Source organism: Crocuta crocuta, unplaced genomic scaffold (genome assembly GCF_008692635.1).
Source record: "Crocuta crocuta isolate KB4526 unplaced genomic scaffold, BGI_CrCroc_1.0 scaffold87, whole genome shotgun sequence".
Lineage (NCBI taxonomy): Eukaryota > Metazoa > Chordata > Mammalia > Carnivora > Hyaenidae > Crocuta > Crocuta crocuta.
In genome coordinates, this window is record NW_027532166.1 from 6,094,286 (window position 1) to 6,196,512 (window position 102,227).

Here is a 102,227-nt window from a genome sequence, read left to right on the forward strand (position 1 = left end):
TCCTGCGGCTCTGGAGATAACTGGGCAGCTCGGGAGGAAACGGCCGCGCTCCCAGGAGGACCCGCAGCTCCTGCCGCCCGCTTCCTGCCCCGCCGCGGGCCCTGGAGGAGGGCAGGAGGAGGCGCGCTGGCCTCCGGGACGGACGGTGCTAGGTGGGACCGAACAACAGTCCTGCCTCGTTTGTATCCTCCTTGTCATCGTCTCTTTGACACTTTCTATTTCGGTGCCGGACTGGTCCTACACAAACCCTGGAAGAGTAATGACAGAGACAAAGACAGGGATTCCAGCGGAGAAACCTGACCTGCCCCGGAGCGGTTTCCCGCCGGCCACTCCCATCCTCTCTCGGGCGCCCGGGTACCCCCAACCCAGTTAGCTCCCCTCCCAGGCTGACGGAAGGCTAGAGGCTGCCGCCTTGTAACCGCTGCCCAGGAAACCAGATTTCTGGTTACAGATTCCATGCACGCGCGTGCACACACGCACACACATTATTGCAAAGTTGCTAAAATGGAAGTGATTTACGGGGTATCCAGGATTTAAGGTGTCTGATACTCTAGCATAATAATGGAGAAAGGAGTCTCCCAGGCTGTTCCATAATTTGTCCTCAAGCTTTCAGGAGGGCATGTTCTTTTCTTCTCCAGTTAGATCTGAAATTCCTTGACTTCTGTGTATTCAGCACACAGCAAGCTCTCAAATCCTTGTGATTTTAACCATTGGAAGATTAGATTAAACTTCCTGTATAAATTCAAATCCATATATAGACGTGAAGGGGAGGAACATTCATACAGCTCAGATTGCTGACAGAAGCTTTAAGTATAGTATTTTAGCTACAGAATCCCTTTACAGTCACTTACACACAGTCTCCCTGTGTATTCCAGTGACAGTGAACTTTGACCCTTAACCTTCTCTCTTTGTCAGAGGTCACAAGTGTTAGCCTGCCTTGTGAATCTGACCCACAGAGGTATTTGTTTCACACACACAATGCTTTAAAAACATTTTTAATTAATTGCTAACTTTAAAGGGTTAAGAGATTTCACTTAAGAGATCTGAGTTTCTGGCTTCTCTTGCAAAAAATGGCAGATCTGGTAACACCAAAAGGGCACGCCCACATGGCAAGGACTGCTGATGCCCAGTTGTGACAGCCCCCTTCCAGGTTTGCAGCCCTCACTGCCTGTCTTCCCACCTTGCACCTGCCTGGCCTCCAGCGCTACTTGAGTTCCCAGCCCAGAGTCTGCGTATGGAGTCTCCTTGCTTCCTTTTTCCATCTGTCTCTCAGTGACACCAGCATAGCCCCAGTCATCTTGGCTAGACATCTTCAAGTAACAGCTGACTCATTTCTTTCCTTTCACCCCCACCTCCAGGCTGGTCCTGCCCAGACCGATGAGTCCTTCAAAAGGCCTCACTGGTTTTCTTCTTTTCCACGCCCATTCAGTGAGGATCATTTACTCCTTCCTCAGTTATCAGAATAACTCCTACTGGGATTTGCTGAGTCTGGTCTCTGCCCACTTCATGCATCCTATGTACTAAAGTCTTGATGAACCTTCCTGGAGTATTGTAGTTGTTGTATTCCTGCTTTGTTCAAAATCTGTCAATGACTCCCTGATTTCAAGCGCCAGGACAGTGATTTCTAAGCATTTTGTAAGCTACTTAGAGAATATTTGGTAAGGTATTTAGTGTAATGGCTTGTTCCTCCCTTTATTTATAGAGAAGCGTTTCCAGAGGAGACCGTAATTATTACTATTAACATTTGTTTAGGAGTTTACTTTAGCAAGGACTTTCGTATTCCTTTATATCATCTGACCTACAGTGGATTTCATCACTTTGCTAGCAAAGGAGACCAAATGGGTGCTTTTTTCCTGGGTGCAGGCTCCCAGAGTACAAAACGTGGATAAATTGTCAAGTTCTTGAATTGCTTCTTAAAGTCTTGAAAAACATTCTTTTAACTTTCCATTTGGAAGTAATTTCAGCTTATAAAAATTTTGCAAATAATAGTCAAAGAATTCCCATTTACCCTTCACCCAGCTTTCCCTAATATTAATATCTGCTATAATCAGTACAGTTATCAAAATTCAAAATTAGGAAATTTATATTATACAATATTTAATTTATACAATAATATTAACTATATTAATATAATGACTTTAATATATAATATATTACATATATTAAATAATATTATTTTTTATTAGGATTACAATACTATTAACTAATCAACAGCCCTTATTCAAATATCAATTAATTTTAATGACATAAAATTTTTATTAAATACGGTCTTTCTCACAATAAAGTCCACCAGTAGTTTACAAATAATTCTCATATGCTTCATAGTTTAACATTATCTATGTTAAAGATAGAGGACCAGGTCCTCTTAATCACCATCAAACGCGGAAGTGTAGGTTGTCACAAACAAAACAGAACTGCCAAGGTGAAACAGTAAAGCTAATGACCTCCACACTGCCCTAAGATTCTTCTGTGCTTTACTGAGGATTCCCCAGATGGACTCCACAATTCTAGAATTTTCATCCTGGAACAGGCTGAGACCTTTTGGTCCCTGTGTCATGCTAAGTCATGATAAGTTGGGTTCACGTTCTTTAGAGTTCAGGGTTGAGATAATACTGAACACCGGGAGAAGTGTCCATTATGCCTGCGCTGATTGAACAAACATTTGATATATGTGCATGGTGGCTCTTTGTCTTTATTTGATAATTCTCAATTATCTACACCTATGGTTGGAAAAACTCACAATTTATCAAGCCAGATAATGAAGCCACAGAATGACAGCAAGACTCAAGAAGCTGGAAAGCTGCCCACCTTCTGATTTGCTCCCCATCCCCTCTCATTGTTGAGTATGCCTTGTGATAGGTGCCAAACTTGAATCTAGCCCTTGTTCTAGACACTCTATTTTTCTTTCTCTTTCCTTCCTCTGCTTACCTCTTCCCCTTCCCATATTTCTTTCTCCTTGCTTACTCTAAGATGTGTACCTTTTCCTGAGTCTGTTGAAGAAAATCAGATTTGGGTTTCAAAGGGTTTTTCCGTTGGGCTTTGGATTTCCTAGAAAGCAAGATTGTATGGGGATTGTGTAGGAATGTTAACATCTTAACAATTAAGCTGTTTGGTGATAATATAAATGATCCCTTCAGCAGATTATCATAGGACAAAAAGCACGTCCCTCACATGGAGCTACCAGTGTAGACTTTTGTTGTTGCTTAGGATTTATCTGCAACTAAGACTGATGCCTATCCAAGTGTGCCATCTGCTTCCTTCACTCACCGGTCATCATAGTCATCTTCTCTGGCATAAGTAAATAAATGCAGAAGGTAGAGAATGGGTATTGGGATATTTTAGTGTCACCTGTGAGCTAACCTTTTCTGTTACTTGCCCATAAAACTAGAATTATCAATCAGCAATTTGAGTTCTCCCTCCTCTGCTAGTGCCCAGCCACTTAAATACTCGTAAACGATCCCTTGTCCATGGACATGATTAACAGGTTCTGACTTCTCTGCTCTGCGGTAGAGAATTTGAGTTTACCCTCTTCCTGCGTATATTTTCTTTTCTTCCCTCTCCCCTTTTCCCAGCGTTAAAATGCTGGTCTTGTTGCAGGTTGTTAGGTGTTATTAGCTGAATTGTGCCTCCCCTGCTAAATTCATATATTAAAGCCCTAACCCCCGAGTACTTCAGAACATGGCTTTATTTGGAGATAAGGCCTTGAAACTTAAAACAAGGCTTTTAGACTGGGTCCTAATCCAACCTGACTGGTGTCCTTGTGAGAAGAGGAGATGAAGACACAGAGAGATACCAGGGATGTGTACCACAGAGAAAAGACCCCGTGAGGACACTGTGAGAGCGTGGCCATCTACAAGGCAAGGAGAGAAGCCTCAGGAGAAAGCAAAACTGTGACCCCTTGATCTTGGACTGCCAGCCTCCAAAACTGTGAGAAAATAAATGTCTGTTGTTTAAGCCACCATGTCTATGGTATCTGTTATGGCAGCCCTGGCAGACTAATCTATTGGGTGAGAGTCTTCTATCAGAGAGGTCTTGTGCCCACCCTGGGCCCAGATGCCAGTGTCCTGAAGGTCTAAAGCTAGTAGAGGATGAAGATAGCCACAGCAAAAAGGCATCTAGAAAAAGTGGGCTTCTAGCTCCATTACTGTATTTCTCTGTGCCATGCATTCCCAGATCTAGGTTATACTGTAAATTGGTGCTTCTAAGCGTTCAAATGAGGTACAAGCATCCCTGGTGGGGTTGGAGGAGGCCCACATTACCAATCTCTCATCAAACAGAACAGAGAGAAGGAACAAGAACCAGGATCAGTCTCTCAGTCCTAGAAGCAGGGAGATAGCCTGCTAGCAGTACCTCTTGAAACATGCCAGATGAGCTCCCATTGCTCCACCACCTTTATGACCAGGAAAGTCAGTTTTGCTTCTTCTTCTTCTTCTTCTTTTTTTTTAAAGTTTATTTATTTAGAAAGAGTGGCAGTGCAAGGGGAGGAGGAACAAAGAGAGAGAGAAAAAATCCCAAGCAGTCTCTGTGCTTTCAGCACGGAGCCCGATGCTGGACTCAATCCCATGAACCATGAGACCCATGAACCACAAGATCATGACCTGAGTCTAAGTCAAGAGTCAGATGCTTAATGGACTGAGCCACTCAGGTGCCTCAGTCAGTTTTGCTTCTAAGTGGGCTTCCAAGAGCAAGCGATCACAGTGGTAAGAACATGGAAGGAGGAGGGTCCCACTCCCAGCGCAGAAGTTGAAGAATACATAGTTATTATTACACATGATATTCTCTTTCTCTCTCTCTCTGAAGCATTGTATATTTTAGTTTCTTTCATTTTCTAGAATTGCAAAACTACATTACTCAGGATTTAAAAAAAAAAAAAAGCGTTGGGAAACTCTACAGCCGCAGTTGCTCAGCCGAGAACGCCATTCAGTTGCTTCACCATCAACCAGGCGTTTGGGGCTAGAAAGGGCAGAGAGTGAGAGAATAGTGAAAAAGAAAAACATTCCATAAAAAAGGAAGCCTTACTAACATTTTATAATAAAATTGCATGGATCCCCCACGTTTCGAATTCTGAACCTCAGGCTTTTATTTGGAGAGATCCCAAGTTTATAAAATTGAGGTCTGGTAAGGGAAAAAATTAGTCTTTGCAGAAAAGTATATTTATCTATACATCAAGGGCCCTATTGCAACCAAGCTGACATGAGTTCCCTCCGTGGTGCGTCATAGGTAGTAACCGCACCAGGTAAGTTGTCACACAAAGGAAACTATTTGCAGGAAATAAGGAGATGGTGAGGAATAACTTCCAAAGCCATCACTCCCTAGCAAGGGTCAATGGGTTCCTTTTATTTCAAGTTAGGATGACTATTTAGATAGGAAAGGCTTAGCATCATATATAAAGGCAGGCATAAGATGGCACAAGCAATTTAAGGAAACCTGCCTATACATGCTCACTAACATGTTTTGTTAGTGAGACTTGTGTTTTTCCTTGGGTGGAGATTTTAGTTTTGTAAGGAGATAAAGGTAACAGTCACTTCAAGCATCACTTGGTTGCTCCATGGTCCATCCTGGCAGATGTGAGTTGGGCGTTAAATTCATACTGGGTCTGGGGCACCTGGGTGGCTCAATGGGTTAAGCGTACAACTTTGGCTCAGCTCATGATCTGGAGGTTGGTGAGTTGGAGCCATCGGGCTCCGTGCTGACAGTGTGGAGCCTGCTTGAGAATCTCTCTCTCTCTCTCTCTCTCTCTCTCTCTCCCCAAAATAAAAAAAAAATAAACTTAAAAAATATATTTTAAAAATCTATCCTGGTCTGGGTGGTCTGGGCCAGCAGCTCTTTTTCTGGGCAGTCTTTATTGCTTCAAGAGTAGTTTCAGTTTCCATCACAGGATGTTATGCCCTTTGGGTCTGTTGCCTGAGTTAAGAGAAAAGCTGGAAAGGAGAGTTTAAGGAAAGATGTGGGACAAAGGTCAGTGAGTACAAGCAGGTAGGCGGTAAAGGTCAGGTCTTGGGGTGCAGGTGGTGACACTATGAGAGCTTTTGGGAGGAAATGCCTTTTGATCATGTAAAACGCAGGACTGGGTAGACGTGACGAGGTTGGGACTAGAAATTAGATGAGACGTCTGCACAAAGTCTGAATTTATTTGAGAAATAAGGCTTCTCCTACCAGTATCTTAGTTATCGCCTAAGTTCTTTGCATTGAATGTTGTTCAAAAACAGGAGGTTTGGAAATCTTTTGTGTTCTGCGGAGTGTTTTAAAAACTGTCATGACATTTGACCCATGATGCACAGTGTAGCACTAAATGAGTCTTCAGTGTTTCAGAAACAATGAGCAAACCAGGCAGCACAAGACTGCCTTGTCCTGCTCCACAAGAGGCACAGGGCACTGCCAGACAGCAGCGGGAAGCATCCTTCCTAGTCTCCTGTGGAGACGAGACTTCACAAGGCCAGAGGGAGGGCCAGGTGCCGCGGGTTGAATCACTAGCAACGCAGACATTTGAATCTGCCCAGGGTCTGGCCTTAAACTCCAACTCTGAATTTGGATCCATTTGGCTGGAGGCCTCTGTATGGTGGCCCAGAGGGAAAGGATGTGAGGAGCTGTTCCTGTGAGCGGCAGCCGCCACAGACCTGGCTGGTCTGTTCTGGGGGGTCTAACAGTAGACTCTGGGGTCCCTCTCAGCAGCTGAGGTTGGGATCACTTCTTTCCCTTCGTGCTCTGCATCTTTGGAGTTTGAAAGCTACACGTAGACTTGGGTGGAAAAACCTGGATTAGTCTTAGAACTCGGAGTCCTCTGGATAGGGAATGCCTTGGCTACTTGACTGATTTCAGTTATGTTGGTGTTTTGTTTGTTTTGTTCTGTTGCCTCTTATTCTGCCTCTGCTTCCTATTTTACTCTGTTCCGCACCCCTTTGGGCATGCTGCCTTCTTTCTGGCTGGGAGAAAGACGATAAAAGGAGAAGAGAGGCGGTTCTGAGCTCCATCTGTCCCCTTCAGGGTCTCTGAATACTGCAGCTAGTGATGTTCTTAGGTGGGTGGGGATCTGTCCCCGCCCCGTTCATTGTGTTCCAGAGTTTCCTGTGCATTGCCTGTAACCCTCTACCAATCTGCCAGGCGCCTTTTAACACAAAAGGGAGGAGATGGGGGAAGGGAGTGCTGAGGAAAAACATCCCTATAAATAGCCCTCTTGAACAAAATTGTTTTCCCAATACACAGCTGTTGTGAAGCCTTGATGCCCCTTAATCTAGCTCCTCACTCTCCTCTCAGCCCATTCCAACCTTCCTCCACAGCCTGGCAGCCTGGAGTTGCTCGTCTGTTCCCTCTGAGAGGGAGATGTTGTAGAAGCACTTAATGAAAGCTTCAGATATCCACAGGCCCCTCACCAGCTCTGGCCACATGGGGTTTGGGTTCAGGCTGACCTGGACTCCATGCCTGCTTCTGCTACTTATTTGCCTCAGGGCCTTGGTGGGATAAATTAGTTAGGCTCTCTGAGCCTCAGTTTGCCACACCTGTTAAATGAAGTCATAATAGCTGCCCATAGAGTTGTGTGAGGATTAAATAAGATAAGGAGATAGCCCACCGTTTTGCCTGAATCTAGGTCAGTCCTCATATATAAAGAGTGATTATTACCATCTTCCTTAGCAATTCTTTTTCCTTCATCACTACCCAATTTCTTGGGGTCTTTTCCTATTTCCTATTACAAGGGTGTCTCATATAAAACATATTTGTAAGACTGTAAGTTTATTTTATTTTAATTAATTTATTTTATCTTTCCTAGATCCAGACGTGATTTGAGACGATTTACATTTACGTGTTAGAATGTGGAAAATTTTTCAGAAAGGGTAAAGGGGCCTCTTGTTAAACAGTCTTCTAACAGAGAAGATATATTGCAGTTTGTGGGCTATTGGGGAAGCAGTTCTGATTGTGGCTCTCACTTGTTAAATAACAAAAATCCAAACAAACAAATTTTAAAGATCTAACTGGCTTTATTAAATGATTTGCGATTCAGGCAGCATTTCATCTAACAAATAGAAAGGAGCTCCATCAAGCTGCAGAAAAGGAAAGGATGTTAAAGGTAGAGAAGGAGCAGAAAAAAGGAAGTTATTAGCAAGGAATCTATTGTTTCAGTCAAGGTTGCCCTCCTAAGGGGAATGGAAGAGGTCTATCCGTAAATTTCTTAGTGCTGACCAGGAAATTCCCATGTTAACTAGTTAAAGGTTGCTTTCCTAGGAGGTTGAAACTGCAGTTAGGTTAGGTATTAAGTCTTGGTTTACTTAAGCAGCTCCCTTATGACCCTGTGGTTTTCTTTTTAATAATTCCTCCTTTTTGATCAGGCTGTCAGCTTAATTGAAATGTGATCAAAATTTAAGACATTAGTGTCATCCTTGGCCACCGCTCCCGAGTCCTCCAAGCTTTTTGTTGTTTTGTGTGTGTGTGTGTGCTAGTCACAGGTCATGACATTTTTGCTTAATCTCTGTGATATTCACGATTTATGACTTCAAGCTCACAAGTTTTAAGTCCTTCATCCTCGTCGTTCCTTTTCTGACCTTCCAGTCTTAGGGATGATGAGGGAGCATAAGGCAAGCTGATGGGCCGGCTGCAAACACCCTCCCCCTACCCCAATCAGGTGGGATATGTGTGGTGTTCCTTGAGCATTCCTGGCTGCCCAAGAACAAAGGAAAGGCGAAAAACCAATGGTTAACTGTGAGAGATCATAACCCTGCAGGACCTAAGTGTCCATCACCCCTCCATACTGATGTGGGAAACAAAGGCAGAAGGAAATAGCAAATAGAACTAAATTTCCTTATAACCAGCAGTTGACAAATACTTGAGGCTGGCAGAGTAAAATGTTTCCCCAGGAATTCCTTACTGTCTTAATGCTAATGCTTTGCTAGAAGGAAAAACAACCTTAGCTTGACAATAGCTAGGCCTCCAATACCTTGTAAGTCTTCTTTTGCATATGAAAATCTCACTGGAAACTTCCTTTGGACTTTATCTCATCCTCAACCCCATAGTATAAAAACAGTCTCTCCTTAGTCCCAGCCCACTGTTCCCGTCCCTGTGCCTCAATAAAATTACCTTTTTGCACCAAAAACCATCTTCAAGAATTCTTTCTTGGTTATTGGCTCTGGACCCCATGAGCCCCACTATCACCCCAGAAAACCTCATCAGGGAGATCATTTGCTTGGATGTTAGGCGAACATGCATTTAAAGCTTTTAGGAGAATACCATGCACCAGGGAGGTTATTACGATTACTAAAAACAAGATAATTCGCAATGTCTGGACTACCTTTTGAAACTATGTCCTCAAGACCCAAACCAATCAAAATCAAAGAAGTAAAAGAAAGACCTTGCTGAAGGAGTCTCCTTTGTAAGCCAAGCGGCTAGCTCAGTGGTCTTACAAGTAGTGTTTCAACTTCCCAGAAGTGTTCGTGCAGGTGCAGCAGGTGGTGCTGGCTACAGCACGGATACCTCATTGCTCAGCTAAGTGATGATCAGGGACTATCCTATTGTCAAAAACAACTTTGGCCAGAAAAATCAAAGCATCTTTTTCAGGCACCTATTGTCTTAGCAATGGATTCTGCAATAGCGTCAAGAGTTAAGGAGACGTTCCTGATCATATTCTCATTTACATTAACTCCTAACCATGGAAGTATTTCCCTGCGAAAGGAAGGAAATCCTGAGTCATGAATATCTCCTACTAGGTCTTTTTTCGTTTTTTCTAACAAGATAATGTAAATCCAAGGGCGTCGACCAATGAGATGTCTTTAGTTTGTTTGTGAAAAATTAGGAGCACAGTTAGGTAATGGAGGAGTCATTGCCTGGCCAGGCACCAGGAATCTAGCATTCATAGGCCCAAAGAGAATGATAACCACCACAGATGAAGACGGAAGGCTTTCACTAAGGGTACAAACCACTTTCACTAAAATGGCACTGTTACTGGACAGAGAAGTTTTTGATGACAAATCCAATAGTCTGGAAGGCAAAACTGACTTCCTTTAGCAATAGTCTGGAAGATACAGATGGTGGTGTTATCTTTCCAGGCCAGGGTCAGAGTAAAGGAAAGAAGGAGAAGGAAGGTTTCATGGTTAGTTTGTATGAAATCTTGATTCAGCATCTTGGGCAGAGGCAGTCTACCCTGATGTCAGCTACTTCTTTTCCTAGTCAATTTGATTTGGAGGTTTTCACCTCTTGTTGTAGGAGCAGATGTCAGGTGGAGCCATCTTTAGCTGTGAGATGTATGTTCAAGGTGTCAGTCCCTGAAGTTTGGCTGCCATATGTTAGTGAAGAGGACCTAGTATAGTCCCTTACAAGGAGATTCAAGGGCAGTCTTTGAGACTTTCTAAATTCCAGTTGAGTTGTATGAGATGAAAGTTATCAGAAATCTGTTTTCTAGATAGAGTACATGTCAGATTTCTTCCCATGAGTTTCACTGATGATGAAACACATTTGCAAAAGCATCAGAGTAAAACAAAAATTGTAAGTAACAAAAGACTTAAAAATGGCTATGGCTAACGATCTGATAGGAGCGCATTATAATGAAATTGACAAGGAAATATGGTTATTTCTATGACACACAATACTTTAAATTAATAACATATTAGGATATATCAGATTTTCAGGAGTTTCGTGCAGTTTCTAGAACACTTATTTTAATAACATATATCTACACAAATATAATCAAAGAAAGTTCAGCATCACTTATTTGGCAATGTTTCCCATTAATTTCCCATGTAATTTAACATACTAAATAAACCTAGTTAGGGGTGTTTGGGTGGCTCAGTTGGTTGAGTGTCCAACTCTTGATTTTAGCTTAGGTCATGATCCTATGGTTGTGGGATCAAGCACCAGCTTGAGCTCCACATAGAGTGTGGAGTCTGCTTAGGATTCTCTCTCCCTCTCTGCTCCTCTTCCCCTCCCTTCTCTCTCTCTTTAAAATATAAATACATAAATAAGCCTAATTAGTTTACTGTCTCTCACGATGCAAACAAAACCTTGAAATGTTCCAGGGGCCCTTTGGATTTCCTCAGTCTGACTGTGGTCTAAAGACCTCATTTTACAAATTGATTTTTGTAAGTAATCAAACTTATCAAAAGATTTGAACATTTGATTAAATAGGGCCACAGATCATTATGAAACAATGTTTAATTATCCATTTAATCTAAGTGACAATAAAAGATTTTAAAGGCAAATGCAGAAGGTTATATATTTGAGAGCAAAGTTTAACTCTTTTAATATTAAGACTTAATTTTCTTGAGTAATCAAAGATCTGGAAAAAACAACCTGATAAACATAAGAACTTATTTTGGCAAAACACAGAATCCTTGTTTTCTCTGCGGATAATTTTAAAAGTAAAGAAAACTTTTGTTTACAGTTTCTTTTTAGGAGCAGACCAGTAGTTCAGGTAAACTTTATTCTTTTACCAAAGATAAAATAAAATTTTAACTTTGCACCAGTGTACTTTTGATATTAAAACACATTTACTTAATTTTAAAAAAGTTTTAATGTTTATTTTTATTTTGAGAGAAAGAGAGAGCGTGAGTGGGAGAGGGGCAGAGAGAGAGAGAGACACAGAATTCAAAGCAGACTCCAGGCTCTGAGCTGTCAGCACAGAGCCCAACCCGGGGCTTGAATTCACTACCTGAGAGATCATGACATGAGCTGAAGTTGGAGGCTTAACCAACTGAGCCACCCAGATGCCCCAAAACTCATTTACTTAATTAAATTTAGTTTCATATGAGCCAGTACTGACCACACAAAATTTCTTTCCAAAGATTCCTTTATCATAAATCTACAACTTTCTTTTTAGATTCAGATTTTGTCCTAGGTTTTCTGTCTTCCTCACATTAGGGCCAAATTACTTTCTTTTCCTTCAACAAAAATGCATTTCCATGTTTCATGCCTTCTTTTACTAAAAACACACATCCTACTTTTCTTGCATACAGAGATGTTTCCCTTATTATTTCCTTAAATGTTTATTTATATTTGAGAAAGAGACAGAATGCGAGTGGAGAAGGGGCAGAGAGAGAGGGAGACACTGAACCTGAAGCAGGCTGTAGGTCCCAAGCTGTCAGCAAAGAGCCTGATGTGGGGCTTGAACTCACAAACTGTAAGATCATGACCTGAGCCAAAGTCAGATGCTTAAACCACTGAGCCACCCAGGTGCCCCACCCTTATTATTTCTAATAGTTTTTTTTCTAATAGTTTTAACCACATATATGAATTAGAATTCTTAACCCTTAGAAGCTTTAATTTCTAGTGGAAGCTAAGAAGTAAGAAATTGTGAACTGTAACACCAGTATTCTTTAGATAAACTTGCGAATACATTTTATAATATCTAGAAACATGCTGCTTCATCATGTAATCTCTGAATAAAGCACAAAACAGGTTTGTTAACAGATCCAGATTTATATTCAGTTTCTCTGTAATAAAGAAACCAAAAGTAAATAAACTAATATTAAGTAATTAATGTTTCAGTATTTTATCTTACTTGGAAATGATTTAGATATTTAATGAACTTAACTCATCCCTCAACTTAAAAAAACCTTTAGATTTCAGGTTAACAAAAAAATTTGGGGGAAACTATTCAGAAAGTTTACCTAAAAACTTTTAATCTTATTTACATATATTTAATTTATGCATTCTTCTGTTTAGTTTACTCACAAAAACTTCATGACACATTAGACAAAGTCAACCATTATTCTAAGTTATTTTTTCTGGCAACCTTTTGTAACATAAATAATATGAACTTATTTGACTTTCAGTAAATCCAGGCAGAATAAAAGTTTTATATTTAATGCTGATAACCCTAAAGACATGTTTATTGTAATTAAACCTACAACCTTAAATCTGCTTTAATACTCAGTATTTTCCCAGATCATGTGAACTTGAGAAACATTTGGGTTTAGATGTTTATATCTTTCTGAGCCTTTTAGAATGCCCAAACCAGGGCACCTGAGTGCCTCAGTTGGTTAAATATTAAACTTTGGCTAAGGTCATGATCTTGAGGTTCCGGAGTTTGAGCCCCGCATCGGACTTTGTGCTGGCAGCTTGGAGTGGGAACCTGCTTCAGATTTTGTGTCTCCCTCTCTCTGCCCCTCCCTCACTCACACTCTGTCTCTGTCTCTCTCTCGCTCTCTCTCAAAAATAAACATTCAAAAATTTTTTTAAAAAATGCTGCTTTAGAATGCCCAAATCTACAAGTGCTTGTCTTCAAGCCAACTACATAGGGATCTTTTACAAATTAACTTTATCAATACCACCCAGAGGTAGAAAAATATTTCATATTTATAACATATATATTTTGCAACATATATGTATATATATATAATATGTAAATAGGTGATAGACAGACACACAAACACAGAGACAGAAACAAAGACCTTATAGTTATTGATATTTGTGGAGGAAAAACCATTGCTTTTAAGTGCCCTTCTAATTTAAAAAAAAGTTTTTTAACATTTATATATTATTGAGAGACACAGAGAGACAGAGCATGAGCATGGGAGGGGCAGAGAGAGGGGGAGACACAGAATCTGAAGTAGGTTCCAGGCTCTGAGCTGTCAGCACAGAGCTCCATGTGGGGCTCAAACCCATGAACCATGAGATCGTGACCTGAGCCAAAGTCGGACAATTAACCCACTAAGCCACCCAGGCACCCCTTAAGTGCCCTTGTTAAATGTTCTTATCTAATTGAAACATTCCCCACAATGGCCAATGTAATTCTGGGTTGCTTTTAGTAGTATTTAGCCATTTTACCAGATAATCTGAAACTTCCAGGACTATAGTTCTTAGACATAAAATAAGCAGGTGTGGTGGAGAGTGGTGGGCTCAGTTCTTTGGATTTAAAGGATCCCATTCTTTCATCTAGACTTTTAGATTTCTCAGAGCCAAACTAATATCTAAAAGAGGGATATGCTTTGGGGTGGGAATTCTGGGATATTTCATAGTATACCTCACTGCATGAAGGTTTTCTTGAAGTTGTCGGGTGATGATGGGTGACCTAGTGTCAACCTAACCTATTTCCTGCAGGTCAGATTATCTTACAATGGGAGTCTTCCTGAGGTAGCAAGTACTCTACCAGCCTTTAAACGCTTGACCTGTGCCCACCATTTTTTGCCGCTTTCTGGTTTCTGAGATTCTCTTAGCAATAACTGTTATTTACACAAAACGAGGCAAACAAATGTGCACCTTAATATATTGGCAGTAACTGAGAGACATTATGGCATCCTGCCCACAAGAAGACCGTCTGCACACTACCACCAATTTCCGTGGAACATTGACCACAGAGGGGAATGATCTAATAAACCCCAAGGCATTTGAACATGCACAGTGGAGAACTGCAGTTGCCACTAACAGTTCCTAACATGGAATCCAGGGACAGAGTAAAGGTCTGGGGTTTTCCACTTGGGGAACTGTGGTCTGAAAGTCTAGTGGCTTGGCTTCTGGCTCATACTTCTGCTCAGTTGGGCATTGGGCAGAATGGCCAGTTCATCTGGGCTCAAGGCAGAACCATCTGTGAGCCCAAGCTAACCTGCCCTGTAAAGGAAAGCCAAATAGATCAAGAGCTCAAACGCTAAGAGTGGAGCTCAACAGAGAGGAACTTACCAGTGGTCTTTGGAGATGTTGAGAAAGACAGTGAACTCAAAAGTATTCACAGAGCTCCACACCTGTGTTTCTTGTTGTTCCTGAATGTGGCCAGAGTTCACTTTGGATCCTGTTGCTGGCACCAAATTTCTTAAATAACAAAAATCCAAACAAGTAAGATATAAAGATTTGGCTTTATTAAATGATTCATTAATCAGGCAGCATCTCCTTTAGCAAATAGAAATGAACTCCATCAAGCTGCATAAAAGGAAAAGATTTTAAAGGTAGAGAAGAAGCAGAAAAAAGGAAATTATTAGCAAAGAATTCATTGTTTTAGTCAAGGTTGCCCTCCTAAGAGGAATGAAAGGAGTTTATCAGTAAATTTCTTAAAGCTGACCTGGAAATGCTCATGTTAACTTGTTAAAGGTTGCATTGCTGGGCGGGTGATGGGGCGGGGAATGGGAGGGCGTGAAACTGCAGTTAGGTTAGGTAGTCAGTCTTGGTTTACTGACTTGGGATGACTTGGGCTTCAATTTAAATGGATCCATTATGGCCCTGTGAGGTTTTTTAACACACTTTTCTTGCATCTCTGGTGTCCCTAGACCTGTTTTTATTTCTATCTTGGGAACACAGTATGCAGAAATTAGTTTGAGGACAAGAGTTATAATAGGGTACAGGTATAAGTTATTCTCAGTATACAATTGTACCCTTAAAATTGTGAACATTTGTAAACTGGATAATATATTTCTGTTGTTTTTCATTGTAACTTTTAGATATACATTTACAAAGTTGTGGGGGTTGTTGGTAGTAGGGAAATGGTACTAATTTGTAACAAAAATCACATTTGAAAACTCTCACATCTATTTCAGGGAACATTCTACTTTTTTCAATCCTTAATGCATAAGTAGTTAATTCTTCATACTGACCCTAAAAGAAGCCAGTTGAATGTACACAAATCTCATTTACTTGTGTACTCTTTCAAAGTAAGATATGTGTATATGCATGTCCACTACCTATCATCAATCCATTTTATTTTGATATGATTTCATGAGAATCAATGTGTTCTAAAACCTTTCGGATTAACATGCACACGCCTGGATTTAGTTTTAAAACTGATGCTCCCTAAACTCCCACATTTCCCAGACAGTCCTGATTTCTAATAGCCTATCCCAATATCAGACCAAATGCTAAAGGAGGGGTCCTAATTTTTGCTTTGGAAAATATGGCCAATGTTATGAGTTGAATAGTGTTCCCTCAAAAATCATATGTTGAGGTTCTAACTCCCATAATCTCAGAATGTGACCTTTCTTTGGAAATAGGGTAGTTGTGATGTAACTAATTAAGTTAAGTTGTGGACAAACTGGATTGGGATGGGTCCCTGATGCAATATACCTGGTGTCTTATGTAGGAAAGGTAGAAATCTGGTCACAAACAGGCACACAGGGAGAATGTCATGTGCAGACAAAGGCAACAATTGTAGCGATGCTTTTACAAGCCAAGAACGCCAAGCGTTGCCAGGAAACCACCAGAAACTAGGGGAGAGGCATGGTACAGATTCTTCGTCACATCCCTTAGAAATAATCAACCTTGCCAACACCTTGATCTTGACCACCAGACTCCAGGATTGTGAGATAATAAATTTTTGTTGTTTCAACCTCACATTTTTTGGTACTCTTGTTATGGCAGCACTAGCAGACTAATGTAGCCAACATAGTTAGCGAGCAGAGCTAACCCCCAAGTCCTGCTCTGAAACCTGTTACTCTCATGGCCAAATTGGTAATAGGCTAAGTAATCTCAGATGTCTCTTTGTGGAGTCCTCAGAAAATATCTGAATCTCTAGCTGGTTTGACATTAAGCAATGAATGCTCCTTTCAAAGGAGGTCAAGGAGAGCTCCAAAGGAGGTCAAGGAGAATAGTTACAAGAATAACCAGGGATTCACTTGATTGTAGAGGATGGTGGGATATAGGAGGTTGGGGGACTCCTTCCCATGTATTTTAACGTTTTGAAGGATTATTCTTGGGACACCAAAGAAAGGAAGCTCTGTGGGCCCACTGTAATAGCCTGCAGCCTTCTTGAGTGGGCCTCTCTGGTTCTGACCCCTTGTTCCTCCACCCCCTTCCACACCTCTGCAAGGGATTAATGTATGAGCTATCTCCCTTCTATATCTCATGACCCATAGGCTGGAATTTTTAAGAGAGTCTGCAGTTTAACTATTTACAATCCACTTTTGTTCATTTATCCAATCAATCAAATTTACTGTGTGTCCTCTATATACCAGACACAAGAATTTTTGCTGAGGACACAACATTGGAAAGACACCATCCATGTCCTCATGGAGTGCTCGGTCTAGTGGCCGAGGGCCAGGCACACTGGCAATTGCTAAATCATGAGGTAAACAGCACAAAGGGAACATTGAAATGGAAGTGCCTGTTTCCTGGCACAGTCAGTCTGGGCACCTTAGATGAGGTAATTATGGTGGAGACCTGAAGAATGACTAGTTGTTCCTGCAGATAATAGGGGTGAGGATTTTTAGGATACCAAGGATAGTGTTTCTAGAGATTTAGAGGTAAGTGAGCCCAGACTTGTTCAGGGAATGGAAAACAAATCAATGTAGTTGGGTGCGGGAGAGACTGGTAGCACTTGTGCTAGTTTAGAGTTAATCCTATAAGGGGTGACCACTGGAGAATTTTGAGCAAGACAGTGTCAGCTAAGTCTGGCAGTGATGTGAGAGTCAAGGGAGAAACAGAGGGAGATGGCAGGCTAGGGGGAAGGGCACTAGCATGTCTCTTTGGAGTCTTCCCTCTCATCCTAGGGAAGGGTGGAGATGCATCCGAATTGATGCCTAGCTTCTGGAGTTAAACTACTTGGGGTCAAATCTTGTCCTTGTCACTTGCTTTAGTCCCACAGTTAATTCATATTGAAGCCTAAAAATATGAAATCAGATGATCTGAGAATTTAATTTACCTTCATTAATACTATATCTTGGTTGAAAAATAAAAGTCATAGATTTTAGAAACCATGGAGCTACAAATTCAGCCTCTATTTCTGGAAATTATTTGTGGGACCATCGCCACAAAGTTAACTTGCATACTTCTTAAACTGTATACGATATCTTGGGCTATATAGGGATTTGGCTTGAATTATTAAAACGCCCAGAAGGGGCATCACTGTAATCGTTAACATTTGAAATGTGGGTTTGCCATCTAGTGGGCATCTTTGAGTGAGTATGCATTGTACATACATATACAACATATATATATACACAAACACACACACACACACACAGAATTTCATCTTACTCCCCCATCCTCAACATTTAAGGTCAAAGAGTATTATGGACACACTTCTGCTTATAAAAGTGTCTTGTTTATAACTGTCAGGGTAAGTGAATGTTTTATGATGTGTGTGCTTATACACACAGTAAGGAATACTAACAGCACATGGAGGATTTTTTCAAACTACACGTATTCCTCCACATCTGCTTTTCTTGCTCCAATTTGAGAATTATTGATCTAGAAAATGTTTTGTCACCATAAAGGCATAGTGTCTGCTCCATGGAAGATATTCAGTAGACATTATCTTCCTTCCTCTTCTTCTCCCCCATTCTCTCCCATAAAAGCTCAATTCTAAATTACAGTTCAAAAATAAAATATGCATTTGCTATGTGAAGTGTTACTATGTGTGAAGCACATCCTTGTCTACCCAAATATAAGAATGTATTTTGCTGGAGAGAAACTTTCAGCTTTATAACCAAAGTCTAGCAGAATATGTCTTAAATGTTTGTTTGGGGCAGATCCTTTGGAAATTAAAATTTTATTTTCTATTAGGGATACCATTACAAAAATGCTAGTTTCCCCAGACTAAGAAGAAAGACTCTTGTGGTAAGGTATAAAATGGATATAGGGAGAGCTTGATTTATATTTGAAAGGGTAGGGACTTAAGAGAACAGGCCCAAAAAGGGAAGGAACAGTGAGTAAAGGAGCCTGGATGCAGTGTGGTGTGTTTTGTGGAGGTTTCAAGAGAAGGACGTTAGAGATTTCAGAGCAGCCACCATATGGTGTGAGATATCAAGAGAGGGTCAGGAAAAGATGATTTTAAGAGGTTTTGTTATATATTATGAGGGGAATCCCCTATTCGTGTTTTCATGCAGTGCAGTAAAGTCTTAAATTACCTCACTGTTATCTTTGGATGCAGGTTAGTGTTTCTTTGGATTTTTATCCAAACACCTTGTGGATATATGCCGTGAAGTGGTCCGTAGCCTTATCTGGAAAACAAAATGGTCAGACCATAAAACTTTAGATACATTATATTTTCCTCATGTTCCCTAAACCTAAAGTTAAACAAAACTAAAATGATAAAATTGTATAAAGAATATCTATTACAAAAGTAATCCGTGCAGTTGGTTAAAAAAATTCAATGGAAAAAGATAAGTTTCCTGCCTCATTCCTCAAACTTCTTCACACCCATGTCTTATCACCTTCCAGAGTTTGTTTTTAATTCTTTTGATAGTATTAAAATTGTAAACTCCATGCTTATATCACTTTCTTGATTTATTTACTTTATTCAGAGTCTGCTAACTTCACACTATGAACGATGAGAAATATACCTCATTGAGACTGTTTTCTTCTCCCTTCGTGTGCTTTCTTAATTACATTATTTCCCATTCTTATATTGTTTATCATTATACTTTTTTTATTTTGTTAAGTAGACTCGATGCTCAATGTGGGGCTGGAACTTACAACCCTGAGATTAAGAGTCCCTTGCACTACCCACCGAGCCAGCCAAGTGCCCCTACCATTATAAATTTATTTATTTTATTTTATTTTATTTTATTTTATTTTATTTTATTTTATTTTTATTTCTAGGAGAGAGAGAGACAGCGTGAGCAGGGGAGGGTCAGAGAGAGAGGGAGTCNACATTATTATTATTTTTTAATGTATGTTTATTTTTAAAAGAGACAGAGTGTGGCCGGGGGAGAGACAGAGAGAGGGAGACCGAATCCGAAGCAGGCTCCAGGCCCGGAGCTGCCAGCACAGAGCCTGATGCGGGGCTCAAACCCACAGTGAGATCATGACCTGAGCTGAAGTCGGACACTTAACCAACAGAGCCACCCAGGCGCCCCCTATCATTATAAATTTAAATAGCATGCTTACCCTTTGATTCTTGTTCTTTTAATGTAGGGAGTAAATCTTGATTCACTACCAGGTAGTATGAGAAAAATAGTACCGTCAAAGTAGTATTCACTCGTTGTGTGCTCACTTCCACCCTATGCTCCTACCTACCACCCAGTGACTCTCTTCTCTACCTTTACATTTACAATGTTAGGCTTTATACCGTTTGCATTTTTTCTGTTAGTATAATTAATTTTTCTGCATGTTATCTATTGATTGATTCTAAGAATTGAAATCAATAAATTAGTTTATGACTTATAGTTTATGCTCATGCAAATATTATTTCCTACACAATACAGAGTGATTTTCTCAGAAGAGAAACTAATTCCATGTCTCTAAACCTGAGCTATTCAAAGGAGAATGAAATAAACATCAAGGCCAAGTGTATTCTTCTTTCCTATTCTGCGTAACTTACTCAAATCATATCATATAGTTTGCTTCATATTTCATGTTACATTTTTTAAAAACATTTTTTGTTTTACTTAGAGTTTACAATTGACTTTCTTTTTAAATTGACATAAGCTTTTCTCATTAACATGGCTAAGAACTTCCGGATTTTAATTATACTACTTTTTATTTTGTTTGTGAAGAGGTAATAAATGTACACACTACATAATTTAAAAGGAGCTAATAGCTATAGAGGAAAAAGTTAGTCTTCCTTGAACATTTGTCCCTTAGGCATTCAGTGCTTCTTTCCAGAAGTAACTTTTTAGTTTTCATGTATTATTTTTGAGATGTTTTACACGTGCACAAGCATACAAGTATATTTGGGTCCTATTGATGGCAATTACTTTTTTTTAAATATTTTTATTTATTTCTAGAAGAGAGAGAGAGAGAGACAGCGTGAGCAGGGGAGGGTCAGAAAGAGAGGGAGACACAGACTCTGAAACAGGCTCCAGGCTCTGAGCTGGCCGTCAGCACAGAGCCCCACGCGGGGCTCGAACCCACAAACCGCGAGATCACGACCTAAGCGAAAGTCGGACGCTCAACCGACTAAGCCACCCAGGCGCCCCGATGGCAATTAGTTTCTGATGTGGCTATGATAAATTATACTTTATTGAATATCTTTGCAAACACATATGCTTGAATATCTGTAAAATAAATCTCTAGGGAAAAATCATTGGGTCAGAGGCAATGAGTATTTTTTAAAGGTTTGATATGTTTGCCAAATTGTCGTCAATGGAAGTGATACTAATTTACACTTACTAGCTAAATTAAAGATTGCCTGTTATCCCACACTCACATCATTGCAATTGCTAAAAATCAGTGCCACTAATTCTGTCAGTGTAGTTTTAATTGATATTTGAATTTCATTTATTTTATAAGAATGAGTGTCTTAAAAACATTTTTTTTAATGTTTTATTTATTTCTGAGAGAGAGAGAGAAAGAGAGAGAGAGAGACACACAGCATGAACAGGGGAGGGTCAGAGAGAGAGGGAGATACAGAATCTGAAATAGGCTCCAGGCTCTGAGCTAGCTGTCAGCACAGAGCCCAACACAGGGTTCAAAACTAAGAACCATGTGATCATGACCTGAGCTGAAGTCAGACGCTTAACTGACTGAGCCACCTAGGCGACCCTGAGTGTCTTTTCCTAAAATGAACCTAAAATGAAGATGCCTTTACATTTCCTTAACTATTAGTTGTTACTTCATGTATTTTTCCCATTTTACTATTGATTTGTTGAACTTTCTCAGTAATTTGTAGAAGTCTTTTACATCAAGAAATTTAATGTTTTGTCTGTAATACTAATTACTAGTACTTTCCCCAAATTTATCTTTTTCACTTTTTTATGCTTTTGCCATGGAATTTTAAAATATTTTAAATTTATACATGTATCCTTTTGTAATTTATGAGTATTGAATCATGCTTCTAAAGGTACCCTCCACTTGTAGATTATAGCAATATTCTCCCATGTTTTTCCATAGTGCTATGCATAATTTGATAAATTTTGGAATAAGTACACACATGTGAAATCATTGCTGCAATCAAGATATGGGACATGTCTATCACCTTTAAAATTTTCCTTATGCCTTTTTTGTTAGTCCTCCCTCTGCTGTGTCCCAGGCCCCATCCTAGGCAACTGTTCTTTTTTTCTATTTGATTTCTTTTCTCTCACTATAGATTAGTTCACATTTTCTAGAGTTTTCTATAAGTGGAATCATACAGTATATGCTCCTTTTTTTTTGTCTAACTTGTTTTACTCAGCATAATCAAGATCTATACATGTTTCATTTATTAATACTTGATTCCTTTTTGTTGCTGAGTAATATTCCATCATGTGGATATACCACAGTTTGTCCATTCATTTGTGTCCATTCATTGTGGGTTTCCAGTTTTTGGTGATTATCAGTAGAGAAGTTATTAATATTCATGTACAAGTCTTTGTATTGACATTCATTTTCTTTTCTCTTAGGTAAATATCTAAAAATCGGGGGTGCCTGGGTGGCTCCATCAGTTAAATGTCTGACTTTGGCCCAGGTCATGATCTCATGGTTTGTGTGTTCAAGCCCTGCATCAGGCTCTGTGCTGTCAGCATAGAGGCTGCTTCAGATACTCTGTCCCCATCTCTATATGCCCCTCTACCCTGTCTCTCTTTCTCTCTCTTCCTCAAAAATAAACATTAAAAAATTAAAATTAAATATAAAAAAATGAAATGGCTATATCCTATGGTAGGTGTGTGTTTAACTTTCTAAGAAATTACCAAATTGTTTTCCAAAAGAGTTGCACCATTTTACATTCCCGCTAGCAGTATATGAGACTTCTGGGTGCTCCATAGCCTTGCCAATACCTGGTATGGTCCGTCTTCTTAATTTAGCCATGAGAAATAGATAGGTAGTAATATCTCCTTGTGATTTTATTTTTCAATTTTTATTTTTTTAAAGAGAGAGAGAGGGAGAGACAAAACAGGGGAGAGGGACAAAGCAAGAGAGAGAGAGAATCTTAGCCAGACTCAATCTCATGAACCATGAAATCATGACCTGAGCCATGCTCAGAGTCCATGTCCATGCTCAACTGACTGAGCCACTCAGGTGCCCCTGATTTGTACTTTTCTAATGACTAATGCTGTTAAGTATTTTGTCATAAGCTTATTTTCCATCTGTGTATCTTTTTTGGTGAAATGTCTCTTCAAACCTTCTGCTCATTTTTTAAAACTTGGGTGTTTTTTGTTGTTGTTGTTTTTTAAAATATTTTTATTTATTTCTAGAAGAGAGAGAGAGACAGAGACAGAGACAGAGACGGGGTGAACAGGGGAGGGTCAGAGAAAGAGGGAGATACAGACTCTGAAATAGGCTCCAGGCTCTGAGCTGGCAGTCAGCACAGAGCCCGACGCGGGGCTCGAACCCACGAACCGCGAGATCATGACCTAAGCGAAAGTCGGATGCTTAACCGACTAAGCCACCCAGGCGCCCCTTTTTTCGTTGTTATTGAGTTCTGAGAGTTCTTTATATATTTTGCATACAAGTCTTTTATCAGATATTTGTTGCAAAAATTTCTCGCTCATCTGGGGCCTACTTTTCCATTTTCTTTTCTTTTTTTTAAATTTCTTTTCTTTATTTCTTCATTAAATTTTTTTCATCATAAGTACATGATAAGTGTACTCTTATTATAAAAATTTTTTAAAGTTTTAATTTAATTTTTATTTTTGAGAGAGAGAGCACCAGTGTGGGAAAGGGACAGAGGGAGAAGGAGAGAGAATTCCAAGTAGGCTCCACAGAGCGCAGAGCCCCATGTGGGACTCAAACTCAAAACATGAGATCATGACCTGAGCCGAAATCCAGAGTCAGATGCTTAACCAACTAAGCCACTCAGGCACCTCCATACGTGTACTCTTTAATCCTCATTCCATATATCCCCCATCTCCTCACCCACTTCCCCTCTGGTAACTATCAATTTGTTCTCTAAAGATAAGAGTCTGTTTCTTGGTTTGTCTCTCTTTTTTTCCCTTGTTCATTGGTTTTGTTTCATAAATTTCACATATGAGTGAGATCATAATGGTATTTGTCTTTCTCTGACTTATTTTGCTTAGCGTTATGCTCTCTGGATCCATCAATTTTGTTGCAAATGGCAAGATTTCATTCCTTCTTATGGCTGAATAATTTCCACGGTGTGTGTATATACCATGTCTTCTTTATCCACTCGTTTATCAATGGATATCTGGGCTTCCATAACTTGGCTACTGTAAATAATACTTCAATAAACATAGGGATGCAGGTATCCCTTCAAATTAGTGTTTTTGTATTTTGGGGGTAAATATCCAGCAGTTTGATTACTGGGTCATAGGGTAGTTCTATTTCTAATTTTTTGAGAAATCTCCATACTGTTTTCCACAGTGGCTGCACCAGTTTGCATCCTACCAACAGTGCATGAGGGTTCCTTTTTCTCCACATCCTTACTGACACTAGGTGTTTCTTCAGTTTGTTTTTTTTTTAATAGCCATTTTGACAGGTGTGAAGTGGTATCTCATTGTGAATTTTATTCGCATTGCCCTGATGATGAGTGATGCTGAGTATCTTTTCATGTGTCTATTGGCCACCTGTATATCTTCTTTGGATAAATGTCTGTTCACATCTTCTGCTCATGTTTTAATTGGATTATTTGTCTTTTTAGGTATTGAGTTGTAGTAGTTATTTACATATTTTGTGTACTGACCCTGTATTGAATATGGCATTTGCAAATATCTTTTCCCATTCTGCAAGTTGCCTTTTAGTTTATTGTTTCCTTTGCTATGCAGAAGCTCTTTGTTTTGATGTAGTCCCAATAGTTTATTTTTGCTTTTGTTTCTCTTGTCCCTGGAGACCTATCTAGAAAAAAGTTGCTATAGTCAATGTCAGAGAGATTACTGCTTGTGTTCTTGTCAAGGGTTTTTATGGTTTCACGTCTCACATTTAAGTTTTTAATCCATTCAGGGCATCTGAGTGGCACAATTGGTTAAGCATCCGACTCTTGGTTTTGGCTCAGGTCATGGTCTCATGGTCATGAGACTGAACCCCACATCAGGCTCTGCACTGGGCGTGGAGCCTGCTTAAAATTCTCTCTCCCTCTCTTCTCTCTGACCCCCCTCCCACTTGTACTCTCTCTAAAAATAAATTTTGAGTTTATTTTTGTATATGGTGAAAGAAAGTGGTTCAGTTTCATTCTTTTGTACATAGCTGACCAGTTTTCTGGGTTTTCTGTTCTATTCCATTGATCTGTGTGTCTATTTTTATGCCAGTATTATAATGTCTTAATTACTACTGCTTTGCTATATAACTAATACAACTTGCAATCTGAAATTATGATACCCCCAGTTTTGTTTTTCTTTTTCAAGATTGCTTTGGCTAGTTGAGGTCTTTTGTGGTTGCATACATGTTTTGGGTTTGTTCTACTCCATTTTTTAAAGTAATCTCTACACCCAATGTGGAGTTCAAACTTATGACCCCAGGATCAAGAATCATTTGCTATACTGACAGAACTAGACAGGCATCCCAGGATTGTTTGTTTGTTCTAGTTCAATAAAAAATGCTCTTTGTATTTTGATAGGAATTGCATTCAATCTATAGATTGCTTTGGGTAATATAGACATCTTAACAATATTTATTCTTTTCACCCATGAGCATGGAATGTCTTTCCATTTCTTTGTCATCCTGAATTTCTTTCATTAGTGTTTTATAGTTTTCAGAGCACAGGTCTTTCATTACTTTTTTGCTTAAGTTTATTCCTAGGTATTTTATTGGTTTTGGTGTGATTGTAAATGGGATTTTTTAAAAGATTTTTAAAAATGTTTATTTACTTTTGAGAGAGAGAGAGAAAAAGAGACAGAACATGAATAGAGGAGGGGCAGAGAGAGAATGGGAGACTCGGAATCTGAAGCAGGCTCCAGGTTCTGAGCTGTCAGCAGAGAGCCCTAGGTGGGGCTTGAATTCAGTAGCCGAGAGGTCATGACCTAAGCCGAAGTCAGAAGCTTACTCAACTGAGCCACACAAGTGACTCAGGATTGTTTTTTTAATTTTACTGTTTGCTGATTTATTATTGGTATATGGGGTGCAACTGATTTCTATACACTGATTTTGTATCCTGTGACTTTACTGAAGTCTAGTAGTATTTTGGTGGAGTCTTTGGAGTTTTCTATATATAGTATCATATCCTCTGCAAATCATGAGAGTTTCACTTCTTCCTTAGCAATTTGGATGCCTTTTATTTATGTTTTCTAACTGCTGTAGCTAGGACTTCCAGTACTATGTTGAACAAATGTGGTGAGAGTTGACATCTCTCCTGACCATAGAGGAAAAGGTCTCAGTTGTTTCCCATTGTGTATGATTTGGGCTGTGGTTTTTTTCATATGAGGCATTTTATATGTTGAGGTAATTTCTCTGGAGACCTAATTTTTAGAGGGTTTTTATTACGAATGGATGTTGTACTTTGTCAAATGTTTTTTTTTCCCCTACATCTATTGAAATGATCATATGGTTGTTATCCTTTGTCTTATTGACGTGATGTATCATATTGATTGTTTTGTCAATACTGAATCACCCTTGCTTCCTGGGAATAAATCCCACTTGATCATAGTGTATGTATTTTTTAAAATATATTGTTGGACTAGGTTTGCTAATATTTTGTTGAGGATTTTTGCATCTATATTCATGAAAGATATTGGCCTGTAGTTCTTGTTTTTTGTGGTGTCTTTATTTGATTTAGCATTCTTCCATTTTCTTAAGTGTTTTTCAAAGACTGGTTTTAATTTTTTAAGTCCAGTTTAAAAGATTTTCTTCTAGATATTTTATGGATTTAGGTTTTACATTTAGATCTGTCATTCATTTTGAGTTATTTTTGTACATGGTTAAGATGAGTTTTTTTTTAAGGAATATTTGGTTGTTCAAGCACTATTTATTGAAAAAAACCATCCTTTCTGCATTCAATTGCATTTGTGCCTTTGTCAAAAGTCATATTTACATGATTTTATTTTTGTAATCTATTTATTATTATTATTTTTATTAAGTAGCCTCTACCCCCAACATGGGGCTCAAACTCTTGAGTCTGGATCAATAGTTGCATACTCTACTGGCTGAGCCAGCCAAGCGACTCTATTTTTGGAATCTTGGTTATATTCCATTTATCTATCTTTATGCTTATATTATACTGTTTTAATTATGGTAGCTTGATAGTAACGCTCAAAATCATATAATATTGTTTTCCAAATTTGTTTTTAGGAATTCTAGGTCCTTTGCATTTTATTATATTTTTAGCTTGTCAATTTCTGGAGGAAAAAAAAACCTTCTTGGATTTTTATTAGAAATGCATTGAACCTATAGATCAATTTGGGGAGAGTTGACATCTTGACAATATTAAGTCTTCTGACCCATGAACACAGTATACATCTCTATTAATTTAGATTAATTATTAAATCTTGCATTTCTCTTAGTAATCTTTTGCCCTTTTCAGTTTAAGATCTTTCACATCTTTTGTCACATTTATCCTTAAATCTTTCATATTTTTTGAGGCTATCTTAAAATTTTAATTTTCAATTGTTCATTGCCAATACATAGAAATTCAATTCATTTTTGTATATTCAGCTTGTATCTTGTACTTCCCTAAACGTAATAGTTTTTGTAGCATTTTTTGTATATTACATTGGAATTTCTACAGAGACAATCATGTTATTTATGAAGAGACAGTTTTTCTTCTTTCTTTGCAATATGAACTCCTTTTATTTTTTAGAAATATGATCTCACCTGGTTTTTCTTTTTAGTTTGCCAAAAAAAGAATTAAATTGGTTGATTTTTGAACAGTTAAATTCCTCTTGGGATGAATTCCACTTGGTCATGATGTAGTATTCTTTTTACATTTTGTTGAATTTATTAAAATTATGTTTAGAGTTTTTGTATTTATATACAAGATCGAATAGAACTGGTGATAGAAGACATCCGATGTTAGTGGGAAAGCATTCAGTTTTTCACCACTGAATGTGATGTTAGCTGTCAGTATTTTGTAAATGTCTTTTATCAGGTTGAAGAAGTTTCCTCATACTCCTAGCTTGCCAAGACTTTTTATTAGGAAAATATATTAGATTTTGTCAAATGCAGTGTTTGCATTTATTGAGATGATTATATAGTTTTTCTCCTTTGGTTTACTAATATGATGAATTACTGTTTGATTTTTGAACATTAAAACAATTCTGCATTTTGGGGATGAAACCACCCCACTTGGTCATGTTATGTTATCCTTTTTAATATGCTTGAGTTCAATTTGCTAAAATTTTGTTTAGATTGTTTGTTTCTATGTACATGAAAGATATTAGTCTGTAGTTTTGTTTCCTGTAATATCTTTGTCTGGGTTTGGAGTTAGGTTAATACTGGTTGCATAGACTGAATTGGGAAGTACTCCCTCTTCCTCAATTTCTTTGGAAAATGTTGTGTAGAATTAGTATTACTTCTTCCTTCTATAGAACTAATATTAGTACAAATACTAATGTCTTTAATTTTTTAGTGTTTGAGAGAGAGAGAGGCATTCAGTCATCACACTTATGACTTAAAAAAGGATCTATTTTTATTCTTAATACCTATAGAATATGTGATGATATCAACTCTGTATTCCTTATATTGATAATTTGTCTTTTATTTTTTTCCTGATTAGTCTGGCTAAAGCTTAATCCATTTTACTGATTTTCTGAAAGAACCAGCTTTTGCTTTATTTGATTCTATTGTTTTCTTTTCTTCTATTTCATTGGATTCTGCCTTAGTCATTATTATTTCATTTATTCTGCTTTATGTTTGATTTGCTCTTTCTTTTCTAGTTTTGTAAGGTGGAAGCTTTGATCATTGATTTGAGACCTTTCTTTTTCCTGATATAGACATTTAGTGCTGTAGATTTTCCCTTAAGTAATGCATTAATCACATCTACAAATGTGGTATGTTGTTTTCATTTTCATTCAGTTCCAAATACTTCTAAAGTTTCTCTTTTGATTTTTTTCTTCAATCTCCTCATTATAAAGAAAGGTATTGTTTGGTTTCCAAATACTTGGGAATTTTCCAAGGATTTTTTAGTTATTGATTTCTAATTTAATCTTTTTGTGGTCAGAGTACATAGGTTGAATGATTTGAATCATATTATATTTTATTGAGTCTTATGACCCAGAATAGTTCTTTGAGAACTGGAGAAGAATGTGTATTCTGCTATTGTTAGGTGTTCTATAAAAGTCAATCAGGTCAAGTGATTAATAGTGTTATTCAAATATTTTATATCCATACTGATTTTTTGCATACATGGTCTAGCAATTATAGAGTAGTGTTAAAGTCTCTGATTATAGTGCTCGCTTCAGCAGTACTATACTAAAAAAAAAAAGTCTCTGACTATAATTGTGGATTCATCTATTTCTTTGTGCAGTTCTATCAGTTTTAACTTCATGTATTTTGAGGTACTGTTATTAGGTTCATAAAGCATTTAAGACTGTTATTTTCTCTTGATTATTCTACCCTTTATCCTTACAATGATAAAATGAACTTCTTTATCCCTAGTAATATTCTTCGGTCTGAAATGTATTTTGTTTGATTTTAAAGTAGCTAATCTCATTTTCTTTTGTCTAGTGTCAGCATACTTTCTATCTTTCCATCTTTTCACTTTTAACTGACTTATCATCTTTATATTTAACGTGCACTTTTTGGGGTACCTGGGTGGCTCAGTCGCTTAAGTGTCCAACTTGATCTCAGGTCATGATCTCACAGTTTGGTTTGTGAGTTCGAACCCAGCATCGGGCTCTGTGCTTACAGCTCAGAGCCTGGAGCCTGCTTAGATTCTGTGTCTCCTTCTCTCTCTGCCCCTCCCCAGCTCACGCTCTGTCTCTCTCAAAAATAAACATTAAAAATTTTTAAAAAAATAAAGTGCATTTTTTGTAGGCAGCATCTAGTTGGGTCTTGCTTTTTTATTCAACTTGACAAGCTATGCCTTTTAATCAAGCTGTTTATTCCATTTATCTTTAATTTATTAATGTAGTTAGATTTGAGCATATCCTTTTGCTATTTGTTTTCTATTTGTCCCACCTGTTATTTGTTACCCCTTTCCGTTCTCCTCCTTCTTTTGGACTAATCAAGTTTCTTTTTGATTTATCTTCTTTTTTGCTTTATTAGTTGTAATCCTTTATTTTGTTATGTTAGTGATTGCTTAAGGGTTTATAATATATGTTTATTTATCATAGTCTGCCTTAAAGTGATATTATGCCACTTCACATGTAATATAAGAACCTTACAATATATTCTTTCATTTATCCCCTCTTGGCCTATTTGATATTGTCATGCACTTTATTTTTCATTTCTACAAGTTTAATTTGGATCTTCCTTTATATTTTCTGTGACTCTATCTTTTTGAATATATGCAATACAGTTATAATAACTGTCTTAATATTCTTTTCTGTTATTGCTAACATCTGCATCAGTTCTGAGCTGCTTTTCACTAATTATTTTTCCCCCTATCAGTTGTGTTTTCCTGGCTCGAGTAATCTTTGTTTGGATGCCAGACATTATGAATTTTACCTGGTTCAGTGTTGAATGTTCTTATAGCTTTATAAATCTTGAGCTTTGTTCTGGCAGATATTTAAGTTATTTGGATATTTTTTCGTCCTTTGGGGTCTTCTATTTACTTTATAGTAGATAGGTCTGGAGCAGTGTTCATTGTAGGGCTACTCCTCCACCTCTGAGGCAAGACCTTCCTGAATACCCTACCCAATGCCTTGTAAATTTTGAATTTTTCCAGCCTGGCTGATTGAAATAGGCACTGTTCCTAGCCCATCGTCAGTGACAATAACTCTTCCCTCTAATCTTTACAGATGGTCCTTTCTCTGGGCTAGGACAGTTTCCTTAGATGCATACACTGATCAGAAATACTTGAGGGAGGACTCTGCAGATCTGTCCAATATTCTGTCTCTGTGAAGCTGTCTTTTTTCTGTTATTCTGTCCTGTGAACTCTAGCTGCTTCAGTCTTCCTGGACTCTAGGGTCTGTTTTCTGAACTCAGGGAGTCTGCCAGACTCTGTCTCAGCTTTCTCTTCCTTCTGCCATATTTGGAAACTCTCTCAAAGTAGCAAGCTGAGGCAGTTGTAGGACTCACCTGGTTAGTTTCCTCTCTCAGCGATCACTGTACTTTGTTGCTTCATATAGAGTATCCTGAAAACTGCTGTTTAAGATATTTTGTCTGTTTTGTTTTGTTTTAGGTACTTTGGGTGGGATGGTCCTTGTTTGTTCATCTTGGCCAAAAGGCAACCTCTAGTCATTGCTTTTGTCCTCTTTGAGATTTAGTCCTTTCTCTCTCTCTCTCTCTCTCTTTTAATAAATAGTTTATTGTCAAGTTGGTTTCCATATAACACCCAGTGCTCATCCCCACAAGTGCCCTCCTCCATGCCCTTCTCCCCCCTCTCCCTCACATCCATCAGTCCTCAGTTTGTTCTTAGCATTCAAGAGTCTCTCATGGTTTGCTTCTCTCCCTCTCCCCCACTATTTCCCCCTTCTTCTCCCCCACAGTCCTCTGTTAAGTTCCTCCTAATCCTCCTATAGGTGCAAACATATGATATTTGTCCTTCTCTGCCTGACTTATTTCGCTCAGCATAACACCCTCAAGGTCCATCCATGTTGCTACACATGGCCAGATTTCATTGTTTCTCATTGCCATGTAGTATTCCATGGTATAGATAAACCACATCTTCTTGATCCATTCATCAGTTGATGGACACTTAGGCTCTTTCCATGTTTTAGCTATTGTGGAGAGTGCTGCTATGAACATTGGGGTACATGTGCTCCTATGCCTCAGCATTTCTGTATCCCTTGGGTAAATTCCTAGCAGTGCTATTGCTGGGTCATAGGGGAGTTCTATTGTTAATTTCCTGAGTAGTCCTTTCTCTTTTATTTTAACTTTTTTTTGGGGGGGGGGAAGTATGAAGGCTTAGAAAAGCTGTAAAAATTATTCAAGGAACACCTGTATACATTTCATCTAGATTCATCAGTTGTTAACATTTTGCCACATTTGTGTATGCTTGCTCTCTTGCTCGCTCTCTATCACACATACCCTTTAACTGAACTATGGGAGAGAAATTGCAGATATAATGATAGTTAATCATTAAATAATTCTTAAGAATAAAGTCACTTCCCATATAACAACAATACAATGGTCAAATTCAAGAAATAGAGTATAAGTGGAAGAAGCAGAAATTGCCTTTTAAAGATTGGGCTCAGAAAAAATAATAAGAAAAAAATAAAGGTTGGGTTCGGGATTGGCACCCCTTCACTTCCACTCTACTCTATTTGTAAAAGTAGTCATAGGCCAGCCCAGATTTAAAAGGAGGAGAAGTATGTCCCCATTTCTCAGCCAGAGGAATGTCAAAGAATGACATGCTAATTTTAATCTATCACACTGTGCATATTCATTTCCAATTGTCTCACTAATATACTTAGCAGCAACTTTTTTCAATCCAGAAATTCAAATGTCAAATCTCCTTTAATCTGAAAGATTAGTCTCCTTTAATCTGAAAGAGTTTCTTTTTATTTTTCTTTGTCTTTCATGACATTGAAATATCTGAGATGTACAGGCCAGTTGTTTTGTAGAATGTCCCATAACTTGGGCTTATCTGACTGTTTCCTTGTGATTAAATTCCACTTCTGTATTTTTGGCAGGAATACAGTAAAAGTGATGTCATATCCTTAGAACACCACCTCATGTGAGATGCCAATTTGTACCTGTGGTGAACTTCACTTTGAGTACTTAAGGTGGTATCTGCCAGATTTCCCCAACATACTGGTACTCTATCTCCATCATAATTGGTAATCTCCAAGACTTTCCTTTTTTTTTTTCCTTTTCCTTTAAGTTGTTTAACAATTCAAACAACAACAAACAAACAAAGTTCTGTATTCTGTGTTAGAGAAGCCCCTGATCTATTGTGTAATAGTTCTGCTGACTGTCACTTATGTGTGACCTCCTATGTTTGGGGATTTTGTTGTCCTTAACTTGCATTTGCATCAGTCTTACGGAACTGAATCAAGGAAATGTCCTCCAGAGTGTGTTTCTATTGCTTCTGCTTAGAACACAGGGAACTTGGTAACTCTTTAATGACTCAAGTTTGGTTCTGCTTCTTCCAGTCCCAGATCACAGTGTCATCAGACACTCTCCATGTGCCCTCAGGCAAAGTCCTGGTGCTTAGAGCTCAATGACCCAGTGCTGCTTCTTCCCAGGGCTTGTTCCTTTTGGTCGGGGTAATTCATGGAGAAATCATGGAAAATCTCATGGAAATCCATGGAAAATCTCTTTTCTCGTCAGTGGTAGGGTGTCCTGGAGAATCTGGCCTGCTATCCTGCCTGCCTAATCAGACCCACGATGATTTTTCACTTAAATCTTTAGTATCAATATGATTCTGTCTTGACTTTTCTGTGATAATACCTTTGGAGAAGTTAGGATTTCGAATAATTTATTCAGTTAATATTCTCAATCGTCCGGCGAAATGGGAAGTGGGAAAGGCAGGTGATTTGGTACGTTACATAGTTGAGGGAGCTGAAACCCGTCAGGTGATGCAAGGTAAGTTTACTAACCTCTGAAGCCTCAGTTTCCTATTGTGTAAAACCAGAACTAACCATCTCTTTGAAGGAGCCAGTGCTTTGTGAGCGTTCACAGGGCGAATTTGGGAAGCGCCCAGCACCTAGCTAAGTATTACTGGCACAAGGCTTTAAAGATCTCCCAAAAGACAAGATGTCCACCCCTCTTTCTCCCTCTTTGCTCTTCCACCGCGCGGGTGGGGTCCGGCCAGCCGTGGGTGGAGCGCCACGCTAGCGGAGAAACTGGCCAGACCCGCCCGCGAGGCCCCGCGGATCCGACTCTCTGGGCGGACGGGGGGCGGAGCCCGCGCTCGGGAACCTCCTCCGGGGCGGCGGGGGCGGTCCCCTTGGGTCCTCACGCCTCCTCCCCTTCTCCCGGCGGTGCTGGCTGCGGCCGAGTCTGTGGTGAGTATGCCGGGCCTTGGCTCCGCAGGCGCCTGGGACGCGCAGTCCGGTGCGGCGGGGCNTGGTCGCCCGAATCTGGGGTCGTCCCCCAGCACCTCTTTCCCCGCGGGCGCATCAGCGTGAAAAAGCCCCTTCCTCCTTGGAGCCTTCTCTCCCAGGGTTTCTCCTAGGAAACCGACCAGCGGATCCCAGCCTGCGGCCTGCTGGCCTGCTGGCGCCGGAGAGTTGTGAGTCACCTGGCTTTTAAAGTACTTCAGAGACACCTGCCCACTCCGGGAGTCCATCCCCCGTCTGTCGATCCGTGTCTGCTGATCGGTCTTCCCTTAGATAAGGGCTCTCTCTAGTTTGAAAATAATAGAAACGTCTAGGAGGATTGGGACTGAACAAAGGCCTTTGGATTGGTAGCGTTAGAGAGCAGTTACCAACAAAGTGGGCGCGCGCTGGGTTGTGTAGTGTTCAAGAGTGGGAGATGCCTGAGGACGTGGAGGCGGCCAGGGCTCAGGAAGAGCTTTGCAGCCCTTTGGTGATGAAAAGGAGGAGCAAGAAGATAGTACTTGGAGGGTTGAGGAGAGGTGTGTGTGTGTGTGTTTAAATTTCTAAACTTTTTAAGAAAGGAAGATAACATGTTAAGGATGCAAGGAAGTCCAGGCATCAATATCATTTAGGGTCCAGGCTAAGACACTGGGCTTTAAAAGGGGGTAGAAGACTATCCTACTAGACTAGGTAGGAGGGCTGGGCAGATATGTCTATAGGGCAAGTGTCTCTAGGGCAAGCAGATATAGCCTGATTGGACCATAGTCTGTCTTTTTGGAATTTTATCTTCTGGAACAAGATTGACCTTTAAACCCCATGAAATTGCAAAAATCTACAGGTTCCTGTCTTTGTGCATTATTGGGAGAGAAGATCCACGCCTGGATCAGATTAGAAACACCTGTTAGAGAAAAGTATTTACCTGGTTGACCACATAATCTTGTTTGGGGAGGGGGCAATAAAACTAGCTCTGTTATTGTATTTTATATGTCACATCAAATAAGTATTTAGTATCTACGTTAAACTGAGCTAATAATGGGTGCTTTTTCCAGAGATGCATGCAAATGATTTGAGTGCTAATTATTTATCTCTTTGAAGGTCTTTTATTCAGAGTGGTAACATAAAAATCAAGTCAGTGGTGGGTTTATCCTCTTTTTTTAAGTCATCGAGGGACAGTGGTTTCTCAAACATACCTAAGTTCCTGTTGAAAATATGGATTCCCTGACCTCACTCAGACCTTTGAAATAAACATCTCTGGGAGTAGAGCCTAGGGATAGGAATTTCAAACAGAGACCACAGGATTCTCTGGCATTGAAAATTACGGACAGCTCTGAGGTTTTTTTTTCAGATTTGGGCTTGTTGGGGCCTCTTTAGAACAGATTTCCTTAAAAGTTATACTTTTATAAATTACTGCCAAACTTACAGAACTGAAAGTTACAATCTTGTATCTTGTACAACTATTTATTGTGTCATATATAAATTTTAATGTATTTTGAGGGAAATCTATATAGTCATTGCATTAGAAAAAACATTTCTAACCACAAAAACCTCACTTTATTTTTTTTATTTAATGTTTAATTTTTTTTGAGAGAGAGAGAGAGACAGAGTGTGAATGGAGGAGGGAGACACAGAATCTGAAGCAGGCTTCAGGCTCTGAGCTGTCAGCACAGAGTCTGACACAGGGTTCGAACTTACCAACCATGAGATCATGACCTGAACTTGGACGCTTAACTGACTGAGCCTCCCAGGTGCCCCACAAAAACCCCACTTTAGAACAATTAGAACATAGGGTAAAAACACAGTTTCCCAAATCCTATAATTAACAAACAACCACCAGTCATTCTGACATACATATAAAAGACATGTACACCATACATTTAGAGATTAATTGGAATTATAATCTATGTGCATTTTTACATTCTGTTTTTTTTCCAGTTTGCTATCGTGAGTACCTTCCAATGCAGTTAAGTTTTTTAAACACCTTTTTAATAAAAAGCATACGTTCCAGCATATGGAGTTACTGTAATGAATTAAATCAGCTCTGTATTGTTAACATTCTGATTCTTTTCAGTTTTTGGTTATTTTTATAATGTTGGCTTGAATATTGTGGTCTGACTCTCTGATTATTTCCTTAGAATAAATTACTAAGTGTTGGAGGTAAAAGCTATTAAAATGCATTTGAAAATCTCATTTTCACATATCTTCTCACTGCTTTTCCTCACTAGACGGAAAATGAACATTTCTGAAGGATCTATTGCCTTCTAGATCCATTCTCTTATTTCAGTTGTTCTCAAATTTTAGTAGGTAGAAGAATCACTTGGGGAGCTTGTTAAAAATTCATTTTCCTGGGCTCCTGGGTGGCTCAGTTGGTTAAGCGGCTGACTTTGGCTCAGGTCATGATCTCAGGGTTCATGGGTTTGAGCCCCACATCAGGCTCTGTGCTGACAGCTAGCTCAGAGCCTGGAGCCTGCTTTGGTTTCTGTGTCTCCCTCCCTCTCTCACCCTCCTCTGCTCACGCTGTCTCTCTCTCTCTCTCTCTCTCTCAGAAATAAATAAAACATTAAGAAAAAAAAAAGTCCCATCCAAAATTCTCATAGATTCTGTTATGCTGCATAACAAATACTGTATAAAACAATATCAGTCCTTTGCTAATTAAATTTACTGCATGTTTCCTGATTATTTTGTGGCGACCCTTGTTGTAACACAGTTAACACAGGACCATCCGGCAGCTCTTGCCTAGAGTGTGAGACACTGCTCCTGTGTGCTCTGTGGCTTCAGGATGGAAGTGATGGTCTAAGCAGCAGTTCCTTTCAGAATCAGAAAAGAGAAGCACTGCTTTTGAATACTCAATGGCAGAGGACCAGAAGGTGGTGGACGTGACCGAGAGAAAGTGGCATTTATTAGAGGTGGGGCTCTTTTAGAAAAGTGTTGGTGTTTGTTAAATAAAGGGAGCAAGCATGGGGGTGAGCCTTTTTGAGTTCTTAAAATGTTCCCAAAATTTAGGACCCATTTAATTTTTTTCCTTTCTTTATTAATCTTTATTTTTCTTCTCTCCCTGCCCCCCACCATCTGTTTTTGGTAGTCACCTGGGATTATGGTTTGTCCTTATGTATTTCAACTAATATTCTCTAGAAAGTCCCTGATTATTTACCAAACAGCACCTGCTATGTGTCAGGTCAGTTTGAGGTCCAAGAATATAAAAAACAATGATTCTCTTTGAGAATTAAGTTAACATGACTGTCATGTGTTGACTTGGGTTATACTCAGTCTCTGACTTTTAAAATTTTAACTTTTAATTTTTAATTAATTTTAGACTTAGAGAAGAGTTGCAAAAATGGTACAGAGAAATCACTCAACTTCCTCTAATATCAGACCATTACATAACCATGGTTCAGTTATCTGTACTATTAACTAGACTACAGATTTTATTGGAATTTCATCAATTTTCCTGCCAATAATTTTTCGTTGTTGTTCCCATCATCTATCCAGGATCTACATTGCATTTGATTATTTCTCCTTAGTCTCTTCCATCTGAGATATTTCCTCAGTTTTTCCTTGTCCTTCTTTATTTTGACTCTCTTGAAGAGTACTGATTAGTTATTTTGTGGAGTTCAATATATCACTGATTCATGAGGTTAATAGGTCTTCTCACTGATGACACGAAACCTGATCACTTACGGTGAAATCTATGCTACACCAGTGTAAAGTTATTGTCTTTCCCTTAGCAACTAATAATTATATTGGGGGAGATACTTGAGACTATGCAAACTCTGTTTATCTTCAACTTTTCACCCACTAATTTTAATACCCATTGATGGATCTCGTCTGCAACAGTTGTTACAGTGGTGTTTGCTCAGTGACTTTTTCCATTTCCTGCTTTCTTATTAATTGTGAGTTTCCAGTAAGAAAGAGCTGCCCTTTTTCCTCCCATTTGTTTATTTGATCATCTGCATCACTGTGGACTCTTCATTGTATTCTGTGGGTTAAAATGCAATGCCATCATCATTTTCTTGCTTAAATGTTTACAGTTTTGGAGCTTACAATTAGGAACGCAGTCTCTGAATTTAAATGACTTGTACTCGTAAGTGGCTGTCATCATTTCTATCCCATCCTTACCCCTCGCCCAGGGAATCATTGCTTCTTCAGGGTCTGGGCAGTGATCACTTAGAAGCAGGTAAGGGAGCTATAAATAGAATAATGAATACCAGAGGCCCAAAGAAGGTAGGACAACATGTGCAGACACTCAGCTCTCAGGAGCTCTGCAAGAGTAGAAGGAATAGCAAAATATCAGCCTTTCCCCTACTGCTGTTCCGGAGAGGCTTGTGGGAGTAGGATCATGTGCCTGGGGCCATGCTCTGAGATGCTGTTCCGGAGAGGCTTGTGGGAGTAGGATCATGTGCCTGGGGCCATGCTCTGAGATGCCTTGTGCTTACAGGACTACCAGATGGGTTTGGAAACCAGCTGGGTTTGGAACGCTGATTTGGCACTCTTGGCTGCTAAATGAAGACCATACCCTTTCTTCCTGATGCATAAATGTTTAGTAAATATTTGTGGACTGCACCTGGTATTTCCCCTCCATCCCCCGTGGTACAAAAACGTGTATGTGTAGAGATTCTCCAAAAATGATACTTAGCATTAATGCTGATTTACCTTTAGTTATAGCTTATCTTACTTGCTAGATTCTTTCTTTCATTATTATGGTAAATTTCAAGCATACACAAAAGTAGAGAGAAAAGTAAAATGAACCCTTGGGGTACTATCACTTTAATTCAATACATCTCAATATTTTGCCAATCTTATTTCATCTATTCCTCCATTTTCAGGGATGGGCTGGCATATTTTAAAACAAAAGAGTCATTGAAATCTAAGAAAGGATTGAAATAAACACTAAGTGCAAGGACTATACCTTAACTCCCTTTGTATCCCCTTAGTGCCTAGTACTATGCCTGAAAATAGCTGATACTCAAAAAAGACTGACTGAATCGAGAAGAGGAAAAACCAGTTATGAAAGCATCATGGTTTGAACTATAGGACAGACCTCTAGAGTCTTGCTCTTAAAATAACTTCTTTCACGTTACCTGAACTTGTCTACAGTCATGATTTTCCTGTCACTTTTTTATTTAAAAAGGAAACTTTTTTCTTTTCTCTTTTTAAGTTTTTATATAATTTATTTTTTATTTTTGTTTATTTTTTTACAAATAGTTTATTGTCAAATTAGTTTCNTGAGTCCCAGCCAGCCAGGAGCACGGACGCCTGGTGTCCGCGCTGCTCTTTCAGGGGCCCCAGCCTCCCGGGAGCCACAATGGCGGCAGGCGCGTTGCTACTCTGAAGTCCAGCCGCCAGGAGCCAGCACAAAGAATCAGTTTGTGTGCTCAGCACCCCGTAGTACCAGTTGGCGCGAGGGGACCTGGTGTGCAGGTATTTGGCAAGTACGGTCTTTCTATGCACCAAGTGGAGGTTTTCCACCCCCCGAGCGGAGGTTTTTCTGTTTCAGACTCTCTCCTTTTCCCCTCTCACTCCCTGTAGAGGGTAGAGGGGGATCCCTTCCCACCCTGGAGTCTCCGATCCCGGCCCGATTTTATCTTCCCCGGTTCGCACTCACATTAGAAGTCTCTCTCAGTGGATTCTGCGTCCTTTGTCTCCCAATCTCTCAGGTTTTGTAAGGTTTCCAATGGCTTCAGATCTTTTCTGTGTGATGTATGGGCGCGAGTGCAAGTACAGAGCTCCTTACTTCTCTGCCATCTTGCCCTCGAGCCTATAATTTATTTTTTAAATTAACATCCAAGTTAGTTAGCATATAGTGCAACAGTGATTTCAGGAGTAGATTCCTTAATGCCCCTTACCTATTTTGCCCATCTTCCCTCCCACAACCCCTCCAGCAACCCTCTGTTTGTTCTCCATATTTAAGAGTCTCTTATGTTTTGTCCCCCTCCCTGTTTTTATATTATTTTTGCTTCCCTTCCCTTATGTTCATCTGTTTTGTATCTTAAGTCCTCATATGGGTGAAGTCATATGATATTTGTCTTTCTCTGACTAATTTCACTTAGCATAATACCCTCTAGTTCCATCCACATAGTTGCAAATGGCAAGATTTCATTCTTTTTGATTGCCAAGTAATACTCCAGTGTGTGTGTGTGGACACACACACATATATACCACATCTTCTTTATCCATTCATCTATCAATGGACATTTGGGCTCTTTCCATACTTTGGCTGTTGTCGATAGTGCTGCTAGCATGTGTGCCCCTTTGAAACAGCACACCTGTATCCCTTGGATAAATACCTAGTAGTGCAATTGCTGGGTCATAGGGTAGTTCTATTTTTTGAGGAACCTCCATACTGTTTTCCAGAGGGGCTGCACCAGTTTGAATTCCCACCAGCAGTGCAAAAGAGATCCTCTTTCTGTCCTTCCTCGCCAACATCTGTTATTGCCTGAGTTATTAATGTTAGCCATTCTGACAGGTGTGAGGTGGTATCTCATCGTGGTTTTAATTTGTATTTCCTGGATGATGAGTGAAGTTGAGCATTTTTTCATATGTCCGTTGGCTCTCTGGATGTCTTCTTTGGAAAAATGTCTATTCATGTCTTTTGCCCATTTCTTCACTGGATTATTTGTTTTTTTGGGTGTTGAGTTTGATAAGTTCTTTAAAGATTTTGGATACTAACCTTTTATCTGATATGTCATTTGCTAAGATCTTCTCCCATTCCATCGGTTGCCTCTTAGTTTTGCTGATTGTTTCCTTCTCCGTGAAGAAGCTTTTTATTTTGATGAGGTCCCAATAGTTCATTTTTGCTTTTGTTTCCCTTGCCTCTGGAGAGGTGTTGAGGCAAGAAGTTGCTGTGGCCTGCTTTCTCCTCGAGGATTTTGAAGGCTTCCTGCCTTACATTTATGTCTTTCATTCATTTTGAGTTTATTTTTCTGTATGGTATAAGAAAGTGGTCCAGGTTCATTTTTCTGCATGTCACCATCCAGTTTTCCCAGTACCGCTTGCTGAAGAGAGTGTCTTTATTTTTTTATTATTTTTTTTAATGTTTTATTTATTTCTGAGAGAGAGAGAGAGAGAGAGACAGCATGAGCAGGGGAGGGTCGGAGAGAGGGAGATACAGAAGCTGAAACAGGCTCCAGGCTCTGAGCTGGCTGTCAGCACAGAGCCTGACGTGGGGCTCGAACCCATGGACTGCAAGATCATGACCCGAGCCGAAGTCAGACGCTTAACCGAGCCACCCATGCACCCCGAGATTGTCTTGATAAGGAAACTTTTTTCAAGGGTAGTTTCAAGGTCTCTCAATTACTTAATGTTATTATAAATAAATCCAGTCCAGTGACATTTCCCTAACATTAACCAAGAGTTACCTGCCCTAGAAAAAATTTTCTTTTAAAGATCATTATTTTTTAAATCATAAATATAATATATACCCATAAAAGAAAAATAAATTACAGAGAAAGGGAAATTAAAATTATCTGTGTTTCAGTATGTAATTCCAAAGATAACATTATCTTGCTTAGCACTCTGATAAAATTTGAGCATGAATCACATTGGTAAATAGACTTGATAACTATAATGTTCTGGGAATGTACCAGCTGTGTTTGATTGCAACATCTCATTACATTCTTATAGCAACATTTTAAGATAAGTATATATATATTTATGTTTAATAGCTTGATAAACTTGTTGAGAGTGCATTTACTGTATGGCATGCACTGGGGTTAAATCATTCATATTAACTTGCTTCTCATCACTCAGCTGATAAGCAGGCCGAGCAGGAGATCTCTCTTGAAAGACCATCGGACCAGGGTTATAGACCCTTCACACCTCAGATGTTCACTCCCAGGTACCAAGGAGACCTCACACTTGAACTTTCTTGATGCTGGCTCCCTATACAGTCAGTTTTGAGGATAGCACTAGGCTTAGGAAAAAGGGGAAGTGATTATTTTTAAGTAGATCTATATCTCAAGAAGTGGAGTTAGCAGTGAAGGGCTAATTGTTAAGGAATCATTAAGAATGGCTCCTTGCTTTTATAATAAATTTTTTATTTTTGGACAAATTCTGTAGGCTGCAGTTTAGCTAGTCTATGATTATTCCCAGGTTGCTACTGCTTGGTTAGATTTTCTCTAAACCACTCTTCCTCCCTCTATAAAAGGAGGAGGTGCTGGACTTATGTGCTTTCTGGTCATTTCTGCTTCTAACACTATGGTACCTCTGTGATCAGAAGTCTCTTCGGCCAGGTAAGTCTCCTTGTCAGGGGACTGTCCCTCCATAAGCAGCTTTTAGAACAATGGCCTCAGTCTAAATTTTCCAAAACTGAGATGGAAGTGTTGAATCACTGTATTGTACACCTGAAACTAATATTACACAGTATGTTAACTAACTGGAATTTTTTTCAAAAACCTCTAAAAAACCACTATTACCAATTCTAGCAGTTAAGCCTCCTACAGCTCAGTCCCCAAGAGGTTGTCTGATTGGCCCCAGGAACCTGTAGACTTACAGAAGCAAAAAGCCATGTGAACACAGTCCCAAGGAAAGGGGCAAGAAGCTGAGGGAGAGAGAGAGAGGCTGCCAAAGGGAACTCTGCATATTTCAAGGGTTTGTGTTGGGTGCACCCAGGTACCTAGATGAGGAAGGAAATGAAATGCCCATGTGAAGTGTGTGGCAGAGTCAGGCTTTGGGCCTGGCCTTGTGGGTTCAGACACCAGCCCCACCACTTACTAATTGTGTGGTTGAGAGCATGTTCTTTAATCTCCCTTCATTTTTTTTCCTCTATAAAATGACACTAATGATTCTTCCCTTGCAAAGTTGAGATGAGAAGTAAGTTAATACAAATGATTTAACCCCAGTGCATGCCACAGAGTAAATGCACAAATAAATCACTCTTCTTATTAGCTGTTATTACTGCCTTCGGCATCAACTTCTTGCAATACCTTCACAAGACCCTAAACACAGACCATACTGTTTAATTGCTTCCTGAGTCAAATCTCTTTTGTGGCTTGACTCAGGAATCTAATCTCCATTTATAACATTGACTCTAGAGAGAAATGCTTTCTGGGTTTCTTTCAGACTAACCTAGAGCTAAATTTTTGGAATTCTACCCTTTAGTAACTAGGAGACTATCTCGAGGAGGTGCTAAGATTGTTTTATTTTTCATTTTCACATTGAATTACCACCTAGGGATCCTTATGTCTAATTAAAAAAATAAAGAACAAAACTCAACAACTATATTTTCACTATAAAAGGACAGAAGTACATCATACAAAATTCCCAAAAAGAGAAAAAGTATGCTTGGCTAATCCCTACTCAGTACAATTCTCGTTAGCTTTTGGCTAATATTTCTCTCTAGAGTTTTATTTCTATAGTTTTAGTGGTAATCATACACACATACAGAGTTTATTTCTGATTTTCTTTTTGTTAAGATTTGGTCGTACTTGTTTTCATTATTACTTAAAATTCAGAAGTGAATTCACCACATGCTTGTGAAGTATGAAATCAGAATGACAATTCATCAACTGACAGTGAGAAATACAGTACAATAGGGTGGTGCTTGGGGCAGCCACCAGTGTGTCCTGTCCACCTGCTGGCCATCCTTAGTCTAGAATCGCTTTATGTAAGTAATAGAACAATAACAGCTTGGTCACCACTTGCTTGGTGCTTGCTGTGTGTCAGGAGGTGGGCTAACACTTTATGTATAATACATTAGGACGTCCAGCCCCACAGTAACCTCTTGAGGGAGCTACTGTTTTTATCCCCATTTTACAGGTAAGGAGACTGAGATTAGTCAAGTGACTGGCTTGAGGTGTCATGGCTGATATGTGGTCGAGCTATAGTTTCTGCCCAAATCCAAACCACTGATCTTAAACACTGCACTGTAGTTCTACCTGTTAGTCTTACAGATTGCTGAGCGCCTGTGTTGGCATTCTCTTCTGTTTCTGGCCCTCACCCCCACCTGTCGGGATGTGCCCCGTGCCAGCGCCTCATTGTGAATGTGACATTTATAGCTGAAACAGCCTGGACTTTAATGCCTGTTGTGGAACATGTTTTTCTACCTGTCACAGAGAAGAGTCTCCTTATTTTCTCTTTGAGTCAAGATACAAGATTTCACACATTGCTAACCTGCTCTAAAAGCTGTGCCAGAAAGGGGCCACTAAAGAAAAAATTGGGGGGGCTGTAATTTGGGCCATGCCCGACTCAGAACTGAGGAAGCTTTTACAACCTCTTCTTTGCCTTCTCCTCCTGTGCGACATCTGGAAATGCTTTTTCTTCTTTGGTGACAGTCAGCCTGAGTGGTAACCCAGACAGAACTCCTGGGATGTATAGATGGCTGGAACCTTCTACCTCTGAAATCCGAATTTCTGATATCAAAGCCCTCATTGGAGAATTCCCATTTACTGTTAGTCGAGATCCTCTGGGGATAGGTTTTCAGTTTGCACTGACGTGAGTCACCCAGGATAGGATTTCCAAGTGAAACAACATGTCTGTGTGATTGCCTTCCAGAGATTGTTGGAGCAGAACTACTGAACGAAAGCAGACATTGCATCTTCAGTTGTCACCAAGTTTGCCATCGGATTGAAAGAGTTGAACTCGAAGCTTCCTGCCTGCGGTGAAGTGGAGAGGGATACATAATTCTCCCGTAATAACAGACATGGGCTTTTTAGTGACTTTGCACCTTTCCTACAAGTTCCGGTTACTGTTGCTTTTTCTCTTAGGCCTGACAGTACTTGGGTGGGCCACCAGTAACTACTTTGTGGGTGCTATTCAAGAGATTCCTAAAGCAAAGAATTTCATGGCTAATTTCAACAAGGTCCTAGTCTGGGAGAAGGGAGACACTCTGACTAAGGAAGCATCCGTGAAAGAAGCAGACCTCAGCAACTGCCCTGTTGTGTCTCCATACCTCAGTAAGTTTTTTTCTTTTTTTCTTTTCTTTTTTTTTTTTTAATATTTTTATTTATTTCTAGGAGAGAGAGACAGCATGAGCAGGGGAGGGCCAGAGAGAGAGGGAGACACAGACTCTGAATAGCCTCCAGGCTCTGAGCTGGCAGTCAGCACAGAGCCCGACGCGGGGCTCGAAACCACGAACCGCAAGATCATGACCTAAGCGTAAGTCGGACGCTTAACCAACTAAGCCACCCAGGCGCCCCCCTTTTTTTTTTTTTCCAAGTGCTATGTAAACTTTTTAGTTAAATATCACATTTACACATACAGAAAAGCGTCAAAATCAGAAGCGTACAGCTTGGTTACATTTCACAAAATGAACAAAGGTGTTCATTTAACATCCCAGTGTGTTAAATTAAGAACTGAGGTCTTCCTGGAACCCTGGGGGTCCTCATGCTTCTTTCAGTCATGACCTTTATTTCCCGATTCTAGCATCATCCATTAGATTTTCCCTGTGTTCAAACTTCACATAATTAGAAACACACTGTGTAATCTCTTGTGTCTGGCTTTTGCTGTTCAACAGTATATTTGTGAGATGTGTCCATGTTGCTGATGTATAGTTTTCCATTATACAAGCATACCCAATTTTAATCTCAAGCCACAGAAGTCTCAGAAGCACACATCAGCAGACATATATTTCATTCACAAGTCTGCCTGATGAACTGGGGGGGTGCATTGATTGAGGCTGGTGGCTGTGCTCCATGTGTCTTACCTTCTCCTCCTGAGACCAATGAGCTCGCCTGGGTATGTCCTTCTCCTGGCATCCACAGAGTACAAGAGCACAGGTGGAGAAATCCACTCATGTCACATCTGTTTGCATTCCGTGGCCAGAAGTATTCAGTCAAGGGACAGGACTGAGTAGGTCTGCCAATGTCATCATTAGCGTTTATTTCTTAAATATGTTGTATGTTCTGAGTCTCCTTTGATGTCTTGCCTTTCAATTTAAATTAACAGTAAATTGGTTGGGGTGCCTGGGTGGCTCAGTTAGTTAAGCGTCCGACTTTGGTTCAGGTCATGATCTCATGGTTCGTGGGTTCAAGCCCCCATTGGGCTCTGTGCTGACAGCTCAGAGTCTGGAGCTTGCTTCGGATTCTGTGTCTCCCCTTCTCTCTCTCTGCCCCTTACCTGCTCACACCCTGTCTCTCTCCCTTTCTCAAAAGTAAATAAATGTTAAAAAAATAATAAAATAAATTAACCGTAAATTGGTTTTATGGAACACATTGATGAGAGAGGAAAAACTCCACAGCGATATTAGATACAATCCACAGAGTTTCTCTGAGACCTCTGAGGCTCCAGAACATCAAAGCACTTGTAGTTCTTCAGGGTACTCCTCTGAGCCTTACACTATTTCCTCTTTCCACAATGCCTTTCTTCAATCTGTGTCTGCTTGGTAGATTCCTGTTTGTTCATAAAAAAATCCAGTTTAGATTCCTTCTGTCTCAGAAAAGCACATACACTAACGTAGCCCCTCTGGGGTGGCTTCTTGCTCTGAGCTGAACAAAAACCTGCAGACCCTCTTTCCTAATTGAATGACAGCCTTGTGCTGTGTTTGTATAGGCATACTGCTTTTCTTTACTCAGTCGTGGAAAAGCCAAAATATCACTCTTGATTATCCAAGGGAAATTGCTCTGCTCACAAGTTACACAAGTTGAGATAGGAAAATGACGTATTGAAATGCAAATCTGACTTTACTGTCTCCCTTGTTCAAAATCCTTATAACATACTTAAGCAATAAAAGTTTTCATAAAAAATACATGGGCCATGACAGAATACTGAGGGAGTACCTGGATTAAGAGAGGGACAAAAGTAGTGATGAAATAACATGGGCCATTAGTCACCCAAGAAGGAACAGAATGGGGAAGATGCCATGGTAGTGGTAGGAGACTGATAGTGAGTGGGAGCAGGTGCTAGAAGGATAGGGCACCTGTAAAGTTAAGACAGTGAGAAAGTGAGCAAGGGGACTAGTTTACATCAGGCTTGTTGCATGGGGCTCCTTCCAGGGCCAAGAACAGAGGCGTAGGTTTGCTCACATGGTGGGGTTTGAGAACAGGCTACATGAGAAACCACAGCAACAGCCACACCATTATCTTCCGGCCGCTCTGTGGCCTGGCAGCAGCTCTGGTAGCTTGCTTTTCACGTCATTTGCTTTCTTCCTGTTTGTTTTTAGGGCATTTCTGCCTGCTGACTCCATGTCTCATGCCTTCAGGAAAGGCTCTTTCTTATCGGCCAGTTATTGTCTCTAGGTGGCTGGATGCAGTTGTTTGCCCTTAGTGCTGTTGGGCTGAGTCAGCCTCTTCATGGACACTGGAGCCTAAGCCTAAGCAGCCGTGGCTGGGACAGTGGTAGTCACATGGAGCAAGGCGTGGTGACTTACACGTTGGAAGGGCCTGTGACTGCTTTGTTCAGGAGAGGACGGCACAACACGCAAGCATCTTGAGATGTTACGGCCTGACCAGTATATATGGAGTTAAAAAAAAAAATGTGTGGCTGAGTTCTCTATGCAAAGCTGTGCCTCTTCTCTTATGGAGCACGGCTATTCAGTGTTAATCCCTGTTAATTCAGATTGAAGAAGAGGGCCAATGTCTTCAGCCTGATCTGTAAAGCCTTGCATGAGATCCGGTTCCCATGGATGGCCTTGGGTTTCAGCCAGTCAGGCTGTGTCCAGACTTGTTGAGCAAGGGCTCCATTGGGGGTGTCTGCTACTGTGCACAATGGGAAAATTGTGATATTGCACCTACGTGTTACTGCTGGGTTAGGTGTGAGGCTAGCTGCTATTTCCTTTCATGGTTTTTATCATCAGGGAGCTAGGTTAGCTCCCAGGAGCTCATGGAAAGAGTGGGAAGATGGCCTTGCCCAGGAGCTTGAATTCATGGAATGCTCCTGATTTTTAATTTTGACAGGGAAAAGAGGATTCAGCAAATTCGAGGTTACTCAGTCTAGCCCTGATCTCAGCTCTTTACCATGGCCAATGGGACAGAATGCATCTCCTTCCTTACAGATGAATCACAGACCCAGAACTGGTTACCCCGCCTCAAGAGAATGCTCTCATATGTCATTTACTTGCTTTTGCAGACAATACCCTGGGTCACATAACTCTGGTTACAGTTCATGACCAAAAGAGGCTTTAAAGTAATAATAATAAGAGCTGATACTCACAGTCCTCACTGTGTGCTGGGCAGTGTTCTAAGTGCTTTATGTAAGTGCTCATATAATCCTGTCAGCCCGTGATGAGATAACTACTGTTCTTTCCTGTGTCCTGTTTTTATTGTAGGGGGCCAGAACAAGCTCGTTTTCAAACCAGATCTCACTCTGGAAGAGGTGGAGGCAAAAAATCCCAAAGTGCACAGAGGCCGGTATCAGCCCGAGGAATGTAAGGCTTCACAGCGGGTCGCCATCCTCATTCCACACCGGAACCGAGAGAAACACCTGCTGTACCTGCTCGAACACCTCCATCCCTTCCTGCAGAGGCAGCAGCGGGACTATGGCATCTATATCATCCACCAGGTGAGGGGGTGGCAGACCAGGGCTCTGTTCTCCCAGTCCTTGTCTCTGAGGAGACACCGAGGGACTTGGCCCTTTAGGTATCTTGGGTAAAAGGAGCACCAAACCGTCACCAGAGAAAAGGTCTCATACCTCATTTATCCATGAAAGGAGCAAAGGAAATTCTTGTCTCAGAGTAAGACTAAGTGCTGGGAATTTTATTGCCTCTGACATGAACCTCTGGAGGAAGTCTGGTTTGTTTTGTTTTATTTTTGTGTGTTGTGAGCCCTTCCGTATTAGCCAGTGACTGCCCACATATTTTCTCCTGAGACTTACCTTATATTTCCTCCCATAGCTGCTATATACTACATGATGAGATGCTGGAATGTTTCATTATGGAGCACGGCTATTCAGTGGGGATCTAGGCAGGAGATCCTACAGATTACTGTGTTAATAGATACTGTGTTAATAGCTCTGTCATACAGAGCCCGTGGAGTTCTAGGATTGTCTCCTCCTTTCTGCCTATAACTTTTATTATATAAGACATTTTATGTTTAGTCTTCACTTTCCTGACTCACTTATTGGGTTTTCAGAGGACAAATCAGTAGGTATACAGTAAGTGATAAGTGTAGGCTGCTTTTGAAGAATTTAGCTCTAAGTAGAGTGGCTGATGAAAGATGCCTGTATTTGGTATTAATGTTTATTAGGAAAAAAAAAAAAAGACATTCACTTAAATATCCGTATCTAGCTTCCCCAGATTGTCCCAGACCATCCAAATAATTCCCCTTCAAATCCTTACAGATGCCAAGATTGCAAAGTCATTAACCACATGCTTCATACTGTTTTATCACTGACAGTATTTGCTTTAGGAAAACTTTTCACAAATCAGAGGATATAGTTCTGCAGTGTATACTTTATAATAAACAGGGGCCATTTTTTAGGATTTAGAACAAAATTTTACTATTGGTTTATAATTATTTTTCTTTTTAACATTATTAGTCATTCTCCGTCCTTACTCAGGACAGCCACCCTCAATGTACAGTATTTTGTGACTAGAAAAAATGTGTGCTTTGTGTTATTCTTTTCAGGAAAATACTGTGGTAACTCTTGAGATTTGCCGGTACTTTTCATTACGATAAACTGTTTATTACCTTCTGCCATTAAATATTAATGTTTATTTATTTTTGAGAGAGAGAGAGAGACAGAGTATGAGGAGGGGAGGGGCAGAGAGGGAGACACAGAATCTGAGGCAGGCTCCAGGCTCCGAGCTGTCATACAGAACCCGATGGCGGGGCTTGAACTCACGAACTGTGAGATCATGACCTGAGCTGAAGTCGGACACTTAACTGACTGAGCCACCCACGTGCTCCAAAACTTCTGTTTATAGGTCCAGATTTCTTGTTTTTTTTCTGGCAAGCTATGTCTGTTAGAAGCTAGTGAAATTTTGTTACATAGGGTAAGATTGGGATGAGCTGGAAGTTAAACAGTAAAGCAGTGATGTTAGTTGGCATGACTACCACGTAAGAAGGTTTGTAGTTTTATGTGGAATAAATTTTTGTGAGTCATTTTTATTTGTATTTTAAAACTATGACCTTTTTAAAAATTGTGGTGAAATATACATAAAATTTAGTATTTTAACTTTGTTTTTTGAATCAAACCATTATATTGAGGGGCTTCAGGGCAAGGTTGGAACAAAGAAATCTGACGCCCTGAGCCCAGCGAGAATCTCCCCAGGTTCACAGTCACTAAAAATGCATCTTAACTATTTTTAAGTATACAGGTCAGTACGGTGAAGTATATTCACAGTATTGTGAACTAGTCTCTAGAAATTACCCACCTGGCCAAACTGAAACTCTATACCCATTAAGCAGTGTCCATTTCAAGGCATGCGTATAACTTTTAGCATATAAGTGTATATGAAAAAAAAAAAAACCCACAAAACACACACAAGGAAACAAGTGGTCTTTTATTGTTATTGCATCTGCTCTGTTAGATCTTCATGTCACAAGTATATTCTTGTGCTTTGGAAAGAATAATACCTGCTCTTGCCTCTGAACTGAGGAGTAGCACGGATAAGAAACCTTATCTCTGTATCTATTTATACAGAAATTATATCTATATCTATTTATACATCTATATAAATATATCTATACTATACTATATACATCTATATCTATAAATATATCTATTTATACATCTGTATCTGTATCTATAGGCTGGAAGTAAAAAGTTTAATCGAGCCAAACTCTTGAATGTGGGCTATCTAGAAGCTCTCAAGGATGAAAATTGGGACTGCTTTATATTCCACGATGTGGACCTGGTGCCCGAGAATGACTTGAACATTTATAAGTGTGAGGATCAGCCCAAGCATCTGGTGGTTGGCCGGAACAGCACTGGGTACAGGTAAGCAGTAAGGCGGCTCTGCCCCAGGGCTTGCTTAGGCTGAGAAGCTCGCTCTGTTGTCATCAAAGCTGTGAGGGGTGTAGTGTCCAGACTATTATAGAAAAGTAAACAATAGGAGAAATGGTCCATGACCTATCACTTAAAATTCAAAACAGGAATTATAACAACCTTGGCAGAGGATGAAAGAAAAAGGGAAAGAACAGGAGTGGGAAAGCAATCCAAGCATTGCAAATGATGGCCAGCCCCACCCACGGCACGCCAACAGTGGAACTTCTACCAGCAAGTCCACACTGAGTAGGTGTCCCCGACTTCATCTTGTAGCAGGAAATGAGAGCGTGCCCCATAGGTCAACATTTAGGCCTCTGTTGTCAGACTGTGACTTTTCTTTTCAGACTGTGGCATCTTTTCAGGGGTCTGAGGGAGAGCAGGGAAGGACATATCCACTGAGTAGTCTGTTCAGGGGCCAGGACACCCAGGACAAGTTCCTGACTCTTAAAGTCTCTGTGAGAGTTGCTTAGACACCATCATTTCTATCTTCATTTCCACCCCCTCTGCCTCCCAGCAGACGCATAGCTACTGTTGAGCCTTATTTCATACCAGCCCCTATTCAAGCAAAACCAAGGGGAAATAGTGGCCAAAGAAATCCTCCATAAATGAAACTGTGTTTGCTTGCGGATGTGCACGTTTATCTGTCCACATCCCCCAGGCCCTGCGTTGCTGTGTGCTCACGTCTGTGGTGCTTGCTGGGCTAGGGGCCATGAGACCAGTTTGAATAAGGCTAGTGTCCACCCTCAGAGAGCTCCCCATTGCATAGCTGGTGTGGGGAGACGGGAAGCCACAATGAAGTTGCATTGATTTTGCACTTCTGCAAATCCTACTGTAATCACTTGGTAATGAGGGGGAGACAGGAGGAGGCAGGGAGAGAGAATTATAACATTATAAAGTCACACAGGGGATTCCACCATTGTCGGCTTGGGGAAGTGAGCATGAGACAGAAACCATGAAGCCCTTACTTAATCTCCATTTCTGTGCTTCTCAAATTGTGTAGATCTCTCACTTTGGACTACTTAAGATGTTTCCATGTGTAATATTGCAGGTGATTTTTGCCTCAGGTACTGACTTTGAACCCAAGCCCTGTGTAAACTTGGGATATAAACAAATGTCTAGAATAAGCCACAATGGGTGAGCACACAGGGTCTTTAAGAAACACTTATAGAAGGGTCTAAAGCTCTTCTCGAGGGAACGTGGCACCTTTGTCTTGTGCAACAGTGGGAGCTTTCTAGCTTCTAAGACATGGAAGCAAGAGAAAGCATGGCCTGGTTTTGGGGAGAAATGCAGGTAGTTCATTAGGGCTTGAGAATGAATGTCTGGGATGGTGGAGAGAGGAGAAGCAAGAGATGAGAATAGGCAGGAGCCAGACTATGCAGACCTTGTTCAGTCTGCTAAGGAAGTTGGATTTCCTGTGGAAGGGACCCAGGGGCTTCTGACACACGGTTACAGCTGAAGAATGACAGGTGAAAGCTTAGTGCTGGCCGTTAGTGTATTGAGTGGAGCAAGGCAGAGGGGAGAAGCTGGGAGAGGAGATGCCTTGCTGCTAAATTAGGCAGAGGCAGTGGGGCCAGAGGGCAGGGGAGGGGTTCTGGAAAAGAATCACAGATTTTTTTCCTTTGGGGAATTATATCCTTACCCGGAGGTTTTGTTTTCTGGTCTCCTTGAGCCAGCTCTGCATGGAAGAAGACAGCGTATTATGTTGGGATACCTTGGCATTTGCAGAAGCATGTCTGCCATCTGTGTAAAATTAATAAACTATCACCATGTCTATAACACAGAATACCTGTACTTTGACGCTTTCATAGGATCCAATTCCTTCTGAACATCTGTGTTGAAAACAACAAGGTTGTTTTTGTTGTTTATTTTAGACTGTAGATACACAGATTGTTTAAAGGCTTTCTGTTGGGATTCTAGATTTTTTTTTTTTTTTTAATTTATCTGGACCACAAGAAACTGAGTTCTTGGGCTTCCCTGCTGGAAATCAGGGAAGTTTTCAGCAAAGCTTCAGTGCCACAATCACGGATCTTATCAGATGCTACTTACTCTAAAAACAGCCCCTGTATGAATCTTGATTTTTTTTTTAATGTTTTATTTATTTCTAGGAGAGAGAGAGAGAGAGAAAGACAGCATGAGCAGGGGAGGGTCAGAGAGAGAGGGAATCACAGACTGAAACAGGCTCCAGGCTCTGAGCTGGCAGTCAGCAAAGAGCCTGACGCGGGGCTCGAACCCACGAACTGCAAGATCATGACCTAAGTGAAAGTCGGACGTTTAACCAACTAAGCCACCTAGGCGCCCCTGAGTCTTGATGTTTTGATTTGCTCTTGTAACTGGCCAGACATTTCTTTTGTAACTAGATAACAGAGAGCCTTTGTCTTCTTTGAGTAACCGGTGGGGTTTTCTTAATAGGAATCAGGTGATTGAATATGTCTCCTCTTCTGATCTGGATGTAAGAAGTTCTGAGCCAAACCCATGGCCTTTTTTTAGGAGCTGAGAAGAATCTTATTTGTAGATCAGAGTTCTAATATATTTCCCATGTTAATCATCTATTCTGTTTTAAGTTTTCCTCTGTTCCTTGTTGTTTTTTACATTTTTCTACTTCATTGTATATATCATGTAAACTGCCTCATCTTCTGTGGCCGGAGAGAGGTCATCACAGGTAATGTAGGAATTGCTCTAACCCCCCCTCCCCTACTTGTTACCTTTGCTACTTTGGGCAAAATCTCTCTAGTTGCCTGCAGGAGAGCAGGTGGGGTTGAAAGCAGCTAGGTGTCTGCTCCCTGATGGTAACTATGTTTCACTGAGGCACAGAGCTTAAAACCCCACAGCTTTAGCTTTAATCATTGTTACACGGGAGAAGTTCACACCCTGCAGAAGGAAGAACTTGAAGTAACTTGCCGAAACTGTCTCAGACTCTAATGTGGCCAGAAATTAATCTTGTTTATCTTCCCGACTATGGATCAGTGACTTCGAAGCCTTGGACCAGCCAGTGGCAAATTTTACTGCCAAGATTTCCTTTGGTAACTGACTGCTTTCTTCAAGGACTCTACTGTTCTTTTATGGCTACATTTTCCCTACCGTTGGGCCTTACAGCCCTTTAAAAAAAAAAAAAAAACCAACTGTTCCAAGGCCAATTTAATATTTGTGCTTTCCCTGATAAGAAAAACCAAAAGCCAAGATCAACAGGTAGACATTTGCCATCTAAGAAACAGCTGAGAAACTGAGAGTTCCTTAAACCTTTCTGGCTGTGTCCTTCTGCACCTCTCACTGCGGCTACACTGCTCTCCAGATGCTCCCAGACAGCCCGCATTTGCGACTCTCTCCACTTTTCCTCATGGAATTCTGGCCACCAAGAGTTTCCCCATTTTCCTACCTATCTGAATCCTCCCAGGCCCACCAGCCTGCCCCCGATGCCTGGCCTCTCCTTCCTCAGGATGCTCATGAAGCTCACCTCTTGTGTTAGACTATAAGCTCTTTGAGAGCAGGGCCCACCTGTTACAGCGTCTGGGATCTGTCTTGCCCATAGTGGATAGTGGTTATTTAATAGATCACTCCCAAATCAGTAATGCTGGTTCTCTCCCAGTGACCCCTTGTTGGTGCTTGGCAGATTGTGCCTGGGCAGTGGTGCTGCACAGTGTCCTGATGAAACTGCTGGCCTCAGGTCCTTCAGAGTCCAGTGGTCATGGCTACAAGTCACTGCAGTAGGTGTCTTGGCCAGTAACAGCTGCTTTCTGAACCTGACATTCCTTTTGTTTATTTAGGTTGTTGTAATACCATCTTCTAGAATTTTAGGTTGAGGGGTTATAAGTAAATCTATTTCCATTGTAGGTTAAATAGGACTTGCCTGTCTATACTCAGAACATAGAAATAACTACAAATTGGCTTTTGGGACTGACTCCACCTGTGAGATAGCAATGTCTATGTGTTTATTGATCTTTCCTTTGTTTTTTTAAGTTTATTTTGAGAGAGAGTGCAAGTGGGGTAGGGAGATAGAGAGAGAGGGAGAGAGAGAATCCCAAGCCATCTCCTTATATCACAGAGCCCGATATGGGGCTCCATCTTACAAATGTGAGACCGTGAGCTGAGCCGAAATCAAGGGTCAGCTGCTTAACCTACTGAGCCACCCAGGTGCCCCTCCTTTTGGTTTTTCTTATCTAGAAAAGCAGAAATATTTAATTGGTCCTGGAATACCAATTAAAGTTAGTTAATTAAAGTGAAGTTAATTAAAGTTAGAAATCTTCCACATATTTATATCTTTTTATTCAGTAACATCTAAGTTATTAAGCTGCCTTCATTTGCATTTCTGAATTGTTACAGTGTGATGTTCAAGGGTTACCTTTATTTCTCAGATTTGCTAATTTGTGTGCCAATAATCCATATGAGTCCATATGACTCGGAGGTGTTCTCTGACCTCTCAAGGCCCTTCTTTACCTCTTCTCCCTTCTCTTTTTCTTATCAATATCCACATAGCTCCACTCTGCTCTTTTCTCTTGTCACCGACTGTGTTGTCTTCAGGCCATGTCTCCTTCTCCTGCCCCTTCAGCTACTGCCTCTTGACATCTTAGTTCCAAAGCCATATCTGTAGCCACTCTTCTCTTTTGAACTTGAACCCTATATCCTTTTGCCCGTTAGCAAAAGCACCAGGGATATCTCAAATTCAGCGTATCCAAAACATGATGTACTGTCTTCCTCTTATTGTTCTGTGTACTGTGGGGTTTTTTTGTTTGTTTGTTTGTTTTAAAAAGACTGTATCATCTACCTTGTTACCCAAGTCAGAAACCTCAGGATTGTTGAGGTGCATTGGCTCCTCCATGATGCAGACAATGAGATGGAGATTTGCATGCACAGACTTAGAGTTTGCATATCAAGTGTGCAGGACCTGTCTCCTCTCCACCCCACCCCTCCAAAAAAAAGTAAAAGTAGGGGCACCTGGGTGGCTCAGTCGATTAAGCGGCCGACCTCGGCTCAGGTCATGATCTCACGGTTCGTGGGTTCGAGCCCTGCGTCGGGCTCTGTGCTGACAGCCAGCTCAGAGCCTGGATGCTGCTTCAGATTCTGTATCTCCCTCTCTCTCTGACCCTCCCCTGCTCCTGCTGTCTCTCTCTCTCTCTCTCTCTCTCTCTCTCTCTCTCTCAAAAATAAACAAAACATTAAAAAAAGTAAAAGTAAAAAACCCAGTATATTCACTATGGTATTCTATCATGCCGAACCTGGAGGCTGTCTCAGAATCCTCCTTAACCCAGTGCCCTTGGCAGCGTTACTATTCACCGGACTGGCACATGAGGTGAAATCTGTCGTTCAGCGCTGACGTCATGCTGCACATTTACAGGTACCTCTGTAGACCTCCGCACACAAACGTTCACATAACACTTTGCTTAGTGAGCAGATGTGAGCACTTAAGGAAAGGAAAGAAGAGCAGACAGAAGGCCAGGAACAGTGGGAGGTGGATGTCAAGTAGGAGAGGATGGAAGAAAGAGCATCGTCCTCAGAGTGTGCCTAGAATGCCAGCCCTCTGAAACTAGAGACTTCTGCAGAGTGTGTGGAGAACAGACGGCCTCGTGCTAATGTTACCTTTTCTCTCCTCTCTTTTGCTGCAGGTTACGTTACAATGGATATTTTGGGGGTGTTACTGCCCTTAGCAGAGAGCAGTTTTTCAAGGTGAATGGATTCTCTAACAACTACTGGGGATGGGGAGGCGAAGACGATGACCTCAGACTCAGGTGAACAACAGGGATAGGTCCCCTTCATGGGGCTCTGCTATCTGTCAGTGGTGGCTCTGGAAACCCGCGTTTGTGGATAGTTCCCCTAGATGCCAGTCCAGCAGGTCATGAGACCGTGGAGTCAGGCTTAAAGGGGGGCAGGGGGCAGGGGGAGGGAAGGATGGCCCAAATTGCTGTTTGCCGTTGGTAGTTCAGGAATGGTGGAGCATCATTTGTTTCTGGTTTGCAGGTGTTTAGGGACCAGATGTGTTGATGGAGGGGGGGTGGGGGGTGTCTCTGCAGACTTGGTTACTTATGGGGCAGGGTCCAGAACTCTGCAAAACTGCAATTTGAGGAAAGTGGTCAGAGAGCCTGTTGTTGTTTTTTTTGTTTGTTTTTTGTTTTTTGTTTTTTTTTAAGTGTGTTATTTATTTCTAGGAGAGAGAGAGAGAAACAGCGTGAGCAGGGGAGGGTCGGAGAGAGAGGGAGCCAAAGACTGAAACAGGCTCCAGGCTCTGAGCGGGCAGTCAGCACAGAGCCCGACCCGGGGCTCGAACCCACGAACCGTGAGATCATGACCTAAGCGAAAGTCGGACGCTTAACCGACTAAGCCCCCCAGGCGCCCCACTTTTTTTTTTTTTTTTTTTAATATTTATTTATTTTTGAGACAGAGAGACAGAGTCTGATTGGGGGAGGGGTAGAGAGAGAGACACACAGTCTGAAACAGCTGTCAGCTCAGAGCCTGATGCGGGGCTGGAACTTGGGAACTGTGATCATGACTTAGGCTGAAGTCAGATGCTTAACCAACTGAGCCACTCAGGCGCCCCTGTAAGCCTGCGCTTTTGATCCGACGCCAGGGGATCCTGGCACAGTTCTCAGTTTCCAGAGCAGAGAGTGCCAACAGCCTGTAAGAAGTGGCATACCCAGGATCAGCCGGGATGCCCTTTTACCCTTATGCATTAACTAGCCCCCCACACTGGGAGCAGCTGCTGGCCTGACACCGTGGACAAATTCAGGGCTGCTGGCATTACCCTCTGATTCTCTTGCACTACTTTTTGCTCTGGGGGCTCAAAGGGAGCCTCCTCTCTCAGCTCTGCCCCTTCCTCCCAGACTTGCGTTTTGTGACCCAGTCTTATCCCTAGCTCCCAAGAATAAGTATTCAATAGCCTGAGGCTAGTATCTTCAGACTTCTAATAACAAGGCTTTGGGGGCTATTGGGAGACCCTCTTTCCTCGTACTGTTGCCTCTTAGAAAGGACATTTCTTAGCTGGGGTTCTGAAGTAATAGGTGTGTCACTGCCAGAAATGTTCCAGTGCTTTAGTGTGAAGAAGCCAGGGCTCCATGTTGGTCTTGTTCCCATGTCTAGGCTGAGAGCCTCTGGAATGTTTCTGGCAGGAGAGAATGGATTTCCCTCAGCATAGGCTCCATATGCGTGGTCAGAGTGATGGGCATCAGCAATTTATGGCCTGGTCCATCAGCAGCCTGTGTGGCTCTGGCTTATGAAGTAGACAGAGGGTACCTGATAGATTTCTGGGCAAGGGTAGCAAGGACTAGAGATAAACAGTATTCCTAAGGTTCCCCAAATCATTTCACTGTCCAGATGGGATGACTAATAGAGTCTTGCATGTATTATGTGACTTTACTATCTCCTCGATCCTCCTCAGCTTGAAGACAGAGGGGAGACCCCAGTTTTGCTTTCATCTGAGAAAACCATCATGGCCTCCAGAGTGGTTCTTGACGAGTAGCTATGAATAAACCAATGATTTGAACGTAAAAGTTGCCTGAGATGTATTTATTCACCTGGGCAGTAGGCACCACCATTCTTTGCACTTTTATGTGCAAAGAAATTACAAAAAACAATTACAAGTTTGCAAAGCAGGCTCCGTGCAGACTGTCTGATTTGGGCCTGTCATATCTATACCACCATGGCCATTTTGCAATGAAGAATCCATGACCTGGAGTAAGGAACTGACTTACCAATGTTATAAATAACAGAGCCTAAATTTGTACCTGGGATTGTAGGCCTTAAAGCTTGGGACCTTAAGTGGTCATTACTTTCTTTGTTTACAAAAAGGAAACACTAAATAAATTAGGTATTTTAAAGAGACTTGATTTTCCTATTTGTCATGGTATGATTTAAAAAAAAAATTTTTTTAAACGTTTATTTAATTTTGAGACAGAGAGAGAGAGAGCACGAGCTGGGGAGGGACAGAGAGAGAGGGAGATACAGAATGTGAAGCAGGCTCCAGGCTCTGAGCTAGCTGTCAGCACAGAGCCCGGATGCAGGGCTCGAACCCATGGACCGCGAGATCATGACCTGTGCCGAAGTCGGATGCTTAACTGACTGAGCTACCCAGGTGCCCCTGTCATGGTGTTTTAAAACAATTATAATAAGTACTTTTTCAGGTGTTTTAGAAAATGACAAACTATAAATTGACACCTCCCCTTTGTACTCCAATAATAAATGTTAAATGTGATTCTTTTATTTTTCTTTTTTTAAAAAATGTGATTCTTTTATAGACTTGGTGCCTGAGGCCCGATGTTAAAAAAATTCTTTTTTTATCCTAATTTTAATATTCTAATATTCCTAATAATGAAGCTCTGTGTGACTGTACACGTGTGTGAACATGTATGTAAAGTTTTATAAGTGATGTTTTTTAAGTACCTAGTGGTAGATTAAGTGGGATAGACTTTTTAAAAACACACTTCTCGTATTCTTCTAGGGTTGAGCTTCATAGAATGAAAATAATCCGGCCAATGCCTGATGTGGGTAAATATACAATGATCTTCCACACTAGAGATAGGGGCAATGAGGTGAATATAGAACGGTAAGTCCTGGATTCATATACCTGGGAGGCTACCTGCTTAATTTCTTCTGTCAGTGAGGACTCTGCCAAATTCAGTCAGATGAGCCAGTTTCTTTTGTTCAAAGCTTTTTATTAAGGCAATTTTCAAACAGACACAAAAGTAGAGTGAGTGGTATGCTGAACCCTCATGTACCCCATACCTAGCTTCAACAGTTACCAACTCATGTCCTCTTCCTCTCTTTCTTCTCCTGCTTTTTCCTCTTCACCCACTAGATTATTTAGAAGCAAGTTAGATACCATAGCATTTCCTGTGTAAAATACTTCAGTATGCATCCTTCCATATAAGAAGTCTTAAAGAAAGAACCACTATACCATTATTGTACTTAAAACGAAATTAACAGTACTTCCTTAATATCATCAAATTTCCAGTTAGTGTTTGGATTTCCCTGATCATCTCATAATTTGTTTTTCCTTACCAGTTGGTTATTCGGATCAGAATCTAGACAAAGTCCACGCATTGCATTTGGATGATCTCTCTGAAAAATCTCCCAATCTGTAGATTATCTCTCTTCTACCTTTTACCCACTGCATTTTATTTGAACAAATCAGGTCATTTGCCTCCTGTAATTTCATACCTTGTGGATTTTGTGACTTGCATCCTGCTGGTGTACCTTCAAAAATGCTTCTGACCTCTATGTTCCCTTGTAAGCTGGGAGTTAGATCTGGAGGCTTGAGCAGCCTGCAGTAGTATCTGGGGGTTAGAACACTTCATAGTGATGTCACATCTCTCTTCTTATGTCACAACAGGAAGACGTGATGGCTGGTTGGGTCTTTGTGATATTAAGATTGATGTGTGTGTTTAGATATTATCAGTCCTATCCAGGTTCCCCATCAGTCTTTCACCTGATGGTTTTAGCAACCATTGGTGCTCATTGAATAAGTTTATTATTCAATTAGGAATGACAAAATTCTGATATTCTATCAGGCCTTCTGCATTTATTAGATAGATTTTTCTGCAAAGAAGGCCTTGCCCTCTTCTGTTTGAGTATGCCAAGGTATGGTTCTTATAGAAAAGGCAGATAAAGAGAAAGAGTCAGTACTGAGTTTTCATTTTTCAAAATGATCACTTGATGTTCCCCAGCATCCTTCAGGATGTAGTTAATATTCTTTTCAGTGCTCAGTTTGTCTCATCGTTGGGAAGTGAGATCTTTTTCAAGCTGACTCCCGAGTCCTTTGACATAACTAACACTAGTTTTGAGAGCTCCATTCCCTGTGCTCCTGTGTGATGAGCTGTTCTAGGCTTACCATATACTTCTTTTGCCCCAAAAATTGGCCCATTCACTCAAGAACCCGACAGATAAGCCAGTTAGTTCTTTATGCGACTGTAGTTGAAGAACCTACAGTTCTTTGTTCTTATTTTTTCTTCTACATCTTAAAACCATATTAATGTGCTTTTAGTCCCTTTGTTAGAGTCTACCTTTTGAAAACAATATTAGGGGTGACTGGGTGGCTTAATCAGTTAAGTGTCTGACTTCAGCTCGGATCATGATCTCACAGTTTGTGGGTTCAAGCCCCATGTTGTGCTCTGTGCTGACAGCTCAGAGCCTGGAGCCTGCTTTGGATTCTGTGTCTACTTCTCTCTCTGTCCCTCCCTCACTCGCACTCTGTGTCTTTCTCAGAAATAAATAATAAAAGACATTTAAAAAACTATTAAAATATTATAAGGCTTTGTTAGAGTTTATACTTTAAAACAATATTAGAAGTCTTTTAATGGAACTAGAGTTTATTGTAAGTGAAATCAGTCAGAGAAAGACAAATATCATGATTTCATTCACTGTGGAATTTAAGATACAAAACAGAGGAACATAAGGGAAGCAAAAATAATATAAAAACAGAGAGGGAGACAAACCATAAGAGACTCTTAAATACAGAGAACAAACTGAAGATTACTGGTGGGGTGTTGGGTTGCGGAGAAATGGGCTAAATGGGTGATGGGCATTAAGGTGTTAAGGAGGGCACTTGTTGGGATGAGCACTGATAAATCACTTAATTCTCCTGAAATCATAATTACACTATGTTATAGTGTATCCAACTAACTTGGATTTAAATTTAAAACAATAAAAATAAAAAAAGGCTTTTAGCCCATTTATTAGAATCTGCGACTTTAATAAAATAGCTATTTCTGTTTTCCATGTGTCTTTCTAGTCTTTGTCTATTAGGGATGCATTTTGCTCTTTAAATCAAAAAAATAATTATGGAATAGATGCAAAATAATACTTGTAAATTGTCTGAAAAGTGTGAAGATTCTTTGATACCATGAACAGTGGCAGTGCCCACCACCCAATTTATATTTGTTACCCGTGTAACGCCCCCAGACCGATTTCCTTCCCCCACCCCAAGAGGTCACGCTTTCCTGAATTTTTGTGATAATTACTTGTGATAATGATCATTATTTCTGCTGTTAAATTTTTTGTTGTTGTTGTTATTGTTGTTTTCCCAGAGGTATATATCCCTGTAAAAAAAACATTTAGTTTTTTGTTTTTCAGTTTCATACAAGTGAAATCTTACTGTATTATTTTTCTCCGACCTTACTTAGCTCATGGTGTTTCTGGTCTCTGTCCACATTGATCCTGTCACTGAAACGTATTGCTTTTCACCCCAAGTTCCTAGAGACCAATTCAGTTCACCACCTGCTCCACTCCCCACATCCCCAGGCTCCAGCCATGCAGTTGTTGCTGCTGCTTGAAGTGCATCCTGCTGCTTTGCAAGTCTCTGCCTCTTGCACAGGGTGATGGCCCTGCCTGGTTGTCTTTTCCTGCACCTTTCTTCTCTTCTAAGCCTCAGTCATGTCTACTTTCTCTGCGCCCCCTCCCCAGACTCCCTCATGAAGTCAGGTTCTGCTTCATTCATCCTCTTCTACGTATATTCTGGTTTTGCTTGAGACTCTTAGGAGAGTTGTATACCCTCCTGCCTACAGACAGTACTAATGGGAGGATTCATAGATCCCCTGAAGCTTAGCCAAGGACCTGTTAGCAGTGGAGGGCGTGTATAGCATTGTGTCCGTGTTACTTGTGCATCCTTCTGTCCTGTAGACAGGTTGCATTGACTCTTCTCATCATGGGTCCCTAGGGTCTTAACATGAGGTCTGACACGTGAATACATGGCTATCATTGGTGTCCTGTTACTTTAGATGGGGAAAATTAACTTTTTGCAATAGGAAACCCAGCAGGTACGATAATTTACAAAGATGCTTTTGCCAAATTTGGGGGCTGGGCAAAAAGTAATGGAAATATATGTTAAATTCTTGCATTACCATTTATGTTGTTCTTTTTATCCTTAGGATGAAGCTCTTACATCAGGTGTCACGAGTCTGGAGAACAGATGGGTTGACTAGTTGTATTTATAAATTACTCTCTGTGGATTATAAACCTTTATATACCAACATCACAGTGGATTTCTGGACTGGTGCATGACCTTGGATCTCGGTGACATTCGGAATAACTGAATATTTTATTGCAATAATTTTGGACTAGAGACTTTCTCTAGTAGCACACATTAAGAACTTGTTGCAGCTAGTCATTGAGCTGAATTTTTCCTTTTTGTATTTTCTTAGCAGAGCTCCTAGTAATATGGAACGTAAAACAATTGAAAGAAGATAGCTTTCTTGGCTGTTTTTTTCCTTTAGTGTTAAATCTTGTAATACAGATACTTGAAGGACTGAGTATAAAAGGACGATTCAAAGAATACCATGAAGCCTAGCTCCCTGAGAACTTTAAGTTTGAAGTAATACATTACGGGCTAAGAAAGCCCATAGGAAATAAGATTGCTGAATGTCTCAGAGAACCAGAATTGTTCTCGTCTGTGGTAGAAAGGTACGAAGAAGTCTATTTGTTATTCATTTATCCTGCATGGTCGTCTGTGAAGAGCTGGGTCCCAGGTGGGAAGAAGGCTGCAGAAGAGAGGAGAGGGGAAGAATCCAGATGCGGTAAACTCGGGGATGAAATGTTGGGAGGAGGACAGTGATGGAGAAGCAGCCACGGCTGTGCTGGTCACCGCTGCTGCTACCCTGTTCTGGGGTCACCTGTCCAGACACGCCTTCCAGGAATAGCCCAGCAGGGAACACATCATCTACTAGTTTTTAAAATATTTTTGTAAAAATGATTTTGTACATGTAGGATCTGAATTAGCCATTTACAGATTACATATTAACTAATAAAAGATCGAAAGAACCTCTGTAGTAAAATATGGAAAAGCTTTTGGTGCCCAGTTTTGGTGTTTTACTGTTGTTTGAGGCCTGTAGATGTGTTCATTTCCGTATCCATAATCCTCAGCAGTTTAAAGGCAAATGAGATAGGGTCCCCTTACTCACTCTCCTTTTTTATCCTTCTGTTCCTGGCTCCAGGCCTATGGCCGGTGCCTCTGTGTCTCACCTCCTGGGCCACATCATGCTTTTGTTCTCTTCATTATCTTGTGCCTGCTCCTTGCCCTCCATCAATACTGGGTGCAGCCACAGGCCCACACCTGGTTGGTTATAGGATAGGAGGGGTGGAGGCCTGGGCTTGGGAAGCCTTTGATTTGGAAGGAAGATGGGGCTGTGGCACTGACTTGGGCAGTGGCAGTGATTTGCGGGGGAAGCCACCAGTACTGCTGAGCTTCCTGGGGTTGGGGGCTGCAATGTGAGAGGATTATCTGAGGAAGGTAATAGGAGATGGATTCTGGGTCAGAACAGAAATAGTATTTTGTTTGTGTGAGTGAATGGACACATAAATAATGTAGATGTGGATGTTTTTAAGCAAGCATTATGCAAGTGTGCTCCAGGGTCTCTCCATCCATCATTATTATATGACACTTTAATTGTTAAACTTTAACATGAATGAGTGCTAGCCAATAAGTGTAAATAATGTTCTTCCCAAACAGGGAGAGGGAGGGAATAGGAGGGTTTGGGGCTCCCAAGAAAGGCAGCAGTCACCTCGCAAGTGGGGAACGAGAATTTGAAAGGAAAATGCATTTTATAGATAGGACAGGTTTACCTAGGGCTGGCCTGGTTTACATTTAACTTAGTAGGGACAAGTAAAAGCTGTGTTTTTTCTTCATTTAGAAAGAGAATAATGATGGTCTTCATGTTCCTATTCTCTCTCTTTTCTTCAGACTCTTTAGCATCCTGCCCCATATTCTCTTAATTATAATCATATGCAGACTGCACTGTTGTAATTGCCAAGAGCTCATGCCAAGATCCCCACTTTGGAGGCTGTGGGTCCCTGGTCATGGTTGGGAGGGTAAAGGAAGAGAACAATATGTGCAAGGAATTTGAGGATCCATATTTGAGAATTCAGTTTTTTACCAAATGGCAACAGAATACAGCTGCTACCATGTGGAAATACTGTGTGTTTTCAGTGACTAATAGGCATCTGCATTTTTTTAAACGTTGGAAACCACTGACCTATGCCCATCACTATTCAGATCAATCTTGCAAGCAAGATAATGCACCAGTCCATTTAAGTGACTGATTGTGAAACTTCTCAAAGTGGAATAGAATTTTTTAAGACCTCAGGGTGCCTGGGTGGCTCAGTCAGTTAAGTGTTGGACTCTGGCTCAGGTCACGATCTCACAGTTTGTGAGTCTGAGCCCTGTGTTGGGCTCTGCACTGACTTCCCTGACAATGCAAAGCCTGCTTCAGATTCTCCATCTCCCTCTCTCTTTGCTCCTTCCTCTCTGTCTCTGTCTCTGTCTCTCTCTCTCTGCTCCTTCCTCTCTCTCTCTCTCTCTCTCAAAAATAAACATAAAAAAAAAAACCCTCTATTTCCCTACCATGCCACTTTACCTGCACTGGGGTGCAACACCTGCCTGCTCATGGCTGCCGTCCACCTGCTTCCCTTCACAGCTGGGCAGAGGAGCTTGGCCTTAGAGGAACCAAGTTTTCCCAATTCCTACCCTGTATGTTTTCATTGTCAACTTCAACAAAGAAGCCAAGCTTTCTGAGCTCTGTAAATCTGCCTACTGTCATTGCTAAGGATTATAGGAGTGCAGTCTATTTGGACATCACAAATACTTGGAAGAGCGGGCTACTTCAAAACTTTTTGCTGATTTTTTCTCATGCTGCCACTCAGTTTTATAATGCTTTATGCTTTGTGATGTTTGTATGCACGCTTTATTGATCCTGTTGACCCTTGAGATAAGTAGGGTAAATGAGGAAGTAGACTGAACGGGTGGGGAACTTGCCAGAAATCTCACAGCTAGTAAATGGTAGAGTCTGGACACACACTCAGGTTTCCTGACTTCAAGACCACATTGCCTGCATCTCGGCTTCTCTCATTTTTCCTCCTCCCTCCCTCCCTCCCTCCCTCCTTCCTTCCTTCCTTCCTTCCTTCCTTCCTTCCTTCCTTCCTTCGTTCCTTCCTTCCTGGAACAGATGAGTGAGGGCAGAGAGAGAGAGAATCCCATGAGGGGCAGAGAGAGAGACAAGTGGGGCTTACCTGAAGCAGGGCTCAGGCTCACCCAATGCAGGAACCGAACTCCCGAACTGTAACATGAGGACCTGAGCTGAAGTCAGATGCTTAACCGACTAAGCCACTCCGGCACACAGCTTATCTCATTTTCAAAGGTAGTTTTCCTGTATCTATATCCCTGTCCTATTTCCCAGAGAAGTTTGGTACTACCTAAAAAGTGAGTATGAGTGAGTATGTTTTATTCTCCTCTGGTCTCTAAACTTTTTTCCTGACTCCTTCCCTGGTTTTTCTGCCTTTAGCCCCCTCACTTCCACTCAAACCCCTATTGGACAGGTTTCCTGAGGGGCCCCAAATGCTCTGTGGATGGACTCTTGGGAGAGATGAAAGATATTTTCTGCTAGACTCAAAACCTCCACTTTCTCCAATTTTTGTACATACACAGTTCTTCTCAAAAGCCATTAACATGTTCTATAAGATGGAACATATTTAGGTATATTTCATAAGTACTTTTTTGCCAATCACATTCCAAATTTTAAAACTAATCCTGAGTACCTTAGATATTTAAGCTATTGCCACCATCACTGGTTTTAAGTACTCTAAAGATCATCTTCTACCTGCCGAGAGGACCTCATAGGTCTGAAAGGTATTCACAAAGGACTAGCTGAGAAGGTCGCACTCTCAGGGGCTTGACTGTACCAACAAAGACTCCATTGTTCTGTTGATGACTGTTGAAGTTGAAAACTCAACATCAAACCATGTGTGTGTGTGTGTGTGTGTGTGTGTGTGTGTTTTAATTTTATCTTGCCAGTAGCCCTGTAGGTATGTATGTACTGCAAAGAAAAAAACAGATTCAAGTTATGTAACTTACCAAGTTGGTAAGAGGACAAGATAAGTCACTTGAACCCAAGTCTTTCTTGACTCCAATGTCTTATGTTCCCCTACCCTGAATATCGCTTTGTCAGGAGATTGAGATTTCTCTGTGAGGGCAGGAAGGACATAGATCTCATCTGCAGCTAGGATTCTAGAAATAATATACAGAACATGAGATGTATCCATTAAAATGCTTTATCTTGACAGCCCTAGTACATTCTTCCACCATGGAGTAGGAGTTTTGCTAAAAAGCTATTACTCATGGCTGTTGTTTCAGGGCCAGTAAATTTGGACTGTATATTTGGTTATCAAGCTTATTGTAATAAACTGAAGCAACATGACATTAGTTGGCATGTATCCAGGGATTATGGGCCAAGCAGAGTTCTATAGACCAGATTCATGGTATAACTTCCTATTGGCATCTCTTATAGCCTGTTACCATTCTAATGCACTTGACATATCTTACTTAGTCCTCTCAGTCTCCTTTGGGGAGAGACTTGTTTTCCTGAAACAGGTTCCAAGAGGTTGAGTAAATTGCCAAAGTCTTGCAGAGCTGGGATTTGGAGCCAGATATTTGATTCCAGGGCTTGTGTTCTTAACTACTTCTGTTGGCAAACCAACAGATATGCCATGAAAGGAAATAGGGATGGGCAGTTGGAGTGGCTATGCCCTTCAAAGCCAAGGAACACATTTGCAGTTAAATAAATTGGGATTAAGACTTCCAGTGAGGGAGAGCACACCATAGGGAACCAGGAGGTGTCTTAGGAAAAGGGGGTTTGAACCTATTATGGCATTTGGGTTTTGGTTGGGTCATTTGGGGAGGGCCTAAGCAAGCAGAGTTTGGATATTTGGACATTATCAGAAAGTGGAGGCAATTCTGTAAGGGTATCTACATTTTATTCATAGAGACTAACAGGAGAACAGAGCTATAATTGGTAAACTCATAGCAGTCACTTATTTTAGCCACATTGGGTGTGTTTGGTATTTTGCAGGTGGCCCAGTGACCTTGTATTTGTGCTTGGATAAGATGAAGTGGACTTGTTTTGCCTCATTTTATGTGACCTCATCTGAAGTCGGTGTTCTGTGAGACTGTTTGCATCTGATAGGATTGTTTATAGGTGCAAGTGCAGGCGAGTTTCTGACTGTCAGGGGCTGCTCTTATTTTCTTTCTCAGCAGGAACCCAGGGTAGAGGCCACTAGAAAGTAGGGCATGATGGCACGCTTTCTCTAACCCCAGGATTTGGTTATTTGTTTCTGTCAAAGGTAGGGTAGGGGTGTGTGTGTGTGTGTGTGTGTGTGTGTGTGTGTGTGTGTGTTGGGCATTGGTTGGGGGTTGCCGGGAGGGTTGCTTGGAGAAGGGTCTGGGAACTATGCATTTCTCAGCAATGCTGCCTTTTTCCAAGATGTTTGTGGGTCTCCTCATCAGATGGGGCCACTCAAGTTTTAGGATAAAAATGTCACACATGAAAGCAAACTCAGTAGCTTACAACTAGCCTTCTCTGCCTTTTTTTTTTTTTTCTGGGTTTCTTTTTTGATTCAGTCTCATGTGTACAGGGTGATAAGGATCTGGGTGTGGTGAAGCAGAAAAGACAAAAGGAAGAAAGTATTCTATAAAGAAGGAGAAAGACAATTGGTCATTTAGTAGAGATCAGAAACCAGCTTAGTTTCCAGTTCCTCAGCCACAACCCTGCTCATCAGCGGGATGGGTGGGGGTACGGTGGACCTCTGAGAGGAGTTTGGATTTCTGAAACTCACGTGACCTCTATTCTTTCTCTTTGTGGGTAACCAGGAAGTACCTGATCTGCTGCTTAGAATTGGAGCAGTTTCTGTGTATTTCAGCTCATGTAGGAAAAATAGTTACAGGGCTAACAAGCCTGAGCCATGGGCTTTCCGACATTCCGTGTACACAGCACGCCAGGAGCCTGGGTGACAACCTGGAGGGTATGGGCCAACCGAGAGAGAGTGATGACCTATCTGGCATTGTAACCAAGTAAAACCTACCCCAGAGTTAGCTTGACCCATTTTTGGAGTTAGGTAGTAATTGTTCTTTGTGTATCTGATAACAGGCCCATGGACTGTTGGAGAAGTGGGAATTTCTCAAGATGGTTCTGCCTGGAGGGGTCTTGAGCCCGGCAACCTGGTAGTTCCCCGAATCTGGGCGCTCCTGCTCTCCTACCCCTCCCTGGTCTTGTGGGGCTGGAGGTGGCTTTGGTGAGGCTGGGCCTGGGCCTCACCCTGAATGGTGGTTTAAGTCCCTCTGTGAGTACCCGTAACAGTCCCAGAAACCCCCCTAACAGTCCCAGAAGCCAGAAGGAAGAGAGGAAAGCTGGGCTGGGTAGGGAAGGGTGGAGGCCTGAACCAGGCCAAGTGGAAATTTCCCTGAGGTTAAACTGAAGACCCCCGGTCCACAAAGCACAGTCCTGAGTGGCTGGACTCTGCAGAGAAGTCACCGGGCCTGGGTTTGTCTCACCTGAAGGGTATGTCCTACCTGAGTGTTGGTGGCCTGGACATAGTGGCACCTGAGTTCCGGGCCTTATTTGGTTTCTGGAGGAACAAATCTGTCCACATTTACAGTGGAATTTGCACCTTTTCTGAGGATGAGGCTGAGGCTCCCGGTAGAAGGCTAGCTGGAGAGGCAATGAGGGGCACTTACTAACTGAAGGCCTGTTCTCTTTCTAGTTAATTCTTGGTAGAGAAGGCAGGAGGTAAGATTTAGAGAGCAGCAGCTGGGCCATCTTGCCCCACAATAGCTCTTTCCTGTTCCCACTGCTGCCTTGGACTTTTACCAGCAAAAATTCCTTTTCAGTTCTCAATGAAAAATCCACAGGGAAGATTAAGGGAGTGGGAACTAGTTATCACTTACCCTTTAGTATGAATTAGTCTGTACAAAGCTTTCCCTTAACCTAGCTGAGATCAAATCATAAAGAGAATGGAAGTAGATAGATTTTTGGAGCATGAAGCCGTAGAGGGGAAGTCAGGAGTGGGTTTGGGGCAGAATTTGCTCAGTCAGCAGAGAGTATGAGGGCACTGGAAAGTCTGGTTAGCAGTGGAAGAAAAAGGCATCAGAACACATAGAGAGGCATTTCAAAGCTTTGCCCAGAGTGAGCTCTTTCCCTCTCTTTCTTCTAAAAGACCATGGAGAGAAGCTTAGCCAAGTGCAGATGTCATTTATCATGACATCCCAAGCACTGTCCTGGAGACATAAGGTGAGGCAAGGGAGGGCAAGCTGGTCGGGCATCAGGACATGGACATTTGCCCTCCTATCCTGGGAATTAAGGATCAAGCTGCTGTCTCAGTTTTACCAACAGGTGCACAGTGGAGGCGCTCCTGTCTTGTCCCTCCCTATCCTAGGGCTCAGCTGAAGTCACCAGAACCTGGCCAGGGCATGAGATCAGGGCACTCTGTGAGTCACCCGTGAGTATGATCATGAAGGAAACATACATTTCCTTCATAGGGGACACAGTTTAGCAGTTGAAGTTTGAGATGCTTCTTTTGCAGGAAGAAAAGGATTGAAGAGCTGGAGCCCCATCACCACTATTGGGCTAAATGTAGCAGGACTGAAAAGCAAAAGTAAATTTAGAAATTCCAACCATTTAACTGTACAGCTGGGTTACGGGGTATCCAGCAGGAAACCTCACCCTATTGCATTTTCCATCTCCTAAACTTTCATTCCCATGAGCCTAAAAGGCTCTTCTGTGGAAACACTCATTTTGTTAGACTTGTATGTGTCCAATTATGCCACCAGTCAAAACAAAACAAAGCAAACATATTCAGAAGCCCTCTTTATTTATAAGACTAGGCAAACAAATATTGAATTATAAGAATTTCTTTCAGGACCACGAATGGAAACAGTTCAGAAGAGAAATATTTTGACAGTAACAAAAATCATCATAAATCATGTATCTAATAGCTGGCTTGCTTCTCTTTTGTTTGAAAGGTGTTTCAAAAGTTGAGATTGGTAAATATGCGACAAGCCCCTTCTTTGTCCCCAAAAGTCCACATTCTTTCCATGGGAGAATTGAGCTTAATGCACAACATATCACTCAGCCCTCTCTTGAGAGGAAGTTTCAGCCATTATTAACTCAAGGTCGGACATTGTCCTGGAGAATAAAAGCATCATAGGTTGACATTAAGGGAATCACATGAGTCTGTGCAGATGGGAGCCACCATAGGACAAAGGCCAAAGATCTCTCTCAGCAACCTTTTCCTTAGTTCTCCCACCTGGGCAATATTGAGATGAATGAAAGCCTTTGGAAGCCTCTTTTAGAAAGCTGTGAGAAATACATGCAAATGTGCTGTCCAAATACAGACCTGGGCTTGCTGTGGTAGCACAGGTTCCTGTGGATGTCTTTATGCCCCTGAACTAAAAATAAACGGGTGGAAGTAGTAAGTCTCCTTTTCCTATCTTCTATAAAAATGTCACAGAACCCTAGACCAAGCTGAAAACACTTAGTGAGAATTTTGAGAGACTGAGAGCTCAGAGGAACACCATACCAACTGACTTGGTAATTTGAGTAAGAATGCACACATCCCCCTGGGGCTCAGATGTGGGATATATGCTAGGAGATCGAGCTTGCAGTCCGAGGTCCGGAGTCACAGGAGGAAGGTGGTATAGTGGTGACACTTGGTTCTTAATATTCTATTCTGCTCCAGTAGAACATGGTACCCAGGAGAACCCAAAACTAGAATAGAAAGGGAAAAAATAAATAGGGAATTAAAAACAATTTTTTTAATGTTTTATTTATTTCTGGGAGAGAGAGACAGCGTGAGCAGGGGAGGGTCAGAGAGAGAGGGAGATACAGAATCTGAAGCAGGCTCCAGGCTCTGAGCTAGCTGTCAGCACAGAGCCTGGCATAGGGCTTGAACCCATGAACCGTGAGATCATGACCTGAGCCGAAGTCAGATGCTTAACCAACTGGACCACCCAGGCGCCCCAAGGGATTATTTTAGAAACATCTCATACTTGGGAAAAAAGGATATTAGGCTCACTCAGGCTTAGATGATGCTGAATTTTTAAGAGTAATCTCACCTTAAGAAACCTAATGGGGCAGGGGTGCCTGATGGCCCTGTCTGCTAAGCAATGACTCTTTATTTTGGTTCAGGTCACAATCTCATGGTTTGTGAGATTGAGCCCTGTGTGGAGCTCTGCACTGGCAGCACAGAGCCTGCATAGAATTCTCTGCCTTTCCTTGCTTGCATTCTCTAAGTAAGTAAATAAAAAACACAACACCTCATGGGGCAGAGGTAACTATCCTGCTACTGAGAGACAGCTTCCCCATTCCCCACCTCCCTGCCCCAGACTACACCCAGACTTGCCCATCTTCTGGGATTGCTCCTCTCACCTCTGTGCTAAATTAGCCCCCTGGGGAAATCCTTGCTTCTTCCTATGAGGGCTAATGACCCTCCAGTTGTTTCCAATTTCTCATATGTACCATTTGAAGGTACAATTTTCTTACTTTCTGCTATTGAACCTCTTCTCCCACAGGATTCCCTCTTTCCCCAAAAATGCTTGTGCCCTGCAATGGCTGCCCCTGCAGAATGCCACAGAACTCAAGGCATTTGACTCAGGCAAGGGTTGGAACATCTGGCTCCTATTACAGCTCTCCTACTCACTCCCTACATCTGGAAAGTAAAGATAATACCATCTTATTCGCCTACCTCCTTGTTAGAAGATGGAATGAGATCATGAAATACTATTATTACTCATAGTAGTAATAATAAAAAATAAAGCATCATGTCTGATGTTTATTGACTACTTACTGTACATCAGGCACTGTCCTGAGTGCTACATATATAACTCCACTGAGTGCTTCCAGAACCCAATGAAGAGATCAAGAAGGTAAGGAGCTTAACCAAGGAGACTGGCTACCTATCCAGCTGCTTTTCTAGGGATTTAATGCTAACAGCATTGGATCTTGACACCTTGTCCATAGCAGACCCTCAGTACACTTGGTTTCCTTCCCTTCCCTCTTTTGAGTTTCATTCAGGGGGCCTTCCTAGATTCAGAGTCCATTTGACACTTGCAGAAATGTCAAGGGTTCTAACTGGTCTGGAGTGGGTTTATAAATTTTTTTTTTAATGTTTATTCATTTCTGAGAGAGAGCGCATAAGTGGGGAGGAGCAGGGAGAGAGAGAGAGAGAGGGAGATGCAGAATCTAAAGCAGGCTCCAGGCTCTGAGCTGTCAGCACAGAGCCCGACGTGGGCCTCAAACTCACAAACTGTGAGATTGTGACCTGAGCTGAAGTCGGATGCTTAAATGACTGATTCACCGAGGCACCCCTGGTCTGGAGTTTTAAGATCCTTGAGAGCCTTTAAACATTACCCCACAGTTCCTGCTAGCATGGCATGAATAGGAACTTCATTGTTACCATTTTTCATTCATTCAGCAAATGATCAGTCACATGCTATGTGCTCTGCTAGACACTAGGGATACAGAAGGCAGCTGGTTCCCAGGCTTTTGCCAGAGACAGATACATTGTAGTAGAGTGACTGTGACATGACAGAGGTGCATACAGAGTGTTGTGGGAGTTCCTGAGGGTGGGTGAGGGACCACAGAGGACTTCTCAAAGGACATGATTTTCCCTTCCTACCTGTCTCACTCAGCTTTTCATCCCAAACCCAGCATTTCCAAAAGTGTGGTGCATAAACACCCAAGGGACCCTTGTGGATGTCCATGAGGTCAAGACTACATAATAATATTAAGAATTTTTTTGCCCTTTTTACTGTTTTCACATTTGCACTGATGATGCAAAGCCAGGGACAGTAAAACTGCTGGCATCTTAGCAAGATTCAAGGTAGAGGCACTAAACTGTGTTAGTAGTCAGTGCATTCTTCACTGCTGTGTACTTGCAATAAACAAACAAACAAAAAGATTTAGAGCTTTAAGGGAGCCTGAGTGCCTCAAACGGTTATGCATCCGACTTTAGCTCAGGTCAAGATCTCAGGGTTTGTGAGTTTGAGCCCGTGTCAGACTCTTTGCTGCCTGCTTGGAGCCTGAAAGCCTGCTTTGAATTCTGTGTCTTCCTTTCTCTCTACCCCTCCCCTGCTAATGATCTGTCTCTCTGTCTCAAAAATAAACATTTAAAAATTTTTAAAAAAGAGTTTTAGAATTTTAAGATTGTTTTTGATGAAGCAGTAAGAATTACTAATTTTACTAGGTGTTCACCTTTAAATATACATCTTTTTAATACTCTTGGAACAGAAAGAAAGTAAGCATAAAGCAATTTGTTGCATACTGAAATCTGATAGTTGCCTGAAGGAAAAGCACTTGTGTGATTTTTTGAGTTGTATACCGTATCAGCCATTTTTTCATGTAACATGACTTTTACTTTAAAAAAATGACTAATATACAAGCTACAGTTATTCAGATTGGATGTTTGGCAGACATTTTCTCAAATTATGAAGCGAGTCTGTCACTTCGAGGAAAACAACTGATAATACTTGTCAGTGATAAATTTGGGCACTGAAGCAAAAATCAGGAAACTTGTTTCTGTCATGATGGGCCCATAGCATCCCCATTCTTGAAGTCCTTTCCAATATGGCAATAGCAATGAATGTGATTTCTTGGTATTGCATAAAGAATTCAGCCCACATTTGGAAGATCAGCATAACACAGTGAACCAATATTTTCCCAAATAAACGATGCATGATGTTAATGGAATCATGAATGGGTAAAAGATTTATGCAAATTTCAAGACAAATTGATGTATCTTACTATAACAGAGTCTGAAAAGTTTTTTGACATAGTTTTAGAATCTATATTGCAACTAACCTTTAAGAAACTACTAGTTGTCAAACTGTGTAATATCAAAGAAGAATATTCACAATTACATTTAGATAAGGCTATCAAAACACTCCTGGTTTTTTTCAACTGCCTATCAGCATGAGGATGGATTTTCTTCAAATCCTTCAACCTAAGCAACATATTATAACAGGAAGTGAAGGATCAAATATGAGAACCTAGCTGTCTTCTATTAAAACCAGATACTGAAGATACTTTTCAAAATGTAAAACAATGCTACTTTTCTCACCGTTTTTGTTTTGGAAAATAGGCACTTTTTTCACAAAAATATATTGTTTTTTTTTTTAATGTTTTATTTATTTCTGAGAGAGAGAGGGTGTGAGCAAGGGAGGATCAGAGAGAGACAGAGGTATAGAATCTGAAACAGGCTCCAGGCTCTGAGCTAGCTGTCAGCACAGAGCCCAATGGAGGGCTCGAACCCATAAACTGGGAGATCATGACCTGGGCCGAAGTCAGCCGCTTAACCGAGTGGGCCACCCAGATGCCCCTCACAAAAATATATTGTTACTGGTAACATGTAATCAGTTTATTATTGTTCCTTTAAATGAATTAATAAAGTGCTAATTTCCAATTGGGTAAATATAGAGACAGCCCCCATAAATAAAAGCTTGTTGGAGTGCTTAGTAATTTTTGAGAGTGTGAAGGGGTTCTGAAACTAGCTTTAGAACTGCTTCCCAAAGGCAATGAATGGCTCTTAATCCTGATAGCAAATTAGAATCATCTGGGAAAAAAAGAAAATTTTTAAATGTCTGGGTCTTGGCCCCAGACCCACTGGATCAAAATCTCAGAGGTTGGGCCTCGTGCATATTTTCTTTTTCCCCGAGCTCTCCCAGGAAGTTTTCATGTGCAGCCAGGGCTGAGAAGCACTGCCCTACTCTTCCATTGCATGAACATCAGATAAAGTAGGTGAGGTGAGAGTGGAGGAGGCAGCTCTTTGGAAGGAGCAACGCAGATCAGGGCGGGGCAGGAACCATCTAGGGAGCAGACAGTGTTTGGTATCTAACTATAATGAATTAATGAGATCTGGAGAGCTGGAAGGGCAGGCAAGTGCTTCTCCATCAGCCAGAAGGATCTGGCTAGTAGGGCACATCTCTTCCCCAGTAGGGGATATAAACACTCTACTTGCCAGGGGAATCCACTGTCCTTGGTCTGGTGCCAGCAGCTTCCTGACTAGCCCTTGGGTCCAAGGTTTTGTTTCCAGACTGTGTAGTGTGGCTGGATTATCCAGGGGCAATCTCAAGTCCTCTCCTTATCTTGTGCAGGGAAATACTCACAGTCCAGCAGAGAATGGCAAATCCAAACCAGGCAACCCCCCAGGCATGTCGGTTCATCGGTCCAGAGATGAGTTCATAGCAGCCCTGGAGGGGCAGGTGATCCCACATGGGTGTGAGAGGAACCAGAGAGAAAGATGTAAGAGATGGGGGAAAAGAAGATGTCTATTTATATCAGTACTCTTCCAGATTTAGTTTAACATAACCAGGTTATTTCCATGTTCCTGTGGACATCCAGGTATTAACAGGGCTCCGCTGAGGGGATTGAAATAATCCTGTTCAACAGCTACTCTACATCACATTATTTTGTGTCTTTATCACTTAGTCTAATGAAGGTGCTGCTATTTTAGGCTGACATTTTTTCATATTGAATACGTGGACAGTGTCAAGTATTCTTTTTTATTGTAGTATAAAGTACAATATAAGGTATACTTAATAAAATTTGAGTATTTTTCTTTCCTAAAATATTTTATTGGTGAGTTTTTTTGAGGGTAGAGTTACTTTTTGATTTGTTTATTCTTTTTTTTTTAATGTTTTATTTATTTCTAGGAGAGAGAGAGAGACAGCATGAGCAGGGGAGGGTCAGAGAGAGAGGGAATCACAGACTGAAACAGGCTCCAGGCTCTGAGCTGGCAGTCAGCACAGAGCCCGACGTGGGGCCCGAACCCACGAACCGCGAGATCATGACCTAAGCGAAAGTCGGACGCTTAACCGACTAAGCCACCCAGGCGCCCCTGTTTATTCTTTTTTTAAAAAAGTTTTATTCTTTTCTTTTGAGAGAGAGAGAGAGAAAGACTGCAAGTGGAGAAGGGGCTGAAACAGAGAGAGAGAGAGAGAGAGAGAGAGAATCCTAAGCAGGTTCTGTGCTGCCAGTGCAGAGCCTGACACAGGGCTCAAACTCACAAACCCAGAGCCAAAACCAAAAGTCAGATGCTCAACTGACTAAGCCACCCGGGTGCCCCTAATTTGTTTATTCTTTTTTTTTAAATGTTTTATTTATTTCTGAGAGAGAGAGAGAGAGAGAGACAGACAGACAGCATGAGCAGCGGAGGGTCAGAGAGAGAGGGAGACACAGAATCTGAAACAGGCTCTAGGCTCTGAGCTGGCTGTCAGCACAGAGCCCGACGCGGGGCTTGAACCCACGAGCCGTGAGATGATGTCCTGAGCTGAAGTCGGATGCTTAACCGATTGAGCCACCCAGGCGCCCTAATTTGTTTATTCTTCAATAAAAGTGCTTCTAATCTATGAAAATCAGGGTTTATTTTTAACCATTAAAAGAAGCCCTGTTTCATGCTTTCTAAATTCTCATTTCAACATATCTTTATTGGATTCTATTGAGAGCTTGAAAAGCCATGTGTGGGTGCAAATGATTTATTTTTTATTAACCAAATCATTAATTCATGCATGCCATAATCCAGAAAGTTTTTATATGTGGGACATTCTGTTCCAGTCACCATGCAAAGTGCAGGAATAATGCACACGCGGGGGCTCGGGCTGCCCTCTGAGTGACCTGTGCTAAAGCCCTGGGAGAAGTCTAGGAAATGGAATAGCCAGGGGGTTCCATGGACTCTCAGGTCCAGAGAGAAATGTCCTCCAAAGGCTGACCTTGAAGTTTAGGCCCTGGCTATAGGTGACTGCTTGTGGCTCCATCTTTTTGGAGCCTGCTCCAGTCCCTTGTTAACGCATTTATACCCCCTGCCTTTGCTAAGCCTCTATTTCTTCCCCACTTACTCTTCTCTATGTTACAGACATCTCTGTTCAGCTACATGCTCAAGTGAAAAATGTTTGAATTATCTTTAACTGTTCTTCTCTTATCCAACATCAAACACTTAAGCAAAACCTTTGGGGTCTACTTTATTTTATTTTTATTTATTTATTTATTTATTTATTTTAATGTTTTATTTATTTCTGAGAGAGAGAGAGAGAGAGAGACAGCGTGAGCAGAGGAGAGTCAGAGAGAGAAGGAGACACAGAATCGGAAGCAGGCTCCAGGCTCTGAGCTGTCAGCACAGAGCCCGACACGGGCTCAAACTCACGAACTTTGAGATCATGACCTGAGCCAAAGTCGGACGCTTAACCGACTGGGCCACCCAGGCGCCCCTATTTTATTTTTTTAAGATTTTGTTTTTAAGTAATCTCTACACCCAACATGGGGCTCAAACCAAAACCCTGAGATCAAGAGTTGCACACTCCACCGACTGAGCCAGCCAGGTGTCCCTGGGTCTGCTGTAAAAATTTATCTCAGGGGCACCTGGGTGGCTCAGTCTGTTAAGTGTCTGACTCCTTGGCTTAGGTCATGATCTCACGATTCGTGGGTGTGAGCCCCGTGTTGGGTTCTGCCCTGGCAACACAGAGCCTGGTTGGGGTTTCTTTCTCTCTCTTTCTCTCTCTCTGACCACCCCCTCTCTGGCTTCCCCCCTCAAATTAAATAATAAATAAACTTTAAAAATACATCTCAAATTCAAACACTTATTAATTCCTATCACTTTGGTCCACTATGGTCTCACACCAGAATTACGACAATGGCCTCTTAACTGGTCTCCCAAGGCTGCTCCACTGTTGCCATCCTGCTTACCTTTATATGCTGCCAGATGGATGTTTATAAAACATAAATCAGATCACTTCAAATCCCTGCGCCACCACCCTTAAAATGAAATTCTGAGTCCTCACAGTGGCCTGCGGGATACTGTCTGATGCCACTCCATCTCCATGACCCCAGCTTCCTCTACCAGAGGCTGTTTCCCTGTAAAGCTAATGAGCTTAGCCTTCAGGGCTGCTTACTTACAAGACCATTTCAAGGTGCTGTACCTAATTTTGTATGCGTATTTTTAATTGTTTTTCCTGCCCCTGCAATGTAGATTTTGAAAAGCTACAATATGGATGTGAAAAAGAGTCATTCATCTCTTCAATCACCCACCCACCAAACATTTCTCAGTGCCTGCTTTGTGCCAGGCAGTATGTGAAGTACTGAGGATACAGAATGGAGTAATGCATGGTCCTCAAGGAGACTCAGAAGAAAATAGCCTTGTGAACAAATACTTATGATATGGCTCAAGTTATCAACTGCAATAATCAATAATAGAAATACAGTGTATGAAGTACTGGGTGGCATATTTTGCTATCTAGAAAGGGATTCCTCTAAGAGAATTAGCAGGACTTATAGCTCAAAAAGAATTGTGGTGTGTGGGAATCTGGAGGACCAGGAGAGGGAGAAGTGGGAAGGGTTAGTAGATAAGAACTACGTTGAGAGTGAAGAACAAGTGAGGTTGAGAAAGTATGGAGTTAGGGACAGAGAGAAGAATTTCAGGTTCGGGAATTTGGCAGGAAAGTAGGGTTGTGTGATGATGAGTTTGCAGCTGTGGTGTAGCTGGTGGGTGGGTAGAGGAGATGGAAATGTTAAGGACAGGTGAGACCAAGGAATCGAGGGAAAATGTGAGAAGGTTGTAAAAACTCAAGTGAATGTCCCTCCCTACTAGAACATTACATGTACTAGGGAGGTAACATGATTATCCGAGGGCAAATAGCCCTTTCTGTCCCTTTCAGAGAGATTATATAGTTTCTGTGTAACTACAGTCCAAACAAGATAAGTTTGTGAGGGTCAGTGCGAAGGTTGAAATATGAAAAGCATTTTATTACTTCTGAGAGTGATAATGATATTGCGTATTGTGATTATAAGGAATAAATTTAATTCTTAGAGTAGCCTGAATATAACTGATTAAAATGACAGTAAAACAACGTTGCTGAAAAGCTAAATAAGGGTCATTTTGAAGAACTCTACAAAATAATCCTCATCACTCCCACATCCTTTCCCGGATTACCCTTCCACACGTGGGATGATGATCAGCCGTACAGTGTCCTTCATTCTGAATGTGCACTTTGTATTCTTTACTCCCAGACTAAGGAGTATGACATTTCTCAAATTATTTAATAAACTGGAACACAACCACCTTTCCTCAAAATGGTAACTCGTAAAGTAGGATAAACCTTTCACAGGCTGGCTACAACAATATGAGGATTCTCATTGGGTTTTTCAGGAATATTTCTAAATTCTTTCTTGGCTTACAGTCTGAGCTCTGGAATCAGACTGTTGGGGTCTGAATTCTGATTCAATCATTAACTAGTGCCTTGGGCAAGGCACTTCTTATATCTCTATGTCTTCCTTCCTCATTCACAAAATAAGGATCATAATCACACTTACCTTTGATCTTTAAATGAGTTAAAAGACGTATTAACTCTGGCTTTAGTAAGTAGTCAATAAATGTTAGTTTTCATGATCATTATGTCATTTTCATCAGGCTGGAAACACTTACTCAAAAATCATCTGTAACCAAATCATCAATCTAATAGTTTATTAAGACTATCCTAAGGATGCCTAGGTGGCTCATTTGGTTAAGCTATCGACTCTTGATTTCGGCTCAGGTCATGATCTCATGGTTCATGAGATCGAATTCCATGTTGGGCTTCAAGCTGACAGCATGGAGCCTGCTTGGGATTCTCTCTCTCCCTCTCTCTCTGCCCTCCCCCACTCACACGCTAGCACTCTCACTTTCTCTCAAAATAAAAAAATAAACATGAAGAAAAGGACTATCCTATATTACCACTGTATAAGGAATGTGGTTATATAATTATTGCATCTATTATCAGCAATTGACATTGCTTTCAAAACTAGTAAAACATTCTTTTTGTATACACCCCTTCCAATTTACATTTCGCAAAAACAGAGCAAATATTTGTTTAATGTAAATAGTTTTTGAAATACCAATCCTAGGGGTGCCTAGGTGGCTCAGTCAGTTAAGTGTCTGACTTTGGCTCATTCATGATTGCATGGTTTGTGGGTTCAAGCCCTGCCTTGGGCTCTGTGCTAACAGCTCAAAGCCTGGATTCTGCTTCAGATTCTGTGTCTCCCCCTCTCTCTGTCCCTCCCCTGCTCATGTTCTCTGTCACTCTCTCTCAAAAATAAACATAAAAAACCTTGAAACACCAATTTCATACATTGTGCAAATAGTTTGCATTTTAAAAAGTTGAACTTTGCTATTGCAATTCTCATGTTCTGTTGATTTTTTCTATATGTAGATTTTTCCAGATCATTCTTAGATTAACATCCGTATTTTACTACCAGAGAAGGAAATAGCTGACACGAGGTTTAGGGAAAAGGATGCAGAATTCTTGACGAGAGACTAAAACCTACAGCTAACCAATATTTCCTTAATGAAGAACAGGAAACCTGGCAGGTCTGGGGCAGAGAGGACTCACCTGCTTGTGGTAGTATCCAGGCACTCCTAGCTTGCAGGCCTCCAGGTTGAGAGGTTCTTTAAGATTGTCCATCACACAGCACTGACGAGGCCAGGGATAGTCGGCATCATTATTCTGGGTCCGGAAGGCAGATGTATATTTCTGCCAGTCTGATGGACCATTTACACCACAGCAATTGTCCTGTCAGCAGAGGAGAAATACAAAATTCTCTTTCATGGTCCTTGCTAGAGCCGTCGATGTAGCAACTGAGATTTTATGGAGAAAGAAGATATGGAAAGTGTACCATAGTATGCGTTTACTAAAATTCCCCAAACAAGAGCTGAGGGTATCAATAACTTACGTTTTAGACGTTGGAAAATACTTCAACATTTGTTACTTTACTAGCTATTAATGAGCTCGTGGCCTTTGATGAGTTTTATCCCCTAACCTCAGCTCTATTTGGAGTGGGAGGACATTAGCTATGTGTTCATTGATCTTCATTTCCTCTGTAGAGACAGCCATGTGCCATCAGGTTTGGGTTATTTTTTTCTCTCATTATTAAAGCAATACATATTTATTCTAGAAAATGTTAAAAATATGGAAATGTAAAACATGAATTATTTCTAATTTTTTCACCACTAACATTTTTAATTTTCTGATTCTCAATTTGCTCATATGTCTTAAGGATAATTGTACCTCTCTGATATTGCTGAATCAAGATATTCATAGTAATAAAAATTAACATTTATTGAGGGTTTACTATGGACCAGGCACTGGACTAAACAGGTTAGGCACATTAACTAATCCTCACAGAAACCCTGAGGACCATGGGGGATAAAACATACCTCCCATCACTTTCCTTCCTTTTTATAAATTCTGCTAAAGTGTTTCAAGGGAGGAAATTAAAACTGCAGGCCTCTCTGAACTTTTAGAATAAATATTTCCCAACAAACTTGATGATAAATCTGCTGTCTTTAAAGCATGTCTTATTTTGCTACTGGATTATGGAAAATCTCTCACCAAGGGAGAGTGTTTGGCTTGAGACTTTTGGGGAAGAATGCTTAAGTTGTAGCCAGGCTTCTTTTAGACTGGGTTTTTAAAAGTTGGTAAGATTTTTCAAAATATGTAGGCATTCCCATTTCCATTCAAAGAGCTTAGCTCTTGTTAAAAGAGTGGAAATGTATATGACCTATGGTCAGAAGAGTGATAGAAAGTAAAAAAGTGGCCAATGAATTGGATGTCTTAATGGGGTAAAGAGACTTATTGGAATAGGTATAATCAGATAAATGAAGGAAATGATAGAAGATAGAGAGTAAAGAGGGCTCAAAGAGGGTACAGAGGCTATAAGGGAGTTTGCTGATGATGTACTGTGAGCAGGTAGAGGGGAAGGGAGAGACGGGGTAGTGGGAGAGTTGGGTCAGATTAGGGTTTATGTAGGGATAAAAATTTATAAAGGCAAAAGGGGTGATTGTGGATATTCTGAAAGACTTGGATTTTTGATGATATTTAAGGTAAACTTGCATATAAGGTATGATGACCAGTTAGAGAAAAGTGGGCATTCAAGTCAATTCATACCCCATGGTCCTTAGGAGGACTAGCCAATAGGTACTAAATAAGCAAAATAGGGAATGATTGCCTCTTGAGTTCACTGTGGTCTGGAAGAGGAAAACTTTTTCTTTTAATGTAAGTGATGCCTGAGTTCTAAGAGGCAGCCTGTGCCTCTAGATTTTGTAATAATGTCGTTATCCCTAATTGGAAGTTAATTAACATTATGGATTAAAAATAAAGAGATCTTGAGGTCCCACTGAGTGATGTGCACACAAGAGGCCTAGATAAGAGGAATAAATGAATTTGCCTATGTCCAGTCTCTTTCTGAAGGAAACCTCCCTACAGACTGTGGTCCCCACACTTTGACTTCACTTCCAACCACATCTTCACTCCTGGATACTGGAATCTCTCCAAGACCGCAGGCATTACCTGGAGCATAAGTCTGTCCCAGGTCTTGGTAACTCCATTGTTTTTCCATTGGTCATCATTGTTTGGAGGGCTATTGTTTTGGTACCTCTCCAGCATCTGCTTCAGGAAGAGGTTAGGCGTGAACTACAGTAGGAGGAGGCAACACAAGAAGAAGAGTTAGCACACTCATGCCCAAGGAAGCAAAATGATTTGCTCTGCCTGTTACTGGGGGCACTGAATGTTATCTTCTGGGGCAAAACTGTGCTCAGAGGAACCAAGAAGGGTGGTGTGGGTGGGAGGCTGCTCTGTATGTCTGAGGTCCTTATGCAGGGGACTTTGAAGCCTCCCATCTTCAAAGAAATCCCAGCAAGACCAGGGTGGGCAGGCATCGTAGGGGGGCTTAAACTGGGAAATGGAGAAAAGGAGAGAAAGCGGGATACTGAATTGAGAGGGCATCTTTGATGCAGTGGATTATTGGTCATCCAGCTGGAGGACCAGTGGCTACTGCAGAGTGGGGAGGAGCCCAACAGTACACGCTTGGGGCCTGGAGTCTCTCTGCCTGGACTCAAGATTCTTCTCTTTCACTTGCCAGCTACGTGACTTGGACAGGTTACTTCGCCTTTTTAAGTCTCACTTTTTTAATCTATAAAATGACCACGGTTGATAATACCTATTTCATAGAGTTCTTATGAGGATTAAGTAGTTATATATTTAATTTTTTAAAATATTCATTTATTTTTGAGACAGAGAGACAGAGTGAGAGCAGGGGAGGGGCAGAGAGAGAGAGAGAGAGAGAGAGAGGGAGACACAGAATCCAAAGCAGGCTCCAGGCTCCGAGCTGTCAGCCCAGAGCCTGATGTGGGGCTCGAACTCACAAACCGTGAGATCATGACCCGAGCCAAAGTCACATGTTTAACTGACTGAGCCACCCAGGAGCCCTGAATAATTACATATTTAAAATTAATGCACACATTGGAGTGTCTGGTACAGTTCAAGGGCTTAATACATGTCAGTTCTTATATTGTTACGATGATAATGATGATTCATGTGGTCATTTTTGCTCTGTGCTTTTTGTGACTGTACTCACAAAGTCTCGTTGTGTTGCTGCTGTGATACAAGATGCCACTTCAAAGCCATATACTATAAACATCAGAATGAAATACTGGAAGAGAAACAAATAAAAAAAGGAATTACATGTATCTCCAAGGAGAGAATTAAAAAAATAATAATTGTTATACTTTCAGCATAGTCATCAAAGTATAGCCATCTAGTCAATAATGAAATTATTCAACAAACCTTCATTGATCAGCTGCTTGGCCAAGACTGGGTGCTACGTGCTTATCAACTCAATTCTCTCCTTATCCCCAGACAACAAATGGCTATTGAATACAGAGCTTTCTCAGTCCAGTGTATCCTATATTTCTACTTTAACTGAGAAAAACAAATACAAGAGAATGAACTGGTGTGTGTGTGTGTGTGTGTGTGTGTGTGTGTATGTTCAATGGCTGGCTAGAGAATCTCGGTGGATCAGAAACTATATAGAGCTTCAAAAATCCCCCTCATTAAGAGAAATTTTGTTTATGGTTTATTGGAAATTTGGAATTACAGAGTTCAGAAAAAGATGACCAGATCATGTTTAATATCCATCCACTGTCCCTCCTGACAAGGGCCCAGCCTCTCCAGAGAGGAGCAGGTGGCCTCCAGGCACACAGCCCTTCACTGGCATTCTTCTCTCAACACCCACCCTTCCAAGTATGGGCCACATGAGTGGAACAGACCTCGCCGTGTGGTATTGCTGTCGTGTGTATGTGTCCACACTCGCACATGTGCACACACGCATTCACGTGATGCCTCCCGACCACACTGCCCCTATGTGTTACCAGAAAATATCTGAACATCAAGTTGCCTCTGAATCAGTGATGGGAACTATTTGTGAGGGTCTGTCTTTGCTTTCTTCAGCATTGCACATTCACTAGTGGTGTCTGGCTTCGGAAGGGGTGCTGTAGTCCATGGGGGAGGGCAAGGAAAACCATTCTCTCCCCCTGGGCAGAGGCGGCTCTCTGAGCAGGATTCTCTGTGGCCCTAACCACTCAGCTTGGATAAAGGCTGGGGAGTTAACAGCAGGTGCACCTTCAGAGGCCTCATAACATTTGCTGTTCTTTGTCACAGCTTTATTGGTTATGGGCACCTGGCTGGCTCAGTCCATAGAGCACGTGATTCTTGATCTTGGGATTGTGAGTTCAAGCCCCATGCTAGGTATAGAAATTACTTAAGAATAAAATCTTTAAAAGAAAAAATGAACTTTGATGGTTCTTCTTAGAGAGGCTCAGAAACCTCTTAGAAACTATCAAGAAAGGAGGCACAGGACGCAGCTGCTTTCTCTGTCAGCCCCTTGGAAGGGAGGGACACTGCTCCTTTGCTCTGCAGGGCACGGTAAAGAATGTTCCCTGCTGGCTGTGTCAGGCATACATGGCTGGCCCAAAGTGAGACCAGGGTGCAGGTGAAGCTTGTCTCTGGGGACACCTGCCCCTCCTCTCCCTTTTCCTGAATTCTTTTCCCCACCTGAAAAAGTGGGTGCTTTTGCCCTGTAACTAACTCACGCTAAAGGAATCAGAGAATGTAAAAGTTCTGCATTCCCCGGGTGCCAGGACAATGTTTAGATCACAGGAAAAGTAAACCAACAAGCACTTTAAGTTGCTGGGCTTGTTCCATAAAGATGTAACTCAGGCCCTACAGCATTTGGGTAGGAGAGTTATTTCAGGGCGGGGAGTGGGGGTCGGGCCCCATCACAGTGTGAGAAACCATTGTCCTGAGAATGGGCTCAGAGAATAGAGGTCTAGACCCAATACCCAGGGTTCTTAGCTCTGCTGGCTACAAATCTGCTTCCATCTACAAAGGCAGGGAGTGACCTTGCTGTCTATGGCTTGGAGCAAAGTTTCTCTGTGGGTGCACAGTGTTAGAGCCTCCACAGGCAGATGGAGCTGAAGCTGCACTCTATAGTGCTGTGCATTAAGGTTTCCTAGGGACCCTGAAAAGCGAGTGAATGTATAATAGAGGAAATGCAGGTCATTATATACAAACATCAGCCTGGGCTCAAAAATGAAAAAGTTCATGCTTTCTCTTAAAAATTCATGCATATTTTGTATTTTATACCCTAAAATATCACTGACTGAATAATACTGAAATAATATTTTAAACTACTTATTGTCAAGAGAACAACTCTAATCATCAAATTCTCACTCTGTCTCTTTGGCCTACGTAGCTCCTGGCTGAACCCACTGGCTGCAGACACCAGTTGGAGAAGCACTGATTCGGAAATACTCAACAGGGTGACCATCAGGTTTCTCTCCTTTGGGTTCTCTGTACTAGAATCTTCTGGACTTGCAACAGTGAAGGGCATCCTTGCTCCCAAAATGGTCAAGCTTCACTGCGGGAAAAGTGTTTCCTCCACTCTCCCTTCACCTGGTTCTCTCTGCTCCCACTTACCCCACTAAAAGCCAAATCACTATGCTCAGGGAAGAAGAAACAATCCATCAAAATTGGCCAGGAGACAACTGAAGAGAGCTTTAAGTTCTCACCGCCAGAAGAATTTTCCTGTTGGACTTCATGATGCCTACTATGCCAAGAACAGACAGACAGAAGAGACAGATGCCGACAAACATGCCAATCCAGGCCGCCCCATAGATGTCATCATTGTCAGTGGCTTCAAGCAGTGGGTAGAGGCTGTGTTGGTCGGACACAAAGAAGATGCACTCTGCAGTCAGGGCAATACCGCACATCTGGGGGCAGAGGACATTCTGTCAGGCTGGTAGTGGAACAGGGTTGGAAAAGGGATGCAAAAGTATGGAAGGGGATTCTAAGAGAGGCTAACTCTCTCTCTGCGTAGGTTCAAAGCAATTAACTGAAACTCATCTCCAGGAAATCAAATAGGTCCTTCCAACCTATTCGTAGGTTGTGCGCCTCCTCCCACATGTCACTCTGTCTTACTGCTATTTAGGAAAAGACTCAGGCAATTTCAGACCATCTAAAGTCCGTGGGACAGAAGCCACTCAAACAACATCTTGTGTGGATATAACCTCCCAGCCCTGATCCCACTGTCCTCTGCCCCAATTTCTGGATTATAATATTTAGACTAATCTTTGTCTGGGATTTGGTCATCAGTGTCAGAGAACCACTGAGCATTAGGGCTGGAAGTGACCTTGGTGGTTTTCTTTCCCACCCCCTGCATTTTATGGACAAGGGGTGTTGTCCTTGAAAGCTGATGACTTGTCCAGAGTGATGGAGTTAGAGGCAAGGTGGGAGCAACAGCCAGAGATGACTCTCAAGTGCTCTCTCAGCACACTGAGCCCACACAGCTTGACCTCTGAGTCACCCTCCCATCCTGGTACCGGTCTCTGTGTGATAAGGACAAGTAAATGCAAACATCTGTCCCCAACAGCCTTAATAGCACTGTTCCACGCAAATCAAATCAAGGTGAAATAGGAAAGAAACACCAAAGTGTGTCAGTGGTGGGAATGTTTGCACACTGACCGTGGTTGACATGGTTTCTTTCAGATTCTTGTGTTTTAAAGTTGGGAGGGAGGGGTTGTGGGCTAAATGGGTAAGGGGCATTAAGGAATCTATCTTGAAATCATTGTTGTACTATATGCTAACTTGGATGTAAATTTAAACATAAAATAAAAATTAAAAAATAAAGTTGGGAGGGAAATATTCTCTTTTTTTTGGCATATCACATAGTTACATATGATTATATAATTAAATTCTAGCTGGTGTATTTTGCTAACACATTTCCTAAAATGAAAAGAGATAGGAAGCCAGTAATTACATGATTGTTTTCCTTTAAACTCTCACTTTTGATTAATCCAAAAATTGTGATTACAGAAAAGACAGAATTTCCTGAAAAATACTCATTACTTACACCAACAATCACATTTCCAAAAATCAGCAGGCCCTGGAAGCAACGAACAGTGGAGTCCTCTTTGGCCATTGTCAGGATATTCCCCAAGCTGAAGACACAGTGGAGAACATTCCAGCTGAGTAGGACCCGGTGACAAATGCTGCTCCAAGTTTCATAAAATGACTACATCACTCTATCACGCATCACCTTCTTGTGTTCCAAAGCATCCAGACCAAAGTCAGGCATTCGTTTAGCACAGGAGGGAATTTGGTTACTAAGCCCAGGAATCTCTCTCTCTCTCTCTCTCTCTGTATATATATATATATTTTTTTTTAACTCTAATTTTATAAAGAAGAAAAAAAGTAACTTTTAGTTGTTCTTTAAGGTGTACATATACAGACTGCACACTTCTGAGTGATGAGCTGAGGTCCTGCATGTGAGCAAGGGCAGACATGGGGTGCTGAGGACTGGGCAGGGCTGAAGCACCCCCAGGTGCCCTGGCATGGCTCTTCCTGCCCTTGGTCATGGCAAACTGAAACCCCAAAGGGGAACCCATGGCCAAAGTTGGTAGCTGGTGCACATATGGACTATGGGCAGCTGTTAAAAATCATTATTATCAGAATATTTTGGGGGCACATGGGTGGATCAGGCGGTTAAGCGTCCGACTTCGGCTCAGGTCATGATCTCATGGATTGTGGGTTCGAGTCCTGCATCAGGCTCTGTGCTGAAAGCCAGCTCAGAGCCTGGAGCCTGCTTCAGATTCTGTAACTCCCTCTCTCTCTGACCCTCCCCTGCTCACGCTGCCTCTCTCTCTCTCTCAGAAAAAAAAAAAAAAAAGTTAAGAAAAAAGAGAATATTTTGTTACCTTCAAAAATAGTTGGCAATTTAAAAAGTTCCCTGGGGGTGTCTGGGTGGCTCAGTTGGTTAAGCAACTGACTCTTGATCTCAGCTCAGGTCATGATCTCACTGTTTGTGATTTTGAGCCCTGCACTGGGATCTGCACTGACAGTGGGGAGGAACCTGCTTGGGATTCTCTCTCTCCCTCACTGTCCTCCTCCCCTGCTTGTGTGCTCTCTCTCAAAATAAAGAAAAAACCATTTAAAAAAATCTTGAAGACATAATGAAGAGTTCCCTGTTGCACGAGGGGGGGCCGGGGGAGAGGAGGGGCTGACATATAGTTCCTGCTGTGTGCCACTCTACCAGGTGCTTCACATACACACATCTAATTCTCATAGCCCAATTAGGTAGAAAAGAAAAAAGATGAGGAGGCTCATTTCACAGATGAGGAAACTAAAGCTTTAATTTAGGTAATTAAGTTCCCTGGGGCCATGCAATCAGTAAATGGAAGAGTTAGGCCGGAGAGCTTGGTCTGTGTGACTCTGGAGCCCAAGTTCATCCCCTCAGCCCACACTGGCTCCCAGAAACTATTTACAAGATTTAGTGCTTTGTATGGCACTAAAGATAAGTGGGCCTCTCCCTCCCTGAGGATTCTCTGGAAGGAACATGAGGGTAAGTGTTTGGGTCAATTACTTTAGCTTTTGTGGTTAAAATACCTTCAGAAAAGCCATTCAGATCTCTTATCATGTTGTTAATTAAATTAACTAATCACTTCCTGTATTCATACTCTAAGTCAAAATGTATTAAATAATATGCCTTGAGTTTTGAGGTATAAGAGATATATTAGGGAGATTGCTGTTTTCTAGGATTTTATACTCTCGTCGGGAAGCTAAGACATGTTCCTAAATAATTTTAATACATCTAGGAAGTCCCTAAGAGTACGGGCGTTTTGAGTAGGGAAGACATAAGCCTTGCAGAGTATATGTGGTTTTGGTAAGTAGATTAGAGATTAGGGCAGTATGGCTGACATTCCAGGGAAAGGAAATGTCAGGGAGCAAAAACCTAGAAAAGCAAGGTGGCCATGAGGTCGCAAGTGAGTCACTTTGGCTGAAGTCCCAGTTTGTATAGGAGATCAGTGGGAGGCAAGCCTTCTCAGACCCTGCTAAAATTTAACTTCATTTGTTACTACTCTCTAATGTAAGTATTAACAACCTTCCAAATAATTCTCCATTTTCCCTTCCTTTAATTGAAATTAAAATTCATGAGTGTTTTGGGGCGCCTGGGTTGCTCAGTCGGTTAAGTGTCCAACTTCAGCTCAGGTCATGATCTCAGGGTTGGTGGGTTCTAGCCCTGCGTTGGCCTCTGTGCTGACAGCTAGCTCAGAGCCTGGAGCCTGTCTTCAGATTCTGTGTCTCCCTCTCTCTCTCTGACCCTCTCCTGTTCGCGCTCGCTCGCTCTCTCTCTCTCAAAAATAAATAAAAACATTAAAAAAATAATAAAATTCATGGGTGTTTCTGGCTCAGAATTGGGTGCATAGTGGGTACTCTATCAATGTTTGCTGAATGAATAGAACTGGGCATTGTTATAAGATCTTTATGTGTAGTTTCTGCTTATTAGAAATGGCATTCATTCTTTCCTGCAATTGTTCCAGTCATTGTTAAACGTTAGACTGAGTGGAGCCTGAGTTCCCTGAAGGAGTTAATGCACCGTCTGCCAAGGAGATCTTTACTCATGTAATCAGACCAGTCACATTGTAAAATGCATACTGGTATGCACAGACATTGCTCCTGACAAGTTAAGTTACCATCTAGAGACACAAATAAATAGACAGTGAAAGGCAGAAGTTCAAACAACCCAAGTATAGAAAGTAAAGGGCAAAAGTCTGGAGGCCAAGGGCAGCACCATTTCAACCAGTACAGATTATACATCCATTTGCTGGGTAGCATCAGCCTGCTTAGTTGATTAGCAGTGATTTGTTCTTTCAAGGAATTTAAAGTGTGATTACAGCAACATGGGTTCAAAGCAAAAATGACTGTATGCAGTCAAATAAAGGAGGAAATAGGACTATGCATAAAAGGAGGAGAGTAGGCAGGCCACCAAAGAGAGGCTTTCTTGGTGCAGAAAGGAACTGAAGAAACTCTGAAGAAGGTATTTGGCCCCGGTGACTCATTAAACCCCATGACAGCCTTTTTCAAAGAGGCCCTGCCACACCGAGTTTTATAAAGGGGGAAGGGACCAATGAATCACCTGTGGGAGAATTGTCCATCAGATTCAGGGTGGAAACGTGCAGACAAGAGTGGAAGATGAGGAGGCAGACCAGGGGTTAGTCTGAGTAAAAAGAAGAATTAACTGAAGAAATCTAGACAGGCGTGGGCAATGACAGAGAGGCGGCCTAACTATATTTATGGAAGGCAGGGATATAGTGATGGTAAGACATTCTGAAGTTGCTGACCACTAGATTTTTCTCCATTTCCCCTGTGAATTCTCTCCTCCTTCAAGCCTCTGGGATCAGTGATCCGTAACTTAGAAAGTCGCACTTGTCTTCCAAAATAACAAAATGATGATGAAAGCTGCTATTTAATGAGGACTTCCAATGTTCTCAGAACATGTTAGGGACTTTATCCTCTCAACACATCCAAGAGATGGGTATTTTTTTTAAGTTTATTTATTTTCTAGAGAGATAGAGCAGGAGGGAGGGAGGGGCACAGAGAGAGGGAGAGAGAGAATCCCAAACAAACTCCATGCTCGAGTCTGATGCAGAGCTCGATCTCAATATTGTGAGATCATAGCCTGAGCCAATATCAAGATTTGGATGCTTAAGTGACTGAGAAACCCAGGCACACCAAGAGACGGGTTTTTATTTTTTTTTAACCAAAGTCTGTACTAGTTTCCCATGGCTGCTGTAACAAGTTACCACAAATTTCATGGCTTAAAACAACACAAATGTAACATCTGATGTGGAGGTCAGAAGTATGAAAATGGTGGCTCAGTGGGTTGAGCCATCAACTCTTGGTTTTGGCTCAGGTCATGATCTCACAGTTTGTGGATTTAAGGCACTCCCACCCACGCCCAGTGGGGCTCTGTGCTGAGCATGGAGCCTGCTTGGGATTCTCTCTCTCTTTCTCTCTCTCTCTTTCTCAAAAATAAAAGAAATAAACTTAAAAAAGTGTGAAATGAGTCTCACTGGCTTATAATCAAGGTGTCAGTAGAGCCTTCCTCCTAGAGGATCCAGGGTGAGAATCTGTTTTCTTGCTATGTTGCTGATGAAAAAAGGGAGGCCTGAGAGATAACTTACTTTGCCCAACACCACATTGCTTAGAAAATGCAAATGTTCAGATCCAAACACAGGTATGCTTGGCTTCAGATCATTTATATAACACTGTGTAGTTTATAAAGTCCTGTCACATAGCTGCTACTTTCAGTATAAAAAGCAACCCCTGACTCGCTACCTTGCCAAGCCTCAAGCAGAGAGAACAGGTCCATTTTCCTGCTCAGATGAGCCTGTCTTTGCAAAGGTCAGAATAAGTGGGCCTCTCTTCACTCACGTTTCCAGGTTCTTGTCTCCTTAGCTCCTTGACATTACACTAATATTTGTACATTTGCCCCAAGCCCAGTGCTGCACCCACATGTTTTTCTAGAAAATTTGTTTGGAAGTACCCCAAACGTGCAGTTCTCTCACCCACACCTCGGGACAAAAATTCGTGGAAGGTAAAGTTGCGAATGTGCAGGTTAATATGACAGCCAACATTTCATAGCCTCTCCTTGGTCATTTGTATTTTAGACTAGGTTGGTGTCCAGAACATATAAAACGTTGTTGTATCGGTCAAGCAGCCACAAATGTCAAGAGAGATGGCACTCAGGGAACCAAGTGTAGGCTTCTGGTGCCTCACAGTATAGCCTAGTGGCTGTGGTCTAGCTGTGAGCACAATGGACTTGGGTCAGAATACTGAGGTTCAAACCCCCAGTCTTGCCCATCCTTACTGTGTATCCCTGGGCAATGCCACTCAGTGTCTACTTCCTCATTTATAAGATGGGTAAAACACAGTGTGTTTCACGGGGTTGTGATCATTGAGATAAAAGATGCAGAAGTGGTTGGCAAATACTGTTGTGCTTGTGGTGTGGCCAGAGTCAGAAACCAAGTAGCACATCCACATGGGAGGGACCCTCTCTGCATTCCATCAGCATTCCTGAACAGTTAACACCGGACACTAGGCTACATTGCCCTGGCTTTGGCTAGCTCCAGGGCCTCTGCTCCAGACTGAGGTGATCCAGAGCTGATGCTTAAGATTCTCCTCCCTGCCCAGGCTGCATTTCCCCTGATAAAGAATTTACTTAGGGGGGATTCTGTCTGCTCCCCTTGCGGATTGTTTCCTCCTGGTATCAATGTACAAATGGTTTTCTGCACTTTATTGTAAGAGTCTCCAAAGCAGGAGGAAGCACTGGGATGCTGTTTTATTTGTCTTTCTAGGTCCAATGTGACACAGTGCTTGACAAGTTTTCGCATCAATGGTGGTTAAAAACTATATATATATATATATATATATACATACATGTATGTGTATATATATATAGTTTTATATATATATAGTTTTTTATATATATATATAGTTTTATATATATATAGTTTTATATATATATATAGTGAATTTATTTTCCTTTCCAGAGAGGACAGGTATAGAGAGAAAAGAAAAGGGTGGGACAGATAGGCACCTCTCTGCATAAAGAACATAAACTGTGGTGTTCTCTAGGGCCTGGTGGAAGGTGTGTCTCAGGTTAATAACTTCTTGAGTTTTGTTTCTGCCTGCCTGATTAAAAAAGTATTATGATAAATACTTTTTATGGTTAATTTTATGTGTCCACTTGATTAGGATATGGTGCCCAGTTGTTTGGTCATATACCAGTCGGGATACTGCTGTGAAGATATTTTTACAGACCTGATTAACATGTAAATCAATAGACTTTGAATAAAGCAGATTATTCTCAACATGGATGGGCCTCTTGCAATCGGTTAAGGTCCTTAAGGGCAAAACTGGTTTCCTGAGGAAGAAGGAATTCTGCCTCAAAACTGCAAAATAAAAGCCTTGTCTGCATATTTCAGACTCAAGATGGTAACATCAGCTTCTTTCCTGAATTTTCTGCTGCTGTACAGATTTCAGGCTTGCTAGCGCCTACAACATGTGAGCCATTTCTTTAAAACAAATATTTCTTATGTGGCTGAAGATGTAGAGGCTTTGTAGTCAGTCCTCTCATTGTGGAAATGAGCAACCCGAGGCTCTGGGAGGGCAAGTGACTTGCTTAAGATCATGGATATGTTGTTTGCAGAGTCAAGATTCAAGTCCACATCTCCTGACTCTTAATAGCCTTTTATTGAGTCTGTCACTAATCATTCTTCTTTCTAAGGTAGGTGGATACTACCTCCCTTTGTTTCTTTCAAGTTGAGAGAAATCTTCAATGCCCTGCTCTTTTCCCTTACAGGTTAAGCCATAAAGGGAGGCATATAAACAGAGCCAGCAGCAAGAAAGCCTTCTACCTTTGCCTTCCGTTCAACTCTTCTCACTAATTATCCTAATTTCCAAAATCCCACAAGAGAATAATTCCTTTGCTCCAGACTAGAATGCACATCCATGTAAAAAAGAGGCACACTGAGTCTCATTAAGTTGTCCATGTCAATGTCTCATTGTAAATGATTTCATCAGACCCTTTCATTTTCAAACAGAGAGGGAAGACGAGAGAGAGAGAGAGAGAGAGAGAGAAAGATGCAAGGAGAGTAGGACCTCAATAGACTAATGTAATTAATGATCTTGGGGCTTGGGTCTGTCTTCTGTGGATAGAGACTGAGTCCTGACACTATGATGTGTCTTCCCCTCCTATGGACCCTTTTTAGCCCCCAGTATGTATGTATCAGCTATTTCAAGGATGGGGTCTATAGAAACTTTCTTGTGTTATTCCACAGCAGCTCTTTCCTCATAGGTAATAGCTTTGTTTTTTAACCTAGCAGGGATAGAAAAGAAGCAAATGAGGTGAGCTGAGTTTTAAAATGTGGGATTGGTAGAGGGCAGAGAGCTGAGTAGTGACAGTCCACTTTATTTTTTTAAACTTTTAAACAATGTTTATTTATTTCTGAGAGAGAGAGAGAAACAGAGCATGAGCAGTGGAGGGCAGAGAGAGAGGGAGACACAGAATACAAAGCAGGCTTCAGGCTCTGAGCTGTCTGCACAGACCCAGTGCGGGGCTCGAACTCCCCTACCATGAGATCATGACCCGAGCTGAAGTCAGACATTTAACTGACTGAGCCACCCAAATGCCCCTATTTTTAAATTGTTTTTAACATTTATTTATTTGTGAGACAGAGAGAGACAAAGCACAAGTGGAGGAGGGACAGACAGAGAGAGAGAGACACAGAATCTGAAGCAGGCTTCAGGCTCTGAGCTGTCAGCACAGAGCCCAGTACGGGGCTAAAACTCACATACTGCAAGATCATGACCTGAGCCCAAGTCGAATGCTTAACCAATTGAACCACCTAGGCCCCCTGTGACTGTCCACTTTAGAAATACTATCACCCCTGACTGAAAGTATGCAGCTCACCTCAAAGTGTTTTCCACATTCAAGAATAGCCTCTGTGAGCCCCACCCTGTGGAAAACTGCCCAGTGGCCTGGCACCATGATGATTTACACAAATTGCTCAACATCCCAGGAGCTTCTTTGCTCCGGAGGAGTGCAAACGTTTTAATAGGCTGGAGTTTTCTTTACTTTTCTTGTGCTCTCATTCACAATGTTTTCTTACAAAAATTACTCATATCTATAGTGTTGATGTTTCCAGACACATTGAATAGGTCTAAAAACCATTGCTCACTAAACAAACCACTTTCAAAGCAGAAGAAAAAGAAATAAGACTCTCCCACCACGCATGAGATCATTTTTTCAAGTTCATTACCTCTTTTCCTCACCCAAGTTTGTTGGACCAGAGAACATGCAAACCACACCTCAAACTCTAGCTCATGCTAGAGAAATTTGGATTAACAAAAGAAAAAAAAAAAACCCCAGAGAAATGGGAGAGGAAGAAATAAGGAAAACACCGTGCTACTACCTTAGTCCTGACCTTGAAACCCAGAACAAGAGTAGACAGTTGTATGACTTACAGGGGAGAATAAAGGTGGGTGTGTGGATTTTAGATCAGAACAGGACAATTGCTAGTCTGCTTAATTTTAGGGTCGGATGAGTCCCTGGAAATGATGAAAAGCGGCACTTGTGCCCTCGGCTGTGACACCCATGGCTCACAGCATCCATTGGTTTTTCTTGCTTTAAAGCTCTAAACCTGCTCTAATATGGCAACTAGTAGTTGCATGCAGCTGTTTTCATTCAAACTCAGTCAATTAAATAAAAAGTCAATTACTTGGATGCACTAGCCACATTTTAAGTGTTCAGTAACCACATGAAGTTAGTGGCTATTGTATAGAACATTTCCATCATCGCAGAGGATTCTACTGGGCAGCACTGTTCTAGACTCCTGATGCTTGCGGTGATAACTTCACAGCCCTTGACCCACCTGAAGTCAGATATAAGATAGAAGCAATGGCTCAGCCATTCTCAGCCACATGAGGACCTCAGGTGTGGGCAAGGCCAGCAGGATGCCCAGCCCCAAGGCAGGAATGCTATGAAGACTCCTTGGGGGAGGTGAGGTTAGGGCACCTCTTCATGAATTTGGTCTTTGCCCTAGTTAGGGAACACCAGGGGTGTGTTCAGCCTGCATGGGCTGATCAGTGTTTGTTCTGAGTAAGAATGTAGGCAGGAGAGGTCAAAAAGAAGTTCTGAGATTTCATTTGTCTTTCTTGACTAAATAGTGTATAAATTCCCCTAGGTATTTACAAGTCTATGATTCTTTCCAGGTAGTTTTAAAAAAATGGGTGAGTTGATTTTTAAGCCTATTGTAGCAGAAAGCAAAATAAGAAAATTTTCTCCTCATCAAGAAGGGCTAATCAAAAGGGAAACTATTTCTTTACAAGGTTTTAAAACTATATAAATATATATAAAACCAAAATATGTATGTATATTTTATATATACGTTCTTTTTGTGCTAAGCAACTCTGTTCAGGCAAGAAACAATCAACATTGTATTTAATTTTTTTAATGTATTTTAAATTTATTTCTGAGAGAAAGAGAGAGAGAGAGAGAGAGAACGTGAACAGGGGAGGGTCAGAGAGAGGGGGAGATGATACAGAATCTGAAGCAAGCCCCAGGCTCTGAGCTAGCTGTCGGCACAGAACCCGATGTGGGGCTCTAACCCAAGAAACCGTGAGATCATGACCTGAGCCGGACGCTCAACTGACTAAGCCACCCAGCACCCCAACATTGTCTTTAATTTTAAGAAGACATTAAAATTAATGATATTCAAAATGTATTAAAAGTCTTTGAAACTAGTTGTAAGTGGGGTTTTAAACTTATAAACAAAATAATACTAACCTTATTTGAAACTTAATTCATTTTATGTGTAGAAATGTTGTTAGAATGAAAAATATCATTAGGGTCTGTGGATCCTGTAGATCAACTAATTGGTGAAGAGTAAAAATAAATTATATAAAAATAACATTGTGTAGATAAAGCTAATTTGTTGACTTATTTCAATGGACACATTTATTAAATAGAACTGTTTGCAGAGAAGAAACATGAGAAAATTGTCTCAAATACCCCATTATGAGCAGGCAGGACCAAATGATTTCTGATGAGAGAACCAGGGAACTTTCTCTCTGCTACATTGTTAAGAAAGAACATGACCCGCTTCGTAATTTTTCTTTTTGCTTCTCAGATTTCACAAAGAAATTGGGGTCCCCAAACTGGGGTCAGTCTGAAATTTTAATCAGGAGATACAGGTTTTCCCAGGATTCTTGGATTTTTCTTGGTCTTCCTATTGGGAAATTTGAGGTTGGGATCCAGGTGGGTGAATAACACTCCCAGAAGAATTTTAACCTCTGTTCTGAGAACTGGACAATATCAAATGGTTTAAGAAAGCAATTTTTACCATTTAAAGGAAAAGAGAACAAAATCGCCACAAAATACTAAATGACCAAAAATGACAGATCTATTCATGAGGACATTATCTTCTCTGCTCTCTTTGGGACCCCAGTTCACCTCCCAGGAAAGCACCCCAACCATTGAGGGTGTCTCTGGCTTCCCTGCACAGTGAGATCAGTCTACTCACCACGGTGCCCACTGCTCCTCCTCCTCCTTCTCCTCCTTCTTGTGCTGAGCCGGCCCACTCTGCAAAGCTGCTCTGGCCTGAAGTGCTTTTCTACCCAGCACCAATTCTCTGAACCTCCACCAGGGAAGGGTGGTCTGTGATTGGGAGGAAGCATCTCATATGGGCAGAGCCTGATGCTGCCTGAACTTGCCTTGCTGAGGCCGGAAGTAACAGGAAGTTTTCGGCCAGTAGATTTCTGCTACTTTGGAATGTGTGATTCTGACAAATGGAAACACCTTGACAGGAGTCAGCTCATCTCTCCTCTGGATTTCTCCTAGGTCTGGGCTTTCCTGGGATGCAAACTACTCGGGGCTTTTGTTTTTGTTTAGATTTGGTTTGTTTTTTCTATTCAATCCTTAATTCTGCTTTTGTGCCTTTTAAGGCCCATCTATTTTCCTGACTGCTCATGGTCATGCTGGTACATGTAGCTCTGTCCAGGGTCAAGACTAGTTTCGGTTTCTATAACTTGCATATGCTACATTTAGGGGGAGAGTGATTGCCCAAGTAACACACTCTAGGTGGTCCAAAGGCTAATAAGGGGCAAGAGATCTGGAAACAAACAAGACTAGAGAAGTTCAGGCATAAAGAGAGGGCTCAAGGAATTATCTGATGATATCCAATTCCTCCTTTCCCTTCCCTTCCCTTCCCCTCCCCTCCTCTTCCCTTCTGTTCCTTTGGAGCCACCATGTGTCATAAATAGCAGCAACAACACTTCTTTGAATGTCTGCTAACGTATCATGGTATATGTGTACAGTAGTTTATTTAGCCTGTAGTTGGGGATGGGTAATGGCAGTAATGTTAGCATTTACTGAGTGCTTTAATCAATAGACTCAGGAGTTCTCATGGGGCTGGATCATCTCTGTAACAGGTTAGGTTCTTCAGGGAGCAGACTCTGGTACAATTTTAGTGTGCAGTATATTTATTAGGGAATGCCCTTGAGATTAACAACCTTGGTAGGGAGAGAGAAGAAATGGGATTGGGTAGAGAGAGAACATGAGCTGCCATGCAGGTGGGACTGCTTCAGGCAACCCCGTCTCCCTAGACGGGAAGCTCCAGAAGAAGATGGTCTGTCACAGCTGTTCTGCACTGGGCCCCTCTGTGACCTGTCCTTAGCTACAGGTCGCCCCAGGAAGGCAGCTTTCAGTAACTGAGGCAATCCTTGAAGGGGGCTGGCAGCAGAGGCGGGGAGTGCTAGCGCTCCCAGCAGCCAGGCAGCACACTCCCCCTCATTGAGGGGGCCTGCACAGGGCATCTGTGTGTCCATCACACGCCTTATTCTTCCTCAGCCCTCCAAGGCCTGGTTACACACAGCATGATAACTCACACAATGGAATTCTACGAAATTGTAAAAAAATGATGTCATAGAAAAAAATTTAATAATGTGGAAATATGTTCACTTATTTATTCAACAAATATTTATTGAGAACTTTTGCTCTCAAATATGTGAGAAGATGTGGCAGGCACTCTTCTAAGTGCTAAAAGTAAAAAGACCAGGAGATACATGTGTGAATTAATATGTATACACATGATGAATGTAAACTAAATATCAACAGGGTTCTATCTGGATGATGTGATATGGATGGCTTTTATTTTCTTCTTTTTATGGTAGTTCCTCTATCTACAAAGGATCTCTATTGCAATTACAGAAAGAAAAGCATGTACATTATTAAAAACATGCTCTTTTGGAAATCTTTGTGATAAAGCAGCAAGGAAGCAAACAAGAACATATGTTTCCATTCATATCCTGGGCATTGTAGGTTCTATCACTAGGATTATGTGGGGAGAAAATAAACACGAATTGTTTTCAAAATAGATAATGTGAACCCAAAAGCTCATAACAGGAAACAAAAGGCCAGCTAGGAAAAAGAAGATTAATCTTCCGACAATAATTGCAACTCCTCCATCCTCTGTACATGTCCGGGATCTGGAAATAGAGAAGAGTACGCATGCCCCTCTCAGCCTGGCCGTCCCACTGTACCATCACCCTGTGCTTTTTCTTTTCCGTGGCTGTGCCAGGGCAAGTCAACGACCCTGGTAACTAATGCCATGTCTCACTGAGCTGCAGGATGTCAGTCCTACCCACTCTCTCAAGCTTTCCAACCCTCACGGGGCTTCTCTCTTTCATCTTTGTGACAAAGAAGGATTGGAATGTTTCTCTTCATAATCAGCGCACTCGCTAAACAGACCCCTCACTTCAAATCCCCTTTGTTATGGGGGAGGGAGGGAGCTGCAGTGTCAACTGGATGGAAAAGCAACTGGCCCCATATCTGGAAGTTCTTTGTTAGGCATGTGAGTTACTCAATGGCTTTTGCTCTACTCACCAGTTTCAGGAAGAAAGATTGCTCAACCTGATTTGTCTGCCATATTTTCAGTTCTTCTAAAAGCCCCAGGCACTGTAAAACTTAGCCTTGACGGTGGTCCTGTGAAGTGTATACTATTATGGCCCCCTATTTAATAGATGAGGGAAACAGGGTTGAGGTGGTTAACTTGCTCATAATTCCCAGCGCTATCTAGGGGTGAACACTCCCATCAACCTGCACTCTTAACTACTATACCGTACTATGTGAGTGTACTTAAACAACTGGTGTAACTTTGAAAACGATATTAAAATCTTAATGAGATTTTTTCCTACTAACTAGATAATGAGGTGAATAGAGAGTAGAACAGTGTTCATGGGATACATAAGAAGGCGTTGTCTGCAAAACTGGCTCACAAGTAAGTCTCCCAGAGCACCTAGGCTCCTTGTGGAATGGAAGAGGTCACTACTCAGAGCTCAGCTTCTGTATTAGGAATAACTGAGCCAAACCTGCAGACCGAAGTGCCCATGTCTGCCAATTCTCCAGTGCCTCTGAAAACTGCTTTTTCTCCAGTAGGTGTTGACTCTCTTTACAAATTGTACTGAAAAGCACAGGTTCGGGCTTTTTGGACTTGAATGCGTCCTCTCTCTTACTCAGTTGTCCTCTTCCTCAACATTAGGACATTCTCATATTCTTGGCTCCTGTAGATGATAAATGCTTAATTCGGTTCACATTTTAGAATATGACCATCAAAAGATGGCTTCTTAAAGTAAATGTAGCCCTCTCCCAGGAAAGGGACATGCTGTTATTGTGGACTCTTGTATTGGAGGGGACTTTAGTCCAGGTATGGTATAATAACCAGTTATGGTTATTATATGGAATTGTTATATGGAATAACCATATACCAATAAAATAAGCAGTTAGCCCAACTTTTCAGTGAAAGTCTCTATAATATTTCTGATATCCAGTATTAAGGGGCAAGTCTGGGAAACTTGTTGTGTTTACTGCAGAGATATTGTTGAGGATGCAATCATCCATGATGGGTCTAAGAGGTCCCAAGGCAAAACACTCCCTTTGCTCTCGTATCTGGAAAGATTATATTTTTTCCTAATCAACTGGTTTGTTTAGAACTGTTAAAAACTGCAAACGTTTAATCAAATTCTGTCTTCCCTCCATTCTTCCATTGAGATTGCTTGTCAAGTCACAAACAACCTCTGTTTTGCCATATCCTGCAGACACTTAGTCTTCATTTTATTTGGTCACTCAGCAGCTACTGATACAGCTGACAAGTCCATTCTCTTCTGGTTTCCATAATACTTTATGCCATATTCTTGTCATGTTTCCCCTAGTTTTCTGGCTGTTCCTTCTCAGTCCCCTCTCCTCTTGGGCCTAACCAACTGTGTTAGAAAACTTAAGAGCTAGATCCAGCTCTGAACTCTGAATCTGGCTCCAAACCTGTATCCATCGGGAGAATCAGCCCTTCTCTCCTTACCTGTCACTCATTCCCACTACTTCCTGGTTAGAAGTTCTACAAGATAAAGCAACATTGTCTGGACTTAAGGAAAATAATAACAATTCCAGGTGTTTGTTTTCTTACAAGGACATCTGTGTTTCTCTGCTTTTCTTCTAGAACCTACTCTTTCATTCCTTGGCCACCAAGCTCTTGAAGAACAGTGAATTGTAGCCTCTCTCAATTTGATATTTAGTAAGTATATATACTTCTGATTTTTTAGTTTTGTCTTACTAGACATTAGGCTCAGAAAATTCTGTGATGCAATTTAAAGCTACCCTGTTAAACCCAAGTGTCCTGAGAATGTTTAAGACGGTAAACCAGACTTTGTTGTTCCCCCTCCTTAAAATGGTTCAGTGGCTTCCCTTTGTGTTCAAGAGTAGGATCCAAGCTCCTCACCATGGCTTATGAGTTGCTCATGTATTCTCCAACTTCTTAGGTACTAATTTCATCCTATGTGTGCTCCAACCACATTGGCTTTCCAGTCCCTGTGGTGGAAATCCGTGTCCCCTACTGGTTCCTCTTTGTCATTCTTCATGTGCGGCTCTGCTCCTGATTCCTCTGAGAAGCCTTTCCTGATGTCTCTTCCTAGCGTAGCCTGCCCTCTCCATTCCCGTTACTCTCTCTCATATAAACACATTTTGTTTCCATCATAAAAATAATCAGGCTGGTATTTCCTTGTTTATTTATTGGTTGTTTTTTCTTCCTCTGCCTTTGCTGCTTCACTGAAACTAGAATAGTTTAAAATGAATGAATGAGTTTCTGATTTGGGAGGTTTAGGTGAAG

At 41.3% G+C, this 102,227-nt stretch overlaps 2 protein-coding genes across 5 annotated transcripts; one reads left to right on the forward strand and one right to left on the reverse strand.

Annotated features, from left to right (window-relative positions):
* The first annotated feature begins 33,619 nt into the window (after positions 1–33,619).
* Positions 33,620–63,317, forward strand: B4GALT4 (beta-1,4-galactosyltransferase 4). Of its 3 annotated transcripts, none has more exons than XM_077776704.1 (7): positions 33,620–33,695; positions 44,214–44,614; positions 47,923–48,155; positions 50,347–50,534; positions 56,180–56,302; positions 59,005–59,109; positions 62,429–63,317. In XM_077776704.1, exons 2-7 carry the CDS (start codon positions 44,362–44,364, stop codon positions 62,559–62,561), a joined length of 1,035 nt encoding a protein of 344 aa, XP_077632830.1. In that variant the 5' UTR covers positions 33,620–33,695; positions 44,214–44,361; the 3' UTR covers positions 62,562–63,317. The 3 variants fall into 3 exon arrangements, with proteins under 3 accessions (XP_077632830.1, XP_077632833.1, XP_077632831.1); XM_077776705.1 differs by lacking the exon at positions 33,620–33,695 and adding an exon at positions 36,422–36,631; XM_077776707.1 differs by lacking the exon at positions 59,005–59,109.
* Positions 63,318–70,171: 6,854 nt separating this feature from the next.
* Positions 70,172–97,727, reverse strand: UPK1B (uroplakin 1B). 2 transcript variants are annotated; one of them, XM_077776676.1, is made up of 8 exons: positions 97,596–97,724; positions 87,584–87,671; positions 86,244–86,444; positions 83,753–83,827; positions 82,687–82,809; positions 80,731–80,910; positions 75,481–75,564; positions 70,172–71,086 (listed from the first exon to the last, which is right to left on the reverse strand). In XM_077776676.1, exons 2-8 carry the CDS (start codon positions 87,650–87,652, stop codon positions 71,036–71,038), a joined length of 783 nt encoding a protein of 260 aa, XP_077632802.1. In that variant the 5' UTR covers positions 87,653–87,671; positions 97,596–97,724; the 3' UTR covers positions 70,172–71,035. The 2 variants fall into 2 exon arrangements, with proteins under 2 accessions (XP_077632802.1, XP_077632803.1); XM_077776677.1 differs by lacking the exon at positions 75,481–75,564 and having other exon boundaries at positions 97,596–97,727.
* Positions 97,728–102,227: the final 4,500 nt, after the last annotated feature.

Excerpts from the sequence above, each read along its gene's own strand:
- B4GALT4 (XM_077776704.1), top strand. The coding sequence starts at position 44,362 with ATGGGCTTTTTAGTGACTTTGCACCTTTCCTACAAGTTCCGGTTACTG. Across the intron at positions 50,535-56,179 it reads CGGAACAGCACTGGGTACAG|GTTACGTTACAATGGATATT; the intron begins GTAAGCAGTAAG and ends CTTTTGCTGCAG. Across the intron at positions 56,303-59,004 it reads GACGATGACCTCAGACTCAG|GGTTGAGCTTCATAGAATGA; the intron begins GTGAACAACAGG and ends GTATTCTTCTAG.
- UPK1B (XM_077776676.1), bottom strand. The coding sequence starts at position 87,652 with ATGGCCAAAGAGGACTCCACTGTTCGTTGCTTCCAGGGCCTGCTGATT. Across the intron at positions 83,828-86,243 it reads ACAGGAAAATTCTTCTGGCG|TATTTCATTCTGATGTTTAT; the intron begins GTGAGAACTTAA and ends TTTCTCTTCCAG. Across the intron at positions 71,087-75,480 it reads TTGCCATTCTCTGCTGGACT|TTTTGGGTTCTCCTGGGTAC; the intron begins GTGAGTATTTCC and ends TTTCTATTCTAG.